The sequence below is a fragment of the Perca flavescens genome, chromosome 18, assembly GCF_004354835.1.
Source record: "Perca flavescens isolate YP-PL-M2 chromosome 18, PFLA_1.0, whole genome shotgun sequence".
NCBI classification, from domain to species: domain Eukaryota; kingdom Metazoa; phylum Chordata; class Actinopteri; order Perciformes; family Percidae; genus Perca; species Perca flavescens.
This window is the reverse complement of record NC_041348.1, coordinates 29,560,777-29,704,955: the sequence shown is the minus strand read 5'-3', so window position 1 is coordinate 29,704,955 and position 144,179 is coordinate 29,560,777. Positions and strand designations below refer to the sequence as shown.

Genomic DNA, 144,179 nt, shown 5'->3' with positions numbered 1-144,179 from the left:
ATCACCGTGGACCACTACCCGTCAGCCCCTCCACCACCACCACCACCACCACCAGCGACACACCGACAGCCCCCCCGCTCCCTCTCTGCACATGGGGAGGCTCCGTAGAGAGCTCTGCTGACCCCTAAAGGCAGCTGGAGGAGCAAGAAACATGATATAGAATTAAATATTTGTGTCTCTATAACCAGAGTTTCTGCAGGTTTCACTAAATCAAATTTAAGACTTTATAAGACCATTATGAATGAAATTTAAGGCCTTATTCACAACATCAACTGAGCCCTAAATTCAGTTTTTTTCAAGCCAAGTATTGCTAAACTTGCAATTCCCCAAAGCCAAAGAATAAAATCTGTTTTGTGTCTGTGGTGCAATCCAAAAGAGACTTTAACACGAAAGCTGATTGGCTGCAATGTAAGTTGCATGGTGGTCTCATTTGTAGTCGTAACACAGCAAAATTATATTTGGACTAGCGAAAGAAAGAACTACAACACCACGAAATAAAAAAAAAAGAGCATTAGAGGTAGCGTTGCATGGATGTAGGAAAATTAGGACCCGTTTTAAATAATTTAAGACCTAGAACACAATACTTCAGCTAATTTAAGACTTTTAATTTTGAAATTTTAGACTTTTTAAGACCACGCAGAAACCCAATTAAAGATAAAGATAAGTCAAACTTAACTTTACTAAGAGCCACTGAGAATCACATCAAGGGCCAGACGTGTATAGTTTACTAACATGCCTTTATTTAATTGAAAAATGAACATATTTTTGAACTTCTTATCGCAAGTCTAGTATAGCCTTCTCACTGGTCGACATGAAGCCCTAAAAAAGTCAGCAAAAAACTTAATTAGCCATCGTCGAGTTTAGCAAATCAAGCCAAACAATGATTACATTTTTAAGACACACAGCTGACTAACAGCAACCTGTTTCACAGCCTGATTATGCAAAGTTTTGAAAGTCGGCAAATCTGCCAAAATTCTGCTTTGAGTGTCGCACAATTACAGTTTGAAAAACAGTTTCCCATCTTTTTGGTTTGGCGCACAACTAGGCGGGGCCAAAATGTGTTGCAAACCTAAATTGATAAGCGGGCTGGATCAAAATTCGCGAGGAGCCGGATTTGGCCCACAGACCTTGAGTTTGACACGTGCTCTATAAGACGAAAAAAACATTTTGATGTCTACATATGAAGTTGTTGCAGTTTTACTGATGTCTCACAGTGCACATATTTTATCATTTCCTCTTTATTTTCTATATAAAAAAGTTCAGGATGTTGATTGTTTTTGTGCAAAAAAAAACGTACATAAGTATGTTTTGTGGAGTTTTCCTCTAAAAAAAGTGACGCTACTTCATGCAACATTATTCAAAAACAGCAAATAATTAAAATTTGAAAGGGGTGACTTTACATTCGAGGGGAAAAATTTTGTAGCTACAATCTGGATTACAAATTTTATAGAATTTAAAAACCGGCTACGTTTCACGGTCTTAATCAGGCAAATAGTCACATGCAAACAATCAAATAAAAATATACAATAAAACATACAATACAACCCTCCAGATAAATTGTCAAAAATGGAAATAGTTGCAACAAGACAACACACTACCAACATCCTTGGATTACAGGCCGCCAAATACACCGGATAGAATGACGTAAACAAGTGTTCCACTCTGGTTCACGTGGTCGACGTGGCATCCGTGACGTAACCCATTGGTTTGTGAACTGCCATTTTAAAGCTTTGAGTTTGGCAATTTATCTGTCGCCATCTTGTTTTTTTTTAAACTGGATGTGATGATTTTTTGGTGAGAGGGTGGAGCTGGGGAGGATGACGCAGCCAAGCCAGTGTTGTTTATAGTTAAAATGGCGCCGGCTAAGAAAAATGCTAAAGAGGCCAAGTTGCCGATTCTCAACCGCTCTGAAGCGAGTCATCCAGTAAAGATTTACGGGCAGTAGAAACAGACCTCCGGGTTCTGGCACCATTCATCTGCATTTACGGCAGTACAGAAAATCTGCTAACTCTCCCTTAAGTTTCCCCAGCGCTAGCTAGCTAGCTAGCTTGGTTGGCAGAACACTGAACAAGACATTTTTAGGTGACCAAAATATTCCAACTAACTTTGATGAAGTGAAAACACAAAGCGAGAGGGTCAAAGTTTAAGATGATAACACGGACAACAGCCAAAAACAAGTTTACTAGTTATTTTAATGTCCACAGTGTTAGCATGGTTAGCATCGCTAAGCCTCAGTCCTGATTGACAGGTCCTTTTCCTAAAGCCATAACCACTTTGAACTCACTCATGCACTGACATCACAGTCTAACCCCTCAATCCCTGGACTTTCTTCTACCCACATACTGTGCAATATTTAATATTTAATACTATTGATAATACTGTGCAATTTCATTACTGTGCAATATCTGTATACTGTGCAATATCATTACTCTCATTGTCCAATAGCTATTACTCATTGAATATGATCACCACTATTGGGCAATAGTCAAATAATGTGCAATAACCTACACTGCATATCACACTGTATATAAAACCATACTTATTTTTTCATATGTATATAGTGTATTTTTTACGCACATGTTGGAAAAGAAGTTGCTTTTAATCTCATTGTACATGTGTATAGTGACAATAAAAGGCATTCTATTCTATTCTATAAATCAAGACTTGAGACCATAAACTCATTATGAAAATGTTTACTGAGGTAATAAATCAAGAGAGAAGTAGGTTTATTTTCTCAAAGACTTCTATAGAAACAGATTCTTTTAAGAGTCAGTGGAGTCGCCCCCGGCTGGAAATTAGACAGAATGCAGCTTTAAGGAGCTTCAGCATTGGCTTCACTTTTCAGACCCGGAAGAGTCAACTATTATTTTTATAGTCTATGTTTTAGAGCCGGAGAATAAACAAACTGACAATGTGTGGCCTAAAGGCTCCTCAGCTGGATGCACGGCTGTTACTGGGATCAGGGACCTTTCACCTTTGTGTAACTCCAGACACACTTTTCAGGAGTCTGTGTGACCTCCAGGGTTTGACTAAGTACTTTGACCTTTGACCCTGAAGACATATTGAGGCAGTCAAATGAGGAGTTGGAGAAGGTTGTACAATATTGATTTTTACAGTGCAATCAAGGTTTTCTCATATGAAAAGTATTAAAAATTCAGCTACATTCCCGCTTCGCCGAGACCCTGCATCTCTATAAAGCTTTGCTGTCATTCGCCCTCTGTCCACCTGATTCTCTCAGACTTTCCCACCTGTCCCAGTTACCTGACTCCCACATCTACCTGCCCAAAGCCTTTTTCCTGAGTCAACGTTGCTCTGCTCCTTTGCCTTTCAGCATCTTCTACCCAAACGGAAATTGAATAAATAAGGTGGATGGATGCAGAAGGAGTTGCACCACGAGTGAACAAAGATACATTTTTTAGTTTCACTTCACTTCAAAGGGATAAGAACTGTTTTTAAACTGGCAGGGTTAACTACAAGTCAACTAAAATATTGTCCCAAAAAAATTGCAAAATGTCCCTTAAAGTGATTTTGGTAATAAAAGAAGTGAACAGCATTTGTTGGAAGAAAAAAAAAAACCCGCACAAATCTGCGTCACTTGCTTTTATTTCAAAGCCATGGGAAAATGTACACAAGAGAAAAATTGTTCCACCAAAAGAAAACCCTAAAAAGGGCACAGAGCTCTAACAAACAGAGGTGTGTTATCTCGCCTACAGGTTTCCCTCACACGCTGCTCTCTGCACTCAGAACACCAGTTCATTTCAAGGTTTTATTTCCCAGCATTCCCCACATTCTTGTGTGTGTGTGTGTGTGTGTGTATTGTGTGTGTGTGTAATCTCTCCTCCTTAGCCACGTTGCTGAATCAGACTCAGCTGAGTTTATCACAAAACCACAAACAAAACGGTTCCCATCAGCCTCGAACACAATCCTCTTTTCTTCTTTTATTTATTTTTTTCATAACTTCCTTCATATCATCATCTCTATGAGCAGAATGGCTCCGCACTGCTTTAATATGAGGTTGATGATTGGGGAATCCCCACCATATCAGGTTCAGGGGGTTTGCGTTACCCTGAGAGAACATCTACTGGTGGGAGGGTCTCCTAAGGTCACTTAAGGCTTAAAGAGATATTTCGCCGATTTAAATCCAGCTCTGTGTCATGACAGTGTGTGCAGATGAACGTGGTTTGGCTATCCCTCCTTGGCACCAGTCAACGGAGCTCCCTATGGAGCAGAGCAGCGGAGGTCTGCTGAGATCCCCCGGACAATGCCTAATCCGGCGGATCACAGCAGACCTCCGCTCCTCCATGCACTGGCAGGGAAGCCAGACACTGCCCACACAAAGATAACACAGAGCTGGATTAAAATCGGCAAAGTATCCCTTAAATGTGTTTTAAATCTTATCGGGATTTTATTCGGATACAGACTCATGAAATGACAGGTGCAAACAGGTCTTTAGAATAACAGAGGGATTGTTTAATTACAGGAGAATAAAACTGTTTTAGAAAGGAATAAAAGATAAAGAAACTGATATCCAGAGGTGTCAAAAGTATTCACATAAGCTACTAGGATAAGTATAGCTACTAGGGTTTGAAAAGACTTGAAGTATCAACTCAAGCTTTTTACTCAAGTAAAAGTGTAAAGGTACTGGTTTCAAAACTACTTAAAGTATACAAGTAAAAGTACCCCACCTCCACAAAAAAACGTTTTTCTAAAGGCCATAATGACTATAATGTTATATTTAAATCATACCTGCTAACTCAGAAGGGCTGAAAAAGGTGACACATCTCGTCTTCTCTCTCTCTCTCTCTATTTAAAAAAGGAGCACCTTGTTCAATTGTATTTGTCTGTTCAAAAATATAAAACAATAAAAAGTTGATCTAAAAAAAAAAAGGAGCACAAGGCGACATTAAAGAATGGCTTGTGTATTGCTAAGGCCACAGTGTCAAAATTAAATCATTTATTAAAAGTGTAACAATAACTTATAAAAATAACTTATTTCCGGCTGAAACGGCAGCTACAGTCTGGTGTTACAATCCTCTCCAGTGAAATACACACACACTTTTCCACCGTTCAGCTGTCAGCATTCCAACCGTGTTTACGGTAGGCTAACGTTACGTGCTGCCAATTGTTTGTTAACTAGCGTCCTGTGCGGCGATGTTTCAGCTGACTCTAACGTCCGTTTTCAGAGCATCAGAGAGAAGCACATTTAAGGCATTTAAATGGCACCTAATAAGGCACCGAAATCTGCGTTGTTATTCGGTCCGGTAGATAACGGTCGTTGGCACCGGTGCCGTATTAGCACCGGGTCTGTGCAGGTGCGATGGATTGCGTACAAACCAATAGGGTGTCAGAATGGTATATGTGTATACTTAAAGGTCCCATGGCATGAACATTTCACTTGATGAGTTTTTTTAACATTAATATGAGTTCCCCGAGCCTGTCTATGGTCCCCCAGTGGCTAGAAATGGTGATAGGTGTAAACCGAGCCCTAGGTATCCTGCTCTGCCTTTGAGAAAATGAAAGCTCAGATGAGCCGTTTTGGAATCTGCTTGTTATGAGGTCATAACAAGCAAGGTTTCCTCCCCTTTCTCTGCTTTGCCCGCCCAGAGAATTTGGCCAACCCATGAGAGAGAGAGAGACATCATGGCTTTCAAACGAGAAAAGTGGCAGTTGGTCAAGGCCACACCCCCACCCTCAACCTTGACCCTCCTCAATAGCTTCAGACACAGAAATGGCACATCCTAAGGAAAGATCATTGTGGGACTGGCTCTAGTGGCTGTAATTCTGCACCAAGGCTCAATTTCAAAGGCTCAATGCAGTTTAGGGGACCACTAAGGTCTATATAAAAGAGACTTCAGATACAGTATTAGGGGACCACTAAGGTCTATATAAAAGAGACTTCAGATACAGTATTAGGGGACCACTAAGGTCTATATAAAAGAGACTTCAGATACAGTATTAGGGGACCACTAAGGTCTATATAAAAGAGCCTTCAGATACAGTATTAGAGGACCACTAAGGTCTATATAAAAGAGACTTCAGATACAGTATTAGGGGACCACTAAGGTCTATATAAAAGAGACTTCAGATACAGTATTAGAGGACCACTAAGGTCTATATAAAAGGGACTTCAGATACAGTATTAGAGGACCACCAAGGTCTATATAAAAGAGACTTCAGATACAGTATTAGGGGACCACTAAGGTCTATATAAAAGCATCCAAAGAGCACCATGTCATGGGACCTTTAAATTCACTCTATCCGGTGGATAGGTTTTTTTTGTGTGTTTTTTTGAACGATGACAAGCCGGAATGAAAACAAGCCGAACTGAAATAGGAGTAACGAGGACATTTTTAAAATGTAAGGAGTAGAAAGTACAGATAATTGCGTGAAAATGTAAGGAGTAGAAGTAAAAAGAGGGCGGCTGTGGCTCAGTGGTAGAGCGGTTGCCTGCCAATTGGAAGGTTAGTGGTTCAATCCTTGGCCCTGCAGTCCCATGTCCAAGTGTCCTTGGGCAAGACACTGAACCCTGAGTTGCCCCCAATGCTGTGGAGTGTAAATGTGTGTGACTGATTATGTGATAAGCAGGTGGCACCTTGTACAGCAGCCTTGGCTACAGTGTATGAATGTGTGTGAATGGTGAATGGTTCCTGTACAATGTTGAAGTGCTTTGAGTAGTCATTGAGACTAGAAAAGTGCTATATAAGAACAGCCCATTTACATTTATTCTGTCCTGCACAAGACATATATGATTATATTTTGTGTGGCTGTATGAAGTCATGAGACGAGATGCATCTGGATGCTGGTGGCTTACCATCTCGTTTAAACAATTTCCCGACAGCTTAGTTAAGCACATGTTTTTGCACACACATAGATTCATAGTTCGGAGCATCACAATAGCTACTGTGGTTTTCCCAGTAAAAAACTAAATCAGGGTTATGTTAATTAAGACTTAAACCTCCCACTATGAATCAACTGTGAGTCCTCAATGGTTTAAATGTCACTCAGTGACCCCACATATTTCAACATACAGCTCATTACTGAGAAAACATTCCTGCAGGACATTCTCTACCTTCCTCTTTAACTGCTCTACTTTATATAATGTGAACGCATGAAGGGCAGAATTTCTCAAAGACACAAACTCAGACTTCATCACTCGCTAAACTTCAACCTCTGTGATCTGTGTGGTGAAGGATCGTGGCAGGTTTGTCCACCTGTTGCAGTGGCGTTGTGTTCTGTCTGCCTGAAGGTGTTAATGTGTTCCAAATGAGCTGTTTGTCAGACGGTCGGACAGCTTCTGAAACCATCCTCCCACCCCACCTCCTGCAAATGTAAATGGACTATTCATATAGCGCTTTTCTAGTCTTAACGACTACTTAAAATGCTTTAAAAGGTGCCCTGCCACACGTATTTCATGACTTTGTGGTAATGTCTGAAGGTCTACCATGGACTCTGTAACATTTTTTGTGGAAAAAATGCCTTGGTCACCTTGTTTCAAGCCATTCTAGCGTGGTATAGAAAACCTACAGGAAGACTCAGCTCAATTTCTGCCAGTTCTCATTAATATTCAACATTCAGCTAAGCTGTTTGAATCTGATTGGCTGACAGCTAGCCAATGAGAGCCTGGCTGTCAGCATCCTTTACCCAGCCCAACTGGGTGAGCTCATGAATAGTAATGAGCTCAGGCAGTATGATGTCAGACTGACCAGCTTTTGTGATTGGCCTGATTTCTCTGCTTATTTCTGTTCAGTGGCTAAAGCTGACAGAGGAGGTAGCAGTTCATTTTCACATTCACAACATAACACAAACACATATGGACCTGACAGATTTAAAAAAATGCAAGTAAAAACGGTTTTGTATGGCAGGGCACCTTTTTTATTTTTTATTTAACCTTTATTTATTCAGGGAAGGTTCACTGAGAGGCAGCCTCTCTTTTGCAGGAACACCCTGATCACATTCACACAGTTCCACATTCATACCTGGAAGCTGCCCAGTACAACCACAGTCTGATCTGCCGGCCACTGAGCAGCTCCACTGCAGCAGTTGGGGTTAAGGGCCTTGCTCAAGGGCACCTCAGTGGTGGTAATGAGGGAGGGGACAAGCGCTTTAACATAGTACAGGAACCATTCACACATATTCATACACTGGTAGTCAAGGCTACCATACAAGGTGCTACCTGCTCATCAGATAAACATTCACACACATTTACACACCGATGGAACAGCATCGGGAGAAATTCGGGGTTTAGTGTCTTGACACTTCGACATGGGACTGCAGGGCCAGGGATCCAAACCACCAACCTTCTGATTGGTTGGCAACCGCTTTACCACCTGAGCCACCGCTGCTGCATCGGATTATTATGTGTTTGTGACAACGGCAATCTGAATTCACAGCCATTTACTCGCCTTAACAGTTCAACATTAGGACCATGGGCAGATTACTAGACCATGATTCCCTGGGCACAGACTTGTGAAAGGTCCACTATCTTTCCTCTTCGTAGGAGCAAGACACAAACTTTGTGATGCTTTTGCCCCATTTTTTGGGGTTGTGGTTTTGTTTCTCTTTGAAGTCGTTTTCTGTCTCTTTGGGTCGTTTTGTGTCATCCTTTTGTCTCTTTGCAGTCTTCTTGAGTCTCTGTAGTAATTTTTGTGTCTCTTTGCAGTAGTTCTGTGTTTCTTTGTAGTCATTTTGTGTGTCCTTTTGGTTGTTTCTTCCCTTTTTGAAGTTATTTTGTGTCTTTGCAGTCGTTGCATCGTGGCATCTCTTCATGGTCAGTGTGTGTCTTTTTGAGCGACATTTTGCAGGAGAAGGCCAGGGGGTGGGGGAGAAAAGATGGTTATTAAAGACAAAAATACTTTAGGAGGAAGGTAACGTTTTATTTTACTGGTCTGTAATTTCCTCATAATTTCCTGGGAAGTTTACTGGAAAGAACATTGTAGGCCTGACAGAGAACATAAAGCTCTTCAGGTATTTGAGTTAGGTAGTTGTGTTTATAAGCAGCTGTTGATTTCCAGAGGAAAAACATTTAAAATCTTAACAACTGGAAAAACTGTTTGAGATCCATTTAAACGCTGAGAGTCTCCATGTTCCCAATAATTACAACTAAAACGTACTTGTTCTTTACAGGAATATTCCTTTTTTGGAAGACGTGTTGGCATTTCTTTGCAGCATGACTCGACAGCTGTGTCGATGTGAGATATAATTTGTCTTGGACAGATAGGAGATTTAACGCCTTCCTTCTCACTGTTTTCAGACAAAATGTAGGAAGAAAAAAAAAGCCTCCAGCTGCATTTTCTAACGTGGAGTTTGAACCAAACTTTCAAGCCCTGGAGTCACAAATCCATAAAAACAGCCAAGAGATGACAAATATGTTGAAGCAGCGATATTTTCTTTTCTTCCCTGGCGTTTGCAGTCCCAGAGTCCAGCAGAAGTTCCACAAGACAAATCAAGACAAAAAATGATTTCACTTGTTTAAGTTTTCTTAGATCTAATCCCAAAGTGACATTAAACGTGCACATCCTGTTCAAAGTATGACGTCAATATAAGAATCCACAGCCTGAATGGGTCTTTGTGTGAATGATTTACAGACTGGAAAGTCATTACTGCAGCTCAGCACACACTCATCAGGGCTTAGGAGTCACAGATAAATCCGCCACAACTTGAATCCAGCTACCAAATACGTATGAGCCTCTTTTCCGAGGAGAATTCAGAGTGTGCAGATAGTTGAGGAGGCCTGGGACCACCTGTGGGCTCAGACGTGACTGAATGATGAAGGATGGTTTCCTGCTCAAATGAATCCGGATTACGGACAATGTTAGTGACCGCATCAAATCTGTGAGCCAAGAAAGAAAGTATTTTTGCTTCTTGAGGAGCACTCCAACATTTGTGAAATCCATGACGACATCTTGGTTACAACTAGAGATGTTCTGATACCGAAAAGCCTCCGATACTGCCTATAATGTTGGTATCAGTATCTGTAAGTACAGGAATTTATGCATCGATCCAATACCACGCAATTAAACCCCGAAGAAAATCTACAATCTACTTTAAAATTAAAAATAAAAATTTTAATTTTCCGTTATGACTGACTGTCAAACTAGATAATAAAAGAAAGTTCAATGGACGATTCTGATTGGTTTAAAGAAATGCCAATAAAGCAGAGCATGTTTTTCTTCCATCCCGGAATGCTGTGTGGACTAGCCAGACCCTCCTCCGCAGCGCTGTGGAGGAGGGTCTGGCCGTGCGAAAATAACTTTTATTTAACTTACGTACACGAGTTAAAATACAAAATGTGCTTAACTTACATCCCGTAGCCTCCATAATTTACTAACTTCTGTAACTGACTTACTTGTCTAACCCAAACCATGAGCTTTTCCCAAACCTAACCAAGGAGTTGTGTTTCAATTCACAACGTTAACCACGTGTTTAAAACTGCAACCATTTTACAACTTGACGTGTTGAAGCAAACGTAATCCTGGACAAAATAAGTTTCCCTCGAAAAGTAATTGCGAATGCAGTTCAGTCATTTTTTAGGAGACTTTTTTTCTTCGAAGCGTTGGTTGTGGTTGTCCGCACATCCTGTACTCCAAATTAAAATATCTGCAAGTACATGTAGAAAATATATGTGGTACTGGGAACAATCTAGAAAAAATGTTTAAAAAATAATTTAAAGCTGAACCAATTAAAATGGATCCAATGTGTAATTTGTCAAAGGGGTTGCAGCTGTTCAAAGAAAGTCAGTTTATACTGCTTTAATGTTAACATCATGGTCTAAGTGTTTTTTTTTTAGCTCCAATTGAATTACACATTATTGATCTCATTGGGTACATTATTTAAATCCTGATGCACAAACTATATTTCTTTAAGCCAAATTCTTCCCATGTGTGATTTATTGGGATCAATGTGTAATGAATGAAGGGCGGCACTCATTTTTCACGACATGTTTTAGGAAAATAAAGACTTGCAGACACGAGTATTCACAATATGATATGTCACCGGTGTTACGGTACTGCTGGTCACAAATGTATAATTCAATCGTTCACATTCCCGAGGGTCCCCCTGCGTGGGGTTTGAGAAACAGTAAGAAATAAATCTAGTGAGGAAATACGACCATGGACGTGTGTCATGCAAGCTCTCCACATGCTTTCTATTTTGATTAAGAATATAAAACCTCCAAACTCTTACTCAAACCAGACCCAGTTGGGGCTGTGTTTGGGGTAACAGCGACCACAACGGTTTTGTTAAATAATCAATATATTATGTGATACGTTTTGTGATTCTGCTGGCACAAAGGTTATTATTACTGAATTGGCAGAAAACCCCACCAGCCTATCTAATATTATTATAAGAGGTGATGAATCTTTTACAGTTGGAAAAAATGAAATTCTCAGTCAAACAAATTTCAGGCGATATGCCAACCCTTTCAAGACCATTTGCTGATTTTATGGTGTCTTATTGACTTCTGTCTTCACATTTTAACCCATACTACTACATGTCTTGCTGTTTCCTGTTGCTCTGCTCTAAAAAAACATCTCGCCAAAGGACTACAGTTGAAAATTAGCCAATTGTCCTTATTAAATAAAATGACATTTTGAGAAGATAAAACTGACTGATAGTCACATAACTTGTGTCCTTTCCCTTTTTCTTTTTTTATATGGCATCCTGTAAGTAGTTCTGTTTAGGGTTGGGTATCGTTTGGTTTTTTTTCCAATACTGGTGCTAAAACAATACTTTTAAAACGGTGCCGGTGCCTAAACGGTGCCTGAACCAATACTTAAAAAAATAGGGTAATAGGGAATAGGGTATTTTACAATAACTTAGAATGCACTACAAGGCTTACTACTTTCAAGTGAATGCACCGTCTGTGTTGTTTTTCTGCAGTCTGCTCGACGTCCCGCTGTTGGAATCCTCTACAGTGAAATACAGACACCCTTTACACCGTAAAAGGCCACAGTAACAGTAGGCTAACGTTACCTGCTGCTAAGTGTAGTGTTAACTAGCGTCACGTGCAGCGATGCACCTGTTGCCTCTAACGTCTGTTTCAGAGCATCAGAGGGCAGCGCAGAAGGCATTTAAGTGGCACCGAAATGAGGCACCGAAATCCGCGTTGAAATCCGGTCGTTTAGGCACCGGTGCCGTATTATCGCTGGGTTTCGGTACCGAGCCCTAGTTCTGTTTATCTGTTTTTTTCTGTTATTATTAAGAAAATTAAATTAAAAATTAAATTATTAAGATGTGTTACTGTGTTGAAAAATTCAATTAACAGATGTTGTGTGGCCGGGTTGGTTCAGTGGGTAGAGCAGGCGCACATATACTGAGAGGTTTATGCCTCGACGCAGAGGTCCAGGGTTCCAATCCGACCTGTGACGATTTCCTGCATGCCTTCCCCCCCTCTCTCTCTCTCTCCCCCCCTTTCTCACACACAAAAAAAACAGATGTTCTAAAAGAAGACAAATATAAAAACCAACAGCAACCAATGGAAAAACATCATCAGGACATCAGCAAGCTATAATATGATAACAGCCGGAATGTATCCTTGGAATTTGGCACTCAGTTCTGCTCGTTCCTGGTTACGTGTGTAATTTAAAAAGAATGTCCTCGTTCAGTAATTTAAATACATTAAACTTCACATTAAGTAATAGAGTACAGGGATAGGGGGTGTTTCCTACAAGTGTGATTCCTAAATAGCAGAAGAGGCTTTTCACATGAGAATTAAAGATGACAGTAAATTGAAGGCATGCGTTAATCCTTTAAGCGCATTGGAAAAAGGAACAGAGTTAACGTATCTCGACTGGAAAGTATTTCAACACCTGGGGCAATTGGAAAACCCCCAGTTTTAATAAAAAGAGCTGGCACGAAACTCAACAATGTTGCAGTACAATAAATGTTTGCTCTCTCTTGTGTATGTGTGTGAACATGCACGTTGATGTGCTGATCACAGAGGAGTGCATGTCTGACACGTCTCTCAGTCAGTAATTGAGATGTACGACTCACTTCAAAGTGATAACCTGAATTTAACTGCGAGGAGAGTAAGGACACAAAGATATGTTGCAAAAAGAAATGTTCGAACACGATAAGCAAAATCTGGAAGACTCATGTATGCAGATGTTTCTGATGCCATAATTGAATTATGACCAACTGTGTTTGTTTAAAAGTTTATATTAGTTCTACTAATAACATGCAGTCCTGAATGATTCTTTACAGCATCACAAATGATCTATGTGTACCACATGAGCATGGCAGGAAAGAGCCTTTAACAAGAGTTCATTACAGCACCAAAATTGTGTTTTGTTTTTTTTATGGATCATTTGAGCATTAAGCCTAGAGTCCTTTACTATACGGGTTCTCAAGCATCAAAAACATTCCACGTAGATCCATGAGGAGTGACATTGGTTATGGTTAGGGTTAGAATAGTCTTGCAAAGCCGCCTCCGTCTTCAAACCCTGTTATTAGGACCAATGCAACGTCGACACAGTGAAGCTCTGCGGAGAATACCAGACACAAGAAAAGAATAACACTGTTTTACATTGGTCATATTTACCAGTAGGGGGTTGGGAGTAGTGGTGCCACTCTATACTAGTTCTAGAGTAGTGCTGACTTTAATCTACGGAGCCCTAGTCTCGCATTGCCAGACCTTCTGCCACAGCGCTGCAGAGAAAGTTCTGGCTAGTCCACACGGCCTTCTGGAATGGGAGAAAAATGTTCTGTGGTTTATTGGCATTTCTTTAAACCAATCACAATTGTCTTGGGCGGTGCTAAGTGCCAGACGGCGCCACGGTGCCTCTGCAAAATAGCCTCGGGAAGGAACTTGTTTTGGTGGAACGTGTCTACGTTTAAAAGTAATTTTAGTCGTGCGAGAGAAAACTGAGATTGGACAGATAGTCTAGCTAGCTGTCTGGATTTACCCTGCAGAGATCTGAGGAGCAGTTAACCATAGTCCTCACAAATCCACCAGAGGTTAGAACGCCAACACAAAGGAAGCGGAAGGAAAAGGACATATGGCTGAAAAGGACATCCGGCAGCAGCTGAACAATCTTGGAAATTAAATCTCATTCGCTACAGGGTCGCAGTCTGGTCGTTTAGCATCACTGGTGTTGAGAACCTTTATGTGAAGTCAAACAAAGGTTCTGTGACAGACAAACAGGGCCTGAAACCTACACATGACTACGTGCCAAATGCGGGTGAATTTTGTCATTGGCGGGTAAAACTGTCAATCTCCCTGCCACGTTGGCTGTAGCCAATGAGAATTGAGTGATTATTTGTTTTTTTGCCACTGTTGTTTCACATTTCATTTGTTCTTTCACATTTCAACCAAGTCTGCCATTTCCTTGGATTTGAGCTCAGAATTGTTCTGGCACATTACTGGGGTAAATATGACCAATGTAAAACAGTGTTATTCTTTTCTTGTGTCTGGTATTCTCTGCAGAGCTTCGCTGTGTCGACGTTGCATTGGTCCTAATAACAGGGTTTGAAGACAGAGGCGGCTTTTTCTCCTAAAAGCTTTTGTCATTCTTCTCTCACACATATTTCCATGTTGACGCTCCATAAAGTGGAGAATGTATGTGAGGAACGTCCAGAGAACAGATTTCAGAGAATGACTCCATCACTCACATCCGTTTATGAAATGAATGACCTCATGTCAGAGTGGTAATAGTCGCTGTTTACGAACCGCTACAATCTGTAATGAGTTTGAACTAAAGGGACTAGTACGACATTAAAATGATGATTGGTTTTACATGTGCAGCAGGTATACTGTGTTCACATGGCTGCCTGACTACATGAGCATATTTAATCCTTTTAACAGGCAGATGCATGAGGTAATCTCTGTTGCTTGGTTGGAAATAGAGGATTATCTCATTACTCTATCAAACTTTGAAACCTGGAGTTCTGCAGTATCTAAAAACCACATGACATACATGTATTTAACCCTGTAAGATCACAGGTTCAGAATCTCCAGCATACCTGAATTTGATTTGACATAGTTTGGTTCAACGGATAAACCCAACAAGCCGGATATCCGGCTTTACAACCTCCAAGGCCCCAAGCTAACGTTCCACGCTGAAGATGGAAAGTTTTGAAGAAAACTTGGATTGTGCGACAAGGCAGGCCTGCTTGGTTCTTTTGGGGAATGATTTACAAAGAATATGTTTACGGCATTTACTCTCTAATTGGGACGTTTTGAGTGGGATTACTGTGGACGAAGTACACATGACGATACACTGATAAGAGCAAATGGCGTTTAACCATGTATTCAGATAATTATTATTATGTTTGCAGTAAAATTTTTTAGCCATACCTTTGCGGTGCATTCATTTATAGTATATAGCTATAGCGCGTAGTTTCTGTCTCCCCCATAACAAATTCTAAGTAATGACAACAAAACTGTCGACGCGTCTACATGATACAAGCCTTCCATGAATGCGCACCACCTCCACCCCACCTATACACATGTTGGGGACCAAAAAGATGGCTAAACCTGATTTAACCAAAAGGCCTCAGATTGAGCTGACCAGAGAGACACAGGAATCGTGGCCTGTATGTAAACCCCAAAGCCTGGTTAATTCACACCTCTATGCGAAAGTGCCAGCCAGAAGGGAAACGCCTCACAACTGGCAGGAAGTCAAAGGACTACAAGATTGTAGTCTTCACCCTTTCAAGAGTTTCAAGTCTTCCTATAGGTTCAGCGGGAACATAAACACAGCATGAAGTCTTAACCTATAAATAACCTGATCCTAGGACACTCCCTCGTCTTCCATTGCAACTCCGTTGCTGAGGGGAGCGCACAAGCGCTTGTGCTAAAACTTCCATTTTCTGGAGAAAGTGGATTTAATTTCGGTGTCCAAAGAGCACCATGGATCCTACGAAAAACGCACTAATGTTTTTCATACCTGCAGGAGAAGTCAACCTCAAAGTCAACTAAACTTTCCCCCTTGCTGCCTTTTTGGAGGGAAGTTTCTCTGTGGCCGCTGATGAGCGCCAGGGACCCGCTCTGTTTCATTTCTGTGGAAATCTATGGACAGAAACAAACGGACTGAACACACCCGTAAGAAGGCTTACGTCTGGGCAGAGATAGGTAGTGTGTTTTATTAATGAGCAAAGGGTTCGCTACCATTGTTTCCATTAATGTGATCTATGATTTTAATTATGTACTGGTCTATACGTGATTATTAATCTTTTTCTGTGAATGTATCAGTGATCACGATACTGTTGTTGTGTTAAGTAGCTGGGTATAACTGTAATCACTACCTGCTTAATCACTCCTTTCACGGAGTTTTAATTACTGTCTGCGAGAAAATCGCGAAAATCAGCTGTTAGCCACTGGAGTGGTTATAGTGACGTTTTCCTCAGCAAAACAAAAGTCTCAGAGTCTGTCCTAACTACACGTTAGCCCAGACCTGAGTGGCTGAGGGCACTGGGTCATTATCGATAACTAAGATCAGAGTGTTTTCCCTTCTTTACCCTGTCTCCTTTTACTAATTATACACACACACCCATACACCTACACGGACACAAGCTAGCTTGTAGCTCCCGAGCTAACGGTGCTAGCTTCACACGTGGAGTTGGCATCACCTTGTACAGAGCTAACACATGACCTAGCATACTAGGCTAAGCGTGCGCATTGCCTAGCAACCCCCTCGGCTTCTTCAGCCCCTCCTCGTGCACGCAGCACCACTACCGCCCTCTTGAGGCTAAATAGTTTTGTGCAGCTCACAGGAGTAGCCATTTTGTTTTTTGTGTTAGGACTACATTTTGACACCACCCCTCCTCTTTCGCTCACACACACACACACACACACACACACACACACACACCCACAGACGTGTCCATGACACATGCTGCATTGTTTTTGCTTTGTTTTGGTTGTGATATTGTAAAAGATATATAAGTTTATTATTGAAGGATTATTGATTAGCTACTGATAATTGTGACGTTAATAAATCTTATTATACTTAATTAGCAGTTGCTTGTGATTATTTGTGTACTTGTTGTAATAATTGCTGGTCGATCATTGTTTGTCGATTTGATAAAGTTATTAATAACCATATTCATAACTTTATTAATATTGATAAAACATCTTTGATAATTTGCCAATGATCAAATCTGTAATATTTTTGGTCTTGGCCGACTATGAGATCAGTGAGTCAGTTGCCTGGCGGGAAAAGGTCGAAACATCAGAAGAGAAATTCATACACCGGTTTATATTAAAGTGAGGAAAGTATGTAGCCTCATCCATCACCATAAAACCACACCAGACTTTGAAAGCATCCTATTTAAAATATTCTTCACCTTCCCACACTGTATTCATCATTGAACATTTATTGCTCTTAGTTAATAGTATTTGTTTTAATGACTTAAAGGATAGCATGTGTTTTTTCTTATATATTCACCCAACCGTTACACTCCGGCAAGGAAATGAGAGCAGAGCTGCGAGCTGCGGGATCGGCTGGTGTCATGATATGTTTACGTGTATTGAAGCCTTCCAGAGACTTGCATTTGTGTTGTGTACTCTGTGAATAACTGATGCGTGAGCAGTTCATTGACAGTCATGCGTTGTGTGTAAACAGCAGGATCTACAGAGTTTACACATGCAACCGGCACTAACCCTAACCACAGAACGAGGATTTAGTCATTGGCGTAAAACAAAAGAGACAGAAAGCAGCAAGTCTAATTTAGTTGAAAAATGACATTTTAGTAACTCATCATTGTGTGTCGTTCTGTAAAAATGTTGTGTAGGAGGTTTGAAAAGTCTCCAGTGAGCTGAAGCAACTTCCCGTCACACAGCAAGTAATAGCACCCGAATGCAGACAACCGGACAGACAGGAAGATTTTAGGGATTTATTGCAAAGGTGAACAGACGAAGGCTTAATGAAGCTATAGCAAAATGTCAATGGCATAACCACAATGTTTCAAATTCAAATTGATGTTCCACCAGCTGCGCCACGGTGCGTCCCAGAAGCGTGCTTGAAGGGGCTCTCGGGTCCGCTCCGCTAAAGATACGTGCAGGTCTACTTTCACACGAGTCGCAGGGCGTTCAGACAGCCGGACAGGAAGTGAAACAGCGAGAGCGTCCAATCAGTTTACCAAAAGAACCACCCCTCCCAATATCATTTGTGTCCTCTACAACAGTGTTTTTCAACCTTTTTTGAGCCACGGCACATTTTTTACATAAAAAACAATCCCGCGGCACACCACCAACCAGAAATGTTACAAAATGACACATTGTAATAATCTAATCTAATGTAAAAATCTAATAAGATCAGAATCTGCATTTATGTATCCATCGCTGTTGCAGGCTTACGTCGATGATCTCGGCCCTACTGCTTACATCCTGTCACTGCGGGATGCGCGCGAAAGGTGGAAGTAATTCTATTGTCTTAAATCAACAAGGTCATTATTGCGCTACACTGCCACCTACTGATACAGAATAGCATTTATTTTCTCTGCCAGTCATCATATTGCAGGTACATGCGCAACAATGGCAAATTATTTGCATTAACTCAATAAAAAAGTTTGTTGGACCAATTAAGTAAAATCGGATAATTTCTCACGGCACACAGGGCGATCTCTCACGGTGCCGCGGCACAGTGGTTGAAAATCACTGCTCTACAACACCACGGACGACGAGAGACTAATCTTGGAGGTGGAAAAACATAACAGACACCAGAGATCCCTTTTATCAGGACAACGCCAGAAAAGAGAAGGCAGGGAGATCAATTACAGGAGTGCCTGGAGTAGACGATAGATACTAGCTTAATAAACACGGGATTGTTCTGTAAAGTACTTGTAGAGACAATATGCGAGTTGGGCGGTTACATGCTGCCAGTCTGACATGCCGCCACTCCGACATGCTTCTATTCAGACATGCCGCTATTCCTAGTTAGCGCAGTCACCCGAAAATCACATTTAGCAGCTATTTTCTAGATAGCGCCAGGTGTGCTGAAATAGCTTTGGGTGTGCTGTCATGCTGATTTGAGCAGGTTCTAAATGTCTACTTGACCAATCAGATTTTCTGGTCGGATATACTTGTTGTACAATGGACCGTCAAGCTCTTATATGAAAAAAAATATGAATTTTAACCGGATAATGCAAACTGAGAATATTCTATTCCCGCACTTTGGTCTTCTGTCTGTTCATACTTCAGTTTTTGCTTCAAGCATCAAGATACTGTAAGCCCAGTGTCTATCTGTGCAGAGAGCAGCTCTCACATGGAGCTCAGATGTTTGAAGTAAGCCATCAAATGGAAATTCCTCAGACAACATAACTCTGTCGAATCTGGCATCTGGCTCCATGTGGCATCTCATGTAACGTCGCAGAAAATAAGTGGGTCCAATTATCTGTCTGTAAAGATCTCTGACACACGATAATCTCGCCCCGAGTCAGAGTGGGCAGCTGCTGAAAGGATGTTCGTGGAGTCATCCAGACGTCACAAATCATCCTAAACCTCCAATAAAAGCAAGGTGAGCCTGACTGCTCGTCTCGCTCACATTTGTACACGTTTGAATGTAACCTCAGGACAGATGTGGGCAACTTAGACAAGTTAGCCATATGAAAAGTGTCTAAAGGAAAAGTTATTTCTGCATTTGTTTTTTGGAGTTACAGGACATTTTTCTCCTGGTTTGCTTCTCGTGCTGCGTGGACAGAGAAGAGCACATGACCGTCTTTATGATGAAGATGAAAAAACACAAAGATTTGTATGTATTCTCTCAGGTCTCCTGTGAAATACAGTAAATCTGCCTGATAACGTCACTTTATTACCTTTAAATTTAAACGTGGAGTCTTTAAGGGCCGTTTCACACCTGTAGTTGGTTTGCTCCGGTCTGAATCAGTGAATGATTTTGTAAAGTTGGCGCTTTCGCATCCCCCTCTTGGTTCAGTTTCAATTCACATGGAGAAAAATCCAAGTAAACCAAAATGAAATGGTCAAACCAGCTCATTTCATACAATAATAATAATTTTTCAGACATTGTTTAGCGAGCGATGCTACTACGTCTGCCCTGCTCTGTGAGACCTGCTGTGCCGGCGACTGTCTCCAACATTAGCGGTGGCTGCTTTGACAATGGAAATGATGGCGAGCTTGACGGTATAGCGGTATATTTCTTTGAGAGAAACATTGCAAGCTGCTTTAGTGTGCTGCTCTGTTCCATCAGATTTCAAAGCACACCTGATTACAGGTGCCGTTTAACTGAGAGTTCCGGAGTATACCTGGTAGTTCGGACTGAGGTTTGATCACGTTCTCACCACAAACGAACCATACCGAAGAGTTTGTTTTCACTCCGGTTGTTTTGGTCCGTTTGCTGTGTTCACAGCTTCCCAAATGAACCGCACCAAGGGTTTTCGATGAAGTGAACTAAACCAGGCAGGTGTGAAAAACACCCTAAATTCATAGGCGGAGTTGACATTCGAGCCATGGGAGGGGAGCAAAAAAAAAACAAAAAAAACTCATTGTAGCAGCTGAGAAGACCTGGCTGGCCTACCACTTGGGGAACACAGCATGAGCACATATGGACAAAACAAACACGCTAAATAAACATATGTTTATTTTTAAAGCAGATTATAAATTACATTGTATCAGTTTAACAATCTGCCCTTATAAAATCTAATTGCTGCACGGCTGTCTTGGAACGCAATAGACAGACGGTGGCGGAATGCCCCGACACTTAAATTCAACTAAAATGTAACAGTGAAGAATCAGTGTTCGACCTACAGTCTGTTGAGATGCCTCGCCAAATGCAGAAATGAAGCACAATAAAAAAAAGTAATCCACAGCGATCAGTAGATCCACAAAAAGGGTCACGGTGTATCCAGCAAGGCCTACGCGCATCACATTCACCAGCCAGCCCCAAACAGGTGAACGAGGCATCTCCACTTTGCCGTTTAAAGGTCCCATGGAAAATGTCACTTTATGAGGTTTTTTAACATTAATATGCGTTCCCCCAGCCTGCCTATGGTCCCCCAGTGGCTAGAAATGGTGATAGGTATAAACCGAGCCCTGGGTATCCTGCTCTGCCTTTGAGAAAATGAAAGCTCAGATGGACCAATCAGGAATCTTTTCCTTATGATGTCATAAGGAGCAAGGTTACCTCCCCTTTCTCTGCTTTGCCCGCTCAGAGAATTTGGCCCACCCATGAGAGAGAGAGAGAGACATCATGGCTTTCAAACAAGCAAAGTGGCAGTTGGTCAAGGCCACACCCCCACCCTCCACCTTGCCCCCCCCCCCTCTCCTCCTTAATAGCTACAGACACAGAAATGGCACATCCTAAGGAAAGCTCATTGTGGGACTGGCTCTAGTGGCTGTAATTCTGCACCAAGGCTGAATTTCGGGAAAGAGACTTCAGATACAGTATTAGGGGACCACTAAGGTCTATATAAAAGAGACTTCAGATACACTATTAGGGGACCACTAAGGTCTATATAAAAGAGACTTCAGATACAGTATTAGGGGACCACTAAGGTCTATATAAAAGAGACTTCAGATACACTATTAGGGGACCACTAAGGTCTATATAAAAGAGACTTCAGATACAGTATTAGGGGACCACTACGGTCTATATAAAAGAGACTTCAGATACAGTATTAGGGGACCACTAAGGTCTATATAAAAGAGACTTCAGATACAGTATTAGGGGACCACTAAGGTCTTTATAAAAGAGACTTCAGATACAGTAGGAGACCACTAAGGTCTATATAAAAGAGACTTCAGATACAGTATTAGGGGACCACTAAGGTCTATATAAAAGAGACTTCAGATACAGTATTAGGGGACCACTAAGGTCTATATAAAAGAGACTTCAGATGCAGTATTAGGAGACCACTAAGGACTATATAAAAGAGACTTCAGATACACTATTAGGGGACCACTAAGGCCTATATAAAAGAGACTTCAGATACAGTATTAGGGCACCACTAAGGTCTATATAAAAGAGACTTCAGATACAGTATTAGGGGACCACTAGGTCTATATAAAAGAGACTTCAGATACAGTATTAGGGGACCACTAAGGTCTATATAAAAGAGACTTCAGATACACTATTAGGGGACCACTAAGGTCTATATAAAAGAGACTTCAGATACAGTATTAGGGGACCACTAAGGTCTATATAAAAGAGACTTCAGATACACTATTAGGGGACCACTAAGGTCTATATAAAAGAGACTTCAGATACAGTATTAGGGGACCACTAAGGTCTATATAAAAGAGACTTCAGATACAGTATTAGGGGACCACTAAGGTCTATATAAAAGAGACTTCAGATACAGTATTAGGGGACCACTAAGGTCTATATAAAAGAGACTTCAGATACAGTAGGAGACCACTAAGGTCTATATAAAAGAGACTTCAGATACAGTATTAGGGGACCACTAAGGTCTATATAAAAAGAGACTTCAGATACAGTATTAGGGGACCACTAAGGTCTATATAAAAGAGACTTCAGATACAGTATTAGGGGACCACTAAGGCCTATATAAAAGAGACTTCAGATACAGTATTAGGGCACCACTACGGTCTATATAAAACAGACTTCAGATACAGTATTAGGGGACCACTAAGGTCTATATAAAAGAGACTTCAGATACAGTATTAGGGGACCACTAAGGTCTATATAAAAGAGACTTCAGATACAGTATTAGGGGACCACTAAGGTCTATATAAAAGAGACTTCAGATACAGTATTAGGGGACCACTAAGGTCTATATAAAAGAGACTTCAGATACAGTATTAGGGGACCACTAGGTCTATATAAAAGAGACTTCAGATACAGTATTAGGGGACCACTAAGGTCTATATAAAAGAGACTTCAGATGCAGTATTAGGAGACCACTAAGGACTATATAAAAGAGACTTCAGATACACTATTAGGGGACCACTAAGGCCTATATAAAAGAGACTTCAGATACAGTATTAGAGGACCACTAAGGTCTATATAAAAGAGACTTCAGATACAGTATTAGGGGACCACTAAGGTCTATATAAAAGAGACTTCAGATACAGTATTAGGGGACCACTAAGGTCTATATAAAAGAGACTTCAGATACAGTATTAGGGGACCACTAAGGTCTATATAAAAGAGACTTCAGATACAGTATTAGGGGACCACTAAGGTCTATATAAAAGAGACTTCAGATACAGTATTAGGGGACCACTAAGGTCTATATAAAAGAGACTTCAGATACAGTAGGAGACCACTAAGGTCTATATAAAAGAGACTTCAGATACAGTATTAGGGGACCACTAAGGTCTATATAAAAGAGACTTCAGATACAGTATTAGGGGACCACTAAGGTCTATATAAAAGAGACTTCAGATACAGTATTAGGGGACCACTAAGGCCTATATAAAAGAGACTTCAGATACAGTATTAGGGCACCACTACGGTCTATATAAAACAGACTTCAGATACAGTATTAGGGGACCACTAAGGTCTATATAAAAGAGACTTCAGATACAGTATTAGGGGACCACTACGGTCTATATAAAAGAGACTTCAGATACAGTATTAGGGGACCACTAAGGTCTATATAAAAGAGACTTCAGATACAGTATTAGGGGACCACTACGGTCTATATAAAAGAGACTTCAGATACAGTATTAGGGGACCACTAAGGTCTATATAAAAGAGACTTCAGATACAGTATTAGGAGACCACTAAGGTCTATATAAAAGAGACTTCAGATACAGTATTAGGGGACCACTAAGGTCTATATAAAAGAGACTTCAGATACAGTATTAGGGGACCACTAAGGTCTATATAATAGAGACTTCAGATACAGTATTAGGGGACCACTAAGGTCTATATAAAAGAGACTTCAGATACAGTATTAGGGGACCACTGAGGTCTAAATAAAAGAGACTTCAGATACAGTATTAGGGGACCACTGAGGCCTATATAAAAGAGACTTCAGATACAGTATTAGGGGACCACTGAGGCCTATATAAAATTATCCCAACAGCAGCATGTCATGAGACCTTTAAACAAAGTGGAATAAAACGTATAAAAGTCCAAATCTACACAAAATGCGCAATGAATTAGTAAGCTGACAGCAAATGTATATACGTAGTGTAGCATTTAGGGTACCTTTATTGCAACATTGGCATGGCAAGATGTCCAGACTAGCGGAACAGTAATTTTTGGTTTTTTTGCATCCTGTATATGCGTCGACAATGGTCTCAGGTGAGAGCTTGGCCGTAATGTCGCTTTCGATGTGAAGGATCGCAAGAGAAGAAAACCTGGCCGCTCCCATCGTCAACCGCAGCCAGTTCCTTATCCTCCTCATCGCAGAGAAGCTTTTCTCAGAGGTAGATGACCTAATCGGCAGAGTGAGAGCTAACTGTAAAACTTTATAGAGATTTGGGTAGGTTGGCTTTTTTTTTTTACAGCTTTTTTAAGCTGCTCCATTGTAATTGGCGCATTAGCAGAGACTTTGACAAGCTTCATCTCAGCTGCAACAAGAAGGGGGTTAACTTTTAGTGCCTGGGTGTATTTTTGTAATAGTGGATCAATTCCACGTCAAAACCTTTTTTTTTTTACTAAAGCAGCATATGAAATCAGATGTACTACTTCCCACCATTTCGTTGTTTTGTGCTTTCATTTAATGTCCACACATACATCTATATGAGATTTACTTGATCTGCAGTTGGCTGTAGGGTTGGAGGGTTGACCATGTGGATACAGCTAAGCCTTCCAGTATTTTTTAGAACACTGCTGATGGACAAAAAACATGTATATTCAGAGTTTTTTCAAGCAGGCGTAAAATAATCCTTCCACACAGCGTGCATGTGGGCAGTTTTGTGGCTCCAGCGGTCCTGAAGCTCACTCAGCACTTTGATGATCTGATGATCATTTTTCAGTTTGAGTAAAGACAGAAGAGAAACTCAGCAGTGATGTAGTTTTGTAGCATACATACAATGCTCTGTGCTCTCAGATTAACAGATCAAGAGAGAGTGAGAGATGTGTTAAACAGATGGTCTGAATTCAAAATGAACAGATCTGGAAGAAGGCTCGACATGTTTGCTGTACATCCGCATCACTGCATTGGTTTTTCTCTTTTCACAGCGAAACTCACTGCCAAAGTAACTGCAGATTTCCTCCACTGCTGCACTTCAGTACAGTTTTACTGTTTCCATGTTTGGAATCTATTTTTTTTCCCCCTTCTGTTTTCCCTCCTTCGGGGGAAGGGGGGAAATATTCAACCTTTTAGCCACGCCAGCAGCAAGCATTCAGGGATGGCACTGTTGGTCAGTCCAGACTGAAATGTCTCTACAACTATTGGATGGATTGACATGACATTTCATACAGACGTTCAGGTTCCCCTCAGGACGAATCCTACTGGCTTTGATGATTCTGACTTTCCCTCCAGCACAAGCAGGAGGCCAACCCTTTCACTTGTTCAGTAAACCATGATCTACCTGATGGATTTTGGCATAACAAATAAAGACATGTTGCCCTCAGGATCAATCCGTTTAGTAGGTAAAGTAAAATGTAGCACTTTTCACAGATAAAAATCAGTGCTTTACATGAAACATACAAAATGACACATATTAAAATACAGCGCACAATTAAAATCAAAGTAATACATAAAAAAATGTAATGGACAGGTCAACCAATCGCCTGTTTGAAAAAGAAGGTCTGATTTTTAAAAGAGTTTAAACTTGATGTTGGGTTTTGTTGGAACTATAAAAACACATAGTGATGTTGCAGGGCGGAGCTTCCTCCCTTACAAAAGATCTCTGGCTGAGACACACAAACCCGACAACAGAGAAGTTAAAATTTTCATCATGATACCCACAAAATTAACATCAATTAGTGACAGCTGATATGACCTGCTGCCTGAATGTTTTGTACCCTGATCTTTGCTAATATGGTTAATTTGCTTTGAAGATTTACATTTGCAAGTTTAGGCTCCATAACAACTACTTAAGATTAGGAAAAAAGATTGTGGTTTGGGTTAAAACACCGGCCCCCTTTAAGTAGTACTCCCAGGACACAAACACCTGTTTTCTGGGTGAAAGTCTTGTGTTTTCCGCTAAACTTCGTCTGGGAAACAAACTCCGCTCCCCGGCTTAAAAATCCTGTGTTTTTACTTCAAAAACAAATACCGCAGAGGCCTGTAATATGAATCCAGATCAACATGCCCTGGATTGATTTCAGTTACCTGGCTTCACCTAACCTAAATAACCTGTGTCACAACGGTGGTTAACAAGTACTTCAATCAACCCAGGGTTTCCCAATCCAGCGACGCGCACGCGTTCACATAAAAGAGGCGAGATGTTTGCACAGCACGACCAATCACAAACATCTACCAGAGCCGCATATTTTACATAAGAAGAGCAAACTATAATTCTACATAAATATGAAGAACACAGACACGGTTTTGCAGGCAAAATGCAGGAAGGAAAGCTGGCAAAAAAAATAGCTGTAAATGCATAAATCACAACGCTTATCAATATCACTTACTTGTGCTTTCCATAAACTGCCATTGCTTTAGCCTGTTATTTCAGTTGCAACGATCAGAAAATAAAAAATATAAAAACATCATTCAAACCGAATGGGGCTGAAAATCTTTAATCTTTCATAAAAATACCCATCAGGGAATGTTAACGGGGTTGTTGTTCTCTAAATGTTTTAACTTTTCTGAGCGCACTTCTCTCTCTCTGCGCACCAAGCTCCACCTGATCTTCTAAGAACGGTGACGCCGTTATCAGTCGAGTAGTGATTGGTCAGTAGGCGGTGCTTTAACACCGGTTGATCTCTGATCTCCAACATAACCTGCTCGCGACCAGGTTAGGTGTTCAGCATAAGTTACCACGGCGATTGAACCCGGTAACAAGTGACACACCATTGGGATACACAAAACCCTGTGTTGAACCTGAAGTTACCTCCTTAACGCCAAATCTTGCTTCGGAGTACAGGCCTCAGGTGTTGTACTTGTAATAGAGTACTGCTACACTACACTACTTTGAGGTTCCTCTTCCTCCTCCGCTCGACAACCAAAACACGTGGCTGCTTATTGATTCCATTTGCGGATGGCTCGGTTTCAATTACAGTTCTTTTAAAAAGGTCACACATACCCAGTGAAAGATAATTGGTTTCACTGCGCTTTTGTTCAAACGAGGAGCTCATTTCCACAACGATGTGTATTTATTTTGGAGAACAGTCGTTGCCTGAGGTTCATCATTCAGTATCCACATTTATATACTGTAACATTTAACCTCGTTTAAAGTGAGTAAACTTATCCAGTCGGACTGGATTTCTGTTCCTGGCTGCTGCCGACAGTTCGGAGGTCACGCAGGTTCAGTTACCTAAAAGAATGTAATTAAAACTGATATCTCATGTGCACGCTGACATAACTAATCATTTAATTGGATTATTACGCAAACCACAGCATCGATGATGTTACTCAAAGAACTCATTTGTATTATTACGTAAGAAATGTATATTTTCTAAAAGGAAATTATGTTACATGCCTCCTGATGGACTTTTTACTGCCTTCCTCCTGATTGGAAGTTACTATCTGACCAAACTATTTAACCCTCCTGTTGACCTCGGGGCAAATTTGACCTATATTCATACATTTTCTATATCAAAAATGTGGGTTTCTTTCAAACAAATTGTCAAAAAAAATAACCAGGGTGGTTCTCTACATCACTCTTCACAAGTAAAATAAATGAGCAGTTCACTACTATTATTAAATTTGGGTGTTTTATTCAATTTTATAGCATTTGAAAATTGATAAAGAACGTTGAAAAAAGTGACAAAAATTTAGAAAAACTTGAAACGTTGAAAATACGTGACAATAATAAAGCAGGACAAAAAGTGTTGAAAAAGACCACCAAAACATTGGAAAGAAAATATTGACCCAGAAATACAAAATTGCATGGTCGACAACACAAGGGTTAAGCCTTTCAGAAATACATGATCTGTAATTTGTGCTGACGATACACCCCTATTTCAAATTTTTTTACCATTGTGTCACTTGTTATATGAAATAAACTGATCCACTATGCTGCATGAGGCAGTCCCGATAAATGGAAGCAATTATCTTTTAGTAATGGTTCTGGGACACCAGTAGCTAATATTGTGTCACCTTGGCAAAACCCTGCATGTTTATTTGTCCCAGTTATTAACGTTTCCTCTGAATCCGGCTTGTCTGCAGCTGTACAACTTGTACTGATGCCGAATCCCCCTGACAAGAAGAGATTTTCTCTCTTAACTCTCTCTACATTTTCCTCTTGATGAGATGAGCTTACTGTAATTCATTCACGTTGTCCAGTTTGCTTTCACGTTCAACATGTACGCCGATGACACGTGACTGAAAATAAACATCGCTGCCTGCTTCTCATTACTCTAATTGGTGATTTAATAAGTCTATGGCAGCGGCCTACATATAAACCCCATGCTGGGCTCAAACGGAATAGAAACGCTGGCTCTTCCGCTCATAGGAATCTGGCTCGAACTGGGGCTCTCCAGACGTTTCAGATGTCGAGATGCAAGTAATATTTTGAGAAATAGAAGAGATAATGTGTCCTGAAGTGGAGTCATAAACACAGTCTTGCTTTTTGCTGATGCGGAGATCTGATGCAACTCTCCTTTGTGTTGTTTGAATAGCCTGAAAGGGAGTTTGGAAGTTGGTGTAGTTACTTTGACTGTTCACCCTGCAGTGTGAGGTGATGGAAGTTTAATGGTATGATATCACTGTGGGTACGTCCCAGGTTCTTAAATTGCATCGACGTTTCCTTCACTAGTCCGTCCCACCGAGGAAAGCATGGGAGAGACCCAAGGAAATCATGCGAGGAGAGAGGAAACCAGGAAACCAGTTTTACGTTAACAACACAAGGGTTAATACAGCACCTCAGTGCTTGTTTGTACAGCATTTTGGTCAGCTTAAACTGTGTTTAAATGTGCTCTAGAAATAAACTTTACTTACTTACTTTACAAGAAACAGGGTTTAGAGAGCAATTCTCAAAGTAAATTGAAGTACATAACAACACAAGGGTTAAGTGTCTTGCTCAGGGACATGTTGGTTGATGCATCGCAGTGGGAATTGAACCCAGATCTCCCACACCAAAGGCAGTTGTCATCTCCGCTGCGCCATCCCGACCCTTTGAAGAGTCACGTGAATTCATCAGCTGTATAAGGGTTTCCACTGGGTCATAAAAAGTCTAAAAAAACAAAATGTTTAGGACTTACAAAATGTCCTAAAATTCTAATAATATATTTCGCTGTGTATGTACAGATTATTATTACTATGTCGCTTTGATTCAGTTTTTTAAAATTGTATTTGCTCTGAAAGTGCTTCAAATATTTTATTTTTAAACTAAAAAGAAAATGGCTCCCACTGGCTCTCTGACTGTCAGCTCTCTCCCTAGCTTGGTGTGGCGACATAGATGCCTCTCCCTCGTTAACGCTGATGAGCTTCAGCAGCGGGAGTGGCGTCTCCGGCACACTTGGAGAGGATTGCAACACAAAAATAGTACGGCACATAACACAGATGCTGATCCATTGATCAATATCATTCTGGGTTTGGAAAATTTCTACATAAACATAACAGGCCAAGAAACTTGTCATGCACTACATACGACAGGATAAATAGTTTTCAGTTAGGATGCCGTGCTATATATATGAAGTCCTTGGATTTGGTAATAAACTTGACACTTTAAGGGCCCTATCTTGCACTCAGCGCAATTGCCTTTGTACACCGACGCATGTATCATTCCTATTTTGCACCCGACGCACGTCGGACTTTTCCCTCCACAGACGCACGTCTGTAAATTAGGGAATGTATTTGCGCTCCCGGGGGTGGTTCAGCGAAAAGAGGAGGCGTGTTCCGGCGCATACGTTACTTGGTGCTATTTTGCAGTTTCAGAAAACAATTCCGCCACTGACCAGGAAAAACCTGGTCTAAAGTCAGTGGCGCTAGTCTATTTTAGGGGCGCATGCTTGGCCATAATGTAGCGTGTGCACAACGCGCATACACTTCTCTCATCTATACGGACGCAGCAGTTCCCATTTTTGCAAACCATACATAATTACAAAGGAAAATATTACTGAAAATGCGCTTCAGGTGTTTGGATAGATCAGGAGGCACTTTACAGTACAGTCCTCAAAAAGTCCCAGCATTCTTTGTGGCTTGTTGTGTGTTACACAACATTTCCATGAATCATGGATGTGTTGATGACATAAATGAGGAAATATTAGAGGACTTAAGGAGACGTGATGTTGAACTATGGCGGGATCTGGTCCGGGAGTAATGCGCGATGTGCTCCTGGTGGAGCAGGTGGACGGAGATGGAGTGGGGGGGAAGAGGAAGGGGCACAACAGGAGCAGGTGGTGCGTTTGGAGACCCACGCTCCAAGGCTGCAGCAATCCTCTCCAGACTTGAGGAGATGCGCCCAAGAGGCCACAGCAACATCGCCACCCGGCCAAGACGGGCATTTATTACCTTGCTGCATCTCGGACAGCTCCCGCTGGCGTGCGGCAGGCAAATCTACCGTTATAATAGCAATCCGCCATGGAACAAGCGCGCATGCTCTTAAAGGGAATGTGAGATGATGCTCTGATTGGTTTATTGCACGTTACGCCCAAACCACACCTAGCTACTTCAGACCAACCCATTTTAGATTTGCGTCGGGCGCAAGGGTCGAGATCCGCCCACAAAGCTACTTGCGTTTTGCGTTTCATACTTGCGTTTCAGATCGTTAAAATAGGGCCCTTTGTGTTTTTTGTTCTTTTGCAAGCAAAGTTGATTATCAAAACTTAAATCTTTGTCAGATATAAGTCTCGGAAAAAAATACTTGGACCCTCCAATAACAGAAATGCACAGTAACAACGCTGCTTTTTTTCCTCAGCACCGGATGTTCGGTTTGTAGACTTTCTTCAGGCTGCATCATCGTTCATAAGGTCCTGTCCTTCCAAAAGGCTCCATGGATACACAAAGACAAAAAGACTGTATGCAGCCTTTCTGCTGCCTGCAGTTACATTTTGGGTTAAAGCTTCATTTTCGTCTCTCTTGCACTGGACTGTAACATTTTAAATTTGCAAACTGCAAACACATGTTAATCATTAAATCCCTCTTAATAGTTAACGTGTGTGTGTGTGTGGGTGTGTGAGTGTGTGTGTGTGTGTACTACCATACAGCAGAAGGTTTGTGTTGATTAAGATGTAGCTGTAATTTACTGTAATGCTGACTAATGTTTCCTGTGTGGTTTCTTTTGTCGGGTATCAGCCAGGTTCATATGATCACTCACGGCTGAAAAAACTACAACTTCAACCATAATGACAATTAATATTCATAGATGACGTTCATGCAAAACCTTCCTGTTCACACACATAAACACTTGTCCTTATTAATGAATCAATACCTTTGTCCTCTTTTTACCTTTTGTATCAAATGATTTATTACAAGAAAAACAGACAACATGGAAACGATGTTTGATCTAAAACACTAGTGCTTGTAATCTTTCTTCTCGTCTTTGGCACCTGCCAGTATTTGAACTCCTCATACTCAAGACCCCAAAATCCCACCAGGCTCGTATGCGCCGGGTTCCTGATGCGCTATGGTTTTTGTTCTGTCAACCGCCATGCGTCATTGGTTTACGGGTTGCCTGGGATGCAGCATTAATACACAAGGTAACGAGGGTGAAACAAGGGACAGGTGACACGAGGGCTCAGGAACAGGTGAAACACATCAGGGTGGGGCAGACGATCACAAGACAGGAAGTAAGACAAGACATGACATGGGAGAAAACAGACTACACAATAAAACAGGAAACTGAAGCACAGAAAATACACAAGGATGAAAACGGGGTAAAACGCATAGACAGTATATAATGGACCAATAGACCCCGTTGCTCTGGACGGAGACCAGTGAAGGCTATTAGAAGCACTTTTCCGGTGATGGCCAGCTTTACTGCGCAGCCTCCAACTGAGAGAATGTGACGTGAGCAACGTGTCTGAAAGTTGTAAGTCTTCTGGTAGCTGTGCCAAGAGAAATCTCAATCATTCCCAATCTTACAGATACGGAGACTGTAGGTGTATGTAAGGAGATAACATGGGCACAGGCTAATTATTGATCACTAACATGCTAGTTAACATTAGTAATTAAACCTAAACATCTCATGTAAGTCAAAACTGCCTGCGAGCTTCTCCTGTACTATACGGTAATTCCTCTACTGTGCGACAGTAAGTCACTTGGTTATGACACAATCGTTAGCCTATTTTTACAAAAACGTCTGCTACGGAGCTATAACGTGAGGTACAAGGTAATGGAGCCTTTTATACATTGTCGTGTTTCTTTGGAACTAAACAACGGACAAATAGAGTCTTTAAACACTTCAGATGTGAAGTTATTCGAAGTCAAGTGACGTAAAAAAAAAATGGTGGTCAGCGGAATGCTAACAGGAGGTGATGGCCAGTTAGCAACAAAATGGCGCCATGATGGCTCGAGTTCTGAAGCGAAGCTTACCCCCTTGGTAAAACGCAACAGAGAACACAAGAGACAGTATACAACAATAAATTAACACAATAAAACAGGAAAAACTATAACAGAAAATATCCATTAAAAATGTATCTTGTGCATATTTTTAGAGGAGTGGGGCGGAGAGCTGTTTCTGTAACGCTTCTACAATGCGCTGCGTCGTGACTGGTGGAATGACCGTGATTTTAACTCAAACCACGATACTGTTGATATCGTTTTAAAAACTAAACTTTGTCGTTTTTGTGCCTAAACCTAACCAAACTGTGACCATTTCACAACGTTAACGACGCAGCCGTTCCATTCTCTGGTTTAGATATGAGACGGAAAACGCTCCTGTGGGTCAAATTAGAGGGTAGGAATAAACGACGACATTGTTGTATGGTTTCGAGGACTTGTTGGTCAGATGATAGCTGATTGGGTCCAAGATTGTGTTTCGGCCAATGCGTTACACCTCGTTTGCTCTCCACTCGAACTGTTGACCTGCATGCAACCAAAGCCCACCCAAACGGGATCGGTCAGTACTACCCAGACTACAAAGAGAAACCAGAACTCATTTTGATATGATTCTTGATATCAATGTTAAAAGGAGAAATCCAGCGCAAAATGAACTTAGGGGTTATCGATCAGTCGAACAACGAATGCCGTGTAACCAGTAACCAGCTCAAGCATGGCGTTCGTCATTTTAATAAACTGTCTGTACACTTACAAAGTTCTCAATGCTTTGGTTTACATGTAGGGAACCTCATTATGCTACCGTGGAAGTGTTGTGCTATTTTGAGCCTTGTTAGAGGTATAGAAATAGCGATTTCTTTTTACTTTCGCATGCCCCGATGACTAGCTTTATAAGCTAATTAGCGGTTTGCGCTAAAACTGGTCACATTCGATGAGCATGAAAACATATCCCAGAAACTGCCGACTCAGTACACATGTGTAGGTTCATTTTGCGCCGGATTTCTCCTTTAAGTAACCTTGGCAGAAATTGTTGTCACATCACCTACTCCTAACACAAAATTTCCTGAGTTTTAGCTGAGAAGTTCCCTTACATTGGTTCTCAAAGTTTATCCAACACAGAACTTCCATTGAGAATTACATTTAAAGCCAGAAGTAGGTGTTACACTCAGCCAGCCATCCATATCCTACAAAATAAAGGCCCTACGGATTTTACAGGGCTGCTCATCATGCTTCGAAAGCCAAGTAGACCAAAAGCATCCAGCTGTGTCTTAACGCTCTCCACTGGAGACAGTCGGACTGATCATCCTGAGTTTGACAGGAAACAAATTGGTTTGGACTCCATAAAACAACCAAAACCTCCGACCATTCAGGATGATTTATTACCCAAAACTTTATCCAATGAATAAAATATAACTTTGATTTACAAGCCGTGGTCCACTCCTAGTTGGTCAGTGTGAAGCTGAAAGAGCCAAGTATAAAGAATCCAACTTTTCCAGTCTGATTGAGACCAAAGAAAACAAACTGTGGAGGCGATCACATCCTGAGAGCAGCGGTCAGATTTGAACCGCTGATCTCCTGGACGACCCTCAGAGATGACATCACAGCCGGCTGATTGCAGCGACTGTTGGCCGCTGGAGCTCAAAACTGAAAATAAAGAGCCACTTGGGAGGTCCGAGGTTACACATTTACCACTGAAGCCAACACTCAAATGCCAAACTGTTCGATGGACTGATCGTCAATGTTAACCTACAGGTTTGTTCTGTTTTATGACAGAAATGAGAGTTATTAACCAACAGCACTGTGTTGACCAATCATCCAGTGGCTGTCACTTGACGTCTTCATTCCTGCAAGAAACCTTCTGTGGCTCCTTCTTTGCAAACTTGTGCCATGCAGACAAGAGCTGTTTAAACCCACAGAACATAGATGATACTAAAGTTTGTGATGCTGGTGCGCTCTATTTGATCAATCATCCAGTCGCTGTCAGTCCGACTGACAGCGACAGCTGGATGCTTTTGGTCTACTTGGCTTTCGAAGCATGATGAGCAGCCCTGTAAAATCCGTAGGGCCTTTATTTTGTAGGATATGGATGGCTGGCTGAGTGTAACACCTACTTCTGGCTTTAAATGTAATGCTGTACAATGTAAGGGAACTTCTCAGTGACAATTCAGGATTCGGGTTTGGGAGCAGACACTTCCTGTGATTGAGTCTCTCTCTCTCTCTCTCTCTCTCTCTCTCTCTCTCTGTGTGAAAAAGCTCTTTGGTTTACAGTTAACATCTTGTTTCCAGAAGTTTTCAGAGATATTAAATATGTCAAACTGACACACAAAACATCTAACATATTTTCCATGTGTTCTGTTTGAAAATGCTGCTTAATGAAAGCATCATCAAGCTGTGATCATGTTTTAACAAGCAGAGAGATGGGTTTGGGTTTTTTTTTCGACCGAGCATCGCACGAACACAAGGGCAGCGTCTCGCGCAGAACTTAGACTTTTACTTCATGTAATCGATGCAGGCTGACTTAGCGCTCTCTCTCTCTCTCTCTCTCTCTCTCTCTCTCTCTCTTTCTCCCTCTTGCATGTGGCTCGGTTCAAATCCACATTCAGGCTGTAAAAAAAAGCAACTTGGTTTACGGTTAATATCAGCTTGTTTCCATATTGTTGTGCACCTTTAATTTCCTTGGAAATACACGTTTCAAAAAATCTGTCAAACAATGTGCTTAAAAATCCAATCATCACCTTTTGAACCTGCTGGAATATTTCTAGAGATGTAGCTTTGTGACATTTTTAAGTGTTATAATCTGACATGAATGCTTATTTTTTTCCCATAGTCTCTAAATGTCAAGCTGCATTACTCTGAGCAGAATAAGTGAATCACCCCCCCCCCCCCTCTGTGTTTGACAGCGACAGAGCAAAATATACAATCAGCATCCAGTCTGCCTGCTTGTGTGAAACCTGCACTGGTTCCAGATTTCCCTCATTAGTCTGCAGCGTGCGGGCCAGGTCCATCTGCCTCCCATTAACAGTGGCAGCCAGAGAGGCTCGACTCTCTCAGACTCAACTTACGCAGCCCATGTGAAAGCCTCTATAAAAAGTTTCCTGTAGATACCTTTGTGCCATGGAAAGTTGTCATTTGGAGAAGTTCATGCCTGGATTTTCTTTCCCTGAGCAAGACTGCCACCTACTGGCAGAGCTGGGAACAGCAGAGGGATCAGAGTTCTGTGGGAAATGAACAGCTGTGGAAGAAGTATTCAGATCCTTTACTTCAGTAAAAGTACTAATGCCACACTGTAAAAATACTCTGTAACAAGTAAAAGTCCTGCATTGAAAATGTTACGCAAGTAAAAATCTGTAAGTGTCATCTGGAAAATGTACTTAGAGTATCCCCCATTGAGAATCCTCCCATTGTGTAAAGGATCCAACCAGTTGTTTTTAATGGTATAATCATGTAGGCCGTTATATTGTTGGCTAGTTTACTTTAGAATCAAACATCAGATTTTATAAACTACATGTTTTTGTGTGCAGGAACCTTGTTGTGTAAAGTAACTAGTAACTAAAGCTGTCAGATGAATGTAGTTGAGTATTTCTCTGATATGTAGCGGAGTAGAAGTAGAAAGTGGCATGAAAAGAAAAGACTCAAGTAAAGTACCTCAATATTTGTACATAAGTACAGTACTGGAGTAAATCTACTTAGTTACTGGAAATGAACATACTATTAAAACGTAAATATGGCTCGTAATTGCTGCTTGAACATAAACTTATGGAAGTTGTTTTTTCGGGGGAAGGACAGTCTAGTTTATTTACATTGAATAAGAAATCCATATAGAAATCAATAACACACATTAAAAGGATAGAAAGGAAATTAAGAATACAGGAAAATCTGATCAAGTTTTTAATTTACTTAATTAATTACTTTATTTCATTCTAAATGAGGATAATTTGAAAGATTATGTGATTGTATAGCTTTTTTGCCCATTATTTGATCATTATTGTAGCTTATACTTTTTTTTATCTTTAATACTTTAATACTACTACTATTAATGCTGTAACTGTCAGGGTTTCAGGAACGCAGGTTTGGACCCAAAGGCTGAACACAGGTGAGGATGAAGCAGGCGGAGTTCAAATGACTCGATTAAGAAAATAAACTTACTAGCTCAAAATCCAAATACAGGCAGAGAACGGAGGCGAATCTAAATGAAATGTAGGAACACTGAAACACAGTAACGAGGGACAGGTGACATGAGGGCTGGTGAACAGGTGAAACACATCAGAGCGGGGCAGACTATGGACCTTTTTCACGGCAGACATGTTCACATGTCATAGTAGGAAAAGCACAGGTGTATTCAAAACCATTACTGATGGCTGCATTCCACTTAGGAGAGACCCTGGTATTGTGCATGCTGACTCACTGAAATATCTTACTGGAACACTTGATGGAACTGAGCCATCGTTATGGTTATCAATTCCGGCTGTGCTTTTCCTACTATGACAAGTCAACATGTCTGCTGGGGAAAAGGTCTATTACAAAGGCAGGAAAACACACAAGGCAGGAAGTCAAACAAGACATGACCAAAGATTCTCTGGGAGCATCTCACTTCACTTAAATTCACTCCACGGCTCCTACCGGTGGCGGAGTGGCAATCGGGTGTAGTGTAGTGTAGTGTTTTGAGGCCGAGAGGGCCGGTCTGATAATAGTTCTACATTGCATGTTCTTAGCAACACCATACGGCAACAACAGGGGCGTAGCACAAAATTCTGGGGCCTGTAGAAAGGCTTTTTCTGTGGGCCCCTCCCCGCATCCACAGCTATTCATTCCAGCATCTTTTTGGGCCCTCCTCACATGAGGGCCCTGTCGTACTCAGTCCCCTTTTCCCCCCCAGTCCGACGCCCCTGGACGTAAAGCAATTGAACAACTCATGTTTTTCTTCGTCACGTTTGGAAGTCTATCGGTACCGTTAACAGACAGTGTGTGAGTGTAATGATGGAAAGCCAAAAAAGAAAAGGGAGAGGTGGCGCTGAGAAGGTCAGACTCAAAAGGAAAAAAAGGGATTGTGTTGCCGTGCTGTTGTGTTGTTCATTCATTCACCATCCAAACCCGTTCCCATCCATCCATCCATCCATCCATCTCCTCAGCACATTTCTATCATGCAATCAGTAAACAATAAAGTCACATCTTCCCACTTTTCCTTTCCATTGTTCTCCTCTGATTGGGGACTAAACGACCTTTGGAGGAGGATGTGAGTTTTTTTGAGAGTGTTGTCAGATTTTTATCCAATAGAAACAACCTCTCTGCTCCAGAATCGGCTGCTGATTGAGCCCAGATGTCGGCAGCTGCGCGTTCTAGTGACTCATCTCTCTCTTGAAATATTGGTAGCCCCGGCCGGCGCTGTGTAATTGTGACATGCTTGCGCTGTTTGATGTCCATGAGAATGAGTGGAGCGGTCTGTAGTGCATGTGTTGACTGAGTGCACTGTACATGTGGCGCAGCTTTGCCTGCTGACAGATGATGCACTGAAGGGCCAGTGTTTGGAGTTAGGAGCTCCGGGGAGGAAATATTTTGCCTCTATGGATGTGTTTATATTCTGACAGGATCTGATACACTCTCAGGGCTGAGAGATGATGAGCGTGCTGCCCTGGCAAAACAGTCCAAACTCTTTCTTACAGAGAAAGTGAGAGTTTCACACTTTTGTATTTGCAGCTTGCCATGCTGCAGTTTGTGTTTTTCCAAAGTCTCTCTATGGATGGTAGTGTTAGTGTTTGGGTCCTTCTCCGAAAAAATGCCCACATAAGATGTTTGCCCAAGCAGCAATTACGACCTATATTTATGTTTATAGTGGTGGCACCCCCTAGTGACCGTAGTAATTATGACGGGAGCAAAGCAGAAAGTAAGGCGAAGAAATAGAAGAACGGCAAATAAGGACGCAGGTTGGGGTGGTGGATGGGTCAAGTTCTTCTTTTAAATTAACTTTTAAATTTTAATTATTTTAATGTTACAAACAGCTGGTTGAAATGGCAGAGTTTTAGACGGAGCCTCATTGACCGCCCGAAAGCACGGTAACGTTATACGGTGGAGCGAGGTAGAGAGAGCCTGAAGATAGAGAGCGGCCAGCGGCGTTGGAACAAAGCCGTGACTCAGAGAAATAAAAACGTGTTTTCGCCGATTCATCACTAGAAATGCAACTGTAGCGAGCATCTCAATATCACTAACGCTATCCACATTTATATTTAGCGAAAAAAAATGATATATCCAGCTACAAAAAAGCCTAAAATTTGGAAGTTAGAACTGAAGTGGGCTTTATACTTTGACTTCCTTATTTGCTCTCGAGGTAATTAGTACGGGTACGAGAGGACCTAACAAGAAACGTAACGTAAATATGGGTCGTTATAAGCTGCTTGGCACATTCGACCTATACAGCCGTTTTCTGGGTGACGACGCTTTGTTTTTACAATAGTGTCATTGTAATGATCTTTTTATATATAAAGTTGTTTTGCTTTGGAGTATTTCTGTACCCTAGTGGTAAAAAATATACTTCTTGCAGCTTTAAAACAAACAGGACGCATCTCTTCATTATGAAAGATTAAGAATCAAACACAGTTAATAGGTCAGCTGTTTCCAGCCTGTTTCTTTGCCCCAGGCAAAAGAATAGATGCAGCTTTTACCCTTCTGTTGTCCTCGGGTCCAACTTGACCCATTAACAAAGTTTCTAAATCAGACATTTGGGTTTTCTTTCAATCAAATTGCCCCCACAATAACATGGATAGTTCCCTAAAACGGTCTTCACAAGTGAAATTAAGGATTACTTTCATTGCATTTTGGGTGTTTTATTAAATTTCATAGCATTAGTCCTGACTAAACTTTGACAGATCTGTGATTATCCATTACCTTCATTCCTCTGATCTTAACTTTTAGTCAAAATCATTCATAATTTCTGCTTTTAACACAAAAATTCGGTAATTTCATATAAATTAGATTTATTAACCAGGAATTCCAAAAACAAGTGAAAAACTAGTGTTAATAAGATGGTTATAGTGGTGAATATAGCCTACTGGTAGTAATGGGAAAAAAGTGACAACAATTTTGAAATAAGCGCCAAAAATAACTGTCTATTTTGACCCAGGAGGAAGGTACACACCATTTCCAACTTAATCTAAGCTACACTAGTCTGTTGTACAGTTGAATGATCCCAAACTGTGTGAACTGTGAGTGAAAGGCGAGCTGCGGGGGCGTTGTGCACCGCGACTGGAGGTCAGCTGTAATGAGGCAGAACACGTGAGGGCCGTAAAACGCCCGATGGTAGAGAAATGCCGGCGGGAATCGATCCCACCTGCTCCTCCCGTCCACATATGGGTTAAATATTCCCGTCTCAGCTTGCCGTTTCTCTAAACTGGAAAGTTCAAGCTGTCCATCATCGCGGGATCTTTTGAAGTCGTCGTTAACGTTCGTGCCCCCATCGCCGTGATTGTCGAAAGGGATTTATTGTGCCCCGGTACCACGAGGCAGCATACCTGCTTTAGTATGCAGATTTATGGGAGGTGTTCCTGTTTGGTCGTTCTTTTGGTCACAGTCTGAGTAAAGAGACTCCGAGGTCACTGTGCACTGAGTAAATCTTTCCTATTGATTGTTTGGGGTTGTTTTACACCGTGACGAAGCCACTGTCCTCCGTCACAGCTGGTTCTCCCGGGTCAGGACCCTGCCAAGGATCACAGAGAGGCTTAAAGCGGCTTACAGGATGAATTTACGTGAAATATGTGTCACATACACAAAGAAAAAAAAAGGTCTTTTGTATCCAAGGAGGTCACGTTTTCAGTACTGTTTCCATGTGTTTTTTTTTTTTTTTTTAAGAAGTCCTGTTTGAGTAATTATTAGATTTATGAGTTTGAAGTAAAGATGTTCCGATAGCGATACCAGTATCAGAAAAGCTTCCGATACAGCCTAAAATGTTGGTATCGTTATCGGAAAGTACTGGAGTTTATGCACCGATCCGATAGCACGTAATTTAGCCCCGAAGAAAATCTACTTTAAAGCAGTTTATTGATGTTCTTTTTCAGTTATGAGTGACTGTCAAACTGGAGAATAAAATAAAGTTCTACAGCATCATTGTATGTGTTTGGGTTTATCCTGAGCCTGGCCGAACAACAAAGATGGAAATCATACCACATCCATACAGGGATAGCAATACACATGGTATCGGACCATCTTCAGTTGGAAGGTTAACAGACACCTAAACTCTGACGAAGAGTTTCTCAAACTACAAGACACGATTTTACAACTCTGGATTTCCCTCTTTCACATTGCAGACTGCTCTACCAGGAGTGTGTGCTTGCACGTACAGTATTTGATTGGCCAGCACAGTGCATTTCTGAATGTTGTTGCAGCAAAAGTTAAACCAATGTCATTTTTTTGTCTTTTTTTTTTTTCCTAAAACGTGGCAGAAGACACAAAAAAAAGACGTAACAAAAGAAGAAACTTAAAAGAAAATCTTGGATATACAAATTTAACAGTCCCATTTAATCTGTGGCAGAAATCTACACTGTATTAACTTAAAGTGTCCAATAACTTTTATAAATCTCTTAATATATCGTTGTGCACTTACAAACATAAATCATATTTTAATGAATGCAAGGTGGCAGGCAGAGTAAACAGTGAAACCAGAAGGTCACATATGATAAAAGAGTATTCGTGTAGGAGAATCTACCCGGATATGCATGTGTGTACCAATAATAAATGTTCCCATGAGACAAAAACATTGAGCTCAGCAGTATTTAGCGGCTGTGTTCAAATGCACAGTGAATCATTCAAGTTATAACACAATGATATACGTCTAAAACAAATGCATTGAAAAAAACATGTCACACAATGTATGTAAACATTATACATCTGCAAACGCTGAACATCTGTTGGACTTATTTACATGATGGTGAGGAGGAGGAGGAGGAGGAGGAGCAGAGCCGGGGTTAACCCCCGCATTGGGACGTTCTGGCTGCCGTGTGACATCACGCTTGTGTCATAATAGTCGTCGTGTCCGCACTGACTACAGTCGCCGCCACAGAAGGAGCAGGAGGACATCTCGCTCCTCCAGTCCGACGTGTACGTCCTCACCGTCCTCCGTCCTGACACAGAGAGGTGGGGGGGGGGGACAGGTCAGAGGTCAAAGGTTCAACATCATCAAGTGTAATCAGGACCAGGACCAAAACTGCCAAAACTCTGCAGTCAGCCTCACCAACAAGGCCCTGGACCCCGACTGACTCTTAAACTAAATGCTCAAAACATAATCTTCAAAAAAAAAGTGTGAGATAAAAGCAATGAAAGCTGGAAAACAAAGAATATAAGAAAAAGAAAAAATGTTAAGCTGTGTTTTTAATGTATTAAAATTCTTATTCTTATTCTTCTTTTATTGTTATTACACATAAGTAAATGAATAAATGAAAACTTGAACCTAATTTTCGACCGGAGGAGGCTGTGTTTGTGATTGTGTAGCTACATTTAGCTTAGCATTAGACAACAAGTGGTAGTAGTGTGTGTGTGTGTGTGTGTGTGTGTGTGTGTGTGTGTGTGTGTGTGTGTGTGTGTGTAGTAGTAGTAGTATATCAAACCGTATAAAAAGTACAAATGGAGATGATTGTGAAACTTCTTACTTGGTTCATAATAATCATAGATGACAACACTGGCCCACTGGACTTTGGCGACTTTAAACTCCACGACCAGCGGAATCCGCACACACATCTCCTCCGTCGTCACCTGGAGACACATTCACACGTTTTAGTCTTTGACCCGAGTCAGACCGAGCGCCTGTGGTCCGGGGTGTTTTCAGCCGAGCTTACAGAGTCCAGGTACAGGATGACTTTCCCCGGCACCGTCTCCACTTTCTTGATGACGTGGTCGATGGGGACGCCGTCCTGCAGCAGGCTGAAGCCGCTCAGCAGACCCACCTCCATGATGGCCATGCCCGTCGCCGCCAGACCCACATCCTCTGACAGACTGCAGGACAACGTTACACAACCAAATTCCATCAGTTCAAAAACATAGGGAACATTTAAAGTGCTATTATTGTGCCAGTTGATATTGCGATAACGACAAAAAAAACCATATATTCTTCAGCACTAGTAATGATGCATCCTGAAAGCTTAAAAATCAATGAAACAAAAAAAGACTATAAAAGACAAGAGTAAAAAGCAAATACATCATGAAGTGAATTCTTTCATATCAGCATATCAATGTAAGTACTTTGTTTCTCAGTGAATGGATGTTTACACACTAACTGTTTTCACCGTGTAATCTTGTTCTCAGAATCCCATCTGGTGTTCTCATTATTGTTTTGTAAAGCAGCGTAATGAAAAGTTTGACAGATATCCCACCGCGTGCTGTTGATTGTTATGCTATTGTTAGGTTATGTAATGTGGAGAGAGAGAGAGAGAGAAACCTGCTCACCGGCTGCAGATGTACAGATGCGAGACCATCTCCGTGTCAAACAGCTCAACGTCCAGATCAAAAGCCTCGTGCTCGCCGGCGTCTCGCCGCCTCCTCGCCAGCCCCTCGTTCCTGATGTTGTAAAACACGTTCAGCTGAGGCGGAGGAAGAGGTGCGTTCACGGGAAGGAAAAATCAGATGGTTTTCAGGACTGAGCATCTTAAACCCCTTTGATAATCTCTGAGTTGCTGTGCTGTAGTGTTGACGAACTGACCGAAGAGCCGGTTAACTAACCCGAGTCGTGCCACTGAACCGGGAGAATCGAGTGCCATACGCCAATGAACCGACTCACTCGTGTTTTTTTTTTTACCTCATTCGTGCCGTTGTGTGTAGCTGGTATTCTTCTGCTACTGTGTGTGTAGTAATCTAGCTCATTAGCGCCTCCACTGGAGTGGTGGTGGTAGAATCAATCAGGAAATGGGCTACCTGAGGAGGCCGCGCACCAGGCTACTGAACGAGATCGAATGTAACCGTGCAACCGCTCGAGTCTAATAATATCAAGCAGTGTCTTGGTTCTCGGCAAGTTTGAGTTATAAACCAAGCCTTGTTTCTGGTGCATCTTAGATGATTGTGTTCATGGCAATTCCCACATTATCAATGGGGAAGTACATCACGTAACAATACACGTCATGTTATCTTGGTGGTTATGTTAAGTTAAATGTTAGAGAAGTGAATGTTGCTACATGGTCGGTAGGTCACGAGGTCACCGCGCACCAGGCTACTGAATGAGACTGTAAGGACTGTAACTTAGGGTACTGTATGAGTCTATACCTTCCTCTTTCTTTGTGTTAGTGTTCTAACCTCTATCTAACTATGGTTAACTGCTCCTCAGATCTCTGCAGGGTAAATCCAGACAGCTAGCTAGACTATCTGTCGGAGTTTTCTGTTACACGACTAAAACAACTTTTGAACGTACACATGTTCCACCAAAACAACGCGGCGCCCCTGATTAGCCTAAACCTCAACTTTTTGCAAATGAGGAGTGGACAACTCGAAGCCCCGCTGTTTATGTGACAATTAAGAATAAAGTTTGTTTTGTTGATTCTGTGGTGGTACCTGAAACAGGGCGAGTCCACGACCTTCTGCAGACACCATCAGGTTCAGCTCCTCCTCTGGTTCAATCTGAAAGGGATCAACATACCACAGATTACACTGTTCTACCTGCAGATCAGTTTGGGTTTGGTTTTCTGCTCCAACATGAAGTGAAATGACATCACGCAGGGGTGGAAAGTTTGACTGATTTTAATGACCTTGTTATGTTTAAATAAGGACAGTTCAAAGTGCTCATATTATGCTCATTGTCAGGTTCACAATTGTATTAACAGGTTATATCAGAATAGGTTTACATGGTTTAATTTTCCAAAAATACCATATTTTTGTTGTTGTTGAGTTCTGTTTTAGCTACAGAGTGAGACATCTCACTTCTGTTCCATCTTTGTTGGGAGTCGCACATGCTCGGTAGCTAGGTAAGGACTACTAGCCAGTCAGAAGCAGAGTATGAGGGTGTGCCCTGACAGTAGCTAGGTAAGGACTACTAGCCAGTCAGAAGCAGAGTATGAGGGCGTGCCTTGACAGTACCTAGGTAAGGACTACTAGCCAGTCAGAAGCAGAGTATGAGGGCGTGCCATGCTAGCAGCTAGGCGAGCATTATAACGTGTATTACAAAGTGACCACGTCTGTCTCTGAAGTAAAGGCTGGACTACAATAGAGCAGTTTGTGAACAGTGTTTTCTGTTGGAGATGGTAAGTCCCTTTGGGGGGGGGACTTTGGGCTTTTTCACTTTGTAAACCTATAATGTGCACAAAAAAGATATATAACACAATAAAGGAAAGGTGAAAAGCATAATATGAGCAGTTTAACAGATTCAGCTCCACTGCTGATGAACAGCTGATCACAAAGTTCTTTGATATTGAAACTAACAATGTTTCATCTTAAAGTGCCCCTATAATGCTTTTTTTCACTTTTAGTGTGATAGTTTGTGCATGTAATAGATGTATAAAGTACAAAAAAAACACATTTCACTCCAAATGGAGCTTTCTCTCCCACAGACAGCTCTTTTTCTCAACTGCCTGAAACGACTCGCCCACATTCCTGTCCGTTCCTGCCCCATTCCCATTGATTGATGGAGAAAGCCAGCCCAGTTTTTCATATGTGCTGCCCCTTGGTGCTGCCTGAGCAAGCACAGCCCGCCCAGTGGCTTGTTGGAATTTGGTTGACCAATCACAAAATAGTGGGCCTGCTGACCAATCAGAGCAGACTGGGCTTTTTAGGAAGGCGGGCCAAGAGCTCAGACTGTAGCTTTGTTCGAAACCATTCCCCATCACGGAAATTTTGTAGTGGTGTTTGAATTCTCCGCGGTTAATTTCAATCACTATATAGTCCACTATAAAATACCCACAATGCACTGCTAATTTGAGTGAACCAATCATGTACCCTACATTTTATCTCCCATATACCACAGTGCAACGCGGTCGTGTTTCCCCAGAGGAGAAGAAGAAGCAGAACGACCCACGAAAACTGAAAAGAAAAAATGGAGCGGGCTTTGGTTTCTGAACAGTGGACATGTAACATGCAACATATTTAATATACAACCTTTTACTATCCTCCTGAGTGCTCGCTTTGTTTCAGGGACACGTTAGAAGTATTTTTGTTTCAGTTTGTTTACATGATGCTGGGCGCGCCCGCCTCCGTCACACACCAGCGCATCTACTGACGCAACGATATTTTCAGTGAGTGTCCGAAATCTCGTTTGCAGTTCTCTATATAGTTCCCTATTTAATAAACACTATATAGGGAATAGTGAGTGAATGAGGGAACAGTTTCCAACACAGTGTTTCAGGCAGCGGAGCTGCAGCAATGGGCCGTATGAGAAACGTTTTTTGAACTTCAAAGCATGTAAACCTATTCTAGGAGTACAAATATGATGCTGAAAAGGAGTATAACAGGGGCTCTTTAACACATCTATGTCTCCTCTGTGTGACCTGAGTTCTCATTGGTTCTTCAAAGTTTCTGATCATCAACAGATGCTGAATCATTACTGCAAACAGATCGTCTTCGAATCAGCTTTTGTTTCTGATGAATGTGACATGTCTCTGTGTACCCGTTGGCTCTGGTGCAGCAGGTAGTTGTCCTGGACGATGTGGAAGGAGGCGACAGTGGTCAAAGGGTCGGTGTTCACTCTGACGGAGAGGTTAAAGTCATGAGAGCCGCCGCGAGCTGCAAACGTGGACAAGGCCTGCAGAGCCACGACCGTGTCCTAAGAGAGGAAAACAAGAGTCAGAGTCATACATCCGCTCCGGAATATTCTGTTACAGTCCAGTCGCTGATAGACTTGATAGTCACCGCTGACGTCCCGTTTACAGCTGTGTGCGAGCGTGTTCATGTCTGTCCGTGCATCTGTTTTTGTAGACAAATAGAGTCATGTTAGGCTGACAAAGCCTGAGAAAAAGCTGTATTCAATGTACTGTATTTGGAGCCACTGACGCAGTATTTGGATCTTTTTTGTTTCCTTGTCATGCATGTTTGTGCCCAGATGGCCACAGTCTCCTTCTGATGTGACACAAACCACAGACTCCTGCTGATGTGACGCAGAAGGGAATTTCTCTTCTTGCATGAATGTACTTTATGATTGTTGTCAGCTTTAGACTGAGCCTTAAATCCTTTAGAGCGGGGTTTTGTAAACATGTACAGTCCGAGACCCAGAAGAGAAATTTGGTTTCTCCCCCAGCAACTCATTCTCATGAACGGGTTCGTGTGATATTGTACCAAAGGTGATGCACATTCTTTGGATGATCTCCTACGAAATTAGGCGACTGCCGGCCGGTCACATGACAGTTAAGTTTAGCGTTCTTTACAGTTAGATTTAGCTGACAAAAGGTGAGTATCATGCAGCAAAGACAGTTAAGTTTAGCCACCAAAACGACTAATTAAAGTGATGGTTCGGAGTAATTTCACCCTAGGGTCCTTTGCACCATGACTTCGAGCCAAACACCCTCCCAGAAGCTTTTTTCACCTGGGTCAAACATTGGGCGAGTTAGCGTAGAGTAGCGTTAGCCGCTGAATAGCTTAGCGCAGGGGCTAATGGACCCACGTTTGTATCTTGTAAGTTACCCCACTAATTAATGCCCGAAATGATACCAAAGGTCTACACTAGTACATATAGGTTATGTACTCATAAAACGATGGATTGGAAAGTTTGTAAGTACACCAGAAATTTATGAACACGTTTATGAACACTTGCCTGCTCTCTTCTGCTCTCTGTTGCTGCTCCTGCTGCTACCTGCAGTAAGACGAGTGCTTAGGGCTGTCTACAAATTACTACACCGAAAAGAGATACAACAAAAATATTTATTAATTTAATGATTAAATAAGGTAATGTCTCCAAACTTACCTCGGTTATTACTTGTCTCCTGCTAGTTATATTACAGCACTTACTTTAAAAAATAAGTTAAATTAAAAAATATTTTTGTTGCATCTCTTTTCGGTGTTGTAATTTGTAGACGTCCCTAAGCACTCGTCTCACAGCAGCAACAACAACAACAGAGAGCAGAAGCCAGCAGGCAAGTGTTATTTACATAAACTTCTGGTGTACTTACAAACTTTCCAATCCATCGTTTTATGAGTACATAACCTATATGTACTAGTGTAGACCTTTGGTATCATTTCGGCCATTATTAGTGGGGTCATTTACGAGATACAAACGTGGGTCCATTAGCCCCTGCGCTAAGCTATTCAGCGGCTAACGCTACTCTACGCTAACCCGCCTAATGTTAGACCCAGGTGAAAAAAGCTTCTGGGTGGGTGTTTGGCTCGAGGTCATGGTGCAAAGGTCCCTAGGGTAAATTACTCCGAACCATCACTTTAAGATTTGAAAAAAAGATTGTGGTTTGGATTAAAACACTACTCTTCTTCCAGGACGCAAATTCCACTCCCCGACTTGAAAGCCCTGTGTTTTATGACCCACCACGACCTCCTCCCTACGCAGATCTTCACGCTCTTATATAGAAGCTGTCAATGTGGTGCAAACAGTCATAAATACATGGAATACAAATACGAATTACAGTGCCTTGCTTTTCATAGCTATATGTACGAATGGTTCATTAGAAAAGCATGTCCCCAGGAAGTGCGCCGGGCTTTGAATTTGAACAACTGAACATAGTATCCAAACAGTGGAATTACAACTCCTGTGTCCGTCATGTGATGCCATGAGGCCCAAAAGTACTTTTTTTGGTGCATTAACTAACATGGCGAAAGAGACGTCTGTAAATCAGTGCATACATTTTTTTGAGTGTCACAACCCCAGCAAAATGACAGTCATCAATCAGAATTTGATTAATCCGGTCCGATAACATTTGGAAAGTCTAGATGCGCTGCACGATTAAATCATTTTATCCCAATGTGGTATTGAGTTAAAATGAACTACAGTTTGTGTGTGTACATGGTGAGGAAAGAACCTGACAACAAGTGTGGCTCATTGATGGGTTTAGTGTAATACACACATAATACTTTGTTAGTGGATACATTCATTGTAGGTTTATGGTCTTTTCTGAATTTCAGTATGTCACCTGAGTGCTCCCGAATCCTCCGTTGGGGTTCCGCTGTTGGCTGAGCCACTTCATGAGGCTGAGAGCCTGCGTGACGTGGCCCAGTTTGTGTTGGGCGAGCAGCAGGTACGACACCATCTCAATGTCTGCGGAGCGCGGCTGCCACGACGACGACAGGCTGCCGTCTGGGGAAGACCACATCGGCACGCCATCTACTCGCAGAGATACATGCGTCATTTATACACATGATTTAATGGAATATAATAAAAGAGTGATAATTGAGAATAATTGTTGTTTTTACTCCACTACATTAATTCAGTAACTTAGGTTACTTTGCAGATTCAGACTAATGACACAAGACATAACCAACAAATAAATGATGGTGTATTGTGTAATAGGTTAGAATAATTTTTATTAAGTATTAATTGGGGATTTCCGGGGGGAGAAACCACAAGCTAATTTTGCGCCGGATTTCTCCTTTAAAGGTACAATATGTAACATTTCTGCTTTAAAATGTCTAAAAATGACCATACCTATGTTATATATTTTATGAGTTGTGTTCTTACACTATCCCAAATGTTTCCACCAAATGTCAAACCCAGAGAAATCTGTTATTTTATTTTCAGACACGGCACGTTTCCTTTAGTTGCCCATCAGTGGCGTCATATAACCTTTCACCCTCCAGTTACTCTAACTTCCGTCAGAACACTGGCACCAAGATGATACGTTCAGGAGTAATTGTAAATCATACAATGTCACAGAAAAAAATACTTGTAACCGTAATACTGCTTTTTTTTTGCCATACAGCATCATTTTGTGATTAATTACATCCCACTTTTTATCACAGTAATACAACAGAGACCTTATCTATTTTGAAAGTTCAATATCGATACCAGCTTGATGTTACTACAATGTGCTAACGTTGATGCTAAAGCTTTGTGGGTAAAATTGAGGTTACAACATCGTTCAACACACTAATAGTTATTTTTAGTATGACTGTTTCGACCACAGCCAACAGGACTGAGCTAACCCACGAATAACTTCACTAGTAACGTTAACGTTAGCTGTATAGATACACAGACGATTAATCTAATGCTAAATTAGCCAAAGTAGCACACCCCGGTCTGTCTGCCTCACTCTCCCGGCGCAGAGAGACTCAGTCGGGATGACAGCTGACAACAGCCCTGGGACATATAGCTAGCTAGTTACCGTTAGCCCCCAGTCAGCTATCAGCCAGCTACTTTCATTACAGCAACCCCCGGCCAGAACTTATCTCCAGTGCATGGTGCTTACGACGCTAACGGCAGTTTAATTAAACGTCGGGAAACAGACTATATCAGACCCAGCACCGAGTCACAACAGCGGCCATCCATAGCGGTAGCTAGCTACATCTCCGTAGCGCTACCGGTGTATGTGCCGAAAATCTCCTCCCTGCCGAATTTCTCCCCCCTTCGCGTTTAGCTGTCTTTACGGTTAGCTAAATTAACCCGACAAAAGGTGTATTAAGCACCAAAACGAAAAGTTAAGATTACTGAAAAGTGAAGGGGAGATAATTCCGGGCAGCTGGGAGATGTTCTGCTGCTGCACAACAGGCATCGAACGTCCTGGCTCGCTATCGCGGAGATTTCCCGACAATCCCCACTCACACCCGTCTCTCAGCCTCGTTTAGTAGCTAGCTAGCGTTACAACAAACCCTGTCCGCCCAAGTGTTGAAACCATCCAAAAGGTGACATTGATATGTGAAATATTTTGTGCTTTAGCTGCTGGCTACTGTTAGCTTGCTGGCTCACTAGCTAACTGGTCAGCTACAAATAAAAATCTAATCAAGAAAAACGTAATTATGTTGGAGAAACTGCAGCTATTTTATTAGAATAACATGAATAAACGTAACGTGAATAAACTTGAATGGGTAAACTCGTCCGTGAACTGATGCATTCTAACCGGCAGCGAAGGTGTTTAACACTAAAAACTCCCATAATTCCACGCAACTTCACAACGTCATCAAAAGTCCAGTTTTACCGTCCATTGTTTTGGTTGAGAGACCCCTAGCGGCAGAAAGTTACATATTGTACGTTTAAGGACATTACAATTAATTTCAGAAATCTTTTCAGTTCACACACACACACACACACACACACAGTTGCCATCCACCTCTCATCTCAGCTCGTCCAATCAGCTGGCTGAGTGCGGCGTCGACGTTGGAGCTGCCGGACAGAGCCAGAGCGTAGGTGAGCAGGCTGAGGCTGTAGTTACTGGACACCCCAAGAGCCAGACGTGTCTCCAGGAACATCAGGGCTGCAGACACCTGGCTGCTGTACTTAACCTGACAGGGGGGGGGGGACAGCGTCTCACACAGACGCAGCGAGATGAAGCATGAACTTAGAGATTTATTGACTCTCACCTATAGACTGTAAACATAATGGAAGTAGCATCGGCGACGTCACCCAATGGTTTGTGGACTGCCATTTTTAAGTCAGTAGTTTGTTTTTGCGGTTCCCATCTTGGTACTTTGGAGCCAGAATTGACCATATTTATTATTATATACAAAAAGAGCGGTACTGGGGAGGACAACGCGTCTAAGGCAGTGTTGTGTATGGTTTCAATGGCGCTGCGCTAAGCAATTTTTTGTTTTTAATTTAGAGATTTATGAATTCTCACTCACCCCTATACTGTAGAAAGTATGTCACCCATTGGTTTGTGGACTGCTGTTTTGAATCCATGGATGTATTAAGATTACGTTTGAAACTTTTCATTTTGTGTCAGAAGTGACTATATTTGGATAAGCCAGTGTCTCTATGGCTTCAATGGCGCTGCGCTAAGCCAAACGCTAAAGAGGGGAAATTGCCGAATTTCAACCCTTCTGACGCGAGTCATGCAGCGGAGATTTACTGCCGGGTGGAGACAGACCTCCAGGTTCAGTTTGTCAGCATGTATGGCAATACACAGAGCTGATTGATAAAAGGTAAACTTTCCCTGACGTTACCAGCTAACGCTAGCGCTAGCTAGCAGCTTGGTTGACAACGTTGATCAAGACATTTTTAAGCAACCAAATCTTTGATGAATTGAAAACACACAGTGAGAGGATCAGAGTTTGAGATGAAAACACGGACAGCAGCCAAAAACAAGTCAAGGTCTATTTTAACCATTGACATAAATATAATGGACCAATAGACCCCGTTGCTCTGGACGGAGACCAGTGAAGGATATTAGAAGCACTTTTCCGGTGATCTCTTGCTTTACTGCGCAGCCTCCAACTGACAGAGACAACGTAGATGTGACGTGAGCAACGTGTCTGAAAGTTGGAAGTCTTCTGATAGCTGTGCCGAGAGAAATCTCAATCATTCCCAATCTTACAGAGACGGAGAGTGTAGGTATGTGTAAGGATATAACATAGGCACAGGCTAATTATTGCTAACTAACATGCTAGTTAACATTAGTAATTAAAACTAAACAGCTAATGTAAGTCGAAACTGCCTGTGAGCTTCTCCTGTACTACACGGTAATTCCTCTACTGTGCGACAGTCTCGTGGTTATGACACAATCGTTAGCTTATTTTTACAAAAACGTCTGCTACGGAGCCATAACATGAGGTACAAGGTAATGGAGCCTTTTAGACATTGTCGTGTTTCTTTAGAAATAAACAACGGACAAATAGAGTCTTTAAACGCTTCAGATGTGAAGTTATTCGCTGTCAAGTGACATAAAAGAAAAATGGCGGTCAGTGGAATGCTAACAGGACCCCTTGATTTTAATGTCCACCGCGTTAGCACGGTTAGCATCGCTAAGCGTCTGTCTTGATTGACAGGTCCTAAAGCATCCCCTTCCTTTATCGTCTGTATTAAAATAAATATGACCATCATTTACCAAATAAACATCATGCTGTGTCGAAGAAACCTTTAAACTAACAATTGAGACCATAAACTCATTATGGAAGTAGGCTCATTTTCTCATAGACTTCTACAGAAACAGACTTCTTTTTGGAGACAGTGGAGTTGCCCCCTGCTGGAAATTAGAGAGAACGAATGTTTAAGGAGATTCCTCATTGGCTTCACTTTTCAGATCCGGAAGTTGCGGCTTGCTCTCACCCTGATGTTGCTGTCTTCCAGCAGGGCGATGAGGACGTAGGCTGTGAGGGAGACGGGGCCGTCCAGGCCTCCCTGAAGCTCGGTGTGGATGACGCGACCAGGCTCCACGTATCTCCCGTCAGCCTCCTGCCGGTCTCCTAACCAGGCCGCCGCTCCCTGCAGCACTTGGTCGTCGATGCTGATGAACGGCCGCGCCTGCAGGAAACACCTCAGCACGAACGCAGAAAGCCTGCAGAGATTTCTTTTGTCAGTGTTTCTGAAGGGGAGTCATGTTCTGCATGTACAGAATGAACTACTCTATAAGGCCGTGTCGGACGTCCGGCAAAAACGCACTTCTCTCCATTCATTCTGAATGGGGGTAGTGTGTTTAGACTGCGGCGGGGGGTGACCCATGGAGGGCACTCAAAAAGAAGTGAAAAGTTGAGACCGACGGAACATTTGGAGAAACGCAACCACAGGTCGCGCTGCGGTGGCCAATCATGTAACCAGAGATCAGACTTGTCGGTGTGTTTTGAGCTCTGGTTTGAGGTGGTGTCAGAGTCCCATACAGGAAACAGGAAACATCACTGCCTCTATCGCTGCCACAAGAACAGTTTTAGAACACCAAACACAGGCACTGACCTGCCCGGGAGTTTGTGTGATAGCTGAATGTTTCCTGTAACAACAAATCACTCGCCATGTTTCTTTCTCTCTCCCCTGTAAAATGAAGCTGCCTTCAAGTGCGGTCGGAAACGTTGAAATCTGTAAACAATCTGGCAGAAAACTGTAACTGTGAAGTATAAAGTCTATTTGTGCTTTGTTGGGGGGGTTTAAGAACACAACAGGACGTCACACGAATGGGCCGTTTCATTGACACTCCCCCACGCCACGCACAACCCTTCGGAAAATCGCCGGATCGCTTTGTTTTTGGTGGGAATGCCCCGTAACTCACCAGGTGCTTCCAGATGAGTCCTGGTCTCCGAAGGCACTGAAGGAGCCGTCTGCTCTCTGAAAGGACAGCTCTCGCTCATAACCTGGCGAGAACATCAAAGATTATACAGACAGCGGTCAGGTCTATCTGCAAAGCATGTGCACAAAAGTTCCTGACATGGATACGGAAGTCAAATAAAAATGACAGACAATGAGACAAATTCTAATTTCAAATTTTCTATGATGATTACCTGTGCCATCCCACATCGCCCCTGCCTATGAACATGTTAATGTGACATGTGACTTAATGTCCTCCGTTTACCGTTCATCATGTAGCCTGTGGCTCTTTCTTTTGTTTCTGTGTCCGCCTGTCCCACAGCGCTCAGATACTGCAGAACGTAGATGTTTGGTGCAAAGTTGATCATGTTCTGCTCCCCGCAGCCGTAGGGCATCTGGATCAGAGAGCCCAGGCCGCTGATGGACGGGCCCAGGATGTCACCTTCATCCCCATGGAAACCAGAAAAACCAGACAAGACATGATGAGGGAGAAGGGAAAGTGTGTACTGAGCCGTCCCAAACATCACATCAGGCAGTGAATAAGAAGATGTTTTCACCGTCGCAGCAGATTAGGGACAAATATTTGGATTCTGGGGAGATGCTTTGCCCAACTTAGTTAGGAATCGACTGTTGGGATGTTTTACAGGCATCGGACATCAGGGGATCTGAGTCTGAGTGTGTTTCCCGTAAGATTGTGACTCAACGTTTTTTCAGGGGGGTGTTTACATACCGACAACCGTCACCGAAGCTCTCTCGCTGCCCTCCACGACATCTGCTGGGAAGGTGAACGTGACGTTTTGACTGGAAAACCCCGATGGATGCTCAAACAGCAGCGAGGCGGAGAACGACTGCTCGAGTCCTTCGGCCTGCAGACAATCAACAGCGGTGAGAAATTAACACACAAACAAAACGTGGTGAGTCATTTTTCTGGGAAAGTTTTTTTTGGGGGGGTTACAGTGGCGCAGCAGATGAACGCTGCAGCACAGACGCTCGTATAAGCACAATATGACGGCTTCTACACGCACTGCCGATGATGTTCTGTTGACGCTGATCCTCTGACTCCATACTTCACTATGCCCCAGTAAGTCTGAGGGAGTCTCTTGATCAAGGCTGCCCAATTTGGGGGCTGCGGGGCCAAATGTGGCCTGTGCCCCCTTTGTTTTGATGATTAATTAACAGGTTAGGAAAGAAGAAGAGGAAACATATTACTGCTACACAAAATAATCTGACTTTTCTTAAATGTTTGCATTATTTTATAATCCTCCCCGTTAACTGTTTCCTTTTTGGCATTGTATATTTTGCACCTTATTGATAATATTTGATTGTTTTCTTTTTATATTTGAATACTGCTTCACCATATTTTCCCCTCAGGAAAAATAAAGTTCTACCTTTAGGATTGGTTTAAAAAATGAATGTGTACTACTTTGCTTAGTATGTTGTCTATTTACTGTTATACCACCAAATACTTAAATTTCTCTAATTCAGTGTTTCTTAAATGGGGTTACAAGGGGTACTTTGGAGGACTGCAGGGTGTACGTGAGCGCTATTTTTTAAGTTAGTCATTTAAAATGTTCTGTAGCTTTTTGTCACCATTTTCAACCTGTTCTTGCCTTCCTTCCATCCCTTTTTCTACTGTCTTCTTTTATTCTCCAAGTTTGTTGAAATTTTTTTGTCGCTTTTTTCAAAAAACAATTCCACCTTTTCCAAGTTTGTGTTCCTTCTTTCTACTGTCACTTTTTACGAAGTTTTTGAGACTATTTACCACCTATTCTTGCCTTACTTCCTTCTTTCTACTGACTTTTTCCAAGTTTTTTTAAAGTTTTTGTTGCCTTTTTTCATCGGTATTTAAATGTTTTTCAGTTACATGGCTGTTGTTTGGTAAATCAGTTGCTGGTCAGGGGGTACTTGGCTTAAAAACACAATTCAAATGGGGTACATTATTGAAAAAAGTTTGAGAACCACTGCACTAAATGATATGACTTCCCCGGTATGATTGTCACCTTGACGAGCACCGTCCTGCGGACCAAGTCGGACGCCGCGGCCGATTGGGCTTTCACCGAGACGGGGATCTCCCCGAGGACTAGCGGCTTGATGGGAACGAGGACAGACGCTCCGCTCTGATTCCCCACAGACACGTGGCGAACACTGGCCATGGACAGCCCCTCAACGTCCGGGACCACAAACTCAAAGGTGTCGCTCTCGGCAACAATCACCGTGACCTGACAACAGAGAGCAGAACGAGAACCCGCCCGGATCACATTAAACAGAGGGCTGGAGATACAAAGAGGGTAGGAGGAAACACAAGAAGCATGTTTTTTGTAACCAAATATCAAATTGAAACACAAATTCCAGCAACTCTCACGAGTCAATGAGCCCTTCTTATGTAGCTTTTGTAGCTTTTAGGATTTGCAGATTAAAGAGAAACTAGGTCATGTCTTTATTGTGTCAGCGTGACAGCAGAGTCGTATAAGATGTTAAAACCACTGATGCCACATTAGATTATAACAACCTGGCTATATTAACCCTAACCCTGTGAACCGTCACTTGTAATCCAACACCTGCTGTATTCTACTGTTGGTGCAGAGGGAAATATATATCCCACGGTCATACTCCGAGTGATTATGGCAAGCCATTTTAACATTTAATCAAACCACACTCCTATTTATAATTACATTTAAGAAATGAATAACAGCATTTCTCTTCAAATATATATTATATATTCTCACTAGTCAGAATGTAATTAAACAATAACATTCTTACTAGTAAAATAGTTTTTAAGATATCTACAACTTTGAATTGTAGCCTACTAGTCAAAATTGAAATACTTCAAAAGTTGAAGTGGCCGTTTTAAAATTCAATAGCTAGACTGGGTATTTTCTTCCTAAAGTCACAAAGAACATTTCAGATATCGACAATGTCATTCTTTCTATCCAGAATCAGCATTTTAGATATCTGCAATAGAATTCTTATTAGGGACAACTCCCATTTCAGATATCCAAAATAAAAAAACAGATATACACAAGACATTTGTGGATATATGAAATTGCATTTCTTTCCTAGTCATAATGCCAATTGTTGATATCTGTACTTCTGTACTTGATACATTTGTACTACTCAAAATGTATTTTAGATATTCAAAATTACATTATGGATATCTGAAACTAAAATGATGATGATGGATTGTAGATATTTGAAATTGGAGTTCCCTCCTAGTGAGAAGAACTTGAATTGCAGATATCTAAAAGTTGATTCCATCGTGATTTTTAAAAGACTGGATGGCAGTGACCCACACACACGCAGGCGCGCACACACACACACACACACACACACACACACACACACACACACACACACACACACACACACACACACACGTCTGTATTACTATCTTTGTGGGGACTTGTCATTGACATAATGCATTCCCTAGCCCCTTACCCTAACCTTAACCATCACAACTAAATGCCTAACCTTAACCCTTACCCTCACCCTAACCATAACCTAATTCTAACCCTAATCCTAAAACCAAGTCTTAACCCTCAAACAGCCCTTTAAACTCGTGGGGACCAGCATTTTGGTCCCCACGAGGCTGTGCAGACCCCACAAGTATACTGTAGTCCCCGGTTTTTGGACCCCACGAATATAGTAAAACGGGTACACACACCACACAAACATTTGCTCGTTTGCTCTCTCTTGTATTTCGCAACCAAAATTACTAAAGGACTTGCTAAACTGAAAGTAGTTAAGAGAGTTGCTGTGAAATCACAGTGTGTGGGTGGTACGGAGCAGCAGACTGACCTCCAGGTCCTGAGGGAGGTAGTTGAACAGAAGGATCTCCAGCAGCAGCTCCTCTCCTCGGATGATGAAGGCCGGCAGGTTCAAGGACAGAAAGAAATCCTGGAACACTGTGAGCTGCAGGAGGGGTTACATGCACCCTTTATACTTTCTCATTAACTAACTACCAGAACATGCACAATTCAATTATATTCAAATTATTTATTCAAATCATAACCTAATGTACCTCAGGACACTTTACAGATAGAGTAGATCTAGACCAAACTCTATGATGCTAATACTACATTTGCGTTTGCGCAGGGGTGGAATGTAACTAAGTACATTTACTCAAGTACTGTACTTAAGTACAAATTTAAAGTACTTGTACTTTACTTGAGTCTTTTCTTTTCATGCCACTTTCTACTTCGCTACATTTTAGAGAGAAATATTGTACTTTTTACTCCACTACATTCATCTGACTGCTTTAGTGACGTAGTATGTAGTTTATAAAATATGTTTTATTATAAATTAAACTACCCAACAATATATAGACCTACAAGTCCAGCTGAAATGATTAGAAGATTAAACACTTAGTTGATTGACAGAACAGTTTGGATCGTTTCCACTTTCTAAAATGGGGGGATTTTTCTGCATCAAGTACTTTTTATACTTAGTACATTTTTTTTCCTGATGATACTTACATACTTTTACTTAAGTGACATTTTCAATGCAGGACTTTTACTTGTAACAGAGTATTTTAACAGTGTGGTATTAGTACTTTTACTGAAGTAAAATATCTGAATACTTCTTCCACCGTTGCGTTTGTGTTATACAAAAAGTCAAAGGGTTTAAAAAGTGCTTCAAACCAAAAGAAGAGTAACATCCAGTATTGGAGATCAGACAATGATTCAAATTTCAAAGCAATGATAAAAAGAAAAACATTGGGTTGACGAAAGTTTCTCCATGTCTTTTAAGTAGGGTTGCACCAAATCCAGGATTCGGCAGAGTATTGGGCTTTTTGACGGGGTTGGATTTCTGCCGAACCTTAGAATGTTTTTCCACCGAATCCTACGCTTGCACTACGCGCGCTACGCTGGTTGATGTAATGACGGCGCCGTTGATTACTTGGTGTTTATGTAGGTGGAGCATTCAATGCAGCAGGCTGTGAGAAAGTGGAAATGGAACTGGTGAGCAGAAAAAGTTGTTGTTTGGCAGTACTTTCAGTCAAAAGAAGGCCATTCAAGTCCAGCTACATGTTCAGTCTGCAATGCCGATTTGTCTGGTGGTAGCGAGGACCCTAAACAATACTCAACATGGCCGCTGTTACAACACTTAGTCTGAAACATCCGAAAGAATACGAGCTGTGCACGAAGGAATCTACAGACAGCAGCCAAAATGCAGCAACTTCAGGTACAGCAAAGGAAGGACAGTCACTGCTACAAACTGGTGTTAACCAGACGACCATTACCAGCTTTGCTAGCCTTACACATCTACACTTCATTAATGTGTTTACTGTGTTAATGTACTGAAGATGGGAGTAGGATTCGGTATTCGGTTTCAGAAGACTAAACCAGTGGATTCGGTATTCGGCCAAATCCCAAAAATCTGGATTTGGATCATCCCTACTTTTAAGGCTTAAAAGGCGTCTTTTATTTTAATGTTTTTTTTTTTTACGGGAAGTTATTCAAGTGATGATTAATACCTCTGCCGGCATCTCTACGACGCCCAGGCCCAGGTTCTCAGATATGACGAAGGCGGTGGCTGTCCAGGTTGTGATGCTGTCTGGTACAGTCACAGGTATCTCTAATAACTTTGAATTACTGCCAAAAAAAGATAAGAAAATCATATTTTATAATAAAACAATGGTAAACAAATAGGATTTTAAAAAAGTGTCTGTCCCTCTGCTCCAGTTTCACTGGCTCTGTGCCCTACCTCGCGGTTTTGTCGCTTATCATATGTAGGCGGCTTAAGGCCTTTTTCTTGATTCTTCTTAAATTCACCTTTAAGGGTATTTGCATATAACTGATCCCCATTTGTTTAATATTAAAATGTTCTGAACAAACTCAGCTTTCTGTACAATGAAGCCCAAATGTTTTCACAGAGTATCGTGTAAATAGATAATGTAGCCTTTTTTTGAAATTCTTCAAATCTCTTGTAAAAACACAAGGTTGAGATCTCCACCTATCTATCAAAAAAGTCAGTTTCAACTTTAGGGGGGACAACTTATAACTGAGGTGTCTGGGTTGTTCCCTTGGATTTGAGCATCAAACGCTTCATTTCCTGCATTCTGGAGAATCTTTCTGCAACATGTTGTGCCTTTTCTGCATGCAAATGTCTTTATTTATGAAAATATTATTATCATTAATTAATTAATCTGCTGTACTGTTCAAAACTTTCTGCAGATTCAAAACAATACACTGCTTTTTTAAGGAATTATGCACATCTTAACAACAAATATTTGCTTGTCATAGAATTTAAACGCTTTGACTACATTACCCTGGCCAGTTTTGATTATTTTTTATATTTTTATAAAAAAACATTACCCCCCCAGTAAATTACTTTTTTACGTTTCTGAGACTTCACCTTGTGTTGGTGTCCATCCATATCCAGGTCTCTGGAAAGTTCCAGCGCTCTCGTGGCTCCATTTGGGAACTGTCTGTCTGGAACAATTGATGCATTCCCTCCCTTGCTGTTTTAGAAGAGAAGGGTCAATAATATTAGCATCACATAGTGAAAACAGTGACGGTGAAAAAGGTAAGCGTTTGATTATCGTTGATTTTTAAAACTTACGAAATTTAGGCCTCATGATGTGTAAACTGGCGTCAGTCAACACCACAAGGTCGCATGTCTGCACAAAAAAATACACATTTCACACCACAGGAGAAATTAAGAAAAAAAAGATTAGATTAGTATGTTAAATGCTTCAGCAGCTTCAACAACCGCTCCATTTAAATACAAAGAGAACTGACATTGACATGAACTACATTATCACAGTAAGACCAAGGGTTTGCGCAATGATGGGAAAACCAATAAAGTTTGTCTTAAATAGGTTTTCTGACCTACCGGTGGTTTTTAATTCAGCATCCATGTAACAGGTAGGTAAAAAAATTAATATTCAATGCAACTGAAGTACAAACCATCAGAATATACAATTTTACAAACACATTCACACCTAATTCACAATAATACAAATGTGCAAAGTTGTTCTGGCGGGTAGGCACAAACTGACATATTTTGTTGTTAATTTGGAAGGTTTGTTGCCATCGTAGTTACACTTTTTTTGTATTAGTTGTTTTTATTGTACTTATTTATGAATGTGTATTTTATGGATTGTTTTTAGAGTTATCAATTTAGAGCTTTTATTTGTTTATTTATCTTTTGGTTTTTAAGTGTCATGCCTCTGGTGATTCCTCACATATGATGGCGTTTCCTCAGAATGGGGCTGGGGGGAGGGATATTGTGTTATGTGTGTGTATCTGTGTGTGTGTGTGTGTGGGGGGGGAGGTTATTATATTTTTACATGTATACATATAAATAAAGTCTGATTGATTGAAATTGTATCTACAAAGACATTACAAATATTCCTGTGTACACACAATCATGTATGGCAGAGAATGTATACGCTAAAGATTACAACTAAATATACTCAAAAAGACTAACAAAGTAAAAGTAGGATAAGAAGTTTAAAATGTTTGACTTTACGTGAGACAGAAATATGATTAAGTGTGATTGGAGTCAATACAATGCTCTGCTGATCAAACAGACAGATATAATGGTTTAGTGATTGAATAGACAGATGTGATGTGTCTCTGGGGTGGCTAACCTCAAAGACGGAGCACGGATCTCCCATTGTCATCATGTCAGAGTAGGCGTCGGCCGTGGAAACGCCATACTCCATCATCTCTTTCACCACCTGTGAAAGCAACACCAACATATCCTCAGAGCGACAAAACAGAAAAGAGCACCTATTGTTTAAAACCATTTTGAGATGGGATAAACTGTTGACTCAGTTTGCATTAAACCAATACTGGGATGGGGATAGCAGATTGGGTTTCATAGAAATACCTTATATTAGGAAAAATATGGGTGGACATATAACCGGAAAACTGTTGGAAAATATTGAACCGGAGAGGACACTGGGGAGTTATGGAAGCTTCTGGTATTCACATATCACACGATAGGCTGTAAATGACAAATCGTATATGTGACAATGAGCTGTCTGTACAAAACAAGCTTCAAGATGTATCTCTTTTGAATGAGGGTCAGGCTCAGGGTTTCCTATGTTGTTCCTATGTTGCCTATGTTGCCCCCACCAGGCCTAAGCCTGGGGGGAAAATTTTGTATGTAATTTGAAGACGTTTTTTTAAACTAGTCACAGTGGGGCGGCTCGGTTGGAAACCAAGACGTAGACATATTTTCAAATCTTTAGCTTTTAGCACAGACTTAATGTAGAGCCCTATATAATCTGTTTTATAGCTTTTTTAAATCCTCAATTTCGGGATTCCCGCAATGATTTTGTTACCACAGAAACTACTGGGTTCTATATTAATGCTGCCATCAGTCTGGGACTGGCCCCAGATGGGCCCTCGTCAAAAAAAGACACTTGCTGCCGAGCCTAACAACTTTTCTGAGGGAAACCCTGAAACTGAAGTCACAGTGAGCTGCTTCACTTGCAGTGTTTTTGCAATGAGTTAATAAAGAACTAGAAAATTCCGCAAGAAATGTAGACAGTGTGCCTACTACTTGGTGAGTTTCCTTTGCACATTTTTTTACTTTATGTCTCGTAAATGTATTATGGTTGTTGTTGTTTTTTCACATGTGCTAAATCAATCAATCAAATCAAATCAAACTGGAGAAAAAGTTGAAGTATGTGAACAAAGACTTGGGTGTTGTTCTCACCGTCTCCTTGGTTATGTCATTGTGTGATCCCTTCCACTTGGTCGCCTTGTCGACCACCAGGATGCCGACCAGAGAGGCGGGCTCTGACACCGCGACCCTCAGTGTGACCTCGTCAGCTGGCCGCCGCGTAGTGTCGCTCCAGCTCAGAGACACCTGCCCATCACAAACCACCATTACATCACCACTTTAGACCTCTGTACATCAACAGACAACATTAAATTAGCAACGTAGCCATCCGGTTTTCTCACAGGAAACTGGTTTGCGTAAGTATTGAATTATTTCATTTTTGGTCCAAAATATGGTCAAACTTCAAGATAAATAAGTTTAGATAGCCTTTTACAACTGCATTGCCACAATAAAAGCATTCAATTTAAAAAGACATATAGGAACGCTCCAAAAGAGTTCTGGTATGTTTGTGTTTCAATAGAACATTGCCTTAAAGTGAGTTTTCTATCTCACACCAGAATACTGATGACATGATCTCTTTTGCATTAAATTTGGTTACAAGATAGCAGTTTATGTCATAAATATGCTGTACATTTTCTGACTTTTTGACAGTCTTTACTCTGTATTGAATTATTTCATGTTTTGCCCGAAATATTTATTTTGTATTTTTTATTCAAGACAAATACGTTTAGATAGCCTTTTTTTTTGCAATCAATTTGGTTACCAGATAGCAGTTTATTTCATGAATATATATTAAAAAAAATACTGTCTGACGGTCCCTGCTCTGTCCAGGTAGCAGACTCAAAGATAACCTTTAACTTCCCCTTTATCCAAACACTTCACAAGCTTCCGATTGGCTCACGGTTTAGGCAAATCAACTAGGTTGCTACTGTAAAGCTAGTCAGCATTAGCTCCACCTTTCTGTGTGCTGGCTTTACCACCTTGATAACATATCATACTCACAATAATCAGAATCACCACAACTAAAATATCACTTTGTCCTTTTTTTAATTAAGTAAAGAAATTAAAAACAAGTGAAACAATAAATCACCTGGTTTTTCAAAGTTTGGGTGATGGGTATCTGCATGACGTCATTGACGATCTCTCCGTTGGGACGCACACAGTAGACAATGATGCGGGCCAGAGGAGCCCAGGTGATTTCTGGGACCAGAGTTACAACACCAGAGCTTTTTCCAGCAGAAACTACCTGCCCTCTGGACTTCACCTTCACACACAGAAAACAGATGTATTCTCAATACTTTTATACATTTTATACTTATACTAAAGCTGCATTGTTTGGTTTTTGTTGGCCACTAGGGGGCAGAGAAACTCCAAAACAAGTAGGCAGACATATTGTGACTTTCTAAAGTTGTATGATAATAAACTCTAATGATAAAGCACTTTAGTTCTATACCGCTAAAAAAAAGGGATGCTCACAAAGTGCTACTTTAGTTGTAAAACCACAAAAAATAAGAAAAGAAACAAAACATTGCAAACTAAAATAAAATATGTTAGAATAAAGCAAAAGAGAATAATCTATAAAATAAGAAAAGAAATCATACAAATCTAATAATTTGAGAAAGTCAAGTTTATTCTACAGTTACACTTGTAAGAAACCCTAAATTAAAGCAGTGGAAAATTGAATCAAATATTAATCGATTAAATGCAATATATTAAATGAATGAAGCTTTGAGTGTCATAATATTGTACTCACTATGTAGTGAATCTCAGTCATTTTAAAATTCCTGTCAATGTGCAGCAGGAGGGGTGAACCAACCTGAAGGAAGAAAAGATTGTGATATAACATGTTAAATGATTGTGAGTACACAAGTGAGGTAAGTGCACATCTGGTTTTTAATATGCTTGACCTAAAGTGTTTCCACAATGCTACTAGACAAAACAATATAACACAGTTACGAAGCTCCTCATATTTACCAATAAAGGCCCGGAGGGTTTCTGGATCTGCAGATAGGAGTCACTGGGGGATGTGTAGCTTCGATAGAGTTGTAGAGTGTTATGACTGTCCTCAAAATATGCCTGAAAAAAAAGAAATAAGAAACAGATGAATGTGTGAAAAAGCCTATAGTTTTCTCTCCTGGTGCCAAATAATCTTGCAGAATGTCTTTTTTGATGCCTGCAGATGCTTTAAAATTCAGCCCCAGGAGGCTTCAGAAATATCCTTCTACGCAGATGATATCCCACTTCACATTTCAATTAATCCCATCAAAAAAGACTACTGTGTTAGATTCCACACTGAATATTAATAGTAAAGTCATCCCTAGATTGTAATGTCTGTGGCACACTATGGCACAAGACATTAATATACTTTTGCTGTTTTGTACTAACAGAAAATATACAAAATGTACTGACAAATGTCAATGAAACTGTGACGTGCTGCTGTAAATTTAACAATCTTATCTTTCATTCTGGCATGTCTAAGTCTTCTCATATGTCAAGTTTTTACTATGCAATCAATAGATAGGTTGCAGTCTGGTTAAAAGGGCAAGTTTTTAAGTTGATAAAAAAAGATCATCTTACGTCAATTGTGAGTGTTTCCATTTCATTCATGAGCTGAATGTTGAGAGGTATGACTCCATCTGCAGGGACAGGAAATTCCATTTCTTTGGGCAGCGTCTCCTCTGGACGCACAACTTTCGAAGGGCCCGACATATTTAATGGACGAGGCACCATTACCTCCTCGTCCATTTGCATGCTCCACGGATTTTGCTTTTGTTGCATCACTGACACTTTAACAGTCTTCTGTTGATCCTCTGGTGACAGTGGCTTATCGTTGTATGTAGATATTTTTAGCTACAAAATCAAGAAGACTATTGAAACAATGCTTTCTAAATTGAATCCTTTATGTACAAATATAGAGCAGTGTGTAAAATCGATTGTGTAGCATACAGAATCTGAAATAAGAGGCCGTTGTACTCGGATGTCGGTACTCAATATGTTGATGACACTTTTTGTACTTTGTAATAAGAACTAGTCATTGTGAATGAATTTTGCTCATTTTATCAGAAAATACCAGTTTATATAATTGTTAGAAATGTGTGTTTGGTTATTTACAGAAGAGAGATTACATTCATGTGTAATGTTAATGTGATGGGGTTAGCAAATAGCTAATTTGCACTCAAAGTCGCAACACAACTAAAAACAGAAATTTTACTCAAAAAAGTGAATTATATTTTTATTTATTTATTTTTTAAGAAATTATAATTTAAGAAATTATAAAAACAAACACTTAAAAACATTCTAAGAACATTACTTTTAAACTATAAAAAATATTTGCTTTCCTTACCCTGGCAGTGAAGTTCAGAGAGGGCCTTAATATTTGGGTATAGCCATCAAAAGAAACTTTATATCGGTACCTTGCCAAAAACACCTTTGCCGTACTGTTATATGTGAGACCTGAAAAATGAGAAGCATCAGTATTATCACATTAATAAACAAGCTTGATCACAAGTGGAAAAAGAAGGCAACACAGTTTATTCAAAAGACATATAGATACCATTGTCTCATAACTGTGTGTAAACCATTAATCTGTAGAGCAGTTTATACTCTGAGAAAATATGTTAAATAAAAGCTGATGTTGCAACACATCTAATAAGTTTCGATAGCTTCCTTAATTTTGGTCTGGTTCCGTTTCCTCAGAGATGGTGTGCTATTGATCAATGGCTCAAATTCACAGAGTCAGAATTCAACAAAGTTTAATTTTGCATTAATTTACATTATTATCAATGGGAGGGAATCACTTACACTGGAGATAATTGATTTCACTGTGAAATTCTGCTGTTTTGAATACAAGTTTTAAAGCTATAGTGCGTAGTTTCTATTGCCCCCATGAGGAATTATAAGTATTGACAACCAAACTGTTGACGCGTCCACATGATAGAAGACTTCTGGGATCATGCACCACCCCCATCCCTCCTCCACACAGCTACTAGTAGCCAAGGAGGACACGGGGATTAAAAAATCGTACCACAAGCCATAAAAGCCTTAAATCATTCAAAATAAGCTAGTCATCCAGCTTGCCTGTCCATACCCAAGGGTGTATAGTGTATTGTAGTGTGTGATGTATACTCTTCATGTTATGTCTGTCGGTGTCTGATGTAAGGACTATTTGTTTGTATCATATGTCTGATGTCTTGTCATAAATGTGCAATGTTTCTGCACACGAAAGTTGCCGGACGACACCAGAACAGAATTTCCAGAACATAGCCATACTGAGAGACACAGAGAGAGTTTTGTGGACCTGATGGTCTTAATTAGCTTTGTAGCAACTCATTTGGCAATGGCTTGAATGTACCGGACGTTCATTAATATAAAAAAAAAGTTACACACTAAAGTTTTAAATACTAAATCTTAAACTACTATGCCAAGGAGGTTAAGGTTAGGTGTCTTTGTCTGTTAGCAAGAAAACTACTGTACTGGTTTTTATAAAACTTGGTGGAAGGGTGTATCATGGGCGAAGAAAGAACCCATTCTATTTTGGAGCGGATCTGAATTACGCAGCAGATACACAAATTATTTTTCACTTTCGTTAACATTGCGCGAAAGGACATGGCCCTGGTAGAGGTCTGCGCTCTCCGAAAGCCCTTCTAGTTTATTTATGTATTTGCTGGCCTAAAAGCACACCAATTTAAATACATTCAAGTTAAAACATACTGGAATGAACCTGTGAAATATTTACTTTTTTTTAAATTCCTAGAAGAAATACTGAGGACATGAACCTCAGTGTCCTGTCCTCGCTGACTTATCCATACAAAGGTCCATGAATAAGTTTAGCCTGGAGGTTAAAACGGATTACCTGTGAGATGCTCAGTCACATTAACATTGATTATTAGATACTGATCGTCCATGTAGCCGTCATAGGAGAACATCTCGAAAGCTCGTTTGCTCATGGGGTAGTAGTAGATGGGAATGTCAAACATGAAGTCTGTGCTGCCGTCGATCTAAATCAAAGCAACAGTGATGCCAGATGCCATTAAGCACATTCATTCTTTATCAGTTAATATTTCGATTGAACAGTATTTGTTAGATTATTGATTGATTGGTTGGTCTGCAAAAAGGCAGCAATGATAAATAATCCGTTTACCAATATCAAGTCTTCAAAATTCTTTTTTTGTCTAACAGTCCAAAAACTCCAAAGTATTTTTAATAAAACAAAATAGTCAAATAAAAGTTTTTTTGTATATTTATATACAAAAAAATATTCATATTTATATTTCTTTAAATGAACTCTTCTTGTAAGTGCTGGATGCAGTAGGCTACAAATCTTTTGGACGAAAACCTTAACTAGCATTTACACAGAAAAGGGCAGGTGACATGATAATATAACATCAATATACCATATGAATGCAGTTTTTACATAAGGAACCTGTGCGTGTTTTACCCTGTGACTCTTAATAGACCTGTTATTCTAATGTTTATTAGCTAGCATGCTAATGTTTATGTTCACTATAATCAGATTATGATCAATATTTTCCTTAGTCTGCTTCCAAATCACATTATGATCTTTAAATACAAATGACACACCTCTCTATCTTCATCATAAGCCTTTTCAATACCATGAAAGTTGTGGAGGAACGTTATATTCATGTGTCCCTGAACAGGCTTTCCGTACATGTACCTGAGGATGAAAACACAATAATCTTAAATAATCCTCCAAACAAGAAACACAAACTTATAAATATACAAAGTAAGTATTAAAATTGAGACTATGTAACACAGAAACAAAGGTTCTCACTTTGCTGTGACGGAGCCCAACAGAGTGTCCTCTTTATAAATGACATCTGGAGCATTAATCACAACTTCAAACTTTGGCAGAACTGCAACCAAGCACACACAATGAATGGGGTTTAGGGATGAAAAAATGTTTTGCAAGACATCTTGTTATATTAACATAAGGATGTGAAGTCAGAGAAAATGTACGTACCATAATGAGCCACATTGAAATGCTTCTCGCTTGAAAAACTCTGTAAAACACACAGACGATACACACTTTTTATTGAGGTAACAACATGATTGTTGCTCTGGTGCCACCTCCAAGACAAAGTTTATTTTACTAATCTAACATATTTGTTTTCTAGTGTGTAGTTAGCATCCTCAAGAAGGGCATTTGTATATCTGTAGAATTTTTGTCATGATAAGTCTTTATGATGTTTGAGCGTCACCATAAAGGCCCAGATATAATAGCTTTTTAATTATGTGTACGCGTGGACAAGCGGCGGTGTCGCGATATTAAGATACCTGACACCTTGTAACGAATATTTTCCTATAGACATATTTAAGAAGTGCTTCATATTATTTCATCCAACTTCCATCCAAGTTTTCATTGGAATTTAATATAAGAAAAATCTGAGATGGGTCCCTCTTGGAGCTGGAACAATTCCAAATTTGGCTGTACAATTAATAGTCTCAGAAATAATTGGGATTAACAATATAATTGTCTCTTTCTGTCAAATTGTAAAGACATTAAAGTTTTAAATGAATCCCAGGATAGATATTTTGCTTTACTGTCATGTGACCCAGATAATGTAATAACACAAATACACAGCCTATGAAGTAAACAACGGATCTTTATTATCATAAAACATTTTTTCTAACTGGAGTTTGTAACATTCCAAAATCTTAATTTTGATTTAAAGATTTTCATTTTCACTGTATATGCATATCAGTTCCAAACATCCATTATCGGTTTCTTTAACTACTAATAATCGGTATCGGTATCTGCCGTGAAAAAAACAGTATCGGTTGATCCCTATTTACAATTTGGCATACTTAAAATCAACAACGACCATCAACAGTCATATCCTAAAGACCTTAGCTAATGTCAGGAATTATTTGCGGTTTAACAAAGATACCGGCGAAAAAAAATTAGACAATTAGAAAATGATGTAATAGTTGTTACAGGCCAAGTCCCTGCAGTCCTTCTAAAAGCAGGCTCTGGGTGAGAGGTAGCAGACTTACAGCGACTGTAGTAATAATGGTCCATTCCCCCAGAGGCGGGTTTTCAGACAGTTGGTACTCTTGGGACACGACCCCGAGGACGCTGTCCAGAGACAGCCACTGTCTGATCATGTTCCCCCTCGGATCCTGGATCAGGTACAACATGGATACAGAGAAAATTAAATGATGCTTTATCCTGGAGGACAGAGTTTTTTTTTATCATTTCAGCATTTTGCTTTGTGCTGTTGTGTTGGAAAATGTTCTATCAGTGACACGCTCAACGTACGTACGTAAGTTTTTTTAACAGAATGAGCTGCAGACAAATGACTGAAAAAATATTCCTTTATTCATATAAACTGTGCAAAACAACCCACTCATCCCCCCCCCATTAGGTTCCATCCCTAATGCTGTGTATTGAGGTCCGACTCACTCTGATGATGATGTCCACCGGGCTGACGTAGGGTTTCCCGTCGGGGTGAATGGACACAGCTCTGATCTTCACCGCCTGCCCCGGCATGTAGTTCAGTTTGTCTGTCTGGATGAAGGTGGACAGGCCTTTGGGGTCAAAGTGCAGCTGCGTTGAGTTGGAGAACACCTCGGTCCTGCCCATTTGACCTTTAACCTCCAGGCGGTACGGCTGCCAGTAGCTGGACTCGCTCTCGCCGATCTGCAGGGGTTTGAGTTCACCAGATCATTTAGAACTATTGAACTATTGTCAACTCCTAAATACCTGGTTTGAAAGTAATGTTGAAACGGTTGTTGAGATCTGTTACTCTGGACCAAAGGGACGACTGACCACTAACACATAAAGACATGTCATACTCACAGCTGGTAAAGTCAGCAGCTTGGTTGAACCTGTGAAAAAAGAATTTGACAGTAAAGAGTTTTAATTACACGGCAAAGTACAAACCACTGTTGGACTATTAGCTTACGCAGTTGTTCAGAGAGTGGTGAACCGGGCCTCATCCTTTCGGGGAGGCTTCTTTTATACCCAATCATGACCCATTAACCTGTTCACCAATGTTCTAAACAGGCGTTTTTTGGGCATTCCTCAACTTTCCCAGTCTTTTTTTGCGCCTGTCCCAAGCTTTTTTTGAAACGTGTTTCAGGTATAAAATTCAAAATGAGTGAATATTTTGATCGAATATAGGTTGAAAAGGATTTGCAAATCATTGTATTCCGTTTATATTTACATTTTAAACAACGTCCCAATTTCATTGGGGTTTGTAATTTATATCAGAAGAGTCCTTGGTTGATGAAAATAATAATAACAATTTGTACTTTATTAATCCCACATGGGAAATTACAATGTTTTCAATCTGTTATTATTATACACATTACACACAGGCCTGAATTACACACATATACATGCACTAATGAGAGATGTCAGAGTGAGGGGGCTGCCCATGGAAAGGCACCCCGAGCAGTTGGGGGTTCAGTGCCTTGCTCAAGAGCACCTTAGCAGTGCCCAGGAAGTGAACTGGCACCTCTCCAGCTACCAGTCCACCACCATACTTTGGTCCGTATAGGGACTTGAACCAGCAACTCCCTACTGACTGAGCTACTGCCCCCCCCAAACACAACACACAAACAGGTTTTACCTCCTTGGACAGTAGCGAAGTCTGAGGCCACAGTCTGGTTGCCGTGAGCGATGTGGGCTGACACATTGACGGAGGAGGTGGTCAGGATGGTGACGGACACTGATGTTGGGACTCCGGGGCGGAGGACTCTGGGGGCCAGCAGCAGGTAGGAGGGCTGGGGGTCGGGGCTGGGAAACCAAACAGGTCAGGTTAAATACACACACACACACACACACACACACACACACACACACACACACACACACACACACACACACACACACACACACTGAGTCCTGGGCCAAACAAACGGGGATATTCTGTTAGAAAAACAGATTTAACCCTTCGGTTGTCTTTCCATCCACCATGAACTTGCTGTACTACCGTGTCAAAATTGAAAATTTACTTATTTTTTTTATGCTTTTTTTTCATATATTGTATTGTATTTAATATTGTAAGTGCCCAACTTTGAGATACTGAGCGTCATATGAAATATGTTATTTACTTTCTCTTTTAGTTCATATTTAAAACCAAAATCCTTTTTTTGTTGACATTAGGACAATTTACCTGTGATGGCTTGTCTAAATTCACACAAACAAACAATATGGGAGTGATATTTTGTCACTTTATAACTCATATTTTAAGAAAACATTCACCACAGAGACATTAAGCATGTAAAAACTTGATATAATATAATATATTCTGTTTTGACAGAAAAGAGATCTCAGATATCACAGAGATCTCCCTGGCTCTGCACCTGTAAGTTTACCTGTGCGTGTGAGTGTGTGTGTGTGCGTGAGTGCGTGTGTGTGTGTGTGAGTGTGTGTATTTACCTGTGTGTGTGTGTGTGTGTGTGTGTGTGTGTGTGCGCATGTGTTTACCTGTGTGTGTGTGTGTGTGTGTGTGCGTGCGTGTTTACCTGTGTGTTTGTGTGTGAGTGTGTGCGTGCGTGTTTACCTGTGTGTGTGTATGTGTGTGTGCGTGCGTGTGCATGTTTACCTGTGTGTGTGTTTACCTGTGTGTGTGTGTGTTCGTGCGTGTGTGTGTGTGTGCATGTTTTCCTGTGTGTGTGTGTGTGTGTGTGTGTGTGTGTATGTGTGTGTTTGTGTGTTTGCCTGTGTCTGTTTACCTGTGTGTGTGTGTGTGTGTATGTGTGCGTGCGTACCTGTGTGTGGTGCTCTGGGCGCCGGCGAGGACGATGAGGCCGAAGAATCCCCACACCTGGAGACGCTCCATTTGCATGAATGAACCTCACTCAACAGGGCTCCACTCAGTGCTGGGAGCAGGTGGATGTCTGCGATGGCCTTCATACCTGCAGACAGTGTCCTCCTCCTGCTCCTCCTCCTCCTCCTCCTCCTCCTCCTCCTCCGATCACCTGATGAACTGACCAGTGTCAGTTTACCTGAACCCCCCGGGGAGGCTTCGTTAACTGGGTGTTTCCACCCAGAATAACTCTGTTTACACAGAGGAATATGTGATATTACATCTTTTTAAAGAGGCTTCGGTTCCATCTCACTGGTGCTGTGGAGCCTGTTACCTCTCTGCCTGACGGCGCCGGTGTCAGTTTGACAAACAAAGAGAAAAGAGTCTCTATACAAACTGTTCAGGGTGGGAAACAAGGATTCAGATTTATTCCCCAGAGGATGAATCCTTCTGACTTTGTTAATGGCCAAACCTTTCCTTTTAGTGCCACCATGAGGTTGACATTTAGGGTTTTTGGTGTGGAACTGTGGAACGGATTCCCATGAAATATGAGATACGCAGGCTACATCATTTCCACCTCACGATGATTTGTAAAAAATTCTGTGATTCTTTGACTTTTTCCTCTAGCACCTTAGTCATCGCCCCCAATACTTTGATTTATGACCAAAAACCCCCAAATCAATAGACAAGAACCGGAGGGTTGCTGGTTCAAGTCCCCATACGGACCAAAGTATGGTGGTGGACTGGTAGCTGGAGAGGTGCCAGTTCACCTCCTGGGCACTGCCAAGGTGCTCTTGAGCAAGGCACCGAACCCCCAACTGCTCGGGCGCCTTTCCATGGGCAGCCCCCCCCCCCCCACTCTGACATCTCTCCATTAGTGCATGTAGAGGTACTGAGCGTGTGTGTGTAATTCAGGCCTGTGTGTAATTTGTGTATTAACAACAGAGTGAAAACATTGTAATTTCCCCCTTGTGGGATTAATAAACTATACATTATTATTATTATTATTATTATTAAATGTGTATTTGTCCATCCATCCATCTTCGTCCGCTTATCCGGTGTCGGGTCGCGGGGGGAGCAGCTCCAGCAGGGGACCCCCAAACTTCCCTATGTGTATTTGTGCCTACAATTATTTTACAATGTCGTACCTCCGTGTCGGCAGGGGGCGCTTCTATTTTTCTTTATGCCTTTTATAGTAAGCCATGTCTGTTTTCTTCTGTGAGGTGAAAGGACACAGAGCAGCAAGTCAAGATGACAACATTAAGACCGTTTACCTGCGATGATTTATTTAAATTTAACAATATGTGAGTGGAGTCTTCTCAGTTTTATTATATAGATTCTTGAATGATCCAGCTGTCTTGTGTTTATGTGGCTATGTCATCTGCACATCCTTTTTTTTTGGAGTCCAGCAGATTTAGCAGGCTAACTAGTGTGACCACAGATGGACTGCTGACTGGGAGGAATGCGCTGCCAAACTCCGTTCAAAAGAATCGAGAATTTAGTAGTCCCATTGTCAACGGCAATACGGATAGTTTTTAATGCCTGACTGAAACACATTGTAAATCGTTAGTGTCTCCTGAAAGATTCGGCACACATTTAATCAGTCAACTAACTTGTCTTTTCAGTTAAAAATGTAATTGTTCTGCTAGTTACGCTAGCTAACGTTGACGTTTGTTAGCTAGCTAGCTAAGCTAAGAGGTTAGGGAATAACGTAATATGAAAATCATGGTGTTCAGTAGTGCACGGGTATTCCATGTTTACCGAAAAATGCCAATTATATTATAACTTTTAGTCATATTTAAGTAAATAGCCATAAATAAAGTCAAATTGTAAAACGTCAAATTATTCGATTGAGTTTGGTTTGTGTGCGCGCATTCATCAAAGACCCTAACATTCTCGTATTAGAATTGTTGTTGAAGCAGATGAATGACAATTAAGATGAAGGATTATATGACGCACTCTTTGTGTTTTGTCCAACAGCAACCTGGACCCATTGACAGAAACTGTATCCTTTTATTTTAAGTTAAATATCAGCCATCTGTCATTTCACATGTAGTTTATTGTCCATCCATCCATCTTCGTCATGTAATGAATTAAAAATGACTTACTTTTTTGTATATGTAAGTCTGTAGTTTTCTCTAACCTTTGACCTCCAGTATGGGATCCCGTTTTACCTCCAGTACCTGGCTCACTGGCCGGAGTACTTTATCGTTGCTGAGGCTCCTGGTGGTGAACTGATGGGCTACAGTAAGTACACACACACACAGGTTTGTGGCACTATCTTTGTGGGGACCCGTCATTGACATAATGCATTCCCTAGCCCCTTATCCTAACCTTAACCATCACAACTAAATGCCGATCCTTAACCCTTACCCTCACCTAATTCTAACCCTAATCCTAAAACCAAGTCTTAACCCTCAAACAGCCCTTTAAACTTGTGGGGTCCAGCATTTTGGCCCCACAAAGCTGTCGGAACCCACAAGTATACTGGACTCCCGGTTTTTGGACCCCATAATATAGTTAAACAAGCACACTCTCTCTGCCTCTCGCTCTCTTTCTCTCACACACACACACACACACACACACACACACACACACACACACACACACACACGCACACACAGATGGGCTACAGTAAGTTCACTCACTCTCACACACAAATTTCCCCCTTTATATTTATATATATATATATATATATATATATATATATATATATATATATATATATATATATATTATATTTTAGAATTTTGGCAGACATTAATCTGTAAGGTCCTCTACCTGTTGGTGTGGGAGGCTCAGTTGTCTGTGAAAGGAAAATAAATGTCCTAGTCTGTACCCATACAGTCATTAGCCTCAGTGAAAACATGTCTAAATACATCCTGGAAAAAATTTGTATCTCATCCATTTTTTGTTTTTTGTTTAAACATTTCCGCTTTTTCATGGAAGACTATTTGACATGTTCAAAGAGAAAAAGCCCAGGTGTAAATAATACAACTAATGTCTAGGTCTACTGTAACTGGAGCCATCCAGTGTGCTGTGTTTAAGTTACATACTTTTCTGTGTTTTGGTAGTAAATTAAACTCTCAGTTAACCTTTTCTTCTTCTTCTTATGGCTGACTCGTGGCTTGTTTGCAGTCATGGGGAAGGCGGAGGGATCTGTGGCTCGGGAGGAGTGGCACGGTCACGTCACGGCTCTGTCTGTCGCCCCTGAGTTCAGAAGACTCGGCCTCGCGGCCAAACTCATGGAGATGCTGGAGGAGATCTCGGAGAGGTTGGTACACGCGTCTCACCCCAAAGTACACAACGCATACTGGACAGGGAAGGCTGTATCTGCAGACGGGAGATACATGTGATGCTGTTGGTGTCACAGAAGCAGCCAGATCATTTACTTAAAGTGCTCATATTATGCTCATTTTCTATAATAGGTTTACATGGTTTAATTTTCAAAAATCATCATATTTTTGTTGTACTGCACATTGCTGTAGCTCCTCTTTTCACCCTGTGTGTTGAGCTCTCACTTCTGTTCCATCTTTCTTGAGAGTCGCACATGCTCAGTAGCTAGGTAAGGACTACTAGCCAGTCAGAAGCAGAGTATGAGGGCGTGCCCTGACAGTACCTAGGTAAGGACTACTAGCCAGTCAGAAGCAGAGTATGAGGGCGTGCCCTGACAGTAGCTAGGTAAAGACTACTAGCCAGTCAGAAGCAGAGTATGAGGGCGTGTCCTGACAGTACCTAGGTAAGGACTACTAGCCAGTCAGAAGCAGAGTATGAGAGCGTGTCCTGACAGTATCTTGATAAGGACTACTAACCAGTCAGAAGCAGAGTATGAGGGCGTACCCTGACAGTACCTAGGTAAGGACTACTAGCCAGTCAGAAGCAGAGTATGAGGGCGTGCCATGCTAGCAGCTAGGTGAGCATTATAACGTGTGTTCCAAAGTGACCACGTTTGTCTCTGAAGTAAAGGCTGGACTACAGTAGAGCTGTTTGGAGCAGTTTGTGAACAGTGTTTTCTGTTGGAGATGGTAAGTCCCTTTGGGGGGGACTTTGGGCTTTTTCACTTTGTAAACCTATAACGTGCACAACAAAGATATATAACACAATAAAGGAAAGGGAAAAAGCCAAAAAGCATATTATGAGCACTTGTGTTGTTATGTGTTGTTACCTTTTGACGTTGTCTTGTAGGAAGGGCGGATTCTTCGTGGATCTCTTCGTGCGCGTCTCCAACCAGGTGGCGGTGAACATGTACAAACGTCTGGGCTACAGCGTCTACCGGACGGTGATCGAGTATTACTCCGCAAGCAATGGAGAACCGGACGAAGACGCCTACGGTGAGAGGAGTTACCAAAACTGAGACCAGATCATTAACAGGATTTGTCAAGCAAATTAAATGAGTCCCTTTAAAGAAAAAAGGGGCACAACAGGTACATTTAAAGTAGCATCCATTTAAAGATTCAGTTCCTACTTTTCAGGCAGCTGTTGCGTTTATTTATTTCAGTACACTGAGACTGTCAACCTGCTCGATTTAGTCAAAACCCTGAGCTCCGTTTGATTTTTGTTAAAAGACCTTCAAACTTGACTTACTTACCTTTAGGAGTGGTAACGGAGCTGAGTGCACAGAGAGCTCTGGCCACTGTGGGGCGTTCGGTTCACGTGCTCAAGTCGTCTGCAAAACAACCAAAAGCTGCGCTGCATCGATAACTGTCAAAACTGAAAGCCAAAGGAACTAAAAAACTAATCCAAAGTTCTAATAGTAATGGCATCTTTTCAAATGAAATAACAAGCTACTGTCGGTCTGCAGACAAAATATGAGCCTGGCATTGTGGGAAAGCTTTGCTTTCATATGTAGAAAAGAAAGCTGGTAAAAACTATGATAAATTGTCTTTTCAGATATGGCTGGATTAGTGTGGATGTATTCCACATTCCCATACAGTGAAAACAGTGGATGGGACTTAGTCTTGTAGCACCTTAAATGGATATCTTAAATGACAAATGTTCACATTTAAAGGGTCAGTTCTAGAGCCCGAGCGATATATCGTCAGGCTGATAGTAGCATTTTCCAAACTATCAGTATGGGCATTTATAATGGCCGATAAATAAATTTTAAAAATAAAATAAAAACTGATAAATACCCTTGTGTTGACGTTGCATAGTCTGTCCACCAGATGGCGCTCTACAACCTCCCTGTTGGCAACATTCATTGACACTTGATTTTTTTGTTTGTTGTTCAAAGGACTTTAAGTTTTATATCTTAAGTTTGTATTTTTCTACATTTTATTTATCAGAACTTTAATATATTTTGATAGTCCTCTGTTCTGTTGTGACAATAAAACCAACAAGTTTATTTTTAAACTGCATTATCATTACTTTAGTGATTTTAGAATAACTACAAAAAACTCACGTTAGTGGAATCTGTTTTGTTACGTGTTTCTGGATTTTTTTTTTATATATATCGGACTTTTAAATCACCAAATATTTGTATCGACATCGGCCTTAAAAATCCTTTATCGGCCGGCTCTAGTCCGTTCACTGAAATTATAACATTTTACTTTCAGTGGTAAGAAACAGCATTCTGCGGATCGTAACAGGAACATCTTTCTGCAAAGACACGTTCATTTTTCAAACCTTGAGCAGCAGAGGACGTTTTATTTACCTGAAAACCTGAACGAATGACACCAGAACTATCTGCGTGGATGGATACTACTAGAAGTAACAACTCTTTCATGTATTTTCAATGAACTAGCCCTATTTAATGGACTTTCAATTAGCACACCAACTGTAGATGATTAGTATTAAACAAAAAAAGAAAAGCCTCTGTTCTGCACATTTTCCTGGAAGAAAATCTGTTTTTGTAACATCCAACAGAAGAGGGCGCTGTTCCCCCACAACAAGCAGAGACCTTTTAGTTTTGAAAAACTGACAACTTTCTATTTGGTCTTTCCTTGTTGCAGACATGAGGAAAGCTCTGTCCAGAGACACGGAGAAGAAGTCCATCATCCCGCTGCCCCACCCAGTCCGACCAGAGGACATCGAATAACAGACGGTGGCTCTCTGACGCCTCTTTACCTCTTCACCCTGATAATCACATGGGAATAATATGGAATAACAGACCCTGCTCAGTTACATTGTACATAGTTAAACTGTCACAGAGGCTGCTTCCCACTTCAGTCACAGTCAGAGAGCCACACTGTACACATTTTAATTTCCCATTTCCTGTATATTCAGAATGAACATTTTCTTAAGAAATAACACAACAAAGTGGGATTGAATTGACGTTTGTATAATGTAGAAAACATGGTCATACAATAAAGACTACTCGTGAGCTGGTTTTGTTAAAGAAAACATTCAGTAGAAAAAAAACGTTTGAGCGGGGGAAACATGAATCTACTCTTTATCTCCATCTCCGCCCTCCTCTTTCTTTCCATCCTCTTCCCCCTTTTTCTTCCCATCATCATCATCATCATCACTGTCACTCTCGCTGCTGCTGCTGTCGTCTCGATCGTCACACGTCTTGTCCTGTTCCGTTTCCGTCGCCGTGTTTCTGTCCGAGTCGTTTTCCGGCAGGATCTCGGGAGCGGCTGCGGCCTCGCCCGAGGGCGGCGATGCCGTCTCTTCGGCCGCTTCGGGAGACTTTTCTGGACTTTGGTCCTCCTGAACCTGCTGCCTCTTCCACATCTTGGCCATGGCCAGCAGCTTGAGGTTGGGCTGGTTGGCCGCGTCCTCTGGGAAGATGTAGTCGTAGTACTCCTCCCAGCCTGCGTCCGACTGAAAGAACCAGAGACGAGAGATTAATTCCTGGCACTGGCTGCAAAGAATTATTGGTTACACTTTACTTGAAGGTATCTACATAAGAGTGACATGACACTGTCATGAACGTGTCATAAACATCAACAAGTAATAAACGTCTATGACATAATGCTTCTTTTAGTAAGTGTCATGTGGTTTTTGTCATGACAAGTTAGGGTTAGGGTTCATGTGTTCATGACACATGTTCATGTCACTCTTATGTAGATACTTTCAAGTAACGTGTTACCGAATTATTTTAGTCAACATTTGAATTTGCCAGTGCAAAACTTGTGTCTTGTTAAGTTGTACAGATAATCTGTTAATAATATAAAACGGAGAAAAGCGATCCAGGAGCCCCGTTTTGGAACTTTCGGTGGAACAAGAACGCCTCGCTGCTGTCTATTATCTTCGATACGACACCACGCCGCTCGGTTAGTAAAACCAGTTCACCGGTGGACGTGCAGCTCTTACCCCGTCCTCGGCCGTCAGCTTCCTCCTCTTCTTCACCTTCTCCGGCAGCAGCTTCCGGACTCTGTCCATGGTGCTGTCGGAGCCAAACTCCCTCTCAAAGTCCCTCCAGGACTCGAGCAGCATCAGCCGCTCCTCCTTCTCCTCGCAGTTCCTCATGCCCTTGTTGGCCTCCTCGTAGATCTGCCGGCACTTCTGCAGCCGCTCGTCGCTGTCGATCGACAGCTCGAACTTGGCGTAGCTGATCCAAACCTGCGAAAGAGAGGAAAAAAATAAATAAGTCAAGAGTCATCTCACAGTCGTCTGTCGGTTGAAAAGACAAGTGGATCAGTCTGAATCCAGATCTTCAGTGAGCACAGGATGCTACGATGCAGCTCTCACCTTGACGTGCTGGGTGCGCTGCAGCAGCCTTTTGTAAAGGTTCCGGGTGTTTCCAAACTCCTCCTGCTCAATCTCAAAGTCAATGTAGGACTTCCACAGCACCTGAAAACGCCACAGACAAATGCTTTGAATAGGGCTGGTTACCGCAACACCGCGGTCACGTGACGCCTACCGCGGATCTGAGCTCGTCACCGTTGGCCTACACGTGTGCACGTCGTTGACATCCAAAGATGGAGCAAATCCGACCTTTTCGCGAGTTGGGGAGCGCAATGTTCCACGACACATAACATTCCATTTGTGTTGACAATTTGGCCTATATGCGAGAGTACCTGTGTAATGTCTTGTAGCCTATATTTTGAATTTCATAGGCTACACATTTTACTAAAGCACAAAATACAGGCGCATGAGAAAGCCCCAAAAGCAGGACCTCAGTTTGTAATTGCACGCTTTTTAAACAATTCTCTCACGTGGTTGCACAGCCGACAATAGTGGGTAGGTAGATTCGTAGGCTACTATTCCATCATCGAAACATGGCACAGAGGGCTAATTTGGTGGCAAAGCCAAATGTCACATCGCCAATATGGGCACATTTTGGCTTTGAACCAGACGAAAAAAGGACTTCCAGCCAATTTGGATGAGCCCATTTGTAGAATTTGCCACGAAAAGATACCGGTATCGCGGGAATTTCTTGCTTTTCAACCGCGGTAAGAAAAAATCCAGTCCTAGCTTTGAAGGCCCTCACGCATTGAATGCATGTCAGTCATAAAGGAAAGGATGGATATTGAATCAAGTATTTTGAAGATAAACTTGAACCTGCCTTCCACAAAAGAAATATCAATCAAATATCAAAACAACAACCTGACAGGTGATTGGATGAGCCATATGTCTATCATTGCAAGCAATACCTCAGGCATGTCCAGCCGCGGCTGTCCGATGGCGAGTTCGAAGATGGCGCGGGCTCTCTCGACGTCTCCCAGGATGGTCTCCAGCTCGGAGAACTTGATCCAGGTGGTGCAGTTCTCCGGGCTGAACTCCAGGTACTTCTCGTACAGCTTCCTGCAGCGGTCAAACTCGCGCAGCTGCAGCTCCAGCTCGATGTAGCCCTTCAGCAGTTTGTTCTTCGGGCATTTGCCGATCGCTGTACCCTGAAAGAGAGAAACGACGACAGGTAAAAAGAAGAAGAAAAAAAAATAAATCACAGATGCAGTTAGACTGAGTTCATCTGCGGGGAGTTTGTAAAATGCTAAATGTCTTTTAGTGTTAAAAGAAGTGACGCGTTTGCTTTGAAATGTACTAGTTTTGCCTGACTTTAGATACAACTGTTTGTGCATCTTACCAGATATTTGTTTTTATCAATTATGCTTTTTCATAGTGTGACTAGGGCTGCACAATTAATCGCAATTTAATCGAAATCGCAATATGGACTAATGCAATATCCAAATCTGAATTAAGTATTGTGGTGCTCCAGCCTACAAATTGTATCCTACAGACAAAAAAAAAAACATTTTTTTATCTAAATATTTTTCTAGGAAAATAAGTGATACAAAAATAAAATTCCCTCTAATATTGTGGATCATATCGGAATCATAATATCAGTCAAAATAATCACAATTAGTTATTTTCCTCACATCTTGCAGCACTAATTGTGAGAGCTATTTTTTTTATATTTTCACATTATGTAAGGGCTGCACAATGTGAGGAAAAAGTTTAGACTTTTTGTCTAAACTCTATAATCAACAGAAATTCCCCCTCCGTTTGGCGAACAAACTTTTTTGGATCGTGCGTGTGCATGTGTGTGTGCTCACCTGGATGCATTTGTGTATGTGCTCCAGCTATTGTGAACTCGCGCTTGCGTACAACTGAAATCACGGTTTTGCTCTTACAGGAAAGGGACCGCTCTCGGTTCAAATGTGAACAGTATAAAATCCTAATGTTGATCCAAACGACAGGAATATAATTATTTTTTTATCAGTTGAGTTGATCTTACCATGACCTTTCGGGCTCCCTGCAGGTTCTTCTGCCGGATCTCAAACTGAGCGTAGAGCAGCCAGATCTTAGCGAACGTGAACTGAAACCAAAACATAAGATTATTCCAACCTGGTAACGACAGTGCCGAGCCTTTGACTGTATACAGTATATCAACACTAATACCAGCATTCTGTTTTAGTAGAGTGACACTACTATTGGCTTTATTACAAGAGAAACAACGGCCGATCAGAGACTCTCACAAGAAAAAGCAAACATCTGAATTACCTTTTTATGTGGGATGAGGTCCAGAGAGGCCTGGTACACCTGCCTCGTCTTCTCAGGATCCTAGAAAAGAAGAAGAAAAAAAAGTATGTAGTATGTATTCAGCATAGTGAGCACAGCTTATAGTTCATTTTTCACTGAGATGAAATCTTAATTAGAAATGGAAGCTGACTGACAGAGTAAGTAGTTTGTGAGGAAACTTCTATTCTGTCAACATTCAATTTCTTTTTTTAATTTGAATTGTTCTAACTCGACACGTGTATGTAGGATTCCTTTCCCAGTGGTCTGCTGAAGTGAAAATGAAGGTTGATGATGAAGAAAAGAGTGTAGACGGACCTTGACCTCCAGCTCTTCGTACAGCGCGTAGTTGATCCACAGGTAGATGTATCGCTTCCAGTGCCTCTTCTCCTGGATGGGGGGGATGTTGGCGATGGCCCTCTCGTAAACATCTCGCACCGTGTCGGGGTCGGCGTCGTTCTCCACCAGGCGCAGGTAATCAAACCACGCGTCGTAGTTGTGTGGGTTCGCCTGGTGGGAACAGAACAAGGTCAGTGACGAGGACCGGAGGTAACTTTTTTCCAACAGGTTGCTCACATAATCCTATTTCCGTCTAGGGCTGCACGATATGAGGAAAATATGCGATAACGTTGAATACCGCGATAACAATATTACTTGTGATAAATTAACAGACAGTAGAGTGTACAACACAAAAAATCTCGTATCTATCGCGATATGTTGCAACCTTTCGCAATATGTATATTGCGGCAGTTTATATTGCGATGACGGAAAAAAAATGATATATTGTGCAGCCCTATTTCCGTCCACACATTTTAATGCGAATTAAGTTATTTCAAATTAAAACTGCCGTATTGGAAACAGTAAAATTTGATTCAATTTCATGAAGATCAACAAAGTTTGTATGCTCAATCTCACCAGATTTTCTCGTAATCGGTAAACGGCTTTTACGTTTTTGGTCCTTTTATGGTTGCAAGTCGCCATAAAACGAAGAAGAAGTTTTATTAATTTCCGCTTTCTCTGCAGACAGGGCGGGCGTCAACAAAGACAGATACAAGTGGATGAAAGAGGAGACGAGAGATTTTTTTCTTCTTTTTTTAATTTATGAGTGAAATATAAGTGCTATTTTAGATAGTTCTCATCGGGCATTTACGTGCATCTTCATCATCAAAGCAATGTTTTGATAGCGTGGTTGTTGTCTTATTACAGCTGGATATGTCGCTATCAGCTGGCACATGAGCACTATTACAACTTGTGCAATATGAATCATATGTACGTAGACGATGCAATCCTTTTTGGCTAGCAAACTTATTTCGCAAATGTAAGCTTGAATGTTGAGCGTTTCAGTGCGAAAATGAATGGAAACACCTTAAAATGTCTAAAATCTATTCAACCAGTTTTACTGAAAAACAGCATGTGACGTCATTACACACAGGTTTTTATTGACTTTGAAGCTGTGGGATGGAAACACTTTCACCGGCTTTATTCACATGAATGTTTTTTGGCATATCCGGACAAATCGGTTCTGACGTGGTTTCCGGGCTTTTTTTTTTGGTAAAAACCTGAATGTGCAACATTGATTTTCCACGATAAATACCTTGACTTCCTCCTCATACTGGAACCTTCGTTTGCTGACGATGACGTCCTCGATTCCCCTGCGGTCTCCGAACTTCTTCTCGAACATGGTGTAGAACTTGAAGAGCTCCTGCGCCTGGTGTTTGGGGATTCTGTCCAGAGCGTACTTATAGATCACCCGGACGCGTTCAAACTGTCAAGCAACGGGACATTTCACACAATCACAGTCATTCAACAAGCAATGACTGCAACACACATGTCAGGTTAGTTCCACAATCTAAAGACAAGGCTATCAACATTCTTGATAAGTCTCCAGCATAACCAGAAACCAAAGGCTCTAATTTGAATTCATTAAGGCTGTTAGAGGTCGGTCGTGTTCTCCACTAACCTCTTTCTGTGTCTCCTCGAACTTGGCGAAGGCCACGAAGAGGTTTTCGTCCACATGAACCTCTCCGAAGAACTCCACCGCCCTCTCGTACACCTTCCGGCTGTGGGCGATGTAGCCGTGCCGCTCTTCAAAACGAGCGTACTTGATCCAGTTCTTCACCTCGGGATGAACCATGACGAGTGCAGCGGGGTTAAGGAGTTTTTACACAAACTTACACATTTTATTATCATTTCTCAAGCAAAAACACCAATGTTCTCTGGTTTTAGTGTTTCTAATAGGGATAGACTGGCTGTTTTTTGGCAGTTTGCAGATTATCTGTATCAGTGTTTTATTTGCCTCATAACCCATGTTGGGAAAACTTGTCAAGGAATTCCTGGAGAGTTAAGGCATGTGGTTAGTTATTTGTGGAAGTTGGAGCATAATCAGGGATTTTGTACAAAGGGGGACACATAAAATAAGGGATAGACCGATTATTGGGCCGTTTTTTGTTGTTGTCAGTTTGCAGATGATCTTTATCGGCGTTTTCTTTGCATGAAAACCAATAAAGTGACTGAATTAAAAAAGTGTTCTACTCTGGCTCTGCTGCAGCTCTGTGTCTGTCCTTCTGCTTTGGTTTTGCATAGCGCCACCTTCTCTCAGCGGATTAATACTCAGAACACAACATAGGAAACACCAACAGAAAGGATATATCGCTCATAAATGCTGCGAGCTTTGTCCACTTCCTTGTAGCGCAGCTCAAAGTTGATGTAGGAGTGCCAGGCCTGCTCATCGGGCTCCCACTCCATCCAGCGCTCGAACGCCTGCCTGCAGCCGGCGACGTTCCCCAGCATCTCCTCCATGTAGGTGTACTTGTACCTTTGGAAGGACAAAAAAAGTCAAGGGGAATTTAGAGCAGTGGTATGTTTGGATAGCCATGTAGAAAAACAAAAGTTAAACACACACCAGAGATTCTCCATCGGCACTTCACAGGCACATGAAGCTTTTCAGAGCTTCAACCATACATTCTAAATAGACCCAAGTGTTTCTTTTCCTGTATTTTCTAATGGAAGGTAGCCAATCACCTGTTCCCTAGCAAAGCAATCCAATTTAATAAAAGAATCTACTCTACAATTAAGGACTCCATTCCACAAACAAACAAACTGTCCGCTACCAACTTCATTCGTACCAGAACTGGTTGACACGTGGGAGGATGGTGATGGCTCTGTCCCAGATGTTGCGGGCGTGGTTCACCTGCCGGCTCTTCATCTCCATCTCGGCATACTTCAGCCACAGAGTGATGTTGCGGTGGTCGACGTCCAGCGCTCGCTCGTAAATAGAACGAGCCCTGAAACCGGAGGAAGCAGCGGTGAGGGGAAAACTATACAGCAGAGACGTGTGTGGGACTGTTAAGGGGGAAATAAATGGAAGACCGATCATTTCCTGGCTACGGCACACTACCTCTGGATCTCCTTCAGGCTTTCCTCCCATTGTGCGTATTTGATCCAGTTACTGATGACAGTGCGATTCTTTCTGATGTTGTCCTCAAACCCCTAAAAGAAACAGGCAGTGGTTTGACAATAGTCACAAATACGATAAAGTTGTCCTGTAGTCTTTCTGGTGGATGTCTGAGCAAACATACAACAGCGTGATCTCACACCTCACACTATGAAATGAATAATACATTTTTTAATTGATTTTTAAATCTCCAATATGAATTGGAGAATCTCAGCTCATTTGGGGCATATTTTCCACTTGAATACTGCACATTTAAATCCAAACATGCCGTGTCAGTGGAGAGATTGGAAAGGTGAGCACTTACCTTCCTCTTCCTGAGTTTGTAATCGTTCAGCTCCTCCTCATCGGTGATCTTCTGTTTGGGTGGCGGCGGCAGAAGTTCGAGCTCCCTCTCTTTGGCTTCCCTCAGCAGCTGCTCAGCAGTGATCTGAACCTCTGCGGGAGCTTTATTCTTCACCTGAAACACAACAAGAAGTCATGTGAAACGATGCGGCTGCAATTGTGGGCATAATGTCCCAATGTTCTTCATGTCTTAATGCTAATGTCTTATTTCTTATATTGTGCTTACACAATTGCAAAAGGGTTCTCCAATGTTTTCTCAGTTAGCCTTTTAAAATGATATCAGATTAGTAGAGATGCACCGATAGACCGGGCGGTGACACACATGCTCGGCCATGACCGGCAGGTCAGTCTGACATATGCCGATTTCATGCCGGTCAACGCTACAATTAACTGACAACAAGTTATACGAGTTACAGTTCTCAAGGACGCACACACACATGGATGCAACAGCACGGCCTCTTTTTCCTTTCTCTCAACTTTTCCGTCTCGTGGTGTGAAGCGCGTGTCGGCGCTATTCTCGCACATGTAGGGAATCTCGTGGATTAACCTGCAACATGTCAGCTGGTTGGACATTCTTTAGCGTGTGTGCAGAAGATAAGTTTGCAATATGCAACACCTGCAAGGAAAAAAAGTAGGGCGTGGAGGGACGACACCAAAAACCAAAATCACATTGTTTTAGTTGGATATTGGATGTGAAAAGAAGGAAATGGTTCTAACATGGCACTTTAGATGTGTGTGACTTTCCCACACCAGGAGTAATTTATATAGTTCTATTTTATAGTGATCCATTATCTGTTCTGTGCAAAATGTTCTATTAAAGAAAAGATAGAAAATAAATTAGTGTGTGCTGTAAAGTGGTTAGAAAAAATTAAATTGGAATCAGCTAAAATCGGTATTGGCTGGCCTAACTCAAAGAAAATCAGAAATAGGAATTGGCCTAGAAAGTTGTAATCGGTGCATCTCTACAGATTAGTAAACAGAATGTGCCTTTGGAACATTGGATGAATGGTTGCTGATAATGGACAACTTAGATATTGCATTAAAGATCAGCCACTTCTTTCTACAACAGTCGAGAACCCTAAGCACATAATGTAATCTGAAATCTGCTGCCCTGATTAAAAAAAACAATGCAACTGATCTCAGCTGGTATTCTGTCTGTAATGGAGTGGAATAGACATTTCTAAGTGACCCCCAAACTTTTGACCGGTTGTGTATTTGTTTAAATCCGTGTTAGAGAGCACTTCTCCATCCACCTGACAGGTGATTGGACAGCATGATTATTACACAGGTGTACCTTGGGCTGGCCACATTAAAATGACACTGGTTATGTGCAGTCAGTCTTAGATCAGTAGCTTTTTTAGTTGTATACAGTCAGACAGCTTAGTGTTAGCGGTTGTCGAGCTCATGCGGTTTCCGTCAGGCTAACGTTACGACTCTAAAACAATAATTCCATGTATATTCTTAGCCGAGGTGACAGCTAGATACCATCTGGACGTGGTTAAAAGCAATCGTGCGCACTATGGCGCTTTGCTCAATCAAAGTTTAGCGCTAACTATTTGTTAGCATTAGCTTAGCCGAAGTCAAGAGCTCATGGCTGTTGTATTGAGCTTTGTTTTCTTACCTTCGCCACCTTCGGTATCCGCTGTTTGCCCGCCGCGGTGGAAGCCATGGCTAATGGCAGGTTTAACCCAAAAACACTGAACAATTAAGCTACCAAAGGCACTTAAAACGTTTAGAAAACAACTAAACTAAATCCAGGTAGCAAAACGTTTTGGCAACATTAGCTAAGCGCCAGCCACCATGACAGTACCCAGAATGCCTTGCGAGGAACGAGTACAAGCCAATCAGAAGCAGAGTAGGGAACATGCCTTCACCATCGTTGGAAGGAAAAATGCTGCATTCACGTGCTCCTCGGATGGTCGTATTTCCCGAGTTTAAAAGTCGTTTTTCCGACTTCGGTGTGTTCATGAGCTTTAAATCCATGGTCTGTAATGTCCATGTTCGTAATGTGGGAGGAAACATGAACGCTACAAAGAAGATGTGTTGTATTTTATTGCTTAGAGCGTTTAAACAATATATATTTCCAGTATTTATTTCCGGTTTGAAGTTTTATATTAGTGGGTTTGTCCCAGACTTGTTACCTGACTTGTTAATGCCAAAGACTGTAACTGTAATAACTTTTCTAATAATCTAGGTCACTCTATGTGGACAACAACTAACAGTTACAACCTAATATCATGTTACAAATTACATGAGAGGGGAAAAAAATCATATGCAATACGTGAATTAATAAAAAAGTTTCTTATCATTAACCCATGATTTACTTTAGTCTGCCATGGTTGAAAATTTGGAAAATCGTTTAGCAAAAATGTCCGAAAATTTGTCCTGACTTAAGGGGGCGTTCACATTGTATTTTCCCACTGGGGAACTCATTTTCCCGAATATTTCGACACCACATGAATGCAACAAAATATCTCTCCGTTACTATGGTTACAGAGCTTGTGTTAGGTAACCGCTTGGAAAGTAACGAACACTTGCTAAGTAAACTTAATTTTTTTTTTTTTAAGGAAGCTAGCTAGCTACGTATAATTTTTGTTTCTAATTTTAACCCACAAGCGATGTAAAGTTAAATAGACCAGCGTCATAGTTTATTTAGGGGCGAAATCAATGTGTGACAGCAGGTGAGTAGCTAACGTTAAGAGTTGTTCTGCGTTGGCTAGCTAGCTAATGTTAGGACTGCAACTAACGTTAGTGTCAAGATAACATAGGACATCTGTTGTTGGTGTTGTTGCCATTGTCCAGTGGTGGACTGCAACTAGCTAGCTAGCTAAGTACCTTTTCTCAAGTATTGTACTTTAATACTTCTATATATAAAATATTATTTCTATTTTATGCAACATGCTTGTAGACTACTCCACTCACTTTACATTTCAGAGGTAGCTAGATAGCTACATGTCTTAATATTTACTCCACTAGCTACATTTGTCTGACAGCTTTAGCTAGTTACATTTCAGTTTATTTTATATGCTTTTTATTTAAGATATTTTTTTCATTTAAATGTGCACCTTATGGAGCTTTGATTTAAAAAAGGTACTACTCTTGTTATACAGTATTTATGTTTACATTATATTGTTATTTGAACAGCTGAGCATTTAATCATGAACAAGGTGAAGAAACCTGTTTATTATTTATTCATTTGATTTTGCAACTGTTCACTAAAATAGCAGGTTTCTATGAAACTACTTGTGACATGTCATATTTGGCTTTGACTTTGACTGAACTGCTCTCGCTTTGCGGAAAAAATATCGGGATGTATATCGTATATCAATATTCAGCCAAAATATATCAGGATATGACTTTTTTAATCCATATCGCCCAGCCCTAATCTGGCCTCATATATTGATGTCGATATAATATCAATATATTGCCCAGCCCTAATGTTGAACAAACTGAAGGATTAAGTGTTCCTTTATGTTTTGAAAAATGGCTTCTACTTCTTAGGCTAAATAAAGTCTTTAAAAAAGCATAATTTGGATCAGCTGAAAAATACCACAAACATTGTGCTTTCACGTTTCATACGTTCAGTACATTCACAATTACGATATTACAATAATTAACTTTTACCACAGCTTTAATCAGTCCAAGTGAAGATGAGGACCATAAGTTCAGCCAGTGGCCAGGAGGAAGCTGTGACCGTCAGAAGAAGTGAATCAGCGGATGCTCAGGGGATTGACCGCCTCATCAGCCCCTCAGCCCTGGCAGTTTTTGGAAGGGTCAATGCAATACATCTTCTGTAAGAACAAATGAAAGAAAAATGTGCCTTGCGAGTAATCAAATTACTGTTGACATACTTGTAGTGTTTTGTTTGCAAAAGTCACACAGTTAAAGCGTAACTCTCGCCAAAATGCAATCTAGGGTCTTTTTGTGAATGTACCCGAGTACAATTTTTGTTTTTAAAGCATAATTAGGACGGAAGCGCCACTTTTAAGATTTTTGCGTATTCTCGTTTTGGGTCTAATGGCCTTTTGAATGGGAGTGCTAGGGGCACTACTATGATCGCATCAAAATCAACATTTTTAAAACACTAAGAAGGCTCAACACAACATGAGACTTTGCTCCAAGTATCACCAGGGGCTCTACACATGAACTACAGCTAGTTTACTAAAAAGAAAGGTTTTAAACAACTCACTGTAGCTGTTGGTGTTTCCGCTCGCCACCATCTTGCCAGTCAAAAACAGTCGATCTCCGAATGCAACGTAACAGGGAGGAGAGTAAAGATGGAAAGCCCCTAAAGCTTAGTTCCTTTAAATGCACGGATAATTTGTTGTTTTGTCATTAGTGAAAAACAACATTGACCTTGTAGTTGAACAAGGAGCCTCGTATGGGGTGGTGATGGCACAGTGGATATGTCACATGCCTTTGGTGCGGGACATCAACCAATGTGTCCCTGAGCAAGACACTTAACCCCTAGTTGCTCCAGAGGTGTGTGACCTCTGATATGTAAGAATTGTAATTCGCTTTGAAAAGCGTCAGCTAAATGACATGTAATGTAATGTAAATGTAATGTATAAGAATGAGATTTCCTCCTATGGAGTCCGTTCATACGCATTCGGAGATCGACTCTTTTTGACTGCCAAGATGGACGGCGACCGGAAAAACCAACAGCTACAGTGAGTCTTTTTTGTAAACTCTGTGAACACAACCAATGTTCTCAATGCTGAGTTCATGTGTAGAGCCCCTGGTGATACTTGGAGCAATGTCTCATGTTGTGTCGAGCCTTCTTAGTGGTTTAAAAATGTTGATTTTGATGCGACCATAGTAGTGCCCCTAGCACTCCCATTCAAAAGGCCATTTGACCCAAAACAAAAATAAGGTCAATCTTAAAAGTGGCATTTCCATCTTAATTATACTTTTAAACGAAAGTTTGACTCGGGTACATTCACAAAAAGACCCTAGGTTGCATTTTGGCGAGAGTTACGCTTTAATGTAGCAGTGTTGTTTGAACGTGATTCTGTGGTTCTTCTTTCCTCTCTGCTCCGCCTGGACCCTCCAGAGAGAAAGCCAATCTGGCCGTGACCCTGGCCAATGAAAAGGATGACATCCTGGCCCACGCTTCCTTCCTCGACCACCCTGTTGGAGACTTGGTGGATCCGACTCACTGGCAACCTTTCCTGCAGAAACACTTCGAGGCTGGAAAATGCACAGTTGGTATCATTCACGAATTAAGAGAACAATGCAAAGGGTTGCTGAAGTAGGGTTGTTTTTCACTGGATGCTCGTACTTATGGAGGACAGGAGCTGCCAAAATCTAAAATAAATAAATGACTCAATAAATAATGAAATGAATATGATAATATTTTAAAAAGAAAATGTCGGCTTTAATTCATTGATAAAATGTGACATAAAATGGTGTTTCTGTATTATTTTCCCTATTTATTTACATTTCTTTTCAATTATCCCTTTTATTTATTTATTTATATAATATAACATTTTGCATGTATCTATTTATTTTTGCATTTATTTTAAATTTAGTTATTCATTTGTAAAATTATTTAACTTATTTGTTTTCCAAAAACGTGAAATCTAAAAATAAATAGTTTTCCATCAAAATTGAGTGGAATTTTCTTTTTAATTCATAAGGAACACTGGTAACATGTTTTATACTTTCTGTAAATACAATTTAATACATCTTATTTCCACATATATATTTTGTAAAATAAGAAATGTAAATAGAAATCTCAATTTATGTCACATTTTATCAATAAAGTAATGCCTATACTTTTTTGGGGTTTAAAGGTGCCGTAGGTAGGACTGTGAAGATCCAGGACTTATGGCGCGTTCTTTTTGTCCACCGAAGTCGATTTACGAGTCGTTTTCCAGAGTTACGAACCGTAACTCTGGAACTGCAAAAAGAACGCCCCCGAGGTCGTATATATACGTCTCGTCAAGTCGTCTGAACTCAGAGGACCCCAAGTTCACTTTCAAAGATGGCTACGTCGTGCATCACACGTAGTAAACATTGTGGTTTTCTACAGTTTTAAGCACTTTTGTCTTTGTTGTAACCAAATGAAGAAGTCGTACACATAGCACTGTATACTACTACCTATAGGCATGTCTCTACAGTCTTATTAGGAGTTAAACATAGTGCTGTATACTGCTACCTATAGGCATGTCTCTACAGTCTTATTAGGAGTTAAACATAGTGCTGTATACTACTACCTATAGACATGTCTCTACAGTCTTATTAGGAGTTAAACATAGTGCTGTATACTGCTACCTATAGACATGTCTCTACAGTCTTATTAGGAGTTAAACATAGTGCTGTATACTGCTACCTATAGACATGTCTCTACAGTCTTATTAGGAGTTAAACATAGTGCTGTATACTGCTACCTATAGACATGTCTCTACAGTCTTATTAGGAGTTAAACATAGTGCTGTATACTGCTACCTATAGACATGTCTCTACAGTCTTATTAGGAGTTAAACATAGTGCTGTATACTGCTACCTATAGACATGTCTCTACAGTCTTATTAGGAGTTAAATAACGCCTGATTAGTTATTTTGTAGCTTGTGCAGCTGAAATTGGCTAGAGACACTCGGTTGCTATATGACAACAATGGCTTTAAGTCGAGTCTTGAGCAGAAAGCAGAGCAGTAGCCTAACGTTAACGTTAATCAAAACCTAATTTTCATGTATCAAACTGTGAAATATATTTGTGTATTATATCAATAACTGGGTGAATAGAATCCTAAACGTTATTAAAAATGTTAAAAAAAAATTTTTTGAACATCGACAACTTCTCAGTCCCTCCCCCCTTTCCGCTAAAGCCCAAAAAGGTCTCCTAAGCCCCTCCCCCCACAATGGAGAGCTGTGCACGATAGAGAGGGGGGAGGGGACCTATCTGCAGCTTGTGTGTGAGGGGAGGACGCTATGAAATGTATGTGCATGAGCAGTGATTGACACACAGTTAGACACCCCCCCCCCCAGCCCTGATTGGTGCATCTGAACAGGGAGCGGTGGATTTTTGCAAATCGCACTACAGGCTGTAGGTGGAGCCAGACGAGCCTGATTTTTTTTAAATGACCTGCTTCATGTAGTTCTACTGGAACATAGGGTCAGTTTCAGCTAATATGACAGAAAGTTAGTTTTATAAGGCTTACCTACTGCACCTTTAATTATTGGTACATATAATGGCATAATCATTTATTTATCAAGTCAGTTCTTTTTTTATTTTGGCAGTTTCCATCCTCCATACATACTGTAGTTCTTAATTGCATAAGATCTGATTTATCTTTGGTCCCAACAGAACTACTCTGTCTACATGCTCATAATAACAGTTTGGAAAATCAATTTAAAGTTTGAAGTAAAGTGCTTCTTAAATGAGGTGAAATGAAAGTTAACTGACACCTGGAGATAATCTTCTCACCTCTGCAGCCTTTGAACACACTCTTCCTCCACCTTTTCGTGGCGGAGCCGGAGTTCGCCACAGCAAGTGTCAAGGAAATAATGAGGTATCCAAAAATTGTACTGTATATAAGAGAAGAAAATATAGCAATATACTGAATGTCACTTCATTTGCTGTTTTGTATGGCGAAGCGATTATAGACAGCTGGACTGTAAAGTTCTGAATGTTACACTGTCAGGGTTCAACTCCCAAATGTCATGCATAAAAAAAAAAAAAAACGGTAAGATGCAGTGTCTGCCAAATTCTTATTCCTTTGTTGCTATGCTTCTACTTTACAGGGTCGTCTTTAACGCCATCGCAGAGCTTGAATACATCTGCTTGGTTAGCCCGAACGTTGGCAGTTTAGGTGAAGAACTGCTTCAAATGTATAAATGTTAAGTTTATCATCAATTATTTAAAAATGAACTTTGAAGAGACAGAGTCTTGTGATTGGTGTTTGTGCAGAGCCGGCGCTGGATGAGATGTTTGAGCCGCTGCAGCGCCGGACTGACCCCGGGCCTCAGTGTTTAGCATTCATCTGCCACAGAGAAAAGAACTGTCCACAGCTTCAAATCCGCCCCGCCAGGTGATTTCCTCCCAACCAACAAAACACTGAAACTTTTGTATAACTCAAATATGTGGAGTAAACATTCATTTAGTGCAGTGAAAAGGTTGTGGAGATCAAGGTGCTGAGCACGCATGTTAACATTTGCCTTCATCTTGAGCGTGTTATGAACTGGCCGGATTGCCCTCTTTTAAAAAAAATGAAGCACGCAGTGTGACAATAATTAATTTGCAGCAGAATTCGTTGGATGTGGATGTTTTGTGCTGAAAATGGGTTAAGTTAAAGCTGCATTATTATATTATTTTTGTAGGCCACTTGGAGGCAGAAGAACTTGCGACAAGCTGACAAACGTGCCGCAAAACCGAAACTATGATCCAAAAGAGGCTAAAAGTGTAGATTTTAAAAAGCTGCAGAGTTGGTGATAATTATTAGTGGGTGGCATACACTGTCCGCCTTTTTGTGTTGTATAAATTATATTGGATGGTTGAGCTTTAAGATGTAGGCTACTACTTTTTCTGTACATTACAGGGTTGAAGACCATGATGACATCATGCGCATGTTTGCGGTGCAGACAAAACTTCTGTCGGTCGTCGACCAGCCGTACTTCCTGGCAGAGCTCATTGGGGCACAGGACGAGAAAAATCACAGCGCTGTTTGTGAGGTTTGTTCCAACTTTTAGCCTTTTCCTCACTTAAACACACGGAATCGCATCTTTGTTTGTTTGTAGTTCAGAGTCATTTTTGATCTCAGTTTTGAAACATCACACGCAGAAGCTATAAAATTGAGAAACTAGTTTAACCCTCCTGGTTTGTCAGATCTTATGTGAGTTATGTGATTTGGCAACACCTTCTCACTCCCATTGCGTCAAAAAGCGACGCTTGGTCAGGTGCCTTTGGCGTTTGTTATTGGCGCAGAAAGTCTCATTTAGCGTCATATTTAGACGCGCTTTGTCAGGACTCTTGGCGTCACTTTTTGGAGCTCCGGGTCGGGACGTACGTTTAACTGACATGCTGCACAAGAACGGTACTGTTAGGTTTAGAAAAAGATGGTGGGAGGGGTTACAAAATGTAGCTTTCAGTGACACGCGGGACAAAAACGGGACACAAACCTTGGTCTCCTGGGTGGAAGTCTTGAGTTGTTTGACCCATCCACTCCCCCAACCAACCTCCTAACGTGGGTTTTACGGTCTTTCATACTACTCTCTACCGTTGTCTCGCTTACAGTCCCAGTGTGTAACGTGTTTAGTTGTCCATTATCTAAATCTGTGTTGCCTGTTCACAAACTTTCCTTTTTCATGAATATTTACCACCACCATCAATTCCAAGTATTCCTTTTGGCTTGAAATTTTACATTTGCATTCTCATCAACTGGGGTAGACGCTCCATATTCATGCTCATTCTTGATATACGTTAGCCTGTAAGGGACATACAGGACATATTGCTCTGCCTTTCGCGTTTTCGCTGTAACATGATAAACTCACAGGTGCTGCTAATGCTGCTAATGGGTATCGTCGCTTCCTGGCCCTTTTTGAAGCGTGAAGTTGATTGCGATATATGATCTCAACGCTAAATGGGAGAAATTCCCACACATTGGACCTTTAACACTATGTCATCTTATAGCGCCGCGGTTGAGCTGCTGCTCTGCCCAGATGCTAAAGGGTGATTTTTGCGTCGGTATCAAACGCTGAGAGCCACAGACCAAGCGTCAGTATTTTAGGAGTTGGGAGTGAGAACGGGTTTCATTTGTTCCCAGTCAGATGCTCTGACTGATTGTCAGAAAGCCTGCCGGGGTCCGTTCCCTCGGGACGACAGATCTTCTCTCCCCTCCCCTCCCCTTCAGTCGGGCTGACATGTGTTCATGGCATCAGCATATGGCAGATACGAGCTAACACTTGGCCAAGACATGCTCTCACTGAACATATTGTGTCCAGACATCTGAAGCATTTTGGGCTTTTTGTCTGAATATGTTGAGCACTCAGAGAAACAGTCGGTCAGACGTTGCCCCAGAGGGTTGGGCTGTTCACTCTGCTGAATGCCACAACCTTTTTGTGAAGCTACAGAATGTGTTGTTTAAATATTTCTTTGGTGGTTTTCTTATCCTGGTAGATGATCTGTTACACACACGGCCGAACTCAAACCAGCATGAGAGTCAATAGATGTTCGTGAACCCAATTTCAAATAATGAGAAAGATATATATTAATTATCACATTTTAAAAAGCACTACTAGCTAGTTAAAAGCTTGAAAATAATATCTTATCTTATCCATGTGTCATGGATAAGAGGGCATATGTATGGCTTCCCTTTTAACCCAAGCACAATGCTGTACTGCAAAGGAAGAAATACTGACACTATGCTAAACATGTAGCTGAAACTGATTTTGTATTAGAATCAAAATGAAATTTCCTAGATTTGATATCTGAATAAAAAATAAATAAAAGGCATGACTTGCTAGAGCCTTTAGTGAAGACAGTAGGGCCATTGTAGTGTGCTACTCCTTTTGTTACAGTATGATAAAGAATGTTTTGCCAACTTTCGCCAAGATCATGATTCTAAAAATACAGTATCTCTGCACTTCACTTCACTCACTTGTCAGTCAAACAGTGTGGGTGGTGCTGTGATACCTTTTTTTCTTTGCCAGTACTACCAAGTTCTGCTGCTGCTGTTTATTCTGAATAGACCAGAAACGTAAAGACTCATCTCAGGAGAGAACAGCTACCAGACAGCAAGTGTTTAAAAAAACGTCATGAACTAGCTGGGTTATAGACAGATGTTCCAGGGAAATAGCATTAAAGATGTCTGTGTGTGTTTTCTCTACAGGGTGACGGAGTCGCCATGGGCTTCATTAGGGTCACTTCTGATGTTGATTTGAAACGGCTGCACGACAGCTTTGAGTTGAGTGAGATAGATGGTTTGTACGAACTGCAGCAGATGAAACAGGACGAAGCTGCTCAGTCCGACTCACAAGAAGAAGATGAAGAACCAAGAAAAGCCCAAACCTCCGACTCACAGCAGGTAAATCACTGCCACTGCACTTCTGAGTGTTGATCACATAAACAATGATTGGAACTTAGAGCTACAAGTTGTAGTAAAGACATGGTTATGAAATAAGTATGAAAAAACAACACTGTCTAATAGTTTCATCAAAATACCCCCAAAAAAGGAACTAAAATATGATTTGACAATTTTATTATTGAGCTCTTCCCATAGGTGTAATTTACCCCCCAATAATCAAAACTGGGCTTTTTGCAAAGTTTTTGTTACTTTTTTAAGGTTTCCGTTGCTTTTTGGGATGTTTTTTTGTTGTGCTTTCAATGTTTTCTTTGCTCTTCCAACATTTTTGTCGCATTTTTCAACATTTGTCATGTTTTTTTGGCAATTTTTTCGACATTTTTGTTGACTTTTTTTTGTTTGTTTTAGCAGTGTTTCGTAGTTTTAGTCTGTTTTTGGGACATTTTAAAGGTTTTTTTTGGACACTTTTTGACTTTTTTTCAACAATTTTTGATGTTTTTGTGCTATTTTTAATCCATTCAGACATGTCCCAGGACCTCCCTTGATAGTTGGAGATCTCAACCCCCCACCAATGTTGAACCCAAAGTTAAATAAAAAACTATTCTTTATAATAATTAAAAGGTAAAAATAGACCTCCTGTTGCCACATTTCTCCTGTTTAAGTGCAAATGTTTTTTTTTTATCAGTTAACTTAAGGAGCTAAATTATTATGTCATGGGAATTTCAAAATAAAGGTGCTTCTTAAAGATATGTATCAATGTTTTATATATATATCTATATATATATATATAGATATATATATATATAGGATCAAGCCTATATAGTAGCCATCCTTTGCTTTTTTATTAATAAGGGAAATAATTCCACTAATTAACCCTGACAAGGCACACCTGTGAAGTGAAAACCATTTCAGGTGACTACCTCATGAAGCTCATTGAGAGAACACCAAGGGTTTGCAGAGTTATCAAAAAAAGCAAAGGGTTGCTACTTTGAGGAATTGAAAATATAAGACATGTTTTTAGTTATTTCACACTTTTTTGTTAAGTACATTCATAGTTTTGATGCCTTCAGTGAGAATCTACAATGTAAATAGTCATGAAAATAAAGAAACACATTGAATGAGAAGGTTTGGCCTGTACTGTGTATATATATCTATATATATATATATATATATATATATATATATCTATCTATATATATATATATATATATATATATATATATATATATATATAGATAGATAGATAGATAGATAGATAGATAGATAGATAGATAGATAGATAGATAGATATATATATTATATTTATCTTCTAATTTGTTGTTATTGTCACTTTTATCTCAGCCGGAGGAGACACAGCCGACTGGAGCGGCACATTCCCCTGAGAAATCCAACGCTGTCTGTATTCAGTTCTTCATTATTGACAAGAATTATGAAATGAGGTACGGTCAGGATGACGTTTGTGTTAGGAAATTAATGAGGATAAAGCTGGCAGTCATCTCTGTTTCATCTTTGCATCAAATCCCATTAAAAGACAAACAAATGTATCTCCTAACAAGTGTTGTGTGTGTATCACAGCCTGTCATGTCATAAATACACATCAGTGAGCCACACTGTTGCACTGGCTGACATCTTCCTTCATCACCATGAACACACACACTGTAGTTTATTCTGACTCAATCCCACAAACACCGTCCTGCTGCCACAAACACTCACTAGAGCACCAAATGTGGATTAATCCACCGCTGAAAATAGTCCCAAACAAATGCACTACTTCCTCCTGTTTGTTTGATATAAACTACAGTGATCAGCTGCTTTAGGACATTACTGAGATTTGGAGCTAAGAGCCACAGACAGGAAGTCAGAAAGTATTGGAAGACGAGCTAACACATTGTTGGTTTTTGTCTTTTCATGGCATTTGTTGACTGTAAAAAAAAAAAGTAGAATAATGGCTACTTTAAATCCTTTAAATACAGTAGTCTTGAACTCTAGAAAATGTTTGCTGCAGGCTTGATCCTACTTGTTGTGAGGAACTTGAAGAATATGTTCTTTATATCAAAGTAGTAAGAGGACTCTTTGGAAATAAGTAACAGTAGTTATAGTACTTAAGAGTAACATGCATTTTCAGCCAAGTTTCTGTAATTCAGAGATATTGAAAGTAAGAAACCCCACAAATGATTTGATATTTTTAACTTGCATTTGCACTTTTTCCACTTTAAACATTTTTGAGGCGGTGCTTTTCATGGCATTTGTTGACTGTAAAAATAAAAATAAAAAAGTTGAATAAGGGCTTCCTTAAATCCTTTAAATGCAATATTCTTGAGCTTGAGAAAATGCAAGCTTGATCCTACTTGTTGTGAGGAACTTCAAGAATATGTTCTTTATATCAAAGTAGTAAGAGGACTCTTTGAAAATAAGTTACATGTAACTAAGTAACATGCAACTTCAGCCAAAAAATAAAGTTGACAGAATTAAGTTTCTGTAATCAGTGATATTGAAAGGAAGATAACCCACAGAAAATTTATTTTAAAATTATTCGATATTTCAAAGTTGCATTTGCCCCACTTTCTGAGGTGGTGCTTTCGCAGTAGTGATGGCAGCCTTCCAGAGTTACATCAGTCATATGCTGTGTTAAAGCAGGGAGAGTGACTGTTAGTTGGCTCCTGCTGAGCTCCTCTCACCGCCACCTTACCTCCCAGCTGTTACTGAATATGGAGCCGAGTCGCGTCCTGCCGAGAGTGAGCATGTTATTAATGAGAGCTACGCTTAAAGTGACAGCGTGACAGAGTTGGAGGCGAGAAGTTGAACTGGAAGCAGCGGGCAGACCGGGCGGCCAGTTGTTCCTCCACCGTGATAACCAGCTTGGCTTGGATTCTGAAGTCTGGCACTCGCACATATTTTCACTTAACTTCCCCTTCTTCTCTTCCAGATCAGTGGACTTTATTCCATATATATTCAACCGTTTCCCTGTGAGTATCGTTTTGCATGACATAGAAAATAATCACAATCAGGGTCAGAAAAGGTTTTATTGCCACAATAAGTTACACTTATGTGGAATTTGCCTTGGTGAAAGGTACATACATAAACAAACATCCACATTGATTTCCAGGAAAGTTTATGAAGTTCAAGATATAAAATACCTTTTATAATGATGAATCGAACATATCTGCTCAGGTAAGTGTGTCTGTATTAGTTGTCCTTGTGTCCGTTTGTCAGGGCGTGGACTTCTGCATCATCACCGTACCAGCGCTGTCCCCGGAGTTCCTGTTGCTGCAGAGCTTCCTCAGAGTGCCGCCCCGAGCCACCAGCTTGCTGCCCCTTGAACTCTACGTCTTCCACCGCACCGGGCTCACGTGGGTCAGCCTGTATCTGTAATCTGTTTCTTTTCAGTCAACATCACTATGTCAGATCCCTGTCTGGGTAAGGCTTACAGGATACCAAGTCCACAACTTTGAGATTGTTATGGTTAAGGGAGGAGGTCTTTCTACATTTGTGGCTCCAACTGTAAATGAAAATGATATGGAAAAAAACACATTCAAGTCTCTTAGCCTGTTGGATTCGCTCACACTCACTTTTGGAAGTTTTGGAATGGAAGTGCTCTAAGAAGGAAGATGATGATTTCCCTTGTAGACTTATTTCAGCTATTTATTATAATTAAATCTCACGTTTAATAGAGATGAAATAGTTTTTTTTAACCCCATCCCACCCACAACAAAATTTCTCTCTCAACCTCTGCAGTACTACAACAATCAAAGTATGTGACAGTATCACAGTAGCAGCACAGCTATGTCTCTAAGATTACATTTTTTTATTGTAAATTACGTTCTAAGTGACCTGGTGAGGTTTCACTATAAGCCCCCCACGGGCTTCTGGCCTCTCCAGCACACACTCTTTATCTTTCTATGTGAAAGACATAAGTTGTGATTTATGTTGTATAGCTGACGTATTCAACAATTGTCCATGGACCCCTTCAGTAGCAATACAGACCACTAGGGGTCCATGGAAACTTTTTTTTTTTTATCTACAATATGTAGTCATCTCTTGTTCATCACAGGAAGAATACAACACAGCGCAGAAGCTGCTAGGTGATGATCCTGTTCATTTATCCCTTGTGTTGTCTTCCATTCGGCCATACATCGCCCTCCCGGGCCAAAACTGAAAATTTTCACTTTCTGATGTTTTTGTCTCTTTTTTTTTTTTTTTTTTTTTCGACACGTTTAACGCTTCTTTTCACTTCTGTGTATAAACACCACTAACACCAACTTATTACTAGTTTTATTTATTTTTTGTAATTCATGGTCAATAAATCTCATTTATAGGAAATTATACCTAATTCTTGAGTTTAAAAAAAGCCTAAATTATGAATTGTTTAGACTAATGTTAAAGGAAGGATAATCACAGAAGGGCAATGTTCAGTCGGGATACTGGGTCGAGTTTTTTTCTTTTATTTTTTTTTCTTCTTTCTCAAATGCAATTTTTTTTATAAAACACCCAAAATTCAATGAAAGTAGAGATCCAATCTTTTGTGGTACTTGCGAAGTGTGTTGCATGGAACCATCCATGTTATTTTTGGGTAATCAAAATTAGGAAAAAAGATATAAATTCAAATCAGTCAAATTTGACCCGATGAGAACACAAGGGTTATTGTAATAACTAATAATGTCTTCCCGTTCCATGGTGTGGTTGTTGTTGCAGGAGTGTGAATGTGAGGCCGGCTGTGGCTGCAGACCGGCCGGCTGTCTCTGATCTAGTGAAGGGTCTGAGACTCAACGAGGCGCTGCTGCAGGACCTGGACTGCTTCTATGAGACCCGCAGAGACCCGGTCAGTCAACACACACTCATATCAACGCACCACTCTACGTTTGTGTTTTCTTCAGACTGCAGTTATGATCGGTGGTGGTATCTTATTTATCAATGTTAGAGATGAACCAGGTCAGCACTTTATTTGAAGGGCCACAAACACGATGCAGTAATGAAGAAGTAATGTTTACTTATGCCGCGTTCCATTTACCTCGGAACTCTGATTTTCCGAGGTCAAAGTCGGAAACACGCCCCCTGACCTCAGATTTCCGAGCTCGGAACTCAGGCAACCTCTCAGTAGCCTAAGTTCAAAATTCAACATGGCTTCCCCTGTATCGACAGTTGTGAAAGCTGCAGTAACATAAAGTTATAAGCACTTCTGTCTTATTTGTGTCACTAAATCAGTCGTTCACACAAGTATGTTCAACTTCTATCTGTGGACATGTTGTTACGCTGTTTGCATGTACAAAAAACGGCATAATGCGTTGTTATCAACTGGTATTGCTAACAATAGCCAACCTAATTAGAGCTAATGAAAACAATGAAAATCCGACTTTTAAATGGAACGCATTCAACTCGGGTATGACGTCATTCCAGCTCCGGCTTCCGAGTTCAGAGGTAAATGGAACGCGGCATTAAACATGATTACAACACTACAATTCCGTTTTTTAGCCCGCAACTTAATCCTTGTACATTACTGAAAGTTCATGAAGTACTACATGAATCAATTCACGCTTTTTCATACATGAATTCATGTGTGAATTCATGATAATTCATGTACCATTATTACAAAGTGTTACCGTATTCAGATCTTTTAGTTGAGTAAAAGTACTAATACCACACTGTAAAAAAAAAAATACTCTGTTACAAGTAAAAGTCCTGCATTGACAATATTACTTAAAAGTAAAAGTCTGTCAGTATCATCAGGAAAATGTACTTAAAGTATTAAAAGTAAAAGTACTCAATGCAGAAAAATCCTCACCTCTGAAACAAAACCTACCTATTATTTACTTTTACTTCTTTACCCATTGTAGCAGGAGTAGCAGTCTGCTGCTACAGCTAAACTCTCAAGCTATAATTTAGCTACCACTGCTAAAGTATGCAACAAAAAATGTATCCAACATGAAACCAACTGGCCTGTAATATGGTCAGTGTTTGGAAATCATTTTAATTAGGATAAACAGTAAATAGAGCAAATAGCGATGTTGAAATTGTAACTGGCTTCCGTTTAACATTGAAAATTACATTCGGATTGTTTTGGACGATCAAGTGTGACACAAGCTGGTAATGATGGTCTTGGAATAACGAGGACTATCGCCCGTGTGCCAGGGAACAGATTGGTGAGAATTCAGTTGAACGGATTTCCCTCTCTGACTGACACCCCAGCTGTCTCTGCCACAGCTCCAAAACTGATAATTACTTCTGCAGCCACTTCATGTGAATTCATGGCACTGGACGGGTACAAGAAGGTGCACATTCAGTTCAACACACACACACACGTATATTTAACAGACTTTGTGTTTTTGTTTAGGATGGCGTGGCGCTGCAGGCCTTCGTGGCCCAGGCGCAAAGTCAGATTGTGGGGTTACTGATCGTCAGAGACGAGCAGGTAGGTGCAGTTTACAAGATGAATCTGAAAGGGTTGGTGATTAGATTAGATTCAAATTTATTGTCATTTTGCAGAGTAAAAGTACAAAGACAACAAAATGCAGTTTGCTTCCAACCAGAAGTGCAAAAAGAGCAGAAAAGTTCAATGTGATATACAAAGAATTTGAACAAACCGTTGAAAGCATCCAAACACTATCAACATTAATACAATTCTGTTGAAACAGTAGAAACAAACGTGCCCCAACAATAGATTTCCCCTTCAAAAAGAAAAAAGGATCTCCAGACTCCATAATACAAAGTAATATGTTGCACGCCGGTTTGCAGAAGTTAATATATTGAGATTCTAAGTCAATATTTTAAAGTTTGTCATTACTTTCAGATTCGTAGTCCATATTCTAAGTTACTTAGTCAATATATTGAGATACTAAGTCAATACTTTGAGATATTGAGTGAATATATTGAGATTGTAAGTCAATATTTTAATTGTTCTTATTGGTTTGAGATTCTTTGTCAATATTCTGAGTTACTAAGTCAATATATTGAGATACTAAGTCAATATTTTGAGTTAAATCAATATATTGAGATACTGAACCAATATAGTGAGATATCTCAATATATTGAGATACTAAGTCAATATTTTGAGATAAGTCAATATATTTAGATACTAAGTCAATATTTTGAGATAAATCAATATATTGAGATACTGAACAATATAGTTAGATATTAAGTCAATATTGAGATACTAAGTCAATATTTTGAGTTAAATTAATATATTGAGATACTAAGCCAATATATTGAGATTCTAAGTCAATATTTGACATTTTCTCATTACTTTGCGATTCTTAGTTTATATTCTGAGATACTAAGTCAATATTTTGACCAGAGGTAGTGGTGACTTTAACTTCTACTATATCTAAAATAATTTTGTAGACATAACAATAGATTTTGACACTAAATGTTGGTGTTGACGTTAGCTTGCTAACTCCGCCTTAACGTTATCTCCTCGCCACATCGTTGACAGAAAAGGAGAGACCCGGTGCTAATACGGCACCGGTGCCTTAACGACCGTTATCTACCGGACCGAATTGCAACGCGGTGCCACTGAAATGCCTTAGAGGCAACCTAAACATCGCCGCATGTTACGCTAGTTAACACTACACTCAACAGCAAGTAACGTTAGCCAATCGTTAGCTAGCAGCTGGAGTAAACAGTTAAAATGCTGACAGCTAAACGGTATAAAAGTGTGTCTGTATTTCACTGGAGAGGAACGTATGACAGTGTGCCGCTGCTGTTGTCGGAAAAAAACAGATGTTGCGTTCACTTGAAATTCGCCCCGCCAGCGTCGTGCTGCATTCAAAGTTGTTGTAAAATACCCTTTTCCTATCCAGTGGTTGTTTTTGTCATTTAACAGGAACTTACTGGTGAAATAAGTTATTGTTATAAGTTATTGTTGTAACATTTTTAATAAATCATTTAATTTTGCCTTAGCAATAAACAAGCCGTTCTATAATGTCGTTTTTTTGCTCCTTTTTGAAAAAAAATAAGAAAAAAAATATGCAGATTAAATATCAGGTAATAATCAACTGTAAAGTAGCTACACCTTTTTAAAAGGATCCTTTCGGTAAATCAGCCTCTGCCGGGTAGAAATTGTGGTCCCGGCCCGCTGTTGAAGATCCCTGATCTAAATTGTACAAAAACAGAAGAACTGTATTAAACAAAAGACAGCTATAAAAATATATTAAATGGAAATATTTGTTCTTGAAATGTTCCTCTGTGATGGAGTTTATCTACAGGAAACTAACTTTATTATTTCTTCTGTCTTTGTCAGGACATCGAGTACATCCGTGCCCACTACAATATTGAGAACTTCATCTATTTCAGCCATCACAGTTACGAGGAGCACGCTCAAATACGCCACTTTGTCCTCAAACCCTTCTTTGAGCACTTCACCAAACACGTGTTTAAGGAGGTCCTCCGGCTGGCTCACAAGTCCTGCCTGTTCCACAGAATCTACCCCTCGGACCACAGCCAGGAGGTGGGTGCACACAGGGACCCTCGGGCCCTCACTGGCCCCTCAACACTGGGCTGCTTACCAGCCTCTGTGCATGTCTGCTCAGATACACAGTGTCATTAGTGTAATGACCCTCAGATCACACACTGCAAGAAATATAAGAGTACGAAAGTACTCTGACTTTGATGTACGAGTACAATTACCACTATAAAAATCTACTCAAGTAAAAGTAAAAAGTAGCTCCTTTAAAATGTACTGAGAATTACTTAGTTGAAGTTACTTAGTTACTTTTTAACAGCAGAGGGTAAATATACTTTATATTTCAGTCAGAAAATTGGTATGCATATAAGTTTTGATCTTTTTTTTTCTTTTTCTCTGAGCTAAATCTGCAGAAAACAATAAACATTGAAAGACAATCTAAATCATAGACTGTATTGTCTTAATCTACTCTTGAGTTCATGTACTCTAAAAACAAACCTATGACCCCTTGATCTTTAAAACTTGCATTCAATATTTCTATATTAGTACAGTTATAAATGGGTCTTTTTTTTTTGTAGTTTAGCATTTACGCAATGTTTCTGCTGCCAAAGCGCCACCTTCTGGCAGCAGAAATAAGCTGTTTTAGTGAGTAACTTATAAATTAATATAATTCTAAATTAATGCATGACATAAAACATCCTCTGTTGCTGCTGTTATTTATCATTCTACAATTTAAGTTGTTTTAATTGCGCTTGGCTTGAGAGGCTGGCAATGTCAAGTGTCCCGAATGTGGTAAAACAAGGACAAAATGCTCAAAGCTGATTGGTTGTTTTTGCCCTGCTGCAATTTGATTAGCTGTTTGCCAAGTGCCATTGCTGTCATTGGCTCGTTGTTGTCTCAACGTTCTTTAAGAAGATAGTAACTGCGGTTACCATGAACGATGTTGATTATCTTCTACAGAACACATTTAAAACTCTGTCTTTCAAAGAGAAACTTTAGAGAAAACACATTGGTGCTCACTAGCCGCGGGATATAGTTAAAAATTAAACCTCTGGTAAAAAGAATCATATTTAACGATGATCTTCACAACAAAATAGCTAACTGCTAACGTTAGCTTGTTAGAGAAGATACTTATTTTGGCTTCCGGTGTGGGTTTTTATTCGGAAGGGTCAAGAACAAGCTTTGAGGATCTCCAGCATCTTTCTGGGTGGGTTAAGAAACATGAAAGCAACAGGACAACAAGGTAAAATTGGGCAAACATAGCTAACGTTACCTAAACTGACGGGAAATTGAGCAGTTTAACATCAGAGTGGAACAAGTGTGTACTCTCAGAATATCACCTGTTAAACTGGGTGGGAAATGTGAAATATCGCATTATTTAAAATTGTATCTGGTTTTGCATCTGTCCAAAGTAGTTAGTTGTCCAAACTCCAAAGTAGTTGTTGCCCTATCATTCTTTCCACCTAAAAACGCCACTGACAACATGACCGATTAGCTACATTTTAGTCCAGTTTAGTAGCTAAAGTACCTTGTAGCTATTTGCTAAGTAATCATATAATCTCTATAGAACACTGAGTGCTTCACAGCTAAAATAAAACATACCAGTCATAAAAACATCAGTTTAAAAAAACACTAAAACTAAAGTGAAGTAAAGTGTTGGACGCACTAGAATTTAATATGGACGAAGACAACAAATCTACAGCATCTCGGATATCGCAAATTGTCTTCTGTAGCCATTTAGGCTGATCTGACAGATGGATTTGTTCATGTAAAATGTTCGAAGCAAACCATTTCTTGCAGAGTGCGCCCCCCCAGCAGGCTGCTGTCTCCGGGGTCGGGCAGCAGGTGCCAGTGGTGCTGCCAGCTCCACCTCTCCACACCATAATAAGACATTTCCTCGACATGTAGAGGCCTCCACTTCCTCTGCTAATTACCTTCCACAAACAAGTACCAGATTGGGGAGATGATGATGTGCAAATAGAATAATGGCAGAAGATAACCAGAGAATTATCTCTGTTCAGGCAGTGGGTGATGTTTTCCACCGAGCTCACAACAGTGGTGTAAACCTTGCGTCATCAAACCTCTTCACCTGAGCTCATTATCACTTCCAGTTGCCTCCCAAGTCCCCACACTGATGCTGTTTAACCTCATAGGAGATTCTCTCTTTATGAGCTCACTGACATTGTGCCCTCTTCTTATACACACAGAATTCCTGTGTCCACCATCTGGATTTTGTCCTCAACTGTGCGGTCCCTGTCCGCCCGCGACGCCAGATCATCTACCCGCTGGAGGAGCTTGGCATCAACGCCCCTTCCAGGCAGATCACCGAGGACCAGGTGGGCACAGCGGCAGCTGGCTTACAGGGCCGCAGCCTGCCTGGGAATGTAGATTAGCTGGGGGCTGCTGACAGAGGGAACACAGCAGGGTGGTGTTGTGACCACTAGACGGTGCTGTTTCAAAAGGGAACAGAGTGGCACCCAGTGTGCTTCACATAATGGGATGAAGGGGAACCTCCAGTAGAGATGGGTAGAAAACACAGTATTATGGAATGTCCATTTATGTTTTGATTTTCTATTAGGTTTTTTTCAGAAAGTGTATCCACAAACCACATCTAAATAGTTTTTTTTTTTGTTGCCCCTTGACAGTTAAAACATTATACATTTAATTTCTGTGTTAAAAGGCAAACTAAAACATTGCAAACAAATGTTATTTGTAGAAAATAATTGAGGTTTTCAGTATTTGTAAGTAGAAATAGCAAAAATGTATGAAGAAAGTTTAAGAGCTGAAGTAACTCTGCAATTATTGAGTTTATCTGATTTCTCTGTCCTCCTGGATAACTTTAAGATAATAAAGTAGACTGTTTGCACATCATGACATACAAGTTTCTAAATGTAGAGAAACTACAGGTCACATACAAATCAGAAAATTTACAAAAGAATATCTGAAAAGGCACAAATATTTGGACGATCTCTAGCTTTAAACCACGGATATCTGACCTATTCTGATATGAGTCTTTACAGGCGCCTGCGTAGCTCACTTGGTAGCGCGTGCACCCAACTACAGAGGCTCAGTCCTCGATGCAGGTTCGGTTCCGACCTGTGGCCCTTTACTGCATGTCATACCCCTTCTCATTCCCCTTTCATGTCTAAGCTGTCCTATCAAATAAAGGCCTAAAATGCCACTAAATGTATAGCCTTTTGAATTTGGAGCTGTGTAGGAGCCCTTCATGCGTGATATCTTTCAACCAAAGTACTTGAACGAGAAGCATACCCCAGCCTTAAAGATGCATATTTTTACTGAGTCTCTCATACCAATGTATGTCTCTGTCCCTCAGGGTTAGCTGTCTATTTCAAGCAACGAGAGCAACTTCCTTTTTTATTTATTTATTTTTTTTATTAAAAAAAGCTAAGCTGGTAAAAGAATGAAAGTAACAGGTCAATAATGACAATCACAAGCTCTCCTTCTGTTTAAATTCTATCTTGAATCCTGTGTCCTTCCGAGCCTGGCTCATCTTAACGTGGCTGTGATTTATTTTAATGTCGTGCACTTCAAATATTTACCACACGTGCAACAGCAGCTGTCTTTAGACCAGAGGCAACAACGTGTACACTCACACGTTCATTACACTCCATCAAACCCAGTCCGCCCCCTTCACCTCAGTTACACAGCAGTCATGATTTCCAGGCTGCCATGCAGATAAGCGCTTCGCCTCCGAGCTGCATCTCTGCCTCCTGATGTCGGCCTCGGGACAATTAATCACATTTAAAGCACCTGTTCCCTCTCTGTCAATACAGGATCGTATTACACAGAGCCGCAGTCATTGTGTTTCGGGAAGGTGAGGCATCTCCGGAGTGATAAGAGCTGCTGCACCTGCTCCAGTGCACATGTAGACGAGGCGGGAGCTTTGTTCATCTGATTACCTCATCTGGTTAATTCCTGCAGTATTCACATTGATGCATGTAGAAAAATAACAAATACAGGGTTTTTACATATAAAGTGATAATCATTTTCAATAAATGTCAAAATACAGTGTCTACATGACACAAGACTTAAAAATGATTGTTTATCTGATACGTTTTGTATATATTAAGTGTTTTAATGGATCACTTTTATAGGAAATAATAGCTAGCAACATTTTCTTATGAATATTTAATCTGGTCTCTGACTGCTGTTACTCAGTAGTCTATATCCACGACATTCCACTTCTGGGATTGCTCTGGTGCTACCGGAAAATCTGCCGAATGTCCTTCTTTTTGGCCGGATGTCCGTCATCTTCTGCTTTCTTTGTGTTGCCATTCTAAACTCTGGTGGATTTGTGAGGACTATGGTTAACTGCTCCTCAGATCTCTGCAGGGTAAATCCAGACAGCTAGCTAGACTACCTGTCCAATCTGAGTTTTCTGTTGCACGACTAAAACAACCTTTTTTGCGTACACGTTCCACCAAAACAAGTTCCTTCCCGAGGCTATTTTGTAGAGGCACCGTGGCTCCATCGGGCGCTTAGCGCCGGCCAAGACGATTGTGATTGGTTTAAAGAAATGCCAATAAACCAGAGCACGTTTTTCTCCCATCCCGGAATGATGTGTGGACTAGCAAGACCACACAGTGGCCGGGTTGGTTGAGTGGGTAGACCAGGCGCACATATACTTGGAGGTTTATACCACGACGCATGACATGTAAAAAGACCTTCCTCCGCAGCGCTGTGGAGGAAGGTCTGGCAATGCGAGACTACTCAGCAGTGATCCAGTCCAGCTTTTCTACTTAATGCTGTAATATAATATATAAATCATCGTTTGGATGCATCGCAGTATCTGAATGCATCTAAAGATTGACAGTTTAATCTTTAGCTTCAACTTGTTGCACAAAAAGCAGAATTTGAAGTTCTGTGACTGGAGGTTTCGTACCAAAATGCTCCCTGGGAGTCGTAGTTAACTTCTCTCCTTTTGTTTTTTCACAGGTGGCTTCAACGTTCAACTTTTTTATAAAAACATCAAATACTTTTCAACACAGTTTGATGATTCAACCAGGAGAGGTTCATTTTCTGAAAATGAACGGAACATCCACATCCCTGTGCTCCCGAAATATCTCCATTGTCACAACTCTAATCCAGTAGCTTGATAAAATATCTTCCCAAAGTATCCCCAAAAACTTGCCTTTTATAAGTAATCTTTGACCTGATGACAATGATAGTTGAACAAAAGTATTAAAAAGAAGAAATACAATTTTTAAACTGGGTAACTGGGTATTCTGAAGTATACTGTAAGTAGGCACTATTATTTTTTTTTGTTGTTGTTGTTGCTATAATTAAAAATATAATCATATATAATTATATGTGCACACATACATTCATCATATTAAATAACCACAGGCTCTTTTATTTCCCTGCTAATCAAACCCCACAACATCTCTCAGTATGTGGCAGATGTCGGCCACACATGCCCTCGTGGAAATTATTTGAATATTACACAAAGGTTAATTTCACCCTTGGGTTTCCCCCACCTATTTGCTCAATGCTGTTTTCATCCAACAAGGTGCATTGTGGGGCCAATCTGCCTAATTACAGATGATGAAGGAGCCATTAGCTGCCTCAGCTCACAGTGCGAGGACCAGACACACTTGGTGGTGGAGGGATTGGTAAATTAGAACGTGGTGTTCTACTAATTCCCGTGGGAGTGTTTTGTAATGATTGTGGAAGAGTGGTCCTTAACTGTCAGGTTGCCTGTTTGATCTCTGTGTTTCTATCTCATTACAATCTAAAGCTGCATTTACTGCAATTCTCCTATTTTTCTTACTGTGTTTATTGATTTGTAGAACATCTGAATAAAGAGCAAGCATCTGATTAATACTCAAGCGGGTGTAGACAGCGGGAGGAAAGTACACCAAGGTGCAAACGTCACCAGTCATTTTGGTAGATTTTGTCTCACTGACTTGTCTTCTCTCTCTGTTTCTCTCAGGCATGGTTTGCTCTCAGTCTCATCAGCAGAAAGTTAACCATGGAGCCAAAGGTCACCATTAACGCCAGGATTGTGGTGGTGGGGGCATCAGACACAGGTTTATCTCTCCTCGAGGTGCTTTGTTTCTGGTGAGTCTGCTTTAGAACTAGATCCTGGTGTGATTATTCTTTCCTTTTTCTGAATTAGTAGCGACAGTGACAAATAACGTCACAATTCTTCCTCTGTAACCATGACTGGATTAACCTTTTAAGGGGCCCTGGGGCAAAAACGTTTCTCTCAGACCCCTATTAACCCCTATACACATGCACAAACACACACACACACACACACCTCTCACCATCTGTGCATGGGGTATGTACCCTATCATCTCCAACTTTCCATCAAGAATCATGCACACAGCAGTCTATACGTGACATTATTTGCCCAGAAACTTATATACCAACCAGTGCTCCGGTGCTGCGATAAAACAACCTGCTCCCAAAGATTTCTTTGTGTCCGTTAGTTTGTGGTAATTCGATGTAAGGATCCCCAGCCTGATATATCGTCTTTGTCTGTGCCATAAAAACACATCAATGAGCCACTCTGTTGCACTGGATGACATGTTCCTTTATCACAATAAAAACACATGCTGTGTATTTTATTTGGACTCAATCCCACACACACCGTCCTGCTGCCACAAATACTCAATAGAGCACCAAATGTGTAGATTAACCCCTCTGAAACCTAAGGGCATTTTTCAAATATCATCTTAAATTCATCTTTTAAGGGTATTTGCGTAACCTGATATCCATGTGTTGCATATCTGCCTTGTGTAAAGAGATAATTTGGCCCTGAAGCTGAATATGTGGACATATTGTTTTGGTGATTGAAATGAGTTTACCAAAGTCTTACGTTCACAAAAGTAGTGTAATATATGAACAACAGTGTAGCTAAATGTATAATAAATGTCTAAAATGAAATTCTGTAACATTTTGAGTAGAAGTGTTGTCCCTAACTCTACTTTCACCATAGAGGGACACAATAATGACTTCATACTGCATAACAAGCTTTATGGGATGTGTGCAAATGAAAAATTAGTTACTACAGTTTTTTTTTTTCAAACCAAATATTTTTTATATATAAAAAAACACAGAAAAAGCACAATGTTTACATAAATCTGGGCAGAGATGGAGGTGATGCCTGCTAATAAGATGCTGCAAGTGCTTTCATCCTACTACATGACATCTTAGGAATCATGTATGCTGCAGCCCGCAGTAGAAACTGATTAGGACAAGACAAAAAATCCAAAATTGTACCCAGACAGAACTTCTATGAGCAGCGTAAAAACTGTCTGTGCCTGAATCTGTCAGTTAGGGTCTGTTTGTATAACAGGCACCAGATGGACAACCCTTTTATCTACAAGTGCCAGTAAACACAGATGAGCAGTAAATGCAGGAGGTATGATAGAACTGGCAGCTGTTATAATAAAGCATTCACATCATGTTCCTTACAAATTCTGATGCGGCTGTAGAGAAATATTCCCCTGAACCCAAGGAGAGCAGGCCCTCACCGAAGCTTCTCTTTCATTCATTTATTTATTTATTTTTTATCGTCTTTTATTCCAGGAATCCAATCTCTGGAAATGTCACTTGACTCCGGGTCGGACGTCTTACATGTTTGCCTTTGTCCTTGCTTTGTGAGATTAACTGCTCCGGCAGATAATAAGAAGCGCAGGGCTGCTGATTCAGAACCAGACGATAGCTGCCAGGCAACCGTGCTCGTTGTTTTGCGCGAGCGAGATCTCAGAGCTGGCGAGGTTGGCACGCCGATGATGGCGGGGCGCGCAGCTGTGTGAGGCCTGGCATTCAGCAGGACCAGCGCTGGCCCCCTTTAATTAGCCACTCCACTCTTCCCTCCCTTCCATCAGGGATCTGCTGCAGCGATCTGTGTTTGCTGTCACTAATGAGTTGACTAATGAGGCAGTTAGTGTCCGCTGAACTAATGGTGAGGCGGCGACGCATTGAGAGGGTGAACGATGGGTCAGTTTTGGCCTGCTGGGGCCCCTCTTATCAGCCCTGCCCAAACGTCCATCCCCCTTAACCCTCCCACCGCACCCCACCCCACCCCACCCCACCCCCCCCCCCCACCTACACAGCTTTCCATGTGCTTATTGAATGCAGCCCAGCAGCGCATGCAGCCCCCCCACCCACCCCAACTTCATTACTGGCTGGGACGGGGTCAGACAGATAAAGAGCTCTGCGGCGGCTCGGCCCTCTGCTCGCCGCGGTCAGGCTGCAGGGTTACCACGGCCGTCTGTCACCGGCTGATAACGGGGCAAATCCATGGTTTCTGATTCACTCACACCCAGACACCAATAATGGGCCTTAATGCCTCACTGCTGCGGCATAAATCCACCTTCTGGCACAGATTAACATGGAAAGTTTGACTGCACTCATTGTCTGATGGCTGATTATTATTATTATTATTTGCATATTTGCCTCCAAATCAAAGGTCAAACCACTAATGACACAGAGCTTTGAAATGATAGGCGAGGAGTCTTTACTTTTTTCCATCTTTGATTGCTGAGTTTTTATTTTTATACATTCTGCTCACTCTACAAGTGAGCACTGTAACCTAATATACACTTAAGCAACCAATTTTAATGATTTAAAGTTAATAAATCCAGAATCAAGTTAATTATCAAGCAAAAATGCCAAAACAATCGCTGGTTCCAGCTTCTCAAATGTGAGCATTTGCTGCTTTTCTATGTCTCTACTCATTGTAAATGGAATATCTACGGATTTGGGCTGTTAGTCGGACAAAAAAACAAAAGGTTTGAGGACGTCAGCTTTGGATTTCTTCATTTTCTGACATTTTATATGAACGAATAATCAATCAATAAAAAACAAATCAACAGGTCAATCGATAATGAAAACCATTGCTTATTGCAAAATGTCCATGTTTCTCACTAGAGAGAAAGGGTGGGAAATATGGGCACAATCTTTTATTTCGACATATGCAATCAAAAGTATCCGCAATGATCTAATAAAACCCGAGATTTTAAGTTTGCCAAATCTCTGCTGGTTGATAAATTTCTATCATCTCCCTCACAGTGTATATCGCCAGTCGTACTACTTGTGAGTAATGTAACACAACAGCCAGTTCACCAGCATTTTGGTGTCTGGTGTTGTAGATCAGTGCCGCTAGGCGTTCTTTTAGCAGGAAGCTGAGATAAGAACAGAGCAGGAGGTGATTACAGGCGTCAGTGTGATAAGGCTGAACAATGCGAGGTACACACACTCTGCTTTTCACCAGACAAAGGAGCTGGAGCTACCGTTATCAGCGGTGTAATGTCCTGTAGGACACCATAGAAGAAGTAATTTGCATCACAAGAGATGTTGTATATTGTGGACAGTAAACACACAAGGAAGGAGGGCAGTTCAGGATTTTTCAGGATGCTCAGGAACCACACATGCATCAGTAGGCTGTAGAACTCCCACCTGAGAACTATTAATTCAACATCTGAGAGTTTCCATTTGTTTAATGTTGCTCAGGATTTTTAGATGTCTGTCTTCATGCAGTGAGACTCAAGCAGTTTGAGTTTTACTGAAGCAAAATTTGAGTGGAAGAAGAACTAGTAAGTAAAACTCAATGTCTGAGCTCCTTTATTTCCAACACTAATAGTATTAGCAGCAGCAGCAGCTCATATTTAAAGAGTGCCAGGGTCAAACATCTTGTACAAACAGATGTATCTCTGTGTTTGTGTACGGCACAGACCTTCCTGTTGCATCTAACGCAAGGTTAGATATATTTTCACGTAATGTTCTTTATTTTCATCTTAGCATGGCTAGGCTTTCAAAATGTTGTTGCACATCACTGTATGAAGAAGGTAGTTGTTGCAGGAATTAAAGTTGTCCTTCCCCAGATAACATTCGTGTCGCCCTGTGTCCTGTATGTGTTCACTGTATCTCGTGGAAAAGCACTCATGCTGTTCAGTGTTGTTTGTTCTCTCGCAGCCCTCACCTGAGGTTCAACAACCTGAGCCTTGTCTCAACTCACGGTTTCCCCAGCGACTACAACCACGAGGACGTCGGGTTTCTGTCCACAAGGTGAGTGAATGTAACATCAGGCGTGGAAATGGAAAATCGTGCTCGGCATCTTACATTGAATGACTTGTTGGATCTCAACATACCATGAGAACGTTCCAAAAAATTGTCCCTTTATTTAATGTGTAATTTAAAAGTCAAGTTATCATTCACAACTACATTAGCTCACTACATTAAGAGGTTTCTTCACTTCCTGCAGTCATGCATACAGCAGCAGAGACTTGGCCCAGCTATCTTTGCATTCATACGTCAATGTGGTGACTGGGAAGATGTTGGGCATCAACAGGAAGTCCAAACACATCCGTGTATCCGGTGGCAGGAAGGTACCCTACGATCACCTCGTCCTCTGCACGGGCCTGCAGTACCAGGTGAGACAACAGGCGCTTACGCTTTTTAAAATGTAAGCGTTGCGTTATCTCCCCTGCTCATTTATCTCCCCTGCTCATTTATCTCCTTTTGCTCCGGTACCACGAGTTCGAAGCATGCCCGAGCCCGTCTCTGCGTTACCGCAGCAGAGAACATGCAGGTGAATGGCGCCCTCCCTCTCCATGCTGCAAGTGCCCGTCATCTGGCTAACTTTGTGCTGGCAGAGTAGGCGCTGTTCATCTGATGAATACACCAGTTTTTTCCTTTTTTGGAGCGAGAAGTGAGAGATTTGAGTAAGTGGGTGAAATCTGAGTTGAGCAAGGAACATGAATTTGATTTTTACCACTCCACTCACATGCTCTGTTACAGTTTGAGGGATCTCCCCCCAGAACTACATACCTTCAAGGGCTCTTTTTCTGTTTGCATTCGCACCGCCAATAGGAACGCAGAAGTCCCAAAAGCTGGCCGGTCCCTTCACTTCACTCACCGCGCTAGGAGACCACATCAGTGGGAGGAGAGCGGACAGAAGCTCCTGAGACAAACGGCTAGCTAGTTAGCCGTCCGTTAGTAAAAATATGCCAACATTTTATGATCTCATTCATCTGTCCTTTCACAATATTATTTCTCTTCTATGATTGATGAATGATCTTTGTGGGCCTGAGCTGTTTCAACTGTTTGTAAGTTGCTTTGGGGTTTTGAAAAGTATGTTATACATCAAAATTGACGTAATTATTCAATGTGTGTCTGTTTTATGCGATGCTGTAGGTTCCCTGTCCTACTGGTGTGGATCTGAGCCAGCCCGTCACAATCAAGCAGCTGCAGCCTCAGTCCAGATACACCGGGCCCGTCCCATCCAACCTCTTCACCCTCAACGACCTCAGTGACTGCATGGCTGCTCGCCACTGGCTGTGTGCCAACTTTGTGGAGCTGGAGGGTAGGTGAACACACACACACACACACACACACACACACACACACACACACACACAGAGAGAGAATCTAAAATGAATCTGTAGTAGTATGTCATTACTCAGCCAGTCAGCGCTGAAGTGCCCCGGTGTAATTAGCAGATAATTAGCTGCAGAGAAATCTTTCATCTCTGTGAATCAGGTCAGCCTCTTCCATCCCTTTCCATTATCATATCACTTTCTGAGAGCCAGGATTTTCAGAGCAGGAAAAAAAATACACACTGTCATTAAGCAAAATTAATCTGCTCTCTGAAGGAATTGTGCAGTGATCTAGAGTGAGGCTTTTATATGTACTAATTAGTTGATCCCAGTTATAAAGGAAAACCATTAATAAATGCAAATTGCCATGGCAGACTCCAGCAGATACCATGTTTATTTCCATATTTTAATAATAATAACAGAACGAAACAGAGTAAATGCAATTGTTTTTGCATTAGACTAAAGCAGATGTAGCTGTTCTGTCTCAGCACAAGCTTTTAAAAGATATTTTTCTTATTAACAAATCCCATGAATATTGTAAATCAAGTCTGTCTCTAAATATTCTCTGATTCCTTTCTGCCTGTTTGGTTCCTACTGAAGACGTCAATCTTTAAAACTAAATTTCAGATATGAAATTTTAAAAAAGCAGATACGGTCACGGTTAATGTTGGTCCTTTAATGTGATTTGTTGACAATAAGAAAAATATACAACATCACCAGACGTGTTCTTTCATGTGACTAATAACATTGATAGCAAATGGGAATTACATAGAATGAAAAAAATATTTTACAAAAACAAACCATCAAGGAAGCGCTTTTTGTTCATGTACTCCTTTTGTCCATCCAATGTCCCCCAAAACAAGGAATGATTTCCCCAAAAAGTCACGGCACACTGGTATATTCAGGTACAAGGTTCTTATTTTAGTGTCCATGTGATTAAAAACAAGAGCAGTTGGTATTGACAGCACACCAGCCTATTTCAAGACTCTGATACCGTCTTTTTCTTTCAAGCTTTGGTACGTTAACAAAGCAGTGTGCCTTTTTTTTAAGATTATTTTTAGGGACTTTTCCCTTTATTAGATAGTGACAGTGAATAGACAAGAAAGGGGGAGAGAGATGAGGGATGACACGCAGCAAAAGGCAGCAGGTTGGATTCAAACCCGCACCGCTGCAGGACTCAGCCTACACTCTTACTGGGTGAGCTAGAGGCCGCCCTGTACCAACACATTTTTTCATTGTAGAAATAAAAAACATGTTTCCTTGTGTAGTATTAGAGGTAATAGAGTAAATGTATAAAGTGAATGGTGAGAAGCTTTGTGTTCGGCTGGCCTTGATGGTTCAGTAGCCTCAGAGCTCCTCTGGTTCAGCACCATGGACAGAGACACTGAACGGCAGCCAGGAAAACTCTAATACTCCAACTGCAGTCATCATTCACTGATGTAAAAGTACCAATGCAACATATGTAAAAATACTCAATCACAAATAATACTCCTGCATTCAAAATACTTGATAATGATCTTTGCTTTTTGTGAAATATTGGATAATTTGACCTCTTTATGCCTTGAAAAGTTACTTAAATGAAAGCATCTGAGAAGTTTAGAGGTAATGTGAAGTTAAGAGGGGAAATATCTAAATATCTAGATTTAAAACATAAAAAGGCGCCAAATTACACACTGCGAGGTTGCCTTGATTTGTCTCCTGAAGGAGAAAAATTGTCTTGGATAGAAGAATTAAAATTTGAAAGCATTAAAAATAGAGGTGCTGGAAAAGACACTAAGACACAATTAAAAAAAGCACACGTGCTTACAAAATAACATCAAAAACAAACACAGCTAAAAATACAAAAATGTACAAAATATATATTCAAAATAAGATATACAAAAACATACCCCTGAGTTTATTAGAATACGTCTCGACACACAGCAATCAAAGGTGAGTTTGATTAGAAGAGATTGTGGCTAGAAAATGTAGATTTTTCTTTCTTTTTGCTGACCAACATTACATGAACTCCAGCACCAACTAAAAAAAACAAGTACATGAGTATGCACAGTATGCACATATAAGTTTCTGATCTCCTTATGTCGCATACATTGGAAATACGACCCTGCTGCTCCAGGCTCTGTGCTTTCCTAAGAGATGAGGAACACATACTCATTTTATAGGAGCTTGTATGTTTGGAAAAAGTTTCTTCTCTGAAGAGTAAACAACGATGGATTTACTCGGGAAGAATACCAAATAGTGTCTAATGCTTTGCAATCACCATTCACTTCCTCTTGATTGTAGAGCGTCTTTTGTATTTAGAACATTACAATTTTGTAAGAAACATTTACTGTGCCTACACTCAGGAGTTACCACAAAACACATTTTTCAGCAAAAGTGTTGTTACTGTAGTGGGTAGTATTCTTCTATTTCTTTTCTTTTTCTCTTTTTCATATTCTTCTATATTATTTAGTCTTGATGATCTGTTATCCATGAACACAAATAACAGCTGAACATCTATCAGGAGGAGATATTGTATGGAACTTAGGAGACTTTTTTTAGTGACTGTAGGGCTGAATATTTCTGGAAGAATGTCCAGGCTGAAATAAATCTTGTATGCCATTATTTACATATATGAAGTATCACATTCAGGCAGAATACTGAAGTCATACTTGCATTGGCATTGGTTCTTTTATCAGAGGGCTTTAAAGAGGTTATTAGCGCTCTCTGCAGAATCTTCATTGTTGTTTGTTTTCTTTGAGAGCTCTGTCAAAGAGAGAGCCGTGTAACTATTTGATATAAATTGCCAATTCCTTGTTTGTGTCTCTGACGGAAAAGACATTGGAGACATTCTGAAAGACTATGAAAACATGCTGCAAATTCCTAAGCTTCTTCCTTGTATCTCTCCAGATAATGCCGTCGTCTATGGAAACAGCATTGATGTCTTCACCACAGTCGAGACTTTGCTTGGCCTCGGCGTCCGGGGGAATCGTATCCATCTAGTCCTTCCACCTCTCGAGCCCGGCAACTCGTGCTTCAGCGACTCTGCCGTGGAGAAGGCTGTGGCGACGGCCATGGAGAAGGCCACGGTCCAGGTCCACCGTAACTGCCTGCTGGCCCAGATGAACAACGGAGAACACCCCGATCCCCTCACATCTGTGTCTTTCACCACCAACGCAGAGCCCCTCCATCTGCGGTGTGGGGTAAGTCAAAGTTTCTGATTTCACTGCTTATCCAGTCCGTCATTAGATCATACAAAAGAACGTGTTCTCCAAATAATGGTGGGTAACTGGGCCAGGGTGTCTGGTGGAGCTGAAAAGCTCACAAACAATTGGCTGAATTCACCAGTGTGTGGCTGTTGGTTGGATGTTAATTTCCCTCCTGGAGGCAGACTGTTTGTCAAGCTCAAAATGATTTTGGTGAGTTTCCCATTTGCATTGTTTCAGACAGTAGAGCTTTCTATTGTGCGGTTATGTGTTGTTGTTTTTTTTATTTCAGGCTAAAATAAAGGCACCCTGCAGATGAGGTCTTGTTGTCTTTATATTATACAACTACTGTGTGAGCTGTTAAACCCTGCAGGTTCCAAAACATTAAAGAACTGCCTTAGCAAATGTTTTTTTTTTTTTTTTTAAAAAAAATTTGTTTGGCCTCAATGATGCACAAAGTGTTTTTGTCAGAAACCCTGAACTGTCGTTTTACAGGGAAGCTCCACAAGGTACTTTTTAACTCTGCTAATAATTTACAACTTGTCCCGCTCTACTTGTCTAATCACAGTTTCAGTTTGCTCAAAGAGCATATCGTCTGTTCTGAAGGTTTCATTTCATCTTCTGGATATACAGAGAAGAGAAGATCAGCAATCCAGTTGACAAACCATCTCAAGAAGGCTAAGAATTAATAGAAGTGGCAACCTTAAATTAGCAGTCTACATTTTCAATGCAACAGATTAAACAAACAAGATTTAACATGATAATTAGTAGTAGTCTTTATGCTAAGCTAAGCTAACTGACTTCTGCAGCTTGATATGAAAGTGGTATGTATTTTCTCATGTAACTCTCAACAAGAAAGTCAATAAGTATAACTATTCCTTTAACAAAGACAGCCAGCCATATAAGGATGAACAGGAACAACAGGAAGTCGGTTTGCGGGAAATGTGATTACACTGAACCTGATCATGAAATCACAAGCAAACAGAAAGCGTACTGATTTCTTCATTTCCTCCTTTCAGGTGTTCATTAATCTCTCCAATAAAGGCGTCGACTTTGACGCCTTCAAGAGCATCAACAACTCTTTCATGGTCTTTGACAGCAGACTCGTCATAAACGCCACTTTCCACACCAGCGATTCAGCCATTTGTGGTGCCGGACCTCTCACCAAATTCTCCCGCTGTTACTACGCAGACGAGTGGTCGCACGCCAACTTCAACTCCAAAGAAGTGGGTTGGGACCTGGCAGCCGTGTTGCTGGCCCTCTTCGATCCAACGCTGGAGCCTGTGGTTGAGCCTCCACCTGAACAGGATCGCCTCATTCCACTGTACAAACAGCCCAAGATTCAAGGTCAGAGTTCAAGTCTGAAAAAAATATATTTAAAGGTCCCATGGCATGAAAATGTCACCCCTAGCCTGCCTATGGTCCCCCAGTCGCTAGAAATGGTGATAGGTGTAAACCGAGCCCTCGGTATCCTGCTCTGCCTTTGAGAAAATTAAAGCTCAGATGGACCAATCAGGAATCTTCCCTTATGTCGTCTTAAGGGGAAAGGTTACCTCCCCTTTCTCTGCTCTGCCAATGGCAAGCTGGTCAAGGCCACACCCCCACCCTCCACCTTGCCCCCTCTCTCTCCTCCTCAATAGCATTTAAAGCTACAGACACAGAAATGGCACATCCTAAGGAAAGCCCATTGTGGGACTGGCTCTAGTGGCTGTCATTCTGCACCAAAGCTGAATTTCGGGAAAGAGACTTCAGATACAGTATTAAGGGACCACTAAGGTCTATATAAAAGAGACTTCAGATACAGTATTAAGGGACCACTAAGGTCTATATAAAAGAGACTTCAGATACAGTATTAGGGGACCACTAAGGTCTATATAAAAGAGACTTCAGATACAGTATTAGGGGACCAGTAAGGTCTATATAAAATAGACTTCAGATACAGTATTAGGGGACCACTAAGGTCTATATAAAAGAGACTTCAGATACAGTATTAGGGGACCACTAAGGTCTATATAAAAGAGACTTCAGATACAGTATTAGGAGACCACTAATAAAGTTTTAAGGGTTGAGTAGTTTTTCTGTCAAATCTGGAACCATTGTATTTGACTTCTGTCCTTCAGTGTTTATGTCCACAGGCTTGTACCTTTGAGTTTTTATCGAAGAACCAGATATTTTTTGAAGACACTTGCAGCCTTGCAGTGGTTGAGACACTCCCGTAAGGTTCTATAGAAAAGCTCAGAGAAGCGGCTGTATTCTGCTCTTTAACGGAGCTTAGACGATTACACAGATGTCCATTTGCAAACCAACCAGTTAGTCTTTGTCCTTGAAGACTTTTCCCTTGTGAAAACTTTGTCCAAGTACGTTTTCTAGTGCAGCATCTTCATCGCCACCTTGTGGTGCTCTAAAAGGGGATTTATGGTTCTGCGGGGGCTGAGAAAAAGAAACCTACGCCGCTGTGAACATTTACACTTGTGTGCGTCGTTCTAGCGTATCTCTTTAAGAGAATACAAGAGCAGGTGTGTTGGGAGTGTGTGGTAGAGCGAGTGAGAGAGTGATGATGATTAGCCTTGGAGCGAGTACTGACTCCACCGATGGAGACTAGGGCTGGGTACCAAACGTCGATACTTTTATGGCACCGGAAAAAATTATTTATCTTTTGGTGCCAAATTTCGGTTTCAAAAGCGCCTGAGCAGCTTACCTGTCCTCTCTGCATATTGACACAGAACGGAGCTGCGACACACACACACACACACACACACACACATACACATACACACGCGGAGAGGTGCGGACGGAGTAAACTGTCTGCAGTTTTGTTGAAGTCACAGAGAGTCACGGTTGGTTTCAAGTGTGGTTACAGTTTTTTAAAACTTCACGCAGACAGCGTTTGCTGCGATGTGATATTAATGGCGAGCCGAAAGCGGTTGCGGTGCTGTTGACGTTACACTTCCTCTTAGACAAGCAGGCACAACTGTGGTTTCTCTGCCCTGATGACTGACTGACAGGCTGAGGCACTTTTAATAGTGTTACTCTGAGTGAGCAGTTTTATCAGAGTTTTTCAATTTTGATAACCGTTTTGATTCACAATTAAGGTTGAAAATAAAAGCTTTGTTTTTAGATTATTTTTGTTGACGTCAAAATGGATTTTAAAACATATAGTATCGAAAAAAAGTATCGTTAGGAACCGGCATCGAAACTGAGGTATCGAAATTGGCACCGGATCGAAAGATTTTGAACGCTACCCAGCCCTAATGGAGACGGAGAAACAAAGTGTCTCTCCTGTGCTTTCTGACCACGGTCGGACCCTCTGCTCGATTTCCCTGAGGCCAGAGGGTAGACTGTCTCCCACACAGCGGATGACACACTTTTTCATCTTTTGTATTGATCATTTAACCAGGAGAATGAATGAGAATGAATAGGACTTCTAAAACCCTTGACAACATATTTAGTAGGTTCACATAAAAATAAATTCCTTCTATTCATCAGCAGATCTAAGGTTTTCGTAAGTTTTCAGGGTCTGTCAGTTTAGCTCAATACTCTTCCCTGCGTCCTTTCTCTTGTTTTGTCCATGTTTTTGTCTGCTTTTATCTGTGAGAATTCGCACTGCCAATATTTTGTCATTATGTTTTTGTGACACATTTTCCAATCTTTCACCCACTCACTACCGATGTTATTGTGGCAGACACTCAAACCATAGCTGGGCTCCGTGTATTCACGGAGTAACCAAGGCCACTCCGCAGGTTACATAAACAGCAGACATAAACAGCAGCCACTCTGCTTCGCCCTTTTCACGGAGATAAAACACACATGAACTTTTCACTGAGAGCGGAGATGCCGTTTCATCCCCCGCTATCAGAGTTCATTGCCTCAGCTTTGTTTTCCTCTGTGGGTGGATGTTAACAGCGAGATGCATGTTATGATGCATATGCTGTTGTCCCAGTTTTGATGCCAGTGTATGTTTCACCACTGAAACTCATCTCTTAACAAGGACACCACGTTTAGGAAAATATTTTCAGAATTTTCGCATTTCAGTGGCAATGTGCTCACCTTTTCTTATTGTAAAGTAGGTCTGCAACTACTAACTATATTTCTTAATATCCATTTAGTCTACACAATATCAGAAAACAATGAAAGGTTATGAAAGGTCATAACTATTCAGAATATAATACCTTGTATTCTATACAGAATACAAGGTGGCATCTTAAAATGTATGTTTTGTGCAACCAACAGTTCAAATTCTAAGATCCTCAATTTATTTACATGATATAAAACTGAGTAAAGTGACTCTAACATCTTGATGGATTCCTGTATCCTATTAAAGCATGAGTTATATGAACCCCATCACACCTTAATCCTCATCAGGTGGTGTCCCTCTCTTCATCAGGTGGGAAGCTGCCTGGAGGATATAACTACCTGCACTTTACAAAACCGTCCGCCACCAACCAGACCGGTCCTGTTGTTAAACTTGTAAGTTTTTACTGTCCAACAAATCTGTCGGTTAGTTTTTCTCTGGTTTGCACACAGTCTGACTCGATTCCACATATCTCAAATCCTGCTTCCCCAAATGTGAATTGATCTGCCTCTGAAAATAATCCCTAATAATTTTACTTTTTCCTCCTGTTTTAGTAATGTTTGCTAAGTGACCAGTTGTTTTAAAAATACTGGGTCTTTTATTTTTATTATATGGAAATATATATTTGTGATAAGCCTGCAAAATATGAGCAAAATATGTCATACCGTTGTTCAATATCGCTTTAACGATATTACTTCTCTTTTTATTTTTTTATTTTTTTTAAGATTATTTTTTGGGGCATTTTAGGCCTTTATTGTGATAGGACAGCTGAAGATGTGAAAGGGAAGAGAGAGGGGGAATGACATGCAGCAAAGGGCAGCAGGTCGGAGTCGAACCAGCTGCGTCGAGCGTAAACCTTTACATGTGAGCGCTCACTCTACCAACTGAGCTATTTGGGCGCCCGACGATATTACTTATCTTAATTACTTAAATAAACCAAAATTAAAGGGTTCTCAGTTTTACCTTTCTCCTGCTTTCTGCCGTCACAGCTCTAATCTGTGACACATTTTTGAAGATGCATGTCTTCAGTGAGAACCAGAGCCACCGACGCTGTAGGGAAGTCTGAAAAGATTTTTTTGTGTTTTGATGTGATTGGAGGACAAAAACAAAATAGGTGGCCGGGTTCCCTCAGTGGGTAGAGCAGGCGCACATATACTTGGAGGTTTATGCCTCGACGCAGAGGTCCAGGGTTCTAGTCCAACCTGTGACAATTTTCTGCATGTCTTCCCTCTCTCTCTCTCTCTCTCTCTCTCCCCTTTCTCACCTTGCTGTCCTGTCAGGACAATAAATAGAATATTGCAGCCTTATCCTTTTAAAGGGTGTAGGCACTGACCTAGGCAGTATCACGTTATTAATACAAGTCAAACACGTTCTCTCAATAAAAAAGTTACAGGACAGCGGCATCATGACCGGACGAGTGGAGACGGGGAACTACTTCTGTATACATCTCGACTGCAACGAGCTAGTGGAGGCGCTCACCTGTTTCTCCCTGAAGCCCCTCCCGGTCTCCAATTACCTGAGTCTGTACGGGAAACACCAGCAGCTGCTGGGCCAGCTGTCCAACCTCTACCACCAGGGCCTGATCCCAGACCTGTACAGGTGGGAGAGAGGAGGACACTATCTATTTACAAATGTCTACATACATATTGAAAGTATCTAGTCAGTGTATCCATTTCTCAACATAAAATCCGTCTGGTTAAACTGGTTTATTAAAACTTTTGTAGTTTGGCAGTAATGTTACCAGTTATAATAACAACAACACAATACTCACAAGTTATTTAAGTCAGTACAGTGGGGGAAATAAGTATTTGACCCCTTGCTGATTTTGCAGGTTTGCCCACTTACAAAGAATGCAAAAATCTACAATTGTAATCATATGTACATTCTAACAGTGAAAGACAGAATCCCAAAGAAAATTCCAGAAAATCACATCATATGAATTTATTAAAATTGATAACCATCTGATGAGGAAAAACAAGTATTTGACCCCCTGGACAAACAGCAAGTATTCTGGCTCCTACAAGCCAGTTAGTCTTTCTTTAAGACACAGCCCCAATCCGAACCAATTATCTACATCAAATACACCTGCCTCACCTCGTTACCTGTATAAAAGACACCTGTCAACACCCAAACAACCAGCATCCAACATCACCACCATGGGCAAGACCAAAGAGCTTTCTACGGACATCAGGGACAAGATTGTTGATCTGCACAAGGCTGGGATGGGCTACAAGAGAATCGGAAAGCAACTTGGACAGAAAAGATCAACTGTCGGTGCAGTTATCAGGAAATGGAAGAAGCACCACACCACCGCCAACCTCCCTCGGTCTGGGCCTCCACACAAGATCTTGCCTCGTGGGGTGTCCCTGATCATGCGAACGGTGAGGAATCATCCCAAAACCACAAGGGGGGAACTGATGAATCAACTGAAGGCAGCTGGGACCACAGTTACAAAAGAAACGGTTGGTAACACACTACGCCGTCATGGATTGAAATCCTGCAGCGCACGCAAGGTCCCCCTGCTCAAGAAGAAACATGTACAGGCCCGCATGAAGTTCACCATTCACCACCTGGACGACTCAGAAGAGGCCTGGAAGAAGGTGATGTGGTCAGATGAGACCAAAATAGAACTTTTGGCCTCAACTCAACTCGTCGTGTTTGGAGGGCAAAGAACACCGAGTACAACCCAAAGAACACCATCCCCACCGTCAAGCATGGTGGTGGCAACATCATGCTTTGGGGTGCTTTTCAGCCAAGGGGACGGGACAACTCCATCGTATTGAGGGGAGGATGGACGGGGCCATGTATCGTGGAATTCTGGACCGACATCTCCTTCCCTCAGTGAGAGAGCTGAAGATGGGTCGAGGATGGGTGTTTCAGCACGACAACGACCCTAAGCACACCGCCAAAGCAACAAAAGAGTGGCTGAAGAAGAAGCACATCAAGGTTCTGGAGTGGCCTAGCCAGTCTCCAGACCTGAATCCGATTTGAAAATCTTTGGAGGGAGCTTAAAATTGAGTTGCCAGGCGACAACCTCGGAACCTGAATGATTTGGAGGCTGTCTGCAGGGAGGAGGGCCAACATCCCCTTGAAATGTGCACAAACCTTGTCACCAACTATAAAAACCGTTTGACATCTGTGCTGGCCAATAATGGCTTTTCTACAAAATATTAACATGCTGTTTGTCCAGGGGGTCAAATACTTGTTTTTCCTCATCAGATGGTTATCAATTTTAATAAATTCATATGATGTGATTTTCTGGAATTTTCTTTGGGATTCTGTCTTTCACTGTTAGAATGTACATATGATTACAATTGTAGATTTTTGCATTCTTTGTAAGTGGGCAAACCTGCAAAATCAGCAAGGGGTCAAATACTTATTTCCCCCACTGTAGTCTTAGACAGAACTAGTCAACGTTGTGCAACAGAGGGATTTAGAAGTCTGTTTGATATCAGACTAGTAGTTTGATCTAAGCTGTCGTCAATGTCTGTCTTTGTTAACCCAGCCCTTGGGAACATGGTGCTGCAAAGAACTTTGATTGGACACAAAACACAGATTTTAAACTAACCAGCAGTTTATCCAGATTATCGTAAACACTTAATTTGGAGAAATAAATCAAACTTAAAGTGGGCACACCTTAAAGGTCCCATGTCATGCTCATGCATGTCATGTTTTGATACTTTCACAGCATTTGTATAGCACGTCAACCTGCTTTATAATAAACAAATAAAAAAACATTGCACTGGAAAGTCTGGAAACTGTGATGGATGTTTGCAGCAGACAGTTTGGGTCACAATTCTACGGTTTGACTAGCCTGGGGGTTTGTTTACAAAGGAATAAGGGAAAAAACTACAAAAATAATATTATCTTTTTACAGAAGTCTTTTATTAGCTTCAATAACTCAGGAGGTAAACAACTTGTAGTACAACAGACCTGCAGGAATGATTGGTATGTTTTGTTGTCAACACACAGCTTCACCAAATTGATATTCTCTGCACTGTTATTTGGTTTTGTCCGGTGTTTGCCAGTTCCTTCCGGCCTCTATAGTAGTACAATTTTATTTATTCACTTCTGCACAATACACGCTGTTGTTTTTTCCTCTGATTTTGGTACCACAAAGTAACCGATGGCATGTGGTAAGGATTTTTTTTTAAATAGCTGTTTTCCTACCTAACTTCTGTATGAAAACGAGCCACTTCCACCGTTTTTTTTGAAGCAAATTTTAGTCTGAGAAAGGAAATGTTTTGTTTTTTGAGAAAGCTGCAGGTAGTGAAACTTCCCATCATTCATCTGCTGACTGATGACCTCACACTTCAAAATAACACATAAGTGTGTGTGTGTGTGTGTGTGTGTGTGTGTGTGTGTGTGTGTGTCAGTCAGCGGGTGACCTGCTTTTGAGGTTTCAACACAAATGACCCCCAGATATGGACGTCTATTGTCCCCCGCCTCCTAATCTGTTTATGCAGCTCCCCAATCTGTCTTTGTGGCCGGGACGAGACAAAGCCGGAGCCTCCCCGCTGCAGAGACAGATTCCTCGTCACGCTGCTCACTCAGCTGACTCGTAAAGTCATTGTGGAGGCTGATGGAGCATCGTGAGCCGTTAAAATCATTGATTGACCGTGTGGCAGCGGTGGCTCTTTCAGCCAATACAGTTTAGTGTGGCTTCTGTGTGTTTAGTTCCTTGGCTGTTATTTAAAGGGTCAATTCACCCAAATTACACCGTTTCTGTCTTACCTCTTGTGGTGTCTATCTATGCACACAGACAGTGGTGGAAGAAATACTTTTTGTTCTAATACGCAAATCTATTTAGTTTTACGGACTTTTCTCTAATCTTTGCCTTTTTTGTGAAATATTTGAGAGTTCGACGTCTTTGGGCCTTTAACAGTTTTTTTCAAATGAAAGAATGTGAGAAGTTAAGAGGGGAAATGTTTCCATGGTGGAGTTGATAACAACTCCAAGACATCTGAAACATGACGAGGAGCCTAAAATGCTTTTTTATTAATGCTTTAATAATGCAATTTATTATATGGATTTTAAAGGTCCTATGACATGCCTTGGTGCAGAATTACAGCTACTAGAGCCAGTCCCACAATGAGCTTTCCTCAGGATGTGCCATTTCTGTGTCTGTAGCTTTCAATGCTATTGAGGAGGAGAGGGGGGGGGCAAGGTGGAGGGTGGGGGTGTGGCCTTGACCAACTGCCATGCTTCGCTTGTTTTCAAGCCATGATGTCTCTCTCTCTCTCATGGGTGGGCCAAATTCTCTGGGCGGGCAAAGCAGAGAAAGGGGAGGTAACCTTTCCCCTTATGACGTCATAAAGAGAAGATTCCAGATCGGCCCATCTGAGCTTTCATTTTCTCAAAGGCAGAGCAGGATACCCAGGGCTCAGTTTACACCTATCGCCATTTCTAGCCACTGGGGGACCATAGGCAGGCTTGGGGAACTCACATTAATGTTAAAAAAAAAACTCATAAAGTGAAATTGTCACGCCATGGCACCTTTTAAATGTAAAATCTTTATCTTAAAAGAAACTAAAGATGGCAAATAAATGTATTGTAGTAAAAAGTTCAGTATTTGTCCTGCATGCAGTTGATTACAATTATAAAGATAGCTTAAAATGTGAATAACCCAAGTATAGTACCTCAAAATTGTTCCTAAATACAGAACTTGAATGTGATTATGTTTAGAGGTTCTTTCTACAGAGGAACGTGGTTTATTGAAGTCTTACAACAGTGTAGGAAAAACTTGAATGTTTGTCTCTCCTGCAGATTCTTCAGACAGAGCTGGTGTTTGGCCATTTTTCACGACAGATTCTCCGACTTTGAGCAGGAGCTTCAGCAGATCTCAACCGCAGTTAGTACTTTTATTTTAATCTCAAATTATCAAGCTTGATCCGGCTGACCTTTCTGTCTTTCTGTCTTTCTTTAATTAAAAAATGTGACATGTACAGTATGTCTGGAACAAAATTACATTGATAAATGGCTGAAAAGAATTTGAAAACCTATGTCAAATATATAATGGCAGGCCTGCCTTGGCAGTCTAAGCAGGTGGAAAAAGTTGTGAAGAATAGTTATTTTAAGCGACATAAACATGTAACCGTAATAATCTCTCTGTGTTCAACTCTGTGTCGCTGCAGGACAAGCAGTGGAGCGAGCAGTCCATGGACTCAGACGTCCCCCCTCAGGACAGATTCCAAGATGCTCAGAGTCAAGCGGCTCTGAGAAGCAGCGCTGTGAAATATCTGACCTACAACCGAAACCTGCTGCCCATGTTCGCCTGCCGCGGACAGCTGTGACATCACGCGTGACCTCGCCAAGTTAACGAAGCTTTTTAACCCCAATAAATGCTTTTTAAAATCATTATTGTCATTCAAAAGCTCTGTTCACATTCGCAATAAACACACTGTGCGTGTCTACCAAAAATGCTAAATGTATTTCATTCCTCATAAAGCTTTTGCAAAGCCAATTATTTTTTTAATGTTTTCAATCCGGCGTTGTTCACATCCATGTTTGCCTCCTCGGTGCCTTTGTTGGCACATTGCTGCTGTTTCTATTTATGTTCACCAACTGTCGATCATCAGGAAGGTTTAGCTCTTAGGTTTAGGGTTGGGGGGGGGGTCAAGTTGCATCGTGGGTAATGTAGGCGCCATGTTTTGACATGGAAGAAGGATGTGTGGCGTCAAAAAGACAATATCTCTGGTTCGGCTTCGTCAATTTTAATCATTTTTCTGTCCATCGTGAGTTTGATGATGTTAAGGGAGCGTGATATAAATCAGCAGGTTGCTCTTTTAATGCAGACATCAGATTGATATCGTTCTTCTCTAACTCTTGTTGTGAAAGGAAATGAGCATTATTTTCCAAGAATGAATTATTCATACGTGGCCCTCACAGGGCAGCGATGCTTCAAACATGATGATCGTATAGGAATATGAAGCATTTCTGTAGATTTAACTACCCAACAGTATATAAAGGAGTCAAAATGAGCACAACCTTAAACATCTAATATAAGCAGGAAAATGCAACAAACGCATTAATGCAGCAGTGATATTAATCCAGAAACATCCAGTAGAAGAGGAAAACACTGACAGGGTAACCTTTTACTGCATTGTGCTGAAAATACTTTTACTCAAGCAAGGTTTTGAATGCTTCTACTGCAGTAAAGGATCTGAATACTTCTTCCACTGCTGTTAAAGTCACTGAAAGATTCTTTGATATGTCAAGTCCTTTTGATTTGTTCCTTAATTTGATCAAATTAAGAACTTTTTTTTTCTCATGTACACGTAAAATTGTCTTAGCTCCTTACTTTGATGTTCATCTGAGTACTGGGAACTGCATAGAAAATAGTTTAATACAAGTAAAATGAGAAAATCTGACTCCTCTGTTTTGTATTTCCACAGACCTCTCTACTCCATAATGTGCCAACTGTAACTGTGAGTATGACTCTACAGCAGCGTGACCAATCGCGGCTCGTATAGCGGCTGGAGATGAAAGCTTTTTGGGGGGAGGAGGAGAAGGAGGGGGAGAATGGAGGGTGGAGGGTGTCACTCTACAGCTGTATGCTAATGAGGCTGAGCTGAAGCCTGTCCGGAAAATAACCGCACACACAACAACATATGTCTGCACCTACAAACAACCCCCAGGCTGAGAGAAACACACACACACACTGCTGGTGTTCACATATAAAGTCACATATTATAGGATAAAAACAACCAGATTATCCTGAATTCCTCCTGTGTAGGGATTTTTTTTAAGATACAATAAAAATCCAAGATAAGATTAAAGGGACTCGTATCATTAGTGGTGTTTAGCTTCGAGTTATTAGTCCCAAGTTACCTGATAGTTTTCTTTTTGTGTATTTTATCTGTTCAAATTGCATTATATGTGGTTTCAAAAAGCATTGTGAGCATTGTTTATTATATAGTTTTAAAACACGTTTTCACAAACTAAATTAAATGTTTTTTTATTATCTCTTATTGAGTCCTGAAAGTCAAAACGGATCAGAGATCAACTTGTTTCAGGAATTTTGTGTAAATTAGTATCCTAAGCTTGAAATACAAGACAGAAAATGAATCAAGTAAAATCACTGTTGTCGATTCAGGGAAATTCAATAATTCCCTCAATAATGGACAAAAGGTGTCTGGTGAGTGTTTTTACTTCAGAGGAAACTAAATTTGAAAGCACAAACCCATGGAAAATGGAGGAAAAAGGCAAGAATTTTAGGCAATTATGATGAGATAACAGTAGCATTTGGGTGGAACTTGATTGTATTTCAGTTCCGAGTTTGAACATCCTAACTAGTCAAACTGATCCTGAGCTCAACGGTGAGACATCAACTGAAACCTGCTGCTTTCCATCAACACGCTGAATTCTGCGTGCGCACAACTCTTGACTTAATTTTAAACCTTTTAGAGCTCAGCACCGACCCTGATCACATCCCATCATCCCTCACGGTGGAGGACAGACTCATATCCGACTGACCGGGTCATATCTGACCTGCAGGAATTGGGTTTGCTGTGTTTTAACTTGCAGATAATCTCGGTTTGCCCCATTTGGTGACACAGAAAAAGCGCACTGATTACGCCCAACACGCGCCGACGGTATCTGGGGGCCAGATTGCTTTTGGGGGCCCCCACTACTTCTTTCCCCCCCTCAACTGTGCAATTTCCTTTTCAATCGCGGCGGGTCTACAGATTGCACAAGCGAAGCCATTGTGATGCAAAGCAGGAAACCCTCCTCTCGCTATTAATTATTTATGCGCAAAATGACGGATTCATATGTCCGGAGTTAACTGTCACGCCAGCGCACATTCTGCCGGGTCACGGGGGTTTGCCGTTTGGTTATGAAGTTGGTCGAATTTAATTCCATCATTCAGTGCGTAAAAGCAGGTTTAAAATCTTTTTTTGGGGATCTTTAGTTGTCCTGGAAAGTCTTTAAATGTCTTGAATTCTAAAATCTGAGCCCCAAATCCTGCACAGTCCTGATAAACGGTTCAATCATGTGTTCTGAAAATCTGTCTTAAACGCGAGCTCATACATATTAACTTTAATTTAGAAAAATTGGTTCTAAATTTCCGTCTTAACTTTTTCTGCGCCTTCCCTCTCTGGAGCTGAATTTCAAGATTTCAGTTCTACATTTTCCACTTTTACTCATTGTTTTTTTTCTAATCACTTCTTCTTGACATCGTTTATGTGGACGGATGTCTCCTTCTTGAACAAATCAGAGCCCCCCACCCCACCCAACAGAGACACACAAAGCCGGGGCACGTGTAGATTTCTTTACAGACGCATCAGACCGTAAAAGTAGGAGGCTCCTGGCGTGTGCCCGGGTCGTGTGTGTGTGTGTGTGTGTGTGTGTGTGTGTGTGTGTGTGTGTGTGTGTGTGTGTGTGTGTGTGTGCGTGCGCGCGCGTGAAGTACAATAAAACCCTCAGGTACATCTGCTTTGCAATCTGCACACCCCCACCCCTCATGCATCAGCCTCCCCATCTTCCCGCACCCACTCCCCAAATCCACTGGGAGAACTCGGCTCCTTCTGATTGGTCGGGGATGAGTCAACGAGGGGGGGGACGGGAACAATGTCATCATGTCGCTTTAAAAAGAGTGCAGCTATGTTGTGGTGAAAGCACCTCGGGAGGACAACATAGGATCAATAGCAGCAGGAAACGACAACAAAAAGACGCATCAGATGTTTCTGCCCGCGCGCGGCTGAAAGTGGATTTCTTCTCCCCCGCAGCAGCGTCCAAAGTGCCTTCAGCTCTCCGTCCAGCGTTAACATGCCGAGAGGATTTTTGGTGAAAAGGAACAAGAAACCAAACCCGGTGTCCTACCGGGTTCGCTCCGAGGAAGAGGAAGCGGAGCAAACAGCGCTGCCGCTGCCGCCCTCCTGCGCGCCTCTCGCCCACATCCCGGTGCGCGCACAGACGCCGACGCCCACCTGCGGTGCTGCTGCCACGGCACCGGAGCATGTAGCCAGACCGGTGCAATTCGGGAACCCGGAGGCGGTGTACCAGGCGCTCTACAGCCCCACCCGCCCCGTGAGCCACGACTACGACCGCTCCTACTTCGAGAGACGCTTCAACCTCGGATCGCCGGTTTCCGCGGAGTCTTTCCCCGCACCGGCAGCGCTCCCCGCGTCGGACCACCTCTTCGCCCCGGTGGACCTGAAAATCGGCTCCAGCAACAGCAACCGCACCGAAGCCAGCGCCGCATCCACCGCGACGCTCCCTACCACCGCCCGTACCAAACGGCCGTCCAGCGACACCGAGCGCAAAGGCAAACCGCAGTCCAAGAAAACCAAAGCTATCCGGAAACTGCACTTTGAGGATGATGTCACCACGTCCCCGGTCCTCGGACTCAAGATTAAAGAGGCTCCGGTGGACCAGAAGCCTTCCAGACCGCAGCAGCCCGGAGGTGGGGACAACGTCCCGCTGGGGGAGTTCGTGTGCCAGCTGTGCCGCGAGGCGTACGCGGACCCGTTGGCTCTGGCGCAGCACAAGTGCTCCAGGATAGTCCGGGTCGAGTACAGGTGTCCTGAGTGCGACAAGGTGTTCAGCTGCCCGGCTAACCTCGCCTCGCACCGGCGGTGGCACAAACCGAAGCCGCCGCAGAGCGCATCCTCCGGCGGGCAACACTTGGAGAGCGACAACAAGGCGGCTGGCTCCGGTAAGACGGCGCCGGATGAAGCCAAGGATACTAGCGACAGGGACACACCCAGCCCCGGGCCGTCCGAGTCCGGCTCAGAGGAAGGGCTGTATGATTGTAATCACTGTGGGAAAAAGTTTAAGCGCCAAGCGTACCTGCGGAAGCACCTCGCGTCCCAGCACAGCTCCCCAAAGCCGGCAGAGGACGAGGACGAGCAGAGCCCGGCCCCGCTAAACCTGAGCGCCTCCGCCTGCCACATGTGTCCGGTCTGCGGGGAGAACTTCTCCAACAGAGGCAGCCAGGAGCGGCACATCCGCCTGCTGCACTCCTCGCAGGTCTACCCGTGCAAATACTGCCCCGCCGTGTTCTACAGCTCCCCGGGACTCACCAGACACATCAACAAATGCCACCCGTCCGAGAACCGGCAGGTGATCCTGCTGCAGATGCCGCTCCGCCCCGCCTGCTGATCCGGGAATAAAAGTCTGCTGCTTTCACTGTCAGATAACAAGCCTTGTGTCCCTGAGAGGATTTTAGGGTCACACTGCAAAAATATCCGTTTGAAAAAAAGAAGAAGCTTGGGTTCCTAAAAATCATTTTGTTCATTTATTTTTTTAAATCAATGGGGGGGGGGGGCATACATGGCACTTTGGTGAGAAGCTGTAACTCTGGTTGACTTCACTGTTATTGGGAGGGATTTATTTTCTCTCCAGTTTCAATTATTAACAAAAAAACACTAACTTCTTTTAACAATCGGCCATTTTCTTTTTTTTGTCTTATTTTGGGACGTTGATGCACAAATCACAAAAGAAAAAAAAGAGGAATTTTTTTTAGGCATGTTTTGACAACCCATTGAAGTAGAAGAAGAACCGGAAGGATATATATTTTTTTTTTGCAATGTTAACTCCTACAGCAAACAACGTGGCTCCCATGCACCATATGTGTAGAGGTCAGAGGTCAGCCGCTCACCTGCAGCTGGCAGGGATTCAGTGCCTTGCTTGAGGACACTTCAGCAGGTTCTGGGTGTGTGTTTGAACCCTGGCCTTTATCTATCCCCCCCACCCCCCATTTACTTCAAACACTTAAAGCATTAGACTGTTAACTTATTTTTCTAGCATCTCTGCACAAGTGCTATTAGCTTCTAGACCTAAGAGAGGGGACGACCTGTAGCCGACACAAAGCAGAACTCCCAGGCCTGAGAAGACCTTAAATCTCATCACTCTGATTAGCTTTAACATAGCTTGTGGATCTGTGGATCAGTAGCTGTCGCCTGAAAACACACACAAAAAAAAAAAAAAAAAAAAAAAAAAGAGTACAAACTAGTGTAGCCGGTAATGCCTTTTGGATTAGAAACTCCTGCTGTAAAACTGCCTTAAACTGATCTGATTGTCTTTTTGATCACTTATTTATCACTGGCTGGGTACGATATAATTACTATTTTTTACAAAGCCTTCTGTATAACCACTATACAGTATATCTTAACTGCTTTCTTTCTATTTATTTATGTATTTATTAAGTTATTTGTGTAAATTATTGCTCTGTGTGCTCTGTGATCTGTTGCCGTGTGTTTTCATGATGTAGCCAAATTTATTTTCTTTAACTTATATTTTAAAAAAAGAAGAAGAAGAAGAAGCAAGGAGGGCGGTGTGCTCAAGTGACATCTCAGCAATCAACGAGTTTTATCAGCCGCTCCTTGAATGAATAGATAACTGAATTGCAATCATTAATTTTATTTGTATTTATTTTTTTTGGGGGGGGGGTGGGGTTGTTTGTAGCTCTTATACTGCTTTGGATGTTTCTGCAGTATTTTGCTAAATGTCCAAAAATAATAAAAACCAAACTGAGAAACCGTTTTTTGATCCGTCTTATTTGTCTTTTGCAGGTTTTTCAAACACACATGTACATAAATGTATTTAACAGCTGGATTTTAAACCCCAAATCAACTTAAATGCTTAAAAACAACCAAATATGTCATCTCCCTACAGATTTTATTATATATATATTTATTTTATCTTTATTAATGAATTTTTTTGCACCTAAAACTCTAAAATCTTAACATAGTCAGTCTAAAAATATCAGAATAAGCCTTTAAAAAACAATGTGTTGCAAGTGGTGGAATGTAAATCAAATACTGTGCTTAACTACCAATTTAAGGTACTTTTACTTTACTGGAGTATTTCCATTTTATGCCTCTTTATACTGTACTTCATCTTAACGTCTCAGAGGGAAATACTTTACATTTTACACCACTTCATTGATAGTTGCTAGTTGCTCTACAACATATGCACATTATCTGCTGAGTAATTATACTTTTCAAGAACCTTTTTTGCTAATAATACTTGTGTACTTTTACAGAAACGGGGCTTTTACTTGTAACAGAGTATCTCTACAGTGTGGTAGGTAACTTGTACTTGAGTAAAGTTTGCGAGTACTTCCTGTTGCATGGTTAAAAAAATCCTCAGGGTCATTAAATTGCGGAATTCCCATGGTGTCCTGAATGACAGTTAGGTCCCTGAATGACAGTTAGGTCCCTGAAAGCAGCGCGTGTGAAGGTATTTGGACAGATAACGTTCCAGCCAGACGTATCTGATGTCAAAGACTTTCCGTTTATTCTGATATATGACTGGCTTGGGTATCCCACACAACTTCAGACGAGTATAATATCACGTTTTACGTCATATAACGTGTTGCTGCCCCAACAAATGTGATGTTGGTAAAAAAAAGAACAAGACAAATGAAACATGTTCACACACAAACAGCAGCCCGGAGGAACATTTGCTTAAATATACAAAATGAAAGTAGAAACTTAGAGCTCTATAGTATATAATGAACACAAGAACTAGGAAATACAACTAACTGTTAACTTACTAATTCCGTTTTGTCCATTTCACGTCCACATCACGTCCATTTTTTTATATATTGGAATGATTCATTATTGAATTGGGAAATGACATTGAGTTAAGCTTATAAATATGAAACATACATACTGTATGCTGTACACAGTGGTGGTGGAAGAAGTATTTAGAACTTTTTTATTAGCAATATCACATCAGCAAGTGCTCAGCATAAGTGAATACTCCCATGCTAAAGTTGACTAAAAAGAGGAATAAAAAGTCATTTTTAACTTTATCAGGATGCATAGAATCCTGGATCCATGAAATAACTGGTCTTATAAATAAACATCTGCCTGCCTCTATGGGAATTTAACATAGGGGTGTGTATACTTATACCCCCTGTATTTTAAGGAAGAACATTTATTTAGTTCTGATACATAATTCATTCACAAAAAAAATTGGTGTCGTTAGATTTTTCCTCATTTTTTTACTTAAGGCCTTAAGATCAATTTTCAAAAGATGATTTTTTTATTCCTCCTTTTAGTCAACTGTAGCATGGGTGTATTCACTTATGCTTAGCACCGTAAGTAGAAAGGCACAAATCACAGGAAACTAAACTGGAGGAAAAGGAGCTAAAATAAGCTAAAAGAATATGCAGGTATGTACAAATAACTGACTCCAAAAGTTAAACATGACATCAGAGCTGAGTGACAGTGAACTGGTCTAGTTTCTCACCATGTTCTGTTTGTGGTTATGTGTAAATGTTACATGTAGAGAGCAGAGTTTGGTTCCTACACACTGTAGAGTGAGCAGTGTGTTTACCGGAGGTCAGAAGTCAGGTCAGAGGTTCGGCACTCACCAAACATTTCTGCATCTGAAAGACATTCCTGCTGTTCCTCTTTCTTCTCTTTCAGCCTTTCTAAAACAGATGTAATGGCTGCCTTCATCAGAGATGTTCTTCCGTATTGGCAACTTTACCGTTCATCGTGTTTTGCTTTGACTTTAATGTCCCCAGTAATGTGTGAAGAACTTGTATGAAGTAACCTGACTTACCGCCACAGCTGTGGTTTTCTTCAGCGATCCAAACTGGGCTGTTGTTGGTTCAATAGAGAGGTGAAGTCCCTCCTCTTCCGGTGGACGACCACGGGGCCCTTTTTTGGAAAAACTATCTACGTTAGTGAACCGTGAGAGACAAATAATCTTTGATCCCGTTTGAATTGAGCCATGAATTACACGTTTGTCAATTTAAAAGATTATTTAGCATTGAAAGAAAGTCTCAGTTGGATGGAGCAGGATTCAACAATTAGGATTGTCTGAAGGTCCTCTATATATATAACCCACTTGCCAGTTTGGGCGTCATCGTATCATAATCCTTTGATTTGACGGTGCGTTGCCTAATCAAAAATTTGTTTTTATTTAACTTTTTTTTTACACTGTTGATGCTTTCAACGTTTTTTATGTTTTTTTTACTTCTTTTGTCCAAAGTCTGACTCTTTTTTTTCGATATTTTTCCTCTGATTTTTTTTAAAGGGGCCAGTAAAAATTGACTTAGGGCAAGAAGAATTTTTTGTTACTTGCCCGACCAGACAAGTGAAAAAAAACCTTAGCGTTGAACCCTGTGGAGTATCGTTTCATTTTGTTGTGAAACCGCTAACTACGCTAACTACATCTCTCGTCTCTAACTAACTTTCTAGCTAGCTAAGTAACTTAGCTTTGTTCCATGCACACGTGTAACGTTATCTTACCCATCGTGTTTTATCCAGCGTGTTTTTATCAGCCAGAAGGTGAAAGAAGGAGCAAGATGTCCTCTTCTTGTGTGAGTAATGTTGCATCTCGGTAGGAAACACATGGGCATCTTATTCAGCAAGACCAATATTAGCTCAACTGGGTTTTAAACGGAGGGTGAATTACCCAGTTGCTTGTGTTAACAGACTGTTAGCTAGAAGGCTAATGTAGCCGGGAACGTTAGCTAGCTGTGCTAATGTTCTCAGCTCGGCTGCTGTTTAGTAATAAATATCATAAAATTAGTGTGTTATGATGTTACTTACGTGACTTTTGGGTGTCTCTCTAATTACGTATTTTCCCAGTCTTAGACTTCAACTGTTTTACGACAAACTGAGACTTTCCTGACTTGGAAAACTATCTTTTTAAATGGATAAATGCACAATTCATGGCTCAATTCAAACTGCATCAATTGATAATTTGTCTCTCGTTAACTACCGTACATATTTTTTTCCAAAATAAGGTCCCATGCTTGTCCACTGAGGTGACAGACTTTGCCTCTCTATTGACTAAAGCCAGTTTGGAGCAACAATGAAACAATCCGAGCGTTGTAGGCAGGATTATCAATGTGCCAAAAATAAAGGCTATTTATGAAAAACGGCGACAGAAAATGGCAACAAGCGTGGATGAAATTGACTCAGCTGTTCAGGTTTGTCACTGCAAACATTCTCACTCCACCTGGCGTAAAATACGGACGCTTGCTCAGGTGCCTTTGGCGTTGTTGTTGGCGCTACAAGTCTCCGTCAGGGTCAGATCTAAACGCACCTGGTCGGGACTATTGGCTTCACTTTTGACGCAGTTAGGTTAAGGAAAAGGTTGTGGGTGGGCTTACGTTTCCACGACACGCGGGACAACAACGGGACGGTTAGGTTTAGGAAAAGAAGAACGGGATGGTAGGGTTTAGGAAACGTGACACGTGGGGCACGATCCCTGATCTCCTGGGGGAAATTGGATTTTTGGGCTTTCATACAACTCGCTACCGTAGCCTCTCTTAATGCTACGTCATCTTCAAGCTCCGCTTAGCTGCTGCTCTGCCCGGTGCGTTCTACACACACGCTGAAGGGCGCTTTTTGCGTCGTGTCTGACGCTGACAGCCACTGCCCAAACGTCCGTATTTTACAAGTTCGGAGTGAGAACAGGATGGTTACTAACAAGCCTGAAATCTGCAGGTTTCTTTGATCGACATCGAAACGTTAACTTACAGTGAAAGTGCAAGTTCTGAGCACTTTTAAACATTTTCAGGTCTACGACACTGAACATTATTGACTGCCATTTCCAAAACTCAATACAAACTTCATGGCGTTCCTTTTAATCTAATCACTTGTTGATTTATATTGAAAATGTCTTCTGAGATTGTTAATTGATTATTTGCATTGACATGAATTTTAAATGTCAATTAATAAATCCATTTCATCTTTTTGTCGTGAATAAGTGAATGAGCTTTTAATTTATTTAATTTAATTTTAATTTTTGCACTGACTCTTAAAAGGCTTTTTACTTTTATCTATTCTATTTACTAATGTCCCCTCTCAGATCAAACCTCCTGATTCATGGGTCTCCTGCCGTAACGTTTGGTTCCAACTCTGACAATGAACACTTGTCGTTTTATGCCAATATTCTTTCATTGAATCGAGAGCTTTTGAATCATATCACATCTTCATCAGCAGATGGAGTTTGAGGGCTCACCGTGAAAATGTAAATGTTCAATTTTAAAAATAATGGAATTAATGAATTTGCCAGAAGTTGTACAACATTTACAGACAGAACAAGCTCATCTGTCTTACAACATCTGGATGGAAACCTGTTGTCTCACACTTTCATCTTAACCCCTACTACACACCATCACACACACGCTGACACTTTCTCCCCGTCTCTAGCTCTTAACACACACACACACACACACACACACACACACACACACAGGCAGGCCATCAGTCTGTGTCTCCCTCCTTGTGTGGCTCCGGCAGGTGTAAGCCAGCTGGGGAGCAGACTGCAGATAAGAGCTATAGATAACACACACACACACACACACACACACACACACACACACACACACACACACACACACACACTCTGTCTCTATAATGGACCACAGCAGTGTTTCCACAGAAATAAAGAGTCAGAGCTGAAAGCAGCAGCTGTCGGAGCGCCTTAAACGAACATGTTTCAAAGCCGAGCTCCAACAGTAAATATTAAAGTATTCAAGATGACATGTTTCTTCTGTCTTTTTAGATGTATTGTCATGAAATTGTGTTCAGACATTCATGTTCCCCAGAGGATGAATCCTGAAAAGCACTTTGGCGATCCTCTGCTTTTTCTTCTAGTTTTTTTAGTGAAATATCTTAACAACTGTGGGATGAACTGCCAAGTTTGGTTCGCACATTCATGCTCCCCTCAGGATGAACTTTTTCATCTAGCGCCATCATCAGGTCAAACAATTTGTTCAATACTTTATTTTATAACCAAATACCTGCAGAACCAAAGACATTCCCATCAGCCTCAGCTGTTATGTGCTTTGCATTGATTGCTAATTAGCAGTTCCTTGTATAGTTGGAGGACTTGTTGTCCCAAAGCTGTTGGATGGGATTGAAGGTTCAGGGCTCTGTGCAGACGTGTCAAACTCTTCCACACCAACCTGGGGAAAGCATCTCTTTATCAGGACATCAAAATCAAAATCGTTGTTTTGGACGGCGATGAAAGACGTTTAGTTCGATGGAATCTGTTGCCCATTTGTGGAGGAGGTGCAGGTTTAGCCTCTAGTCCGAGGGGTACGTCCCATGCGTTCAACTGCATCCCTGTTTCCTTCACTTGCTTCCCTTCCTCGCATCTTAGTCCGTCCCACCGAGGAAGCACGGGAGAGACGCGAGGAAATCGTGTGAGGAGAGAGGAAACAAAGACATCGTATGGGAGTAGTTAGCAAACGGCTTCCGGGAAGGCTGCTCTCGTGTGTCCTCGATCATAGCTCCTCGGAGATCCCTCCTCCATCCTCTATCCTCGCTCCTCCATCCTCAGGGCAGGAATAAGAGCTTTGAGACGGTCTTCACGAAGGAGGGAGAGAACAACTTCCGGTTTAGCCGGGGAGCAAGGAGATAATCAAATAAGAGACTTGAGAAGCAGCCCAGGTCTTGTCCTGCAAGAGTTTGTGAAAATGGTTTCACAGGTTGAATCAAAACTAATATAGAAAGGAGACCAAGATTATTCATGCCAAAGTGTTTTGCTGCGTGCCGGTTTTGTTCGGTCTTCCGCAACGCGCCATACCACACCGGGAGCGTCTCAGAAGCGGAGCGTCTTGCTGCCCGAAATTACATTGTCTCTACAAGTACTTTACAGGACAATCCTGTGTTTGTTAAACTAGTATCTACCTTCCACTCCAAGCACTCCTGTAATTAAACTCCATGCCTTCTCCATTCCCTTCTGGCGTTGTCCTGATAAAAGGGATCTCTGGTGTCTGTTATGTTTTTCCACCTCCAAGATGAGTCTCTCGTTGTCCGTGGTGTTGTAGAGGAGACATAAACAATATTGGGGGGGGCGGCGTCGTTTCTCTTTTGGTAAATTGACTGGATCCTCTTGCTGTTTCACTTCCTGCCAGCGTGAAAGTAGACCTGGCGCGTATCTTTAACGGAGCGGAGAGCCGCTTCACGCCGTGGCGCAGCTGGTGGAACTTCAAGCATTGACTTGAATGGCCGCCATTGCTCGCAGGGCACGCGACACAGCGCAGACACGCCTGTTGGAAATTAGGGGTTACAGATGATTCCTCTAATGTGTCCTCGTATCACAGCTGCTCTGCCGTTTCCTCATCAGATCTGTTGTTGGTGCTTTTGCTTCGCTCTGTTGTGCTGTTGTGTGTTTTCTTCACTTGTTATCAGACATGAAAGCGACACGATGTGATTCGATTTGTCTGGTTTAATCAGACATCACTGCTCTCTAATGCTGTTAGTCCAGGACAGGGAGTAATGTTACATCATGTGTGTGTGTGTGTGTGTGTGTGTGTGTGTGTGTGTGTGTGTGTGTAAATGACTCTGTTTTTGTTTGCCTCCAGCGTGTGGACGCACTTATACAAGATAAACAGCATCATTTGTCGACTTTAAAGCTTCTATATTTGTATTTTAGCGTTACTCGGATGGAAAAGTGCCTTTAACGACGCTCATGTTTCTCAGCATTAAGACTGCATTTCCCATCAGCCCCATCCACCCATGCTTTTCCTTATCCCTCCAACCAATCATACACCATTCCATCCTTCCAACCGTCCAATCATGTATCACCAATTCATCCATCATCAATCAGTCCACCAATCTATCCATACAACCAGCCAACAAACTATCCATCAGAGGAACTTGTTTTGGTGGAACATGTGGACGTTCAAAAGTAGTTTTAGTCGTGCAACAGAAAGCTCAGATTGGACAGATAGTCTAGCTAGCTGTCTGGATTTACCCTGCAGAGATCTGAGGAACAGTTAACCATAGTCCTCATGAATCCACTGGAGGTAAGAACGCCAACACAAAGGAAGAGGAAGGCAATGGACATCCGGCCGAAATGAGGGACATAAGGCAGAATTTCCGGCAGCACTGGAGCAATCCCGGAAGTGGAATGTCGTGGATATAGACTACGTTTATAGTGGCGAGACCGGGGTTTGTGTCCCGTCTGCAAATAAAAGTAAACGGCAAGTTGTTCTTTTTTAACTTTACGGAACAAACGGCGCTACATTACGTTCAGCGTCACGTGCGTAACCGGACGTGAAGTTACGTCTGATTTGAACCCAAACCACCATCTTTTTCTAAACTTAACTAAGTAGTTTCGGTGCCTAACCCTAACCAAACCGTTACGTTCTCTGGTTTAGATATGAGGATGGAAAACGCTCCTGTGAGGCTAGGAATAAACAACCGATATTGCCGTGTGGTTTGAAGGACTTGTTGATTCACGTAGATTTCAAATGTGAAATTGTCCAATTAGGGCTGGGCAATATATCGACATTATATCGACATCGATGTATCAGCCTAGATATCGTCTTGGATTTTGGATATCGTAATATCGTGATATGACACAAGTGTTGTCTTTTCCTGATTTTAAAGGCTGCATTACATGTTCAAGTTTCTCAACTTACCAGACTTACTAGCTGTTTTATTATTTGCCTTTACCCACTTAGTCATTATATCCACATTAATAGTATTAGTATTATTATTTATCTTAAATCTCAGTGTGAAAATATTTTGTGAAATCACCAATTGTCAACCCAACAATATCGTCTTTGTATCTTTATGTATTTGGTCAAACTTATTGTGGTATTTCATTTCCTCCATATCGCCCACCAACACAAAAACAATAATCAATGTCTGGCCGGTATGGACTGGTTTTGAACAATTGTGACGATAACATTG

General features: G+C 41.2%; 5 protein-coding genes across 8 annotated transcripts; 3 read left to right on the top strand and 2 right to left on the bottom strand.

Annotated features, from left to right (window-relative positions):
- Nucleotides 1-40,907: 40,907 nt before the first annotated feature.
- Nucleotides 40,908-71,871, bottom strand: cd109 (CD109 molecule). The gene is made up of 32 exons (XM_028604660.1): nucleotides 71,795-71,871; nucleotides 70,651-70,817; nucleotides 69,876-69,904; nucleotides 69,480-69,716; nucleotides 69,071-69,196; nucleotides 68,037-68,076; nucleotides 67,848-67,929; nucleotides 67,637-67,730; nucleotides 66,909-67,053; nucleotides 64,634-64,746; nucleotides 64,031-64,132; nucleotides 63,810-63,872; nucleotides 63,147-63,320; nucleotides 62,150-62,302; nucleotides 61,074-61,163; nucleotides 60,041-60,098; nucleotides 59,834-59,939; nucleotides 58,953-59,070; nucleotides 57,275-57,388; nucleotides 55,480-55,698; nucleotides 54,210-54,345; nucleotides 53,745-53,921; nucleotides 53,445-53,526; nucleotides 52,514-52,742; nucleotides 50,580-50,751; nucleotides 48,450-48,640; nucleotides 45,986-46,141; nucleotides 43,942-44,007; nucleotides 42,847-42,980; nucleotides 42,240-42,396; nucleotides 42,054-42,156; nucleotides 40,908-41,528 (listed from the first exon to the last, which is right to left on the bottom strand). Exons 1-32 carry the CDS (start codon nucleotides 71,869-71,871, stop codon nucleotides 41,326-41,328), a joined length of 4,113 nt encoding a protein of 1,370 aa, XP_028460461.1. The 3' UTR covers nucleotides 40,908-41,325.
- Nucleotides 71,872-73,021: 1,150 nt separating this feature from the next.
- On the top strand, nucleotides 73,022-78,159 carry naa20 (N-alpha-acetyltransferase 20, NatB catalytic subunit). Its single transcript, XM_028605558.1, has 6 exons — nucleotides 73,022-73,136; nucleotides 73,813-73,837; nucleotides 73,989-74,079; nucleotides 74,971-75,106; nucleotides 76,018-76,163; nucleotides 77,784-78,159. Exons 1-6 carry the CDS (start codon nucleotides 73,084-73,086, stop codon nucleotides 77,867-77,869), a joined length of 537 nt encoding a protein of 178 aa, XP_028461359.1. The 5' UTR covers nucleotides 73,022-73,083; the 3' UTR covers nucleotides 77,870-78,159.
- crnkl1 (crooked neck pre-mRNA splicing factor 1) lies at nucleotides 77,459-87,410 on the bottom strand. The gene is made up of 14 exons (XM_028605557.1): nucleotides 87,153-87,410; nucleotides 85,494-85,646; nucleotides 85,133-85,224; nucleotides 84,861-85,019; nucleotides 84,384-84,550; nucleotides 83,696-83,874; nucleotides 83,330-83,500; nucleotides 82,054-82,245; nucleotides 81,721-81,780; nucleotides 81,455-81,535; nucleotides 80,373-80,612; nucleotides 79,468-79,569; nucleotides 79,090-79,338; nucleotides 77,459-78,597 (listed from the first exon to the last, which is right to left on the bottom strand). Exons 1-14 carry the CDS (start codon nucleotides 87,198-87,200, stop codon nucleotides 78,217-78,219), a joined length of 2,274 nt encoding a protein of 757 aa, XP_028461358.1. The 5' UTR covers nucleotides 87,201-87,410; the 3' UTR covers nucleotides 77,459-78,216.
- A 568-nt stretch (nucleotides 87,411-87,978) lies between these two features.
- cfap61 (cilia and flagella associated protein 61) lies at nucleotides 87,979-131,038 on the top strand. 4 transcript variants are annotated; one of them, XM_028605978.1, is made up of 26 exons: nucleotides 87,982-88,212; nucleotides 89,161-89,324; nucleotides 90,585-90,735; nucleotides 92,969-93,045; nucleotides 93,278-93,345; nucleotides 93,444-93,564; nucleotides 94,072-94,204; nucleotides 96,361-96,555; nucleotides 97,894-97,991; nucleotides 99,479-99,518; nucleotides 99,766-99,902; nucleotides 101,245-101,371; nucleotides 102,881-102,958; nucleotides 104,786-104,992; nucleotides 107,155-107,283; nucleotides 110,901-111,028; nucleotides 114,896-114,988; nucleotides 115,185-115,353; nucleotides 116,117-116,285; nucleotides 119,188-119,480; nucleotides 120,503-120,830; nucleotides 123,868-123,950; nucleotides 124,943-125,154; nucleotides 129,322-129,406; nucleotides 129,690-129,869; nucleotides 130,950-131,038. In XM_028605978.1, the coding sequence occupies exons 2-25, from the start codon at nucleotides 89,182-89,184 to the stop codon at nucleotides 129,846-129,848; spliced, it is 3,423 nt and encodes a 1,140-aa protein (XP_028461779.1). In that variant the 5' UTR covers nucleotides 87,982-88,212; nucleotides 89,161-89,181; the 3' UTR covers nucleotides 129,849-129,869; nucleotides 130,950-131,038. The 4 variants fall into 4 exon arrangements, with proteins under 4 accessions (XP_028461781.1, XP_028461779.1, XP_028461777.1 ...); XM_028605976.1 differs by lacking the exon at nucleotides 130,950-131,038 and having other exon boundaries at nucleotides 129,690-130,114; XM_028605979.1 differs by lacking the exon at nucleotides 130,950-131,038 and having other exon boundaries at nucleotides 87,988-88,072; nucleotides 129,690-130,114.
- Nucleotides 131,039-133,323: 2,285 nt separating this feature from the next.
- insm1a (insulinoma-associated 1a) lies at nucleotides 133,324-134,712 on the top strand. Its single transcript, XM_028605983.1, has one exon. It carries the CDS (start codon nucleotides 133,324-133,326, stop codon nucleotides 134,656-134,658), a length of 1,335 nt encoding a protein of 444 aa, XP_028461784.1. The 3' UTR covers nucleotides 134,659-134,712.
- The last annotated feature ends 9,467 nt before the right edge of the window (nucleotides 134,713-144,179 follow it).

Bases quoted from the DNA above. Each gene is read 5' to 3' on its own strand.
- insm1a (XM_028605983.1), top strand. From the start codon at position 133,324: ATGCCGAGAGGATTTTTGGTGAAAAGGAACAAGAAACCAAACCCGGTG.
- cfap61 (XM_028605978.1), top strand. From the start codon at position 89,182: ATGAGGACCATAAGTTCAGCCAGTGGCCAGGAGGAAGCTGTGACCGTC. The intron at 123,951-124,942 runs GTAAGTTTTTAC...TCAATAAAAAAG, and splicing joins CCGGTCCTGTTGTTAAACTT to TTACAGGACAGCGGCATCAT. The intron at 125,155-129,321 runs GTGGGAGAGAGG...TCTCTCCTGCAG, and splicing joins CTGATCCCAGACCTGTACAG to ATTCTTCAGACAGAGCTGGT.
- cd109 (XM_028604660.1), bottom strand. From the start codon at position 71,871: ATGCAAATGGAGCGTCTCCAGGTGTGGGGATTCTTCGGCCTCATCGTC. The intron at 44,008-45,985 runs GTACACAGAGAC...GATCCCTTTCAG, and splicing joins TGCTGCACCAGAGCCAACGG to ATTGAACCAGAGGAGGAGCT. The intron at 41,529-42,053 runs GTAAGAAGTTTC...TCTCTGTGTCAG, and splicing joins CTATGATTATTATGAACCAA to GACGGAGGACGGTGAGGACG.
- crnkl1 (XM_028605557.1), bottom strand. From the start codon at position 87,200: ATGGCTTCCACCGCGGCGGGCAAACAGCGGATACCGAAGGTGGCGAAG. The intron at 83,875-84,383 runs ATATCCTTTCTG...ACCCCGCTGCAC, and splicing joins TCGCAGCATTTATGAGCGAT to TCGTCATGGTTCATCCCGAG. The intron at 81,781-82,053 runs GTCCGTCTACAC...CTTCTTTTCTAG, and splicing joins ACGAAGAGCTGGAGGTCAAG to GATCCTGAGAAGACGAGGCA.
- naa20 (XM_028605558.1), top strand. From the start codon at position 73,084: ATGACAACATTAAGACCGTTTACCTGCGATGATTTATTTAAATTTAAC. The intron at 75,107-76,017 runs GTTGGTACACGC...GTTGTCTTGTAG, and splicing joins CTGGAGGAGATCTCGGAGAG to GAAGGGCGGATTCTTCGTGG. The intron at 76,164-77,783 runs GTGAGAGGAGTT...TCCTTGTTGCAG, and splicing joins ACCGGACGAAGACGCCTACG to ACATGAGGAAAGCTCTGTCC.